This window comes from Cottoperca gobio, chromosome 4 (assembly GCF_900634415.1).
Source record: "Cottoperca gobio chromosome 4, fCotGob3.1, whole genome shotgun sequence".
NCBI classification, from domain to species: domain Eukaryota; kingdom Metazoa; phylum Chordata; class Actinopteri; order Perciformes; family Bovichtidae; genus Cottoperca; species Cottoperca gobio.
In genome coordinates this window covers 24,403,903-24,548,081 of record NC_041358.1, presented here as the reverse complement: position 1 = coordinate 24,548,081, position 144,179 = coordinate 24,403,903, and the positions used below count along the sequence as shown (strand labels likewise).

Sequence of the window (144,179 nt, the reverse complement as noted above, 5' to 3'; positions counted from 1 at the left end):
TATTCCAGGAGAAGTCTTTATGAAATGTACCTTGGCTTTCACAGATAACTTCTTTGTACTTGCGACCAGCATTTGAGACGGTGCGCAGAAGACGGAGGGCCTCGGCCTTCTCCGCCTCTTTGCTCTGAGAGTGGCTCAAGATGTCCAGGAGAGTGAGGACACCTCCGTCCTCCAGGAACTCCATCAGGTACTGATCACTGAGGAAAGTGAAGACAAATGGGTCAAAAAACGAAAACTACAGAATGAGCCACAGATACAGGAGTTTACAGATTATGATGCAGCGTTTCATCTCACTCACTGGCTTGATGCAGAGAGGAAAATCCCAATTGCTTTAAGCTGCAGTCCCAAGAACGTCCCAAACATGTATCTGAGTCAGTGAAGGAATATTAGTAAATAATCATCCAGAACAGGAAACAGGAGAAGGCCTACTCAAAACTTTAGATTCATGTATGCATGATTTACCATGATGTAGTTGAATGTGTGCATATATGCAGTAAAAAAGTTTATTGACATGGGTTTATGTGGCATTAGGCTGCAACTAACAATTATTTTAATTATTGATTAATCTACCGATTATTTTTAATTAATTGTTTGGTCTATAAAATGTCCAGAAATAGTAAACAAAGTGCATCCCAGTTTCCAAAAGTCTTCAAATGTTTTGTTTTGTCAGTCCAAAACCCAAAGATATTTAGTTTAATATGATATAAATCAGAGAAAAGCAGGAAATCTTCACATTTCAGACGCTGAAATAATAATATTTTTTGCATTACGTTTACATTAATTGATTCCCAAAATAGTTGATTATTATTTTTCTGTTGATCAACTTGTGGATTAGTCAACTAATCGTTGCATCTCTAAGCAGCTTCACTTCCTCTTCCTCTTGTGACTTATAAAGTTAATAAGTATATATTGAGTTGCACACAGGGACAACAGCAGTGGTGCATAAAACATGCAATACAGTCTACAGAATAAATACACGACAGACTATAATTCAGAACTTCATTTGTGAAACGTGAAAGGATATCTATGAAATGTAAGTTGCAGCATCGCGAGCAATCGTTTACCTATATAGTAAATGTTGTTAAATATGTTGTTTGTATAGACCTTTTTAAATGTCATGCATGCGCCCCAAGTCAGCCGTGTGTGTGTGTGTGTGTGTGCGTGTGCGTGTGTGTGTACAAACGCCTGAACATGAGAAGGATACGTGAGTCTCATCCAGGTGGTGAGTCGAGCCAGGAAGAGACTTGCAACCTGTGCAAACTCCAGCTCGAGCTCATGAAAAGTCTTCCCTGTGTTGTGAGTCAGGAAGGTGTTCAACATGCGGCTGCGGACCGTCCTGTCACCACGATCCCACTCCCGGAGAAGACTGAGCACTTTGCCGATATTCTCCGGTTCTTCCTGCGTTGACATCATCGTGTCTGTCGCCAAATGAAGTTAACGCTTTGAATTGCTCCAAGAACCAGAACCAGCTTTCTTAAATAGCTATAAATAACCTAATTCGTCAAAAAAATAAAATAATTTGATTTGCTCGTAATCTTCCTCCTCTAGTTCAGACGACTTTGTTTTTGACAGTTTGTTGACAGTCGCTTGGCAACGTCCCCACAATCTCTGGCTCCTCTGAGTTTGCAGCCAAAGAATTGATCAACACTGATATTAATCATTTTTAAAAGTATGCTTTTACAGCATGTTTCATTTATATACAGTGCTGCCGTACAGTCTGCTCAAGTTATGGTGTGCAGTGTGACATTGCATTTAAAAAGAGTGTTGCATAAACCAATGAAGATCAGTTCACGTGGTGAACAAAGTTAAGATATGTGGACAGAGTTTTAATAAGTACTCAGATCTTGTAAGTCAGGGGTGTAACTGCTATTTCAAAATGTATAATAACTACGGCTCATCAGCATATAAAGAGACGTTACAGCGATAGATAATGAACTGCTTAACACACACTTTGTGTTACTGGACATTTCTGATGATGGAAAGTTTAAACATTTTAAAAAGTGTTTCTTTGACAGTGACACAGCGTTCAATAAAGACACATAACTTGTGTCTTTGAAGTTTGAATGTAGACGTGAGTGTGTGTTAGTGGTTTGACTCTTAAAACCAACACTGCTGATAACCTGGTGTTCTTATCGCCATGAACTATCGTTATTAAACAGTTCATGTAGAGGTTATACGCGTCTTACAGAGCACTTCAATTGGAAATGCCACAAATGATTGAAATAGCTGAAATACCAGAAGCTAGCAGGTACGAGACACACACACACACACACACACACACACACACACACACACACACACACACACACACACACACACACACACACACACTTAATGAAAAACATCTCCATCTTCTGGCAGGATGTTTCTAATGTTTAAAGTAATAATGGCTATAATACTTAATAATATTAACATTTTGCCCCCTTAACTATCGCTTTTTGTTATACAATGTGTATATATGCAACTGGCTGCATATATGAATGAATGGCTAGGTATGTATGTATGTATATTAATTTACCCCCCCCCCCCCCCCCAGTATGACACACACAAATTAGGAACATGTGTATGTATGAAATAAATAAGATCATATGTTATAGTAAAATGTAAGATGCGAAAAGAAGAGAAATAAACTCATATAAAGCAGGTAAAGTAAAGGAAATAACCTAATATATAACCAAATAAGATGCAGATAAAGCAGATACAATAACAACAGCAGGATTGAATTTAAAACAGATAAAAGCATGTGGAAGTGCATATATAAATACTAAAATGATGATACGAAAACACCATAAAATAGCAATATAAAGAGGAAATATGAAGTGATGGGAGAAGGAAAAGTTTGAAGTGTAGGCCATGTTGTAAAAGTGAGTCTGTGTGAGCCACAGTGGATCTCTCACTGAGGGAAGTATAATGTACTTACTTTCCTCTACTGCTGAACGAACTTTGATCACAGTATTTTAGGGCCAAACATTTGCATGCAGTTGCTTCTTGGCTGTGTGAACACAGGCCTGTCTTACCACCAGGTGGAGGTAACCGGAACTGAACCCAGTGCAGACTCTGCTGGAGGTTTGCTGCCCTCCGCAGGCTGCTTCTCGGTAAATGTGTTTCTCTTTTTCCCCGAGATAAAGACGGATCATCTCGGTGTAGTGAAGAAACCCACAGTGCAACATAGTAAAGTACGGGACCATGTCGTAATACAACACCACACACACATCCCTGACCTGAGCTAAAGTGCTGTGTTTCTTGTATATAAATACACTATAATCTCCAGGATGTACTTTTAATCTGCCTAAATGCCATATAGAGGGTTGGCTCACGCGCACGGGGTGACACTTCATCTTTCCGGAGGAAACGCATATTAATCGCTACATTGTTTGCATTTTTAATAACATTTAAGACATTTCCAACCGATTGTTTTACATCATTAATAAGTGTGTAGTATTTATAGTCGTATGAATGTGTGAATAATGGGCACATAGACCGGCATGGCTCGTCAGTTCATAAGAACACAGGGAGAGTGACAAGGACGGGGAGAGGGAGAAAGAAAGGGGAGGGGAACTGACATTAAAGCAACACAACAAGGAAACTACACTGCAGAGCCACAGACGCCTTCATTTTATGTTTTTGAATAATAGCCGGAGCTAGTGTGGCGAAGTGTATCTGTGGAATCTGCCCGGAGCTCAACCCCCGCACAGCCTCAAGTGCCCGGAAAAGGAGCAGCTTTTTGACCGAGTTTGGATTTAAAGGCGCTCTCCGACGCTTTCAGAGATATGGGTGAGAATAATGAAAGAAGGGTTTAATTGTAATTCTGAAGGAAATTAACAGAGGGGGGGGGGGGGGACAGGCCTCTTCTTGCGGAGAGAGATAGCCATGCCCTAATGGGAGGTGGAAACAAAAGGCCAACCGCATAGCTTAGCCGTAATTAAGGAAAATGCCAATTTAGATTATCTTTTGCCTGTTTTGGCCCCTTGAGGTTCCTTTCACCATGATAGGGCTGCTATCATTTTAGCATGCTTCAATTATGAATGATGCTGGCTGCCATTATAGTGGAGCTTTCATTATAAAGTCATTATAATTAAAGTAATGTCCATTTGCGTTGGCTTTGTTCCTGGTGTAACTTTAATACAGCCCACAGATGTTTAACTGGTAGCCAGGTGTTTGGCTAATTATGAAGCCTCTGAGTGATATGACCTTTCACAAGAGGCTTTTTGATGAGAAAACATTAGAAATGTTTTGTTTTTTTAAACATTTGCATTACACTCACATAGAGCACATTAGGATCCACCATGTGTTTGTGTGTGTGTGTGTCCCCCCCCCCCCCTCAGGCTCAGAGCCACCCAGCTCTCCACAGGTGGTGGAGGATGGAGGAGAGGAGGATGAGGAGGAGCTGAGTGGAGGGGAGGAGGCAGATCTGAGGTCCAGTTCCGGCAGGGGCTCCCTGCTGACCCGGAGAGGCATCACCCTGAGAGTGCTGCTCAAGGACGGCCTGGTGGAGCCCGGGGACGGCGTGCTCGCTATCCACTACCTGGTAATAACACACAGCACAGCTGGGAACTGTAAGAATGTCGTTAGTCATTATTTATGCAAGTGCTGTCTCGATCAGCTTCAGTGCAACCTGACATACACTTGCACTAAAGGAGCAAACCCACACAGAGGTGGAACAAGTACTCTGATAATTTAAGTAAGTAAAAGTAGCAATACTACAGCGTAGAAATACTGCATTCAAAACGTTACTCAACGTATACAAGTATTACCATCAAAATACACTTAATGTACCAAAAGTAAAAGTACTTATTATGCAGAATTTAACATTTCAGAATAATATAATATTACATTATTGGATTATAATCTATAATTTAATAGATTAATGCAATGTTAATGTTGAAGCTGGTGAAGGTGGGAATGGTTTAGTCTATAGTAATAGTATATTAGATATTTTGTGTTGATAACATCTGTATTAATAATTTGAATATGTAAATTAACTCAATTTACCAAATAAATGTAATGGAGTAAAAAGTACAATATGTGCCTCTGAGATGTAGTGGAGTAGAAGTATAACGTAACATAAAAAGCAAATATAAAAGTAAAATACAAGCACCTTTAAATTTTACTTAAGTACCTGAGTGAATGTACTTTATACCACTGCGTACATGTCTTGTTTTGTTCAATACGTCTCTCTTCTCTGCTTCCTTCAGGGTAAGAACTTTGTAGGAGACCTGTTGAATGATGGGAAAATCAGGTGGGTGGAGACGGGGCAGATCTTCAACTCCCCCAGCGCCTGGGCAACACACTGCAAACGTCTGGTCAACCCAGCCAAGAAGTCTGGCTGTGGCTGGGCGTCCGTGCGCTACCGGGGACAGAAGCTGGTCCAGTACAAAACCACCTGGCTGCACAAGTACCAACCCAGCGCAGACATGGTGAGAGGAGAACAGTCAGCTTATACTCTCAAATATGGGTTAAAAGCTTCTTCTTAACAGCTTACTTTTATACAGTTTAGTACCAAGAACAAGTAGTTTCATGTTTGAGGAATATACTATATCTTAGTATAACACAGCACTGAGGTTGCAAATCTCTCCAGACCATTTGGAGGCTTTAGTTCTTGGTTCAGTACTGAAGGAGAAACAAAACAACGGCAGGGTGTGAAATAGGAAAGATGAAATCGTACTTTGTTAAAGTCCTTAAGAGACTTTAAGAACTCAAAGGTTGAAGCAACAATGGCACTGTATCTGTATATACACTATCCTCTGTCATACATTGTGTTTATTTCTTGTGACGCCAGAGCCTTGTGAGTGAGGAGGACGATGACGAGGATGAAGAGGAAGGAAAGACAGCCGTGCAGGCGGATGAGAAGAACAAGAACAACAAACCTGGATTAAATGGTATAAATCCTCTTAAAACAAGTTTTTATAACTGTGTAGATTCGACAAACTGGAAAACAAATGTCCATCTGAACCGTTACAGACCTGATGGCTTCACGCAGAACTGACAGAGAGAGGATTCCTGTCAGATATTGCACCTTGGGCACCAGAGATGCTGCCAGGTACTGACTTTTATTCTGAAAGATGAATGTAGTTTTTATGGGACCATAAGTGTGATAGAAATGTACTCGTATCCTCAGGGATCCACACACACTCGTGGAGCTGTCGGCCTTCTCTGCCATCAACAGATTCCAGCCTTTCAATGTAGCCGTGTCCAGTAATGTACTGCTGCTAATGGTGAGTAACTTACATATTTAAAACAGGGCAACTCGTCTTATTTGTTTACACAATAAAGCGCTGTTATGCAACCCCCGGTTTATACGTTTATTTTAATATTTTTTACTTCTTTTTATAGTTTTCTCTACCTTTTGGATGATTTATTTGTACATTTATTACATTACATTATTTTGTTGTTGTTTTTTTATGCTGCTTTTGCTTGAGAAGTGCTATACAAATAATAATAATTATTCATTTAGAGACCAAGTAACCTGCTTTTAACTCCTCACCAGGACTTCCACTGTCACCTGACCACCAGTGAGGTGGTGGGATACCTCGGAGGACGATGGGATACAAATACACAACGTGAGTAAGATTAGAAAGTAACTGCTAAGAAATACACGGTAGAAGAAGAAGAAGAAGAAGCCATCTTTAACCGCAGCGTCTTTCTCTCTCTGTGGTGTCGATGTATTTCAGTGTTGACAGTCTTAAGGGCTTTCCCCTGTCGGACCAGGCTGGCAGACAGAGACTCAGCTTCTGCTGTTGAGGAGGAGGTAACACACGGACAGTGAATCAGCAGTCTGCACTAACAGCATGTAGGCCTTCAGAGAACATGAACATCCTGTGCCGCAGAACAGTTCAGCAGCCAACGTTGATCAGCATGCATCTACCTTTCCAAAAAGCAAAAGAACCGAAGTTAACGCTGACTGCAGTGCTGAGTGCGTTTTTTTACTCTTAAATTAGATTTTTATTAATAATAATAACAATAAACTCCAGCAATATAAAAAAGTCTAGTTTAAAATAAATAACTAATTAAATTAGATTTTATTATTAATAATTATAATAACAATAAACTCCAGCAATATAAAAGTCTAGTTTAAAATAAATAACTAATTAAATTAGATTTTATTATTAATAATAATAATAACAATAAACTCCAGCAATATAAAAGTCTAGTTTAAAATAAATAACTAATTAAATTAGATTTTATTATTAATAATAATAATAATAATAATAACAATAAACTCCAGCAATATAAAAAAGTCTAGTTTAAAATAAATAACTAATTAAATTAGATTTTATTATTAATAATAATAATAACAATAAACTCCAGCAATATAAAAAAGTCTAGTTTAAAATAAATAACTAATTAAATTAGATTTTATTATTAATAATAATAATAATAATAACAATAAACTCCAGCAATATAAAAAAGTCTAGTTTAAAATATATAAATAATTAAATTAGATTTAATTATTCTTATTATTCTTATTAATAATAAGAATAATAACAATAACAATACTTAGAATTGTACAACGAAATAAAATAAAATAAATAATTAAATTAGATTTTATTGTTAATAATAATAATAATAATAATAATAATAATAATAATAATAATAATTATAATAATAACAATAACAATAACAATAACAATAACAATACACTTAGAATTGTACAAGAACTGAACTAAATTACTTTTACTCACATTAAAGCTAATTTAGGATTCTTTTTTCTCCAGATCTGTCAGAACCTGTTCATGCGCGGGCTGTCGTTGGTGGGCTGGTACCACAGTCACCCGCGAGGTCCGGCTCTGCCGTCGCTGCAGGACATCGACTCCCAGATGGACCATCAGCTGAGGCTGCAGGGTTCAAACAACGGCTTCCAGCCCTGTCTGGGCATCATCTGTGGTACGGGCCTTTACACACCGTGTGGGGCCGTCATGTGGTAGAGAAGGGAGTTACCTACAGACACTTTATTGATCCCATGCAAGGGAATTAAATTGTACTGCTGAAATAATACAAGGCATGAGATATACTGTATGATATCTACAATATATGCATGGCTGGACACCCTCATGAAGATACTTATGAAGAATTATCTGTGCTATAGTTTCACAAGAATGTAAGAAGAAGAGAGAAGACAGAAACGGCTCCACTAGGACTGTAGCCAAATTATAATTAATATCTTAAAGGGACATTTACGTCGACCTTCGAAATAGGCAAATCCCAGCATTATCCATGGCATGTGAAGGCATCATCTTTATTACAGTGATGCTGTCTCATCTAAACCTGGACTTCCTGATTTCCAGGCCACTAAGCTTTCAACTTTTTTGACTCTTTCAGGGCCGTATTATCACGGCAATCAAGGTGTGGCGTCCACAATAACCCCTTTCTGGGTCGTACCACCGCCTGAGGTGAGGACACTGGCATCACTAAAATACTGACCTTCTTATACATAGCTTTGTTACTGACTCTGTTAGACATTAATGTTTCTGCTAAACTTATGTGTCATCTGCCTACTTGCAGCAGCGGCCGAATGACCACGGTATCCCAGTGGCCGTGGAGGTCACCTACGTGCAGGACAACTTTCTCACCAGTGACGTTCTTAATGAGATGGTACAGATACTGCAGCCTCAGTCCTGAGAACTTAATATATGAATATAAATCATTATAAAAAGGTGTGTTTATTTCCTCCGCAGATGCTGCTGGTTGACTACTACAGGGCAGCTCCGGACGTCGTCCACTTCAGCCAGTATTGGTGTCCGGATACGACCATGATGGACAAGATCAAGGTAGGGGGATTTACAGGAAGACCTAAAACCACAACAATACATTTCACCTGGTGATGGGCTCTTCCAGGGCTTTAACACACCGTCCTGCAGCTTGAACTCTCTCTCTCTCTTCTTCCTCAGGGCTCTCTGAGCTGCCACGCTCCCAAAGATCAGGCCTACTCTCAGATCTTAGAGCATGTCTACAGTCAGCTGAGCAACATACACTGAATGGATTTTGCCGTGCATGTCAAGTCGTTCCATTTCTCAAAAAGGATGTGAAAAAAAAAAACCTGCTTGAAAAACATATAGATGCCTTGAATTCTCTCATGCTTGAGTGATACTTAATTTTGATACAGCGTTAAAGAGAAATGTACAGTTGATACACAAAAACCAAGCAGCACCGGATCAGAGAACACGATGCCAACATTTTACACAAGGACACTCAATAGAAGCATTTCATGGACCAGAAATCTGACTGCCTGACCGTCTTCTTCCTTTTTCCACATGGACCTATGTGCCTGTCCGTGCCAGCATCCGGTGGTTTGAGCAGATATGTACAATGTAAATGTTTAATGTGTTGTTATTGCCTTTATAGACTAAACCAATGGAGCAGTGGTTCGGGGGGGGGGGGGGGGGGGGGAAGAAAAAAAAAAGTGAAAATGAGTAGTGCAGAAATATACTACATTAGCAAAGTATGCAAGCGTGTCTTGGTTTGACCTAAACTGTACTCTTTGCAATAGGTTTCGTCAACGTTTGTGTTCCTCAAGTCAAATTGGATGGTTGCAATGTGGTGCAAGTAATTCCATTGTGCCAAGCAAATCGTTTTTTTTAATGAACCTGTGTGTGTGTGTGTGTGTGTGTGTGTGTGTGTGCCCCTCTACTGTCTTCCTGTCAGGTTGTGTGAGACGAGTCCTGTTGGTTAGGACAGATATTTGCTTCCTCTCTTTCCTGTACTGTATTTATTACTAACTGTGGATTTTGTGATGTACATGAATGAAGACAGAGCAATGCCTTAAGCCTGCTGATCCACAAAGCATTAAAATATTCACACTGGAACTATTTAAACACGACTGGTTTATTTGTAAAGAGTCTAAAACTATGCCAGCCGTTCTGTCATGACGGCTTTGTGCTTTAATATTTATCCAATCTGTTTCATTTTAATCTTTTCAAACCTCTAAGTGAACGTATTTATAAGTGTTTAACTTTATGGCACTGAATGGATCTGCAGTACAAACTGGTTGCTTTCAAAACTAATTAATACTCTTAAAGGTTATTGTTTATTAGTAAAATATTATTTTAAAAGAATGAATTCAGAATAGGAAAAGAATATATAATTTTTTTAAATATTAAAAACAAAATATTGCTTTTAGAGCAGCAAAGTAAGTCACTATATAAATTCAATAATATCTCAAAACATAATAATTAACATTAATAAACAAGCTTAACTCTAAACACTGTTAACCGGTGAGCCAAAAATTATTTTACACATTCATACACTCAAAATTGCTTTTGTACTAAGAGCTTTATGTGAGATATAAAGAGTAAATTATACATTTCTTATCCTGTATACATCTATTGAAGCTAAGAGCACAACTTTTGTTTTTGTCTACTCAATTCAAAGCCTGCCGTAACGGTGTTAGACGACCTCGCCACTGACATGCAACAATATCACATTTTTCTTTTTTCTTTATTGTAAGAAGGGGGGGGGGGGGACAGGACAAGAATGAAGCACGTACAAATACTTTGAGAATAAAAGACAAAATATTGCTGTTAAATTCTGTACTCAATACCGAAAGTAAAAAAAGGCAACTTAAATCTAAAAGACATACATTTAACAAGGTGTAATATAGGACTACATGCAAATATTAATTTAAATGTTTTAAGGTCTTGTATATAAAAAATAATACTATAAAGAGCCAGAATGATTTATGCTGTTCAAAAGAGCACTTAAGACTGATTAAACAAATAAAAAAAGAAATCAGTGGGACATTTTTTCCAAACATGGATTAAAATCTACATAAAAATAAACATTTCCGCTGGTGGTCTGCTGATAAACCTCACATTAGTCGAAACAACACGTGTCCAGGAAACTGCCTGTAGTGTCAGAAATGTGCAGAGATGTGCACACATGCGTTTCATCTTTACACAGGAAAGTGCCACCGACTAGAAATAAAAACCAAAAGTAGAAAAGAAATTCTCGACCTTATTCTTATGTAGCTAGGTTAGGTTTTGGTTGCTGGATTAGTTGCGGTACTTTCCCTGCTTTCTTTTCCAAAAGGCACTAAAACAATGCTCGCAAGCACCTCCAACAGTCCTTTAACTTTGCCCTGAACTTGATACAAGCATTGAAATGTAGTAAGATCAGAGATGTAAACATATGAGACAAGGACCAAACCAGGGAGTGGGGAAAGTGTTTGGCAGCGTAGAGTGATGGACAAACACAGATAATAAGAAGGGAAATGTAGCAGGAAGAAAGAGCACACATTTGTCATTCACAAATTAAAACTTTTTTTCCCGCCAAAACAATTCAAAACCAGCGGACCGACACACGTGTTTGGTAAGGATTCATGTTTGGTAACAAAAGTTCTCCATATTAGTCAAAATGGACAACAGCTTACAATTATATTTCCCTTGATGTTTTCCCTTTCACTCCAGGTCTTTCCCTCATACTGTACAGTGTGTGTCGGAGGAGACGTGGGCTGTGGCTAAACCCAGAACAAGAAACCAGCCTCGTCTAAATGGGTTAACTATACAGGAGAGACGCCCGTCTACATCAGCCCGACGTACTAACAAATAAATCGAATCCATCGTGAATCATCAGGATCACAGGGTCAGAATAAGTTTCAAAGCACAGATGAGTTTTACATTCTCAAAGACACGAGGGATAACAGAAATAGTGGGACACTTCGTGATGAACATGAAAGACTGACCAGCAGCTTCATCTATATTCAGGCACTATACGAGTTAACAGGCGTGTTAACGGGGTCATAAGACCAAATAAAAAGGAAAAGGCTGACCATGCTAAAACAAACAGGCCCAAAACTAAATGAATATATGGCTATGTTACAGAATACTTAGCAGTTTAACAAACAGGCGCACCAAGCGATATCTTTCTATTGCATTTTATAAAGACTTTTTGGCTCTGTCTCCTCTATCGAACAGACTAGCAGACAAACCACTAAACAGCGAACCATTCTGCATCTCTGTACGACAAACACACGGCGGCCTTGAGTGACAAAAAGGTGCAACGTCTGCATTTAACTTTGGGTCTGTGTGTAATGGTGGAGTAGGTCTGTCACACACACATCAATCTCGTTTGAGGACCAAGGTGCAATTATAACATTTTCTCACATATTCAGAAAGAATTTCTTCTTTTAAAACTACTGTAGTAGGTAGAGACGAACATAAATCAAATACTGAAACAATAAAAAACAAAGAAAGGACACCACTGTATCAGGCCCGTTGTCTTCTGACGCCATCATCAGCTTAGACATAGATCTTTAAAAAGAGCATTACAAACAGGCTCAAACCTGAAAACGGTCAAAACGGCAAATCTGAGGCAAACTTTCGTCTCATTTCTCATAAAAAAATTGAATGTAGTATTTTTTAGATACAACTAGTTCAACTACACTTCTAGTTCATCTGTGGTTCCATTTTAGTTTAGGTAAAAGTAATACACCGACTCGCCAGCAGGTGGCATCAAGAGATGAGCTCCAGTCTTTAAGTTTTTGAAATGAGGATAATATTCAGTCAAGTTACGCCTGACCTGTACTGCCAGGTTTGAATTGACCTCTTCAGTCTGTTTTGAAACAGACTGCAGGCGCACAAAGAGGATGATATGAATGCATCACCCCATCATAATCACCAGATTTAATACAAATTATCTTTACGATATCAGTAATTTGTGGTTAAAGACAAATGCTTCTTAGAAATGTGTCGTCAGTTAGTCCTCAGGAAATGTTTCTGACTGCCAGATAACGCATGATGACATGTTGTGTCCACATCAGAACCTTTTACCTTTGGGTGGAGCAGGTTTATATTCTGGTCTGGACTTTGAAATGTGACCGTCTTCTCCAGGACTCCAGATGGCAAAAGAAAGTGCTCGTCTGTGACGGTGACGTTGGAGCTGAAGGTGAAAATGAGAATTCTGCGGACCATCCCTTGGCTTCGCTTTCCTCGCTCTCTACTTGCTCTCCCCTCCTTCTCTCCATCAGTCTCCTTCATAGCTCTCTTCATATTAGTGTGGCAACGGAACGAGGACTTCAACATAGTTGAGAGGGAAGAATCCCGACTGGCTGTTCAGCATGCCCTCGTACCAGTTCTCGTCGATCTGATTGGTCAGGGTGATGATATCGCCTTCGCGGAAGCCCAGCTCTCCCTCGTTCTCTGGATCAAAGTCGTATAGCGCCTTACAGCTCGGCTGCTCCGGGGCTGATGCAACACAAGTATGGAGAGAAGGAAAGAAGAAGGCTGTCACACTGCACACCGTAAGAATGTAATGTTCTTATATGTTAGTATAACGTTAGCATGTAGTGCAGTCACATCAACACAGCAGTGCAAACAAGCTCAAGAGTGCTGACAAGTTGAAACTATAACATCCTCTGAAGATCTTGCTCCTTTTCCATCGTATCCTCCATCTAGCCCTTTCTCTCCGTGACCTCACACAGATCAGCGGAGGAGAGTGGAGCTCCACACACACACACACACACACACACACAAGACAAACTAGGCTTTTTTGTCTCCAAACAATTTTCTCATTGTATTAAGTTCACCCCACTGACGGCTGGGCAGGCTGGAGACGGGGAAAGCTTTGCTCACACATTCTCTGTGTTTCGTACTGTATCAGTTTACAGGCGCAGGGAAGAACAATGTAAACACTTTCAAATAGAAGCTACTTTATAAACATTTATCTAAAAGTTTAATATGACCCACCTTTCTAAGAGTGTTTGTAATGTTGATTTATTTATGTAATTCTTTCTTCCTATACAACACCAGTTATATTTATTTATTCTTTTATTAATACATTATAGTAAAAAGGGTAGTTTGGAAGTTCCTCAAAGTATATAAATATAGCCCTTTCTTTTAGGGTATTCTAAATAGCTGCTTTTTCAGTTGTGGACCGAGTCAGAGGTTGCAGAAGTGTTGAGAACGTTTAGTATGTCAGGCTGCAGTATCTAGAGTACAGGATGTGGATCTCATACAAAACCACATTCATGTAGTTAAAGTACACATAAACCATAAACCACCAATTATGTGTCGAACCTGTGCGAAGCAACTTGTATCCTACTTCCTACATTTCACACCAGAAGCTGTGCAAGCACACTGGACCATTTCAACACTGCAAGAATTGTGATGACGAACAAAGAACACGTCCCAAACAATGTTTGACTCACACAGTCTGAGTTTCCGAAAGGACAATGTGGCCAAGTGAAAAGAAGGCTCTGATGATAGAACAGGAAAGAGGAACAAGGGCAGATGGAGAAAGGCAAGCCAGATGACGACACCGACACACACACACACACACACACACACATGCATGCACACACAATGCAGAAACAGACATTGTCTCACGTTTAGCAGAGTAAACATTCAGTGCATGCCACTGTTTGCACAGCCTCAATAAGACCACAGAAGAAGAAAAAAAGACAATTACTTTCACATATTTGTGCTCAGTGGCTCTGATTGGTTGCAGGTCTCCAGCGATCATGTTGGCATTGAGGAGAGTTTAGTTTCTGTCAGACTATCTAAGGAGTGTGTTCGATGCAGGCACGCTACTTTGGCTTAGTCCGTCTTGTGTTTGTGTACAAACAGCTGCGTGCTTTATTGCTGCTGGACCTCTGGTATGGCAGCTCTCTTCCACACATCTTGCGCTGCTCCTTCATGTGGCTTTGAGTAATTGTAAAGATGAATACAAAGTCCTGCCCGAGAGAGTTTATTTTGTGCTTTGTTTTTGTCAAGACATCATCAGTCTCTGGTGCAAACAGTACAAGTGTTCCTGGTAAAGTTACAATATATTGAGCCCACCAGCTGTTTCTTACCTGAGTTGCGTGAAGGTGGAGGCGCCATGGAGGTTGTGTAGCCGCCATTTGAGTGGTTGTCTTCTCCGAAGTCATAGGTAGGTTTGAGTTTGGGTATGTATTCACGTCTTGGTCGAGTCTGAGCATCACTCATCCTTTTCAAAAAAAGAAAAAAGTTGATTTAAGTTTCACATTTCCAAAACCTCCACAGTAAATGTGTGTTGGGAGTCACTGTGGCAGAAGCAGAACCAGAAGAGCTGGAAGCAGAAAGCTGCACAGTCATGTACTTCACATTGTCTTAGTATTTGTGTGTGTCGGGTCTCATTACTGCACCTGTCTTTGAGTTTGTCAGAAAGCTCCTCCAGCACCTGCACAGCCTGTCTGTGGTACTGCAGCTGGGACTCCACCAGGGAGGAGAGCTGGCTCACCTGCTCTATCTACACACACAAAATCATCACATGCACAAGATAATCAGTCTCACTTTGCTTAAAGCTACTGGTTTTGTCATTGCAATAGATACAAATCTATTACATTCTGTATTATAAAAACCACATTACATAAAAGTCCCAGTATAATTAATGCACCTTGAAGATAATGTGATTAATAATGTATATTTGTCAACTACAATTTCTAATGTCGAAAAATGACCTTTCACGCTCAAATCTACAGATACAAAGCCTTTAAAAAGTCATAGGGAACAACATGAAAAGAGACTGGAAGTAGAGAAATAACAGGAAATATACAGCACTGGTCATATTCACACCGTCACCCAGTCCTCAACGTTAAAACTAAACCCTCACCTGCTGTGCTGTAGCAGAACAAAACACAGAAATCGATTTAGACCTACATGCACTCGATATGCTCTAAGCCTCGTCACCTACAGCTGTGCACACCTGCCGTTATGTACAGGGCAAACAAATAATAATTCCTAAATGCAAATAGTGATTAAATGTTAACTGCAGCTATTTAAAGACACGTTTATCTGCAGTGTGGGCGCAACTGTTGGTGCGTGTTTGTCCTGTGGGTGTGTTTTGAATAAAAGTGAAGCTCAGTCCAGCTCGACAATGAAGCAGCTGATAAAAGGTTTCACATGACACGGCGGTGCTACAATATATCACAAGGCCCAGGATGAAAGTACCTGCAGTTAGTCAAAGAATTGTACTTCATTAATATAGTTTATTCGGTATGGGTTGTTCAAAGTGTGTAAATGTAACGGATGCTGAGTTATGTATGACTAGTATTCACCCAGAAGTGTTTATCTATTTATCTGAGGGAAGGGGTCACAGAGGAACCCCTGACCTTTGGATGTTTTATTTTAAAGATGGACTGCAGAGGCAGGATCAGGTGTAAACGTATGCCTCCGATGAGAGACACTAACACCTCGCTGTAGAAAGTAATAAATCAGTCCTCACGTCAGTCTCCAGCAGGTTGTACATGCTCGTCTCGGCCACTTCCTTTGACTCGTGAAACTTCTCCAGGGCCTGTCGAAGCTCCTCATCTGGAATCTTGCCCTGACGCTTTTTCTTGTAATCGTAGTCCAGGCGGCGTCCTTCCAGCTTCTTCAGGTGATGCTGATAGGGTAGGAGCCATAGTTAGTTTAGGAGGTGGCACAGAAATGATCACTTACTTGCCTTAAATTACATTTGAAGAAATGGTGTCAATATACCTGTATCTCTCTGAGGTCCTTGTCACAGAGCCCTTGAAGTGGATCAATGAAGTTCTGTTTGACATCGATATCTAGAGAGTCTTTGACTTCTGCCAACCTCTTCATGGACTCTCCAACATCTACTAGCGCTCCGCCTGAGCCACACAGACACAAATGAATAGCTCAGTGACATACTCAATTTATTGTGTAGCACTACAGAATCATATCGCCATCAGAACACACGTAAAGTAACAGACAGTATCCAACAAAACCACAAACACAATGCTTAAAAAAGTCACAAAGCACTGTAGCCTTTTTGGGTGCAATCTAGCAGTCAGCATACCACACAAGCACAATTATGTACACCCAATAACTCATAATAACAAAGCCCAACATTCCTGTGCCACTGTCTAAAACCACAACACACACACACACACAGACACAGACAGACACACACACACACACACACACACACACAGACACAGACCGTACCAAAGTTAGTCTCCTCTCCGAGGTCCCGTCCATACTTGCCCATACATTCACCGAGCAGCCCCTCGGCCTGAGGGTAGCCCGGGTTCTTCACCTGCCCGCGGATCTTAGACATGGTGTTTAACATGGACAGTTTGGCCCGTGATGCTGTAGAAGGGAGTTGAAATGAATTTCATCAAAGAGTTCAAAGCGATGCACCGGTAGATCGGCATGCATGACAGCAGCTTCTCTTCTCACCTGGGTTGGGCTGAAGGTACTCTGATGTTTTGGAGATTACCTCCACTACAGCTTTACTGGTCACATCTACTTTCTACAAAACACAGCAAGCACACATACATCACAAGAGTACAACAGAGCCACTGTCATCACACAGCTACAGTAAGACAGTGACAGGCACCATTGCTTCTTCATAGGTTCTTACACATAGTTTGAGTTATTTTCATTCCCATATACATGTTAAGCATATTACATTGAGATGCAGCTCAACTAATGCTTTCTTAAGCACTCATATAATCTCTTTATGTTGGATTTATTCAAGCTTGATAAACAAAATCCAAAATGTAAACTAGGGCTGCAACCAGCAAAGATTTTCATAATAATAATAATAATAATAATCCTCTGGTTATTTTCTGGATTAGTCATTAAATGTTTATAACATGCCAGAAAATAGTGTTTTACAAGATCCCAATGTGACTTCTACAAAACAGTCCAAACCCAAAGATATGCAATTCACTATCAACCAGCAAATATTCATCTTTAAGCATTTTAGTCTTTCTCAACCAACAGAGAGTTGCTAACAGTACTGTGTGTGTGTGTGTTTACTGTGTGTGAAACCAACCAGGCCAATGATGTTTCTCTTTTAAGAATACACAAAGATGCCTCTCTTACCCGTTCCAAGTCCCTGAAGTCATCGTCTAGTTTAGTTCCTTCAGCACCTCCGACTTTCTCACTTACCATCTAGAGGCAGAGGGAGAGAGACAGGGAGGCAGAGAGAGAGGGGGAGCAAAGAAACAAAGATTGCTTATTAATAAAGCCTCTCATAAGGTTTTCATTTGAATATGTAAACAAGAACAAGCTTCTTTCTAGTTCACGCATGTAGAAAATGCAATAATGAACATTTCAAACCTAACCTATAACCTAACTCCTCAGGTGACTTTAACATAGGAATGTAGAATAACAGATCAAATAAATAAATAAAAATAAAAAGAGCAAGAGCAACACGAGCGGTGTTATGCAATGCCCTTTGTTTACACTTTGCAGGATGAAAGAATGTTGGACCAGTGAACTCCGTTATTCCAATGAAGAGAATATGTGACAACAGGAGGAGACTAAAACATGTTGATTGAAAGCATGTGTATTTCCAAGAGAGATCTCTCAGCATGTTTTTAGGCCGTAAACACAAGTCTAACAAACTGAAAACAGGCCCTTTTCTGCGCATGTACAGTACAAGTGTTTTAGTACATCCTTAATTCTGTAATACATCTAATTCCTCACACTGTGAGCAGGGTTTAGGCTTTTTCAGAGACAAAAGTCAGTCACAGAGAACTGGAGAATGACTTATTCTGGCTTTGTAATGAGTACTGCAGTGACTTAAGGATACTGAAAACCTTGACAGCTGTGTCCATGAGATACATGTTTTCCTATCGGAGTTTCTCCAAGTAGAATGGGCAGAAAAACAACCCCCATCACCACAAGTAAGATAATACAAATGGCTCACAACAACAGTCCTTGGCTGCAGAGTAACTGGCAGACCTTCTGCAAAGACAAAAACGAACCACAAGGTCTTCTTTTGCTAAGGTTGACGCCATGTGTCACGCCAGGACGTAATTAATGTGTTTTGATCTTGTGCATTTAAGTTTTGAGGGAGGTTGTAACAACCCTGGTGTTAATGTTTAATTATTTCGCCTACAGCGCTAACAGAGGGAACATTTAAAACTGTCTGGACAGTTAATGAAACAGACCTTGAAAGAGGAGTAAATCATTTAAAATGGATTTTTTTAAAGATTTAAATGTTATTCTCTTTAACACTACAGTAGATGATCCTGAAGTCTTTGAGGTGAGGTTATTGCTTTCCATTGAAACACCGTACAGCAACACCGAGTTGTTTTTAGACAACTGCAGTATACAGGCATGTATAATTGAACACATTTCCTCCTGATACCTTTACAGATTGGCCACATGATTTTTCCAGGTGGTGTAACACTCCGAACTGGTGTATTTGACATATTTAATCCTTTTGGTTGTTAAAACACGAAGACTCTATACTTTACTTATTTAAATGTACTCATCTGTGTTAGAGCAACAGCAGCTTGAGTCGTTTCCTGCATGACTCAAACTGCTGTTTGGGTTTACTGGAATGTAGTCACAAAGGTTGACATCCAAGCAGTAAGTATACAGATCTGTTACCTGTTCTAACACACATACAAATGCAATACATAATAGTTACTCATTCCCCAGCAGTAGCTGGTGTGGGATATTCACTGCTCAATCTCTGCTGTATGTAGAAAGCACATGACAGAGGGCCTTTGGGGGATACAGGTCACAAGTAAAGATACACCCGCCGCTCTCAGTGTGTTCAGCATTTGACTCCCTACTCCAGAGTTAAGATTACAGTGTGCTCGTTTTCTTACAATCTTATCTTTTACGACACCCTAGTCTAACCTTACAAGACTTTGTGGGAAGGGTAATAAATGTAATTTATGAAGTCACTAAACTTGTGATGTTGGGATTGGGAAGTAGCAAATTGATTTGTTAGCCACTAAGTAATCCTCTGCAAATGAAAACATCAAGTTTCTCATGCAAGTGTAATGTTAATATTTACATGCACACACGCTCAAAGGAATGAAGCCCAAAAAACATCCACAAAAAGGTTATCATCTGGAAGTGTTGGTATAAACACTCAGAGCTACAAAGAGGGATCAGTATATATAGTATTACGGCCACTAGCTAAATGCTGCTGCATTATCACAAAGCCTAGTTCAGGATCTTGTTCGGCTTCTGATGATTTGAAGATCGCAAGACATAGAAAGTTGTACAGATGTCTACAATGTAGATACCAAATGAGCACAACATGCTATAGTCAAAGCCATTATTTGTAATTTAAAAAATGTAAGCTCAGAATTAAAAGGGTAAATGAAAACATGGTGTTCAATCAGGAGGATTGTTCAGCTTTGTTGTCCCTGTATTTAAATACATGGGATAAACTGCACAAATTTAGCCTTCTGGATACTGTATAATTGCCCTTTGAGTCTGACCTTTCAGATTTAGTGTTAAGAGTAATTCTTAGAAAAACAGATAACAGGGAACAGTTGTAGACCGTTAAAGAGAAAAACAAGGAAGTTTGAGCTACAGGACACAGATATCATTTCCACAGCCAACTTCCTGCATGCCTCCAGCAAAGAAAATCTGAGCTATGTCAAGTGTTATTGGCTCTCATGGAGTTTTGGCAAGAAAAAGCAGCTGCATTGCAGTCAAATAAAGGGAAAGGACACTCTTTCCACCCCCCTTTCTCTGCATCATTTATTTGATGCACTAATCCACTTAATCTCATTAACACCTTTACTATTCACTTTCATACAGTCAGTACCTGCAATACTAACAGGACCACTTCTGAAATCATATTATTTTTCCTCACAACTAAACCAACAAGAGATGTGATTCTGTTCCTGACAGGAAGCGGGGCAGCAACCAAATGTCTTTCCTGCTTAGATCAGCAGGGGTAGGAAGAAAAACATATATTGTTTTTTGTTGGACGGTCCCCGCCCATGAATAAGAGACCTGGCAAAGAAATTAAAAACATTTGCCCCAAAGGTTCAGACATTAAAAAGACAGTAACACTTGTATATGTCCATGGCAAGGCAATTGCATTTTAGATGTCTCCCTTCAACTTGCCCTAAATATTCATCTCTCTCACTAAACAAAAGCCTAACACAAAACACAGCTGGGAAATAGGTAACTGTGTCTTCACTGCAAACAAGCATTACTATAAACCTAAGGAGGGAACACGAACTGACACATGGAAAGGGTATTTTCCATAATAAACAAAACTTAACGTATATGTGCCGGTCCTTAATGGGTGTATATTGCTTTTTTTTTTTGAGAGTATTGTTATTTTTACTCTCAGAAGACAAACAGAGCTAATGTTTACCACAGGATGTGTACTTACTGAATTTGAATTGGTGTACTGCTGGGTATAGTATCTTAAAAACAACACAACATGTGAAATACCTGTAAACCGCTAACGGTACAATAACGTTACTTAGCATTAGCTCAAGTCAGTTAACGTCAGTTAAACTGCCGTTAATGCAAAACATGTCCAAGAGATGCTCATTGACCTAGCTGTGAAAGAACACAAAAACTTAAAAATAAACTTAAAAATAACTGTGACATGTTACACACTGGCACAAAGCATTTCAAACGTTATCTTCCCGCTGTTAACACTCAGTCACAGCTATGTTAACAAAGCATTATTAACATTAGCCAACTATAAAACCGCTAGCTAATAATGCTAACTGAGGCTAGCTGCTGCATGACAGTTGCTAGCTAAAATAAAAGTTTTGCAAACCTGGCTGGCTTTATAAAACTGCTTCTTGAAGCCCGCTACCGACATCTTGAACCCCGGGCTTGTCTTCTACTTCCAACGAAGGTGTAAATAGATCACGATTTAACTAAAGTTAGCGATATAGTTTGTTAAAAAAAAGGGGGCCAGCGCAAAAAAAATGTTTAGGAGGAATCATAGGACCGCACAGCCGTCACTCCAAGTCGGGACACGCCAACTGACCACGTCAACGTCGAGGCTGATTGTTCCCACTGTCACGGCAGAGCTAAAAGTGCAAGATCCTCCTAAATATTATCTCCAGAACAAAAAAGAAAGCATAAAAAAAAATGTACGACACACAAATCTGGACCAGCCACTTAGAGGAAATCAGTCTCCCGAGTTTAGATCAGATAGTAGGAGACGGATCTTGTGTTGGTGCACAGCGCCCCCTGCTGGAGGCAGCAGGTACACACCCGTGTGACTGCTGCAGGATTTACAGGCCAGATGTTGACACCCTCAGGCAATATCAACCTTTTTTTTTATGTATAAAGACTCAAAGAAATAACTTAGACGTCCTCATTAGCAAAGCATAATTAAATTCGATTATTATATGTATGTGACGGCTTGAAACATAACTCATTAACTTGCTAGGATGCCACAGGGCAAAATTAAGCAGCTGGGTCCCTGTGTTAACCCTGTTGAGAGTTTTCTATACAACTTTTCCCAACTTCCTGTCTAGCCTTGTTTAATGTCATGTATCGTAAAATGTAACACATACAAAACAAACCTAAAACGCAGATATTATGTAATAAACAAGGACCTATTTTAAGGCCTGAGTTTATTGTGTATTTTAGTCATTTACATCCTCAAGAAATGATCCAATTAAATCGGCACAAACCTCTTTACACACAGTAAGCCTAGAGTTTCTTGGGCCCCAGAGTGCTTAGAGCTGTCCACTTGTGATCGGATCAACAAAGATGCAATGCCAGGTCTGAATGCGGCCAAACTGACATCAAGCTCCACGAATTGTAAGCGAGTGGCAGCAGAAGTTTCCGAGGTGGATACTTACTTACTCAAAAATACAATTTTACATTTATATCACCTTTTTCCATAGAAATTGCAAAATAAGATATTTTTCCAAACATTAACTGTACGTATCGTCTGGCCGCCATAGATGCATTATTTCATGTAGGTATGGACTGTAAATTGGTTCATCTGTGGAGTTAATTTCGAGTGCAATCAGTTTTATGAAACAAAGTAAAGCCACACGATTGTCTTTTAATTGTAAAATGACTTTTATTACATTCTTAAATCCACATATCGTATCACCATTGTGCAATAACACTTTACTGTGTTAAAACCTCTTGGGCTTTATATCCATAACATATAAATTATTTCTTATTAAAATCTATATTGATTTAATAATAATAATAATAATAATCTTAAAATAGAGTGAACATATCATAAACAGAAGGATCATGACAAAAGAGAAACTTTTAGGGAGACATCTTTAAAAACGCTCTTTAAAAAAATAGAATTACATCTCTCCAAGACAAAAAGGACACTAAACTGATGAGAAAAACAGTACGCAGGGATACAAATTATGAAACAAAAGATCACAACAAAACCAACACAAGATTCAGAGATTATAGTCCATCTTTTTTCTATATTTACTTTTTTAAATATCCTATTTCACTCACAAAAAAAAGTCTTGCAATAATGATATTAGACAAGGGTAAAATCTTTGATACTTCTGAAAGCAAACATTCACAAGAACATGTACTGTACACAGTGATCAAGGTTTTAAGGTCTTCTATGTTGGTGCAAGGTGTCTTACTAGCTAGACACTATAGGACAGAGAGCCCAGCTATCTCCCTGAGTGACTCCAAAATGGAAATGTAAGTGCTGATCTTCAGCTCTGAGGCCTGTCTGACATTCTCCACACAGAAAGTATTGCACTTTGTTACAATCTGTAAGCATCATCTGTCGGTCGCTGTGTCAGCGAAGAGCTGACCTGTGTAGTCGGGTGAGTATTTGGTACATTATATTCTATATAACATTATGTGTCGTGCTAAGAGGTTAACTGTGCTGGAGTGCTTCTGAAAATAATAACTGTCTGTAATACTTGGCAACAAAAGGTCCAACATACTGAGATCAATGGGAAAGACATTATTGCACAATCCCACCATGCCACTGTTTTAGGTAATACCCCTTCATACTACGTGAGATTAAGTATGGCGAACAGCACCGTCCCAGCAGTGCGAAGCAAACCAGGCTGACATATTAAAAAGAGCTAGACTTCCATTGTGTGATTGTCTTAAATGCTGACGGCATCGATTACAACTATTCTTTTCCAGTAGCTTCTTTAGGACACTGGTAGAATGTCGCACATCTTTGAAGAAAGGTTTCACCTGGACACACCCTTGTGTCCCCAGAGACTTTACTTCAGATAGATCCGTATCTAAGAAGGGCTTCCTGCACATAAAAGGCATGACTTACTCTCAAATGACAGAAATCCAGCAGTTCAGTTTGCTTTTTGTCTTCTGTCCAGTTTTAAGAGCACGATAATATATCTGTAGGATAGTTTAGCGATCACTGGCCTTCAAATGTCAACACTAATTGTTGTATTTGTTAAAGAAGCGCTCTCATAAGTTTGCAGAAATGCTAACTCAGGGGGGTAGCTGCTGGCTCTGTCAACCCTTTGCTGTGCCATGTAGTGTTTGAAGAGTGTGAGGTAGTAAGGGAGTGGGGGGAAAAGGAACAGAGGATCTAATTCTCCAATCAGAAAAAACACCCAAAACCCACAAGTCCGCTCTCCATTCTTCGCCCCTCATCCAACTGTCACATTTCCACATCATACTCTCAGTTAATTTTCTGTCTTTGCTCCCAAAGTCTTTTGAATATGCTGGTTGAGACAGTGCTGGAGGTTTCGGGCAATGGCACTCTTCTGCGGAGGTGGGGGGGGGGGGGGGGGGGGGGGCTGAGGTGCGACAGATCCAGATGCTCCTCCATGAGAGTACAGAAGTGGTCGGCTGCCCAGCACTTTGTTCACACAGCTTATCTGGTGGGAGGGTGCATCTAGCATTTCTGACTGGTGTAACATAACTTTCACAGATGGCAGTCTGAGTGTGAACCCGTAAAATCTTGTGCCAAGAGTTCATTTTGGTTTCTAACAAGGACTCTTAAGTGCTAATTATCCAATAAACAATCCTTCCATCCCACAACCCCAACGTTTGGGCAGCATCTGTTTGAGAGCACAAGCACATCCCCTCCTCCTCACTCGGGATGAATTCACGACTGCTCTTATCTTATACATAGGGGTTATTATATTTATATAATATATATATATATAATTATATATATAATTATATATATAATATATAATATATAAATATATATAATATATAATATATATATATATATATATATATATATATATATATATATATATATATATATATATATATATATATATATATATATATATATATATATATATATATATATATATATATATATATATATATCTCAAAATACCTGTGACTCCCTCACTCTCTAAGTGGTATTTTCAAAAGGGACAAGGTTTTGGGGCTGAGGTCACTGATTGCATAAAAAAAACAAAAAAAAAACTCACTTACATCAGTGTCTGGTGGGTGTGCTAGTAAAAAGACCTACAAAGATAAGTGCTAATGTGTTGTGCTCTGTGTGCAAGAGTTTGTAGCAACCCTTACATTCACACAGTTTAAAAACTCTGTCTGTTAGTTTGATCGTGGTCCCTTTAAACAGCTTGTTCATACGTTACAAAACTGCAAAATATGGGTGTTACTGAAAATATATACTGTTACTAGACTGAGAACTGAAACCGGCGTCATTACTGCAAACCTCCACAAAGTGGGTGAGGATTTTAAATATGTACATTCTATATCGAGCCTAGGGCTGTGCTGAATGGTAAGAGGAAACAGGGGGGTACAATCAACAATAGCTTACAGGAACTGTGAGTCAAATTCAGCTTAATGAGAGGTTTAAGGTCTTCTCATAGAAAAATATTTTTTGAGAATACAAATAATGTAGGCTACTCTTTAATAAGAGGTAACATGCACTGAGTACCCATCTGCAGTACCTGTAGTGTTACGTTGAAGCTGAATTGACTGGCGTGCAGAGCAGTGTGAGCTACTCCACAGGGTCGGGAGCTCACAGGTGAGAGGAGTGTGTCCTAAAGTGTAGCGTGCAGGATTGTCATTGAGCTGCTGGTTGGTTTTGCCTCAGCTGGTTGCCACATTTCTATCTCCCACTCCCTACACTTCAATGTCTCTATTTAAATCCCGCTATTTTTTGCTAAACAGTGCTAGCCCTCTGTGGAGTCTGGGAAGGTGATTTCACTGCCAAACACCTCCCTATACAGAGGAGGGAAGGTATACGCTGTGTCAGGGTGGACCAGACGGAAAAACTCCAGTTTGTCGATGTGAAGGTTGCAAATGGACTTCAGAATGGGAAGCTTAGACACCATCTAGGGAAATACAGAAGAGCAGAAACATGATTTAAAGATCCTATTCATACAGTAGATCACTAAACTGGCACAGTAACGCAGCAGGCTTTGTACCTTAGCTAGTTTCTCTTCTGACGCTCCCTCTTTTTGTAGGCAGCGCTGCAGAGCCACGTACAATTTCTCCTGCAACTTCTGGATCTTCTGAACATCTGTCAGCCAGGGTCGGTCTGAGGGAACATCAGAGTGACAAGATGGTTTCATTAGTGTTGTCATGTGTTGTGCAGATTAACTTTTAACTCTTACACTTTGCATTACATCATTTTTAAAACCTTTTTCGGTTGAATTCCTTGTTTCCATGTCAAAGTTATACGATCATTACATAGTAAAGCAGGGACTCTTCAACATCTAAGCAGGGTGCCATAGCAGTGACATTCAGTTGTTTCAACTCTGTGTAAACTGATTTTCATGCTGCAATGAGCTGGCTTCAAAAAGTAGTAATTACCACAAGTAAAGTCACGTGTATAAACTTTGCAGCGTGTGCGTGCAAAAGCATAGGAAAAATCAAGTCGGGGAGTTTCACGCGGTCAAAATCCTGTTGGTGCCAGTACTAAAGTGTCACCATGGGTGCAGCATTGAAGTGAAGTGTATGCAACTCTGTGACAGCAATAAAAGCAAACGCATTTCTACTACTTTCTTTGTGAGATGCTCGGATAAGATGCACAGGCTGATTTATTTACGCTGTGAATTGTGAAGACTTTTATTTAGCTTCTTTTTACATCTATGGATGGATTAGTGCAATGTGAAAACATGCAGTACTAAGAACATGGGTTAAATCTACATCGCCTTTTTAACAGCATCCTAAAGAAGCAAAGATCGGCTTTAATTGGTGTAAAATTCCTTTTGTCACAAAGTAATTTATTAGAATTAATCACACACATAATTATCCTCAATCATTTCTCAATTATGCGTAAAAAAAAGAAAACAATTTGAATGTGTAGGAATGATGTTTTGCATCTTTTAAAGAGGTCACCCTTTGTTGTTATGAATACATGTAATACATGTTGACAGTAACGCAGCTCATATCATTTAATTGGCATGAAATACCGACGTGTGTCAAACTTGTGTAGCAACTTTTATCAGTGCCGGTAAATCTACATGAGAGAGATACAAATGATATCCTTAACTCCTAAATGTATGACATACTGAACAGTGGCTTTAGTCTGAGTGTATATATATAATATATATATATAAATATTACATTAATAATATAATCTCACCTGGTGAGAGCAGCACAGCAGCGCTGAAGAGAGCCACCTCTTCCTCGGACATCTGAATACGACTCAGGCTTTTAGCCAAGTCAAAAACTGCATTTACGAGGTCGTCACAGCCTACGGGGGAGGGACAGGGAGAAAAATAAACTCGTCATCAACAGAAACTACAGACTGACATACTTTTGACACAGATGAAACTTATTAAAAAGTGAATGTGTCGACTCACCAAGCGCTTTGAAAAGATGAGCAGTGGCAAACTTTCCATCAAAGAGCAATGTGTTATTGATGGGGTTATAGGCCCGGCACATACGGATCAGAAGAACATCCATGCAGCCTGTGGACGCGCGCAAAAGAAAAACAAATTGAGGAAAAAAAAAAAAGATTAGTGGCAAATACATATCTGAATAGTTGCTGAAGAAGCTGGAATAGAGGAAAAGTGAAATATAACCGTACATTAGATCCCTGTGCATAGTCTACTAATGCTTTTGTTTCTCCCTGGATAATGCATCTAGAGAAAAATATGCCAAATTAAATCAAGAAAGAAACTCCTGACGATAAAGGCCCTGTCACACAGCTCCGTACGGCAGAGACATGCCGGCGTAGATGAAAAGTAGCTCAACATTTGTTCAAATACGTCCAACTTTTCCACAGCGGTGTTGTAGCTGACGTATACATAACTAATTATTATACGCATGTCAAACATTGATAGCGTATCACTTATTTATTTAAAACGTATCAGAGCGTCTGGACAACGGAGCTGGAAAAGTGCCGTCTGGTTCACGTCATGCTGATGCTGGAGAACGGCTAACATGCTGAACGCTAGCTGTCCTGTAGAAACACGTGTAATAAGTTACTCCGTCGTCAGGCATAATCTTAACATCGGGTAGGAATAGGGTATCCACTCGTTATCAATAAACTGGCTGATTCACCGTCAGCCGACGTAGCCTCTAACGTTGCTCTAACGCAACGTCACGTCAGTATTTACATAGGTAAGTATTCACGTACGTCTAACGTAACGTCTGCATATCTTATGAAGCACACGTCGGGTACGTGCGGTAATTTTGAACATGCTCAAAACATGAGCGTTCAACAACGCACCCCAGCGTAACACCGCCTGCTCTTAACGAATACTACTTGTACCTTATACCTTGTACACCAGCGTGTTGCCGATATTTTGTATACGCCATATTTGTGTATACGTTATGTATTTGTTGAGCATTCGTCTGATACATTTTGTATTAGGAAGTGATGCGATATCAATATGTTAGACATGCGTATCTGTATATGTTCACTTTTCCGATCCGATGAAAAGTTGGACGTATTTGGACTCTGAGAGATTTCCGTATGCGCCGGCGTACGTTTCTGTCATACGGAGATGTGTGACAGGGTCTTAACAGACGAGGCTTCTTGATAAGAGACATTATCACTGACATGATCCATAATTTGCATTACTGCAAGTTGTAAGAAGAAGGCTTCGTATTTCTTAACCAAATGTTTGTTGAATCTTCCCCGTCTTGATGACATGCAGTGAAACATTCTTTACGGACAACTTCATTTAGATTTACTTGAAAATTGTGACACACACGGACCTGCTTTGAGGAGGATGATCTGATCGTTCTGACAGAGGTCCATGAAGCCAGAGATGCGCTTGGCGAACTCTACCACATACTGGATTGCATTTGTGATGTGAATGGCACATTGTTGCCACATCACCTCAGCTGACTGAGAGAGAAAGACAAGAGAGCCTTTTATGAGGATTGTAATACATGAGGACATCATACAAGTTGTATTCCACTGTTGTCTGTTGACTCGGTGCTTATCTAGACTCTGGTTGAGTGATGTCCCTTAAAAGACGTCCTGACCTACATGTTTGATAACATTTGCTGCATATGCTATGTCCTACAACCTTGACTAGTGAGACAGAAAGCCCTGTAGGAGATGTGAGATGTGTGAAATCTTTGGATTTACAAATGAAGAATAAACTATGGTGATAAGAAGGGACAACTTCTATTTGTTTTAGGAAACATCCTTTTTGTGCAAGGTTAAACAACGGAAAACATCCCTCTGTGAACTTTGTGAAGAGAACACAGCATGAGGATATAAACTATAGTGTTTTATGTGTAACTTTAGCCTGCACAGAACAGTTCACAATACAATTCATGTGACCAACTAATCATCTAAGTAGATGGTGGAGATATTCAATAAACCCCATTCTTGTAGCGTGTCTAAATGTCACATGCTTGCAATACAAGAATGTTTCACACCTTGGTCTGGTATGAGCGCGTCTCTTCCGGGCTATACAAGGTCCAGGCCATTCTCTTCAGCTCGTCTGTGCTGTACTGGCTCGTCTCAATATGGGACTTCAGGACACTCTGAGTTATACGCTCTGAACAGAGGGAAAGTTTTTGCAATGAGATTCATGTTGTAGCCATTATACAGTAGCCGAGCATTACAGGATTCATACTGACCTATCTCAAGCATGGAGCAGCCCTCAGGCAGTGGGTTGAGGATAGCATGTGAGAAAAGTCCAGAGTCGTGCAACAGCTGGTACTCATGCTTGATGCTGTGGTTGCCGTCTGCAAAGTCCAAGTTGGTCTGTTCTGGTGAACTCTGAGAGGATGAGCTGCTGCCTGCACTGCCGCCCAGCATATCCAGGTTACAGTACTCTCTACCTGCTTCCTCTGGGGTCAGCGGGAGGTCGAAAAGCACTCCTTCTTGCAGCATAGTGATGTCGTCCAGATCGCTGAGCGTGGTGCTGGAGCCTCTTCTGTAGGTGCGGCTGTGGTCGGCCATGTCGTTATTCTCCTCACGGACACCGAGTGCCGCACACTCCTGGGACTGCTGGTGCTTCTGGACCTCTGCATACAGGCTGTCACGCTGCTTTTTGGACATTCGGCCAAACTTGACAGCTGCAACGGGAAGATGTAAAGACAAATATTAAACATTTAGCAAGGTATGGTCTGAGTCAAACAAGAATTACATGACTCATTTAATGTGACCAGCAAAAAGTGGGAGGTGGAAACTGAGTTAATTGAATATAGATCGAGTAGCTGAACTCACCATCACGGCTCATGCCCAGAGCGAGACACTTCTGCAGCCTGCAGTGTTGACAACGGTTACGATTGGTCCGGTCTATCAAACAGTTCCTCTGTCGCGAGCAGGAGTATAGAGCATTATTCTGCTGGCTGCGTCGGAAGAAACCCTACATGCAAAAAGACAAATACACACAAAATGTGAATCAATGGTAAAACAACGTGTCCATCTAAATCAGTCCACCACTGATGTGGTCGCTCACCTTGCAGCCTTCACAGGTGATGACACCATAGTGAATCCCTGATGATTTGTCTCCACAGATTTTACACGGAATCACCTCTATTTGAGCTGGAGAGAGATGGAGGAGGGAAACAATCAGTGAAAAACATTTAACAGATACAAACAGAAAAACAAAACACAGTTTAAAGTTGTAGTTAGTTACCTTGAAACAAGAGTTTGATGATTAAATATTAATTTCTAGTATAACACTGTGTATTTTCTTTTGAGGCGTACTGACTGCAGTTATTGTCAATCCAACCTCATATCAATGCAAGTGGTCAGCCGATCAATATTTACTCTAGACATGTGACATGTGTTGGTGCACGAAGACACACTTGAATTGTATTACAGTCAAATGTGGGCTGTGCATTACAAGGTTTTGAAGTGTAGCTAATAATGACAACATTAATTTGTCAAGTGTCAAGAACCCTTTTGATCCTGTGACTGACTAAGTGAACTGCGTATACATTATACACCTCGACTTCATGGTGGAAGCCTGAGCCTTCTTATTGAGTAACAGCCTGGTCTTTTCATTATGTTGTTTATCTAAGTGGCTGGGCCTCCTCAAGCCCAGAATAGCAGGTTAATTGCATTAGCTGAGGCCCGAGGTTATAACGTTTCACGGCTCCCTCTCTCTTTTTCCTATGTCACTCCTCCAGGATGTACAACACGTTAGCAGGTTAACGAAGGCATACTGCTGTGCTGAACCCTCGAAGGCCTAAACATTGTAAAGCAACAAACAACAGCACCTCACTGTTACTGCGTAGACTGTGCGCACAATTTGATTTGGCTCGGACAGCAGGGTGTGCCAAATAATCCCTAAACCACTTGCGTTGGGTCACAGAGTATTAGGTAACCTGTAAATCGCAGCAATGGCTTTAACCGGCCATCACAGCTCTCCAGAAAATTGTTGTTTTCTAAAAAGGCTCTTTGATAAACTACTCAGGACCAAGCAATCACATGAGTCACTCTGCATGGGGAGAGACGTGCGTCACACAAGAGGTTAGTTGACTGACATAACCCTGAAAGTCATAACTTTTAAATTAAAATGTTAACGTTATCACTCCACAAAGACTTTCTGGGCCAGTGTAGGTGGAATATCAGAGTGTTTCTGTTTGGTATGATTCCTACTGGCCAATGCAACTGAGGGATATAAATAAATAAAGGGCGATGGAAAGAAAAAATCCCTTTCTATCCCTCCCTTTATCACTCCCCCTCCAGAGCCTCACCCCCCTCCCCCCCTCCAGCCTGTTATGCAAGTGCCGTCTGGCCGCATTCCACGAACACACTCATTCAAAGGTGGTTGTCTAGGCAACAGTGTGACGATCCTCCCTCACCCTCCTGCGTTACTACTATTGGCTGCCGAGTGAGCGCTTTTTGTCTGTGACTCGCCGCCTCACCTGCCAGTCAGCAGCGCTGCACCGCCAGGCCCAGAGAGCGAGAGCTGCTCCACTGACACAGTTTCTCATTCAGCAAAAGGCGTACGAGGTGGTAGCTCAATCAAATAACCAAATCTGACTTCATCTTTAAGTTAAGGGAGGGTGGAAGGGTTGATCACCAAAAGATGGATGACGAGTTGAAACTGAAAAGGCCCCCCTTTTTTACAACTTGTGTAACATCTGGAAATATTTTCTAAAACATCGAGTACAGTAAGCTACAGCAGTGGCAACATATGTAGCTAATAGTAGCTCTCAACTTGTTGCAGCATGTGAAGTATTTGAGTGAAATTTCAGCTGTGATGCATCTATTTTTACTCTGGTGCAGCATGCTGCCCAGAGATCCCTTCTACCGTTCTTGTCTATCGGCAAATAAATGTTGCACAAATGACAGCTCAGCACAGAAGTGTGTGTAGCGCAGTTATTAGAGATATCTCTGACAGCTAAAACACCATTAATGTTTTGGTATGTTGTGCGTTAGCATGAGCCTGAACAACAGTTTCTTTATTCTCATCGGAGTTTATTTACAGCATCTTCTTGAATCTTGTTTCTAAGACGGTATGTCCTCACACAAACAAGATAAACATCCATTCAGTGTGTTTAAATGCTATTAAAGGCTACGTGTTCAAACACAATAATCTCTTTAATATCAACTATGTCATATTGTAATCCTAGCTAAACTTTTTGAATTATTTAATTTACCTTGGCGAGGTAAATACTAGCTTTGAGGTTTAAATGGAGCGTAGGCAATATCCAGTATATATATATATATATATATCCAGTATATATATATATATATATATAAATGATAAACTGAACTGCTGGTTCAGGTAATTACTCAGCAGATGAGGAACGAAAGTTTTTTACACCGAGTCCATTGCACAGTCCTGCAGCTCATGCTGATGGGCGTTAACCCTAACTGATAAGTAATGAATGTGTATTATAAGTGACTGAAATTATTTCCTTTCATCTTTCTGTGACGCATACAGAAAAATGTAATAAGCATAATTACTTTCCTGACAGTCTTGAGGAAGAGAATGTTGTATTCACACTTCCTACAACAACAGGTACAGCTTATGGCTCATCTTACAACAACAACAAGATGTTTACTTGGTGGACTGGATATACAATTATTCTATATACTTACACCTTTTCTTACAGTATAATCAAACGCTATGCCTGCCAAGAAACCAGGCTTCACACTCTGTGCCTCTGTAACCCCTCACCATTGATCGGAGAAGATAAAGTGCATTCACTTGATCGTGCTGTTTATGCAGCTCCGAGCCCAAACCCAAGTGGGCCTCTGCAGTACAAGCAAAACCAGACTGAGGAATTCAGTTCACAGCATGTCCTTTTGCATTCTGCTCCAAACCTTAGCAACACATTTAGGACTACGCTGCAGCAATCACAGTCACCTTGAATGTAAATCTCTTAATGTGTGTTTGGATGTCACGTTATCCTAAAGCACACTTGGAACAAAGATATGGCCTATCCACATTATTTAAGATACTGCAAAGGAAAATATTATTTTTTATGTACAATTACTTTGCTGCAAAAATTAATTGTGTCCCTAGTCCCATATACAATATTCAAAAAAGGCATCAACCCTAGAGTATGTAACATTTTGTTTGCATGCTAACATGCAGGCTGGGTGTAGAGTTAAACCTCTAGATAAGGGGAGAAGAATCTTAGCATGCAGTTGTCAGAGCGAGCGAGAGGGCACCTTGACACATACTGTAGCTCGCTGTGAACTTCCCCAAGGCTGCAACAGATAGTGGCTTTGAGGTTGAGCTCATCACAGCAGTAGACTCACCCTTTCCTCTTTACTGCCATCGTACAGGACCTTTTATCCTGGTCAAACTGAGCTCCAACACAGACCTATAAGGCTAAAGCTGTGCACAACATTAGTTCACTGAGGCATATACACTATAAGTGCTTTATTCAAGTTTGTCAATTCATCTTTTTGCATCATACCAACCTAACCTGTGTGTGTTTACAAGAATAGCTCTGAGATAAATAAGTGCAATTAGTTATAAAGAGTCTCAGGAAAAGTACATCTAACCCCTGCTTGTGATATTTACACTCGTATGTAATGTGTGTTTTCTCCTAAAGTAAATGCAATTGAAGACGGGGGATTGTATTGCGGGTTATGTGGCATTTCTACAAAATCAGACTGACTAGCTGTGCTTGACTGGAGTGAATACTCTGGTTGATGTAAGTAACCTTAGCTTGCAGAGGAAACTGAGCTTAACTGAACCCTGCTGTGCGTCGTGGTTACATGTGGGCTTGCTGTGCTCTTATCCTGCTTGTCGCAGCGGTTCATGGCTTTGACATCACGACTCCAAAACACAACTGTAACCTGTTACATCGTACCATAAATTAAAAAAAGACTAAATTCCTATATGTATAAATATATATACAAACAGATATTTCTGTTTTAAATGTCATATATTGAATTATTGTTTTTTTTTGTAGGAAAAACTAATAAAAAAAGTGTGTGAACATCAGGCTCTTTCAGTGCAGCTCATCTTTTAAAAAAGGAACAATCTGACTGCTAATGATATGATCAACATTGTCTCATTAGTGATGACGACAGACGATGAACCCTAACCCCCAGGCAGGCAGCACACACACACACACACACACACACACACACATACTGGCTGTAATCCTCAATAACAGAACTAGGTCAATGGAGCACCTTCTCTCCCTCTCCCTCTCCCTCTTCACACTGGCCGCCATACTGCTGACGCTGAAAACAAAAACACGCTGGCTGACTAACTACAACAGTAAAACACAGTTCCACTCACACCCTAAGTGCTTTGGGGCACATTAATACATCATGCGCACACAAATGTCAAATGGTAAAACTAATGGTTGGATCATAACCTAGAAAAGATATATGCATAATGAAATACAGAAAACAGAAAAAGGGAAACAATCTAAGAAAAAGGGGACTATTTATTAACCGTAAACAAACCCTGCCAACAGATTTCCGCTCGGGTTGACAGCCTCTGAATCACTCCGCTCACTCCCTCCCTTCCCTCTCTCTTACATAACTGGAGTCACCAGTGAAATAAAGTGGTCGAAAACACAACTACAAGGCATTCCTCTCGTCCAAGACGAAACTAAATAAATACAAAAGAGTTTATACACATAAAATAAACACACATATGTTTAAACCTGTGCGTAAATATACTACATGTGATATAATTAAAATAAACCAAGTGTAAACTGCCTAACATTTGCATATTAAGCTTAAACATTGTGTCAGCAACTTCTAAAGTGATAATTTCACATATAATCTAGAAACATTTATTTTAGTTCTCTCTGTGATGTAATCTGGTGCTTATTCCAGCGCGAGCCTGCAGCCTACGCACTTTGGACTCTGTCTCAAAGCAGTGCCTTCATCACGTTTAATGCAACTCAAAAGTTATTTACAAACGCCAGACGTGTCCTGCTGATAAAAATACATTATAACAAATTTTAACATTTCCACAAACTCACCTCTCATGTTGGCGGTGAAGTCTAGCCAACTCTTCAAGTCATACAACTCCAAATGAAGCCAAGAGACACTGAGAGCGACGCGCACTTATTTGCTCCAAAACGGAGCAGCTGAAAACTGTCACAACAGCAAATCCTCATATGAATTTTCTACCTTTTCTTCGCATGCACCGACCTTAAAATAAATAAAAGCAACGCTGAGTGTCAGTAGTTATGTACTGTCTGTCAGCTGCGCGCAGTCTTAGAGTTACTGTTGCAATGAAACACCTATACGGTTATAAAGCAGCAGCTCCTCGTCTTCTCCCAGCTCTGTCCTGCTCTGCAGCTCACTGTAGGCTAACCCTGTTTCAGCGCGTGGACTACACATGATCCTCACCCCGCGGTCCGCCCGCCTCGTGCCCCGTGATCTGACGGGCGCGCCTCCCTCCGCGCGCTTGAAGGAGGTTCTAGCGTGCATGGGAAAGTGTGGCAGTGTGTCAGTTCAGACCGACAGTCAACCAGCGTGGGAACTATTTAATAACAAGCGCACATTTTTAGAATGAATGTAATTATGTTACTGTATAACAACTATAATTCCTCCACTCTATACTCGATTAAAAGGAACTATAATGCATTTTAGATTATAGATAAATAAGAGTCCTTCATAACAACTCTTCAATATATAGGCTATAGCCTACATTCTTGGATTGGAGATTTTTTTAAACAGACTTAAAAGGCCACAAGGGTGTTTTGCATGTTTTCATACCACATACAAATCAACAACAGAGACCAGCTCACAGCTTGAATCAAGCTGTCTTTTATTTTCTGATAGTTATGGTACCACTAAAATGATAATAAAAGTGAAAATACATAACAAATCTCAGTAATTGTGTTGGATACTGAAATTAATATCAATGGTCACAGAGAAGATAGGAAACATAAATTTGACAATATAAAAGCTATATGGTAGCCTATAATTCTATAAAATGGTAGGGGCAATGGAAAGGCTATACAATATAATAGGCTAAGACTACTTTATTGTATCATGACACTGACATTTGTATTTTAACATCACTTTTAGTTGCATGGACACAACATACATGTTGATATTTCTCTAGGGAGCACAGATAATGAATGTCGTTTTCCTAATTTCCCTCATATGGTGGTTATAGTGTTTCCATGTTTTGCTCCCTTCCAACAGAACATATGAAGCATGAACATGTGTGGTTGTTAGGGAGGCCTGCTGCTGTGGTGCATTAGACAAACACATTAATAAAGACATAGGGAGCCAAAGTTATAGCCTATGACTCTACAACATTTGCTTTGGTACTTTTTTTTTGTAAATAATTAGCCATAGAGCTGCTATTGTGTCCTCAGTTTTCCTTTAGCTGGATGCAACATTGTGGGACATTATATCACCGGATTAACAAACACTAATCTTGGTAGAGGAATTAAGTGTGGCCACAGGATGCTGCACTGTGTTGTTTTGTTTTCCATTTCCTGAAATGTTGCAATGCAGGATACATTTATAACTTTTAAGGCAGCAAGGGGGAAAGTGAGTGAGTTATTACTGTAAGACAAATTAAATGCAATGCTTAATTAAGAATAATATTGAAGGGAAAAAACAATCTGATTAAATGCTTTATGCAATTGTGTTGATGCAAAATGCTTCACATAAAAACAACAAATGTATGTATGTGTATATGCATGTATGTATGTAGTTTGTTGGGTACATTTTTATTCCTGACGTTTCCCTTTGACATGTGGGCGTGTAAGAGAAATAAAGCAGAAACACTGCCACATAACAGTGCTGATGAAAATAATTGATTTGCAAGCGTGGGCAAGATGACGAGTGTATCATGTAACTCAGGCAGTTATGAAATGAGAAGAAGAGAGAGATTATGGTAAGTAGGTTAGTGGAGCAACACAGAGCGTTCACACCCATCCCTCTTTCGTCTGTGTGCTGTGTATGCGTCTCTGCCTTTCTCTCTTTTGAATCACATCTAAATCAAAGCTCATATTTTTATATACAGTCTCTCGGCACCACATATGCATGTTTATGTTCATACCTCTCCATATTGTTCCTTCATGCTTGTGTACACAATACTTTTCTATAGGTCCTGCCCATAGATCCTCAAATCATAAACCCCCAAAAAAACAGTAGAACATAGATGGATGCTTCTTCCTGAATGCACCGTTTAAAAGTACAATGCTGGGAAAGATGCTGTAAGAGTGTTTTGCCTTATCGTATTCACTGGTTGTAAACTTCCTCTTCCTCCCATTTAGCTGGTTTTGTCAGTCTGATGGTTTCCTTCCTGATCCTCATCTGCCATCTTTTCTCGGGGTTATATTATGTCTCTGTGTCGCCATGAAACAGCGACACATCTATCCGGTGTTCGGCTGCAACGTCACTGACCCCCTGACCTTGAATCTTACGTAGCCATGGCAATACTCAAATTAGACCATGGAGCATGGAAAGAAGGAGGGGCATGTAGCGCCCAACCAGCTTTCCAGATTGTGTGTGTGTGTGTGTGTGTGTGTGTGTGTGTGTGTGTGTGTGTGTGTGTGTGTGTGTGTGTTGGGCCAGAGAGATATAAACTTAAGAAGAAATCAAACACATCCTCCTGTACAACAGAGGTGGTGGTGATGATCACACATTCAGAAGTGTTCAAACTGCGGCGTACAAACTCAATGAGAATTTAATAGCTCAAACTGGCCTCTGCCCCACGGCACATACAGCCCAGTATACTGAGAGGATTATTTTAGGATCCAGGCTCTGCCTTCCATAATCCTCTCTCCTCTCCTCTCCCTCATCCATGCAAAATCCTCTCCCTTCTCCCCTTTCAAATGCTCACTAATCTGTTCGCCTCCAACTCTCTGTGTGCCTGTAATCTGGTTTGTACCTGCACCAGATTCACATCAATAGGTCAGTGTGCCACACTATAGGGCGGTTCTTCCTTTTCCTCCTCTTAGACTTTGTCTCCTGAACAACCTGAAGGATATCCTGACTGAAATGTGTTCTTGAAGTAACACTATTTCCAGACTGAAGTCACAAATTACTTGTCATTTAGATTGAAAGTTCATTCTTTACCTTGGAAACAGCAGTCGACAAAATAATCTTTCCACACCGTCTATTTAGAGGCTATTCTGAAGTTTCTGATTGTATTTTTTTAACATGTGATGGTTGAAAACAAAAATCATATATCAGCATACTAACATGCTCACAATTATAACCCTATGTATACCCCAGTATAATGTTTATCATGTTCATCTTCGTTCATCATGTAAGCCTGTCGACATTAGCTAATTAGCACTTAGCACAAAGTGCCGCTCAGGCTGATGGCGGTATCAGTAGTTTTGCAGTATTTAGTCTTTAACCAAAGAATTGAATGTGAGAATTTGGTGATAGATGAAAGATTTGAGGATTTACCATTCATCCCGAGGAAAGATGTCTGTACCTGGCAATTCACGCAATAGTTTGTGGACAACCTCATGGTGGCACCAGAGTAAAAGTCAGGAGATCACTAAAAACAGTAGAATTCATCCTGTGGGCACCATGAGTAAATGTGAAGTGATAGGCCGAACAATAAACTGACCTGCTGCTGGTGTTATTTGAAGCAGAGGAATACGCCGTGTTGCTGGTCCTCACTGAAGCTGCACTAATGCTGCTGCTTCAGTATTCTGCAGATCACCTAAAACCTCATCAACTATGGTGTTTTGCTTTTGGCAAAGTGAACTAAATGCGACATGGGTAGCTTGAGCTAATGAGCTAAACAAACAGACAAGGAGCAAGCCGGAGTGCCCTTCAGCTCACTTTTGACTTGGTATTTGTCCTCCATCAGCAGCTGTTGATACTAGAGACAGCTGAATTTATTACCCTCAGGTGCTCATTAGCTTCACATCCTGTCATCACGCTGTTTATTTGGTCTTAACGGGCAATATCCAAACAATCCAATTAAAGGTGACATTTACCATGGTGTATCTGTCCGTGCTGCTTCCGCACACAGCGTTTGTCCCATTGTCTGTCGATAGTGCTCTGCCTCCGTCGAGATAATATCGCATCTGACAGTCATGACAGGAAGAAGCGACCACAGGCATTTGCAGAGTTGTGACAGGGGCTTGATAAAAGTATAGAGGAATAAACATCAATTTCGACAGCCTAACAGATAATACAGGGACCCAAAAGAGATTATGGAAGAGATTATGTCTGTGAGATAAAAACTGAGTCTTAGAGGAATATTAAATAAGAATGGATGAGAGAATAGCAGACATACTGGGGCTGGAATAATTATCTTCTCAGGATGACATTACTGATCCAGGCTCAGATGAGATCATGTGTTCACTGCAATACAAAAGGTGAGAATGCTGCTAAATCAATGTTTTGACCTTTAAACACCCAGTCCCTTCATTTCCACACTTGTCTCTTACTAACTAGTCAGCTGCAAAGATCCAAAGGCATTCGTGTGGCTTCTGTCTGCAAGGCCTGAAAGTTCATTATCTCATATCTCATTCCTCCCATCTGCTGATATTTTTCCCACCCTTCCCTTCATTGCTAATTAGATGCAAATCCTGTCCTCATTTTTATGGAAACACGTCGTAAGAGCGATGTCATCATTCATTCTTGCACTGAGAGTGGCAAAACAACTGCAGAGAGATAAAAACGACTAGAAAGGTGCAAAACATCAACATAAACGTGCAAAACGAGTACAGAGGGATGCAAAATGACCACAAAAAGACACAAAATATGTACAAAGACATGCAAGACCATTACATAGAGACACAAAACAACTGCAAAGAGTGGCAAAACGACTACAAAGAGATGCAAAATGATAACAGAGAGATACGAAACATCCACATAAAGACATAAAACATCCACAAAAAGACAAAAGACATCCACAATGAGACACAAAACGACTACAAAATGATGCTAAATGATGACAGAGAGATGCAAAACAATCACATTGAGACACAAAACGATCACAGACAGATGCAGAATGACTACAAAGACACACCTTTAAAACTCAGTCTGCACCCCCATTCAAACTTTTCTGACCCTGCCCCTGGTCACATACCATCTATTCAAATAAAGTCAAAAGTGTTCGTCAATGTCTGTCAAATACAAGGAAACACAATGAGTCACACAGGTTTCTCTGTTGTGTTACACTTTTTCTTCACACCCACTCCTCTGAATTTCCTCTACAAACCAGTTTACCTCGTATTTAAAAGAAAAGACTCTGAACGAAGCTCGATAGACAACATGCTGTATGTATGGAAGCCAGCTGGGTCACAGGGTCTGAGTGTATATAGTGTGTGTGTGTGAGTGTTTGTGCGTGCTACACTGTGGAAACTAATGTAATTAATTGTCTGAGAGAAAGAAGACATGAGCATGACTTGGTGTGGGTCCACCAGGGAGCTATTTCAACTTAGCTTCTTGCACTGGCAAGTGGTATTTTAGCATATTTTAGCACAGCAGAAGAAGTAGTCTGAACATACTGTAGATCAGGGGTGGGGAACATTTTTCCTATCAAGGGCCATTTTTTTTCTTCTCATAACCTCTGCAATTTCTTTGTAAGACACAGCCCATACATTTCACTTTTCTTTTATGCTGTTGCAAAAAAGCAACTTTTTTATTAATTTATCTTTCCGTTTTATCAGAAATCCTTTATTAGTCCCACAACGGGGAAATGCATCTTGTCACATCAAAAGAACATATGAAGGAGAAAGGCAGTACACAATAATTAAATAGAATACAAAATAATATAAGTACCAAGAGGTTGATAGAAAATAAAGTGAGTATTGTAAATGTCAGTGATAACTGCACAGCAGTGGTGGAATAGTCTGTTCTTGGTGTGTTGGTCTACCTCTCCATCTCTCCATGTTTGTTACGCTCTGGAGAGAGCTGCTTGTTGGGCCAAACTCCGCGAAGAGCGTTAACTTTATCTGAAGCACTCGTCCTTTCAGATCGTGCAATTTGACATGTTTCGCGTTTCACCGCAAGCCCGTCCGCACAAACTAGGCACATTGGCCTTTTACGGCCTCAAAGAAATAATCGTTCGTCCATTTCTCCTGGAAAGTGCGACATTCCGCATCCACCTTTCTCTTGTTTTACACTCGCCACGCTGCGTTCACTGATGTCGATGACAGTCTCGTTTAATATTGAAGTTTCTTGACATGACGTGACCACGTGATGGCACGTTCTGCTCGTGTTGTGTTCAAGGACCCTGACCTTGGACAGGAAAAACAACCAATCGCCCGTCTATTGCTGTCTAGACTTTTATTCTAGTTCTATTCTAGTTGATAGTGTTTATGAATTACCTTGAGGGCCGGAGGTTCCCCACCCCTGCTGTAGATCAAGGATACGAAATCATTTGTTTTTACGAACAATGTTATATCCATATAGAGAGAACACTAGCAAACAAGCGTGAGCAAAAGAGACAAGATGGACAGAGACACGGCAGTAGAGAGAGACAATAAGCAGATTGAAACAGAGAGACAGTCAAAGCCAAGTCGATGTCCCAACAATCTGAAGATGATACTGAAAGGAGATCTGCTCTTTCCAACACTCGCTTCCATGACAACAGGCGCAGTCAGGGCCCCCGACCCCATGGCTCGTCTGTAATGAATCATTTGTCCCGAAGGTGAGGTAACACCCACAAATGCTCACATATGTGCATGCATAGACTCACACACACACACACAGTCGCGTGGCAAGACACACTGATATGCACACACACACACACACACACACACACACACACACACACACACACACACACACACACACACACACACACACACACACACACACACTCTCCTCTTGAGCCAGATTGGCTTTCAGAGAGCTACTGCTTATCACTGACAGGAAAGAAACACACTTGTTTACATCAAGAGTATTGTTTTTCAACTGCAGAAATGTACGTTCAAGGGCATTTACCAAACACCCCACCGCCACACCTGGAATCCGTGTTCATGTGTGCATATACATATATGTGTGTCTTTGAATGTATGCATGTATGTCATAATCATGGCATGCTGTGAAATAAATGTGTGAACAATTTGCTTCTTGACAGCTGCTCTGGAAGAAGAGATTGAGCATGTATGAGCACAGACTGTTGCATCTTTCAAGAAGCAGCTGAAGGAGCACCTACAATCCTGCGCTTGAATTACATTTGGAAAACCTCCGCCCTTGAATTTATAATGGCTGACATGTGTTTTGGTCAGAGCCGTCAAACGAAAGAAAGTTTCAAATTTCACACACGATTGAAAAGGTCTTAAATTATACCCTTGACTGCGCTGCGTTCTGCGTGATACAATCATAGTGTTTGACAAACCTTCTATCACACAAGTGCTGTTCAGGGCAGAGCAGGTATCTAACCTCTGTGCACAGAGAGTCCTTCCCAAGAGGCCATTTTCTTCTTTCAGGCTAAATATGAATATAATCAAACATTTAGACTTTGCTGTCCCAAAATTAAAAGTATGCATGAAGCAGATGTCACGGTAAAAGTTTCCTCTAGGCCCTAAATAAGGGATCTTTATGAATTAGTTGAGACTCTACGGCAGGGGTGTCAAACATGCCACACGTTATTATGCTGTGATTTTACTGGTCCGGCCCACTTGAGATCAAAATGTGCTGCATGTGGCCCCTGAACTAAAGTGAGTTTGACTCCCCTGCTCTACGGGTATCATCAAATGTTGCATATGAAGCTTAAAGATCCCCTCCATGTCCCCTAAAATGTCTGACTTGACTATACTGACATGTATCTGTGCAAAGTCTGTCACTAGAGACTTCTTTTCACAGTGCTCCGCTGAAGGGGGAGATGTCTGTGCACTTCCCTTAAATCTAAAATTAAAATTTCCTCCGGCAAGATAGATTATGTCCATCGCACATTTTGAAACAGCCAATCGCTGGAATATTGATTTATACCACAGCAAACCTTGAGCAGCTGCTTCGTCACAAATACAACAGAAGAGCTGATGTATCTGTTTAAAGTGCAGCCGAACAAACTGCTGTTGTTTCAATGCACAAGTCTGACAAACATAATTGCTAAACTGATTTCATGCCGCACACAATGAGGGACATTTCCACACAGCTGCGACTTGTTTGGAAGACTTCAGATAAACAATCACTGTGGGCGCTACCGTCAGTGACAAACACACTGACTGACTGATTCACAATGAAAGCCACCTGGTGCTTTGCAGTAGAAGGCGTTTAAATAGGCAGGTCGATAGACAGACAGGTAGATAGACAGGCAGGTAGTTAGAGAGGCAGGTAGATAGAGAGGCAGATAGAGAGGCAGGTAGATAGACAGGTAGTTAGACAGGCAGGTAGTTAGAGAGGCAGGTAGATAGAGAGGCAGGTAGATAGAGAGGCAGATAGAGAGGCAGGTAGATAGACAGGTAGTTAGACAGGCAGGTAGTTAGAGAGGCAGGTAGATAGAGAGGCAGGTAGATAGAGAGGCAGGTAGATAGACAGACAGGTAGATAGAGAGGCAGGTTTTATAACATTGTGACTTTATTGATTGCTTTCAGGATGTAAAGAGTATTTCAACAAATATAACAACATAATAATACGTTACCCACCCTAACAAATAGTGCGTTTACCATTATACATTACAAATCTTTTTACTGCACAGTCCTGCAGTGAGGCAGCAGTTGCCATTTAGTCGCACACAGAAGGCTGTGTCCCACATTTTGATTGTATCTTTAAAAGGTGAATTAAGACAGGCCACAGCCATGCTGTTGAGGATTTGCTTGTCCCCGATGAATGTGTTTCTGACCTACTTACCAAAGCATGACCCACATATTTTACACAAAAACCAACAAGCAGGTATGAGCTGCATGCACACATCTCAACAAGTCAGACCAGAACACAGCCACACTCTCTCAGTGAACTAATTAGCCTTAAAGCCTGTGTTTGAACTGCAATTACCTCATTTTTCTCTAACTAAACTACGTGGGTGTGTTTGAATACCTGTGTATGTTTCAGTCATTTCTATAATAAACTGCATTGTTTAAACCACAATACACTCTCTCTTGTGCATCAATGTTGTTCCTCTCTCCTCCAGAATAAAAACAAACATGTTGTCTCACTGGGCTACAATAGATTCTTATTCTTATTTTGTTTGGTTACTCCAGTTTAAAATAGTCTTTTCCTCTCAGCAGGAGAGACATGTCTTTGTTTATGTATGTCCCCCCCTCTCCCTCTCAGCTTTTATTAGAGTCATGTGGAGAGGATTGTTTTGAATTATAACCCACGGCGAGGAAACTCCGACCCCTGGTGGTAAGAAGTGGGAAGGCACTTTAGGCTCCTTGCGTAATAGACATCAGCACAGCTCTTTTGGCACAGCTGCTCTCTGTATCAGATGTAAATGAGAGCTCAATGATTATAATGAGAACATTATGATTCTGCTCATGTGTGTTTGGGATCTCGGGTATTAATATTCTCTCTCTTAAACCAGATTAATCAGTTGAACACACAATTAAAGTAGCTCTTATTATGCAACTGCTCTGGTTCAGCGGGCTCTGTGCGGGGCTGTGCAGGTTGATTTGGTGCCCTGGGGCATCTTTGTCATGCAATGTTTGATTTTGATACTTTTCCCAACTCAAACTTCTGACATTTGCAGTAATTGAAACAGGTCTTAGTGCCAAATCTCCAGTCTGCAAAACAAGTTACTGTAATCAGTGACTCAAGAGGCTTTGTGCCGTCTTCTGTCCTTAAGATTATAAAGAAGATGAGCCAGACAAAACCTAAAAGGCACAAAAAGTATATTGAATCATTTAAAAATCATTACATTGTCAGTTTTAAAATTGATTGAATTTATTTATTAGTTTTAGTTTTTAAATCTGCATCTCTGCATGGTGTGTTTATCTGATATACTGAAACATGTCTTCTTAAAAAAGTGAATATCAAACCAGCCTAACATCAACCTCAAAGGACCAGTTCATCCAAATACCTCCTTCTTCCTTACGTTGTGTTTGTCCAGGGTTTTCTACAAGGATGAATGTATTTCATATCTACATTTCAGTCAACTTGTATTTGGAAAATGTTTTACTGGAACTACTTTATACTGAAGAAATAGTCCCTCAAGTCCAGGGCAAATAAAACACAATGTGTATTTTGTAATTTAGGTGAAATTTAGTTGAATCTCAAACTATTTTGGTTTGTGATCCCATGAAATGTTAATGTGTACGTGTGACGCCTCTTCACAGATTGTATACGTGTATACGAGTTGTCAGAAGTTCTACTCTAGAGGAATTTGACCTTGTAATCTTTTCAGATGTAACTGGATTTGTTAGCTACCAGAAGACGTACAACTATCTTTTAGTTTATGGGAAAAATAGATGATAGAAAGAAAATATAATATAAATCTTTGTCTTGGATCATGGGAAGCCCTTCAACCTTACCGGGTACCGCCTGCCTAACCCCAATCTTGATTAAAAATATTAGTATTAATGGCTGTTGAAGATCGTGACACGAGTCTGACATGCAGCTGCAGAAAGAGACTCCTCTTGGAGGAAAGACGTACGCAAAGGGAGGGTGAAAATGAGATTGCTAAAATTCCCCACAGAGAGACAGACAGACCAGACCGTATCTCACCTCCCATCTGCTGGGTCAAAATACAGACAGGTGGAATGAGTCCAATATAGAGATATGAAATATTCAGCAACCAAATGCCTTCTGTCTATTCCACCAACACAGATCCCTGAAGAGTTTGTGTTGGTGTATGTGTGAGCATCTGTGTGTGTGTTGTAAGTACACTGATGGATGTATATTATGTGCCCTGTGTATGCGAAGATGAGGCGCGTGGAGAGCAGCACAGAGAAAGATGCTGACAGACGCGTATAAAGTTTCCAAAGACAGTTTGTCATAGCGAGCTCAAGCTGCGCCTCTCTGTCTTCCTCGAACTGAATGTTGTGTTTGCAAAGATGGACTCAGCGTTAACTAACAACAGGAAACAATGAAAATGAAAGAAAAGATAGGCACAGAGTTCATCACAATATCTGAGACAAAGTGCCGTCTAAGTGTTGGTGGCAGCTGTCAGATGGATGCCGCCTCGCATTCCTGTCATGCCAACCCAGCAGCTCTCTCGTTCATCCAGCGACAACAGAGATCACCTCCGTCAACAGAGTTCAGCTCTGGGCATATTTCCTGACTGGAACAGACGCAGGAGCAAACATGACTCAGACGCTCAGAAGATTCCTCAAAGGCATGGCGAGGGAGCAGGACAGTACATCTCTATCTGACACCGGTCCAAGAGGAGCAGCCATCAGGGCTCTGCACTCTTTCTTCTCTGTGTAACTGAGTCTTTTGTACTAATCAGAAAAGTGATATTCTGCTTCACATTCTGTGTGGCCAGTTCAAAGAAGCACAGAGACCATTTACTAATCATGCCAACGACCACACAGCTCGTGAAACAGTTCTGTGAAGTCTCTGGAAGAAGCTTTGTCACATCTTCTATCAAGTTGCATTATGGGGAATGTAGGACACAGTGTTTTGGAGCTTGGCCCACACTAATGAGAGAAGATTGTATCTGTGAGGTAGAATGTGTTTCACAGGGTTAAATATGACAAGGGAAAAACATTCTGGAGTACACTAAAGATTATTTGACTGAACATGTGTAAAAGAATAGTTTTGAGGTGATGTCATTTAAGAAAACAATCATTTGTGTTCAAAGAAGAGCCGTTATACTGCCTCTTTGGGAGAAGAACATTTAATTGTCCAGTGTGCAATAAAAAATAAGCTTTTCATGTCCTTTGTATTGGAATCTGGTCACAATGACCTGAACTAATAGTTTGAATTTATGACATTTAAAGTGGACATTTAAGGGGACCACAATGGAAATAAGCCTGGGGGCTTCATTGTGTCATCCCGACCCGTTTCATTTAAGACAAATTTGTCTAATAATTCAAACCAAATCAATCATGAAAAACATCAGGGCCTGTGCACAGACATTATGGCATCTGGTGGGCTGCCTTGGTCAGAAAACTTGGGATTCAACAAGCTATTCAGATTTGTCTCCCCTTCCTATGTCACATATCGCCCACCATTGGAGTCTCTCCACACACGGCTTGAGAGCTACCTTTGCAAACTTCTCGTAAGCCAATTAGAGCACGACATGAGTATGTCCGGGAACTAAAAGTCAGGAGATCTCTGCTGCTTTGATTTGACTATTTTCTTTATCTCTGTCGCACAAATCTCCCAACTTTATGGAAAGGTGAGATTAAATCACTGTGGCATTCCTTTAAGGGTGGTAGACATCTTTCAACACATACAAAAAAAAGCACTGTCATGATTCACAGTGTGCAGTGAGAGGAAAGTCGTTCTACACCTTCAGTATCAGCATCATTACTTTCTCTGACCCCCTGAGACCTTGCACCAGAGGTCAAGATATAACAAGTACAAGAAGAGGATCCAATACTATCGATTAAAAAGCACTCAATTAACACTGAGCAAGAGTAATTATGTTCATCTCTCCCCTGGTGTGGTACAGGAGTAATGATCATAGAAGTTGTAATTCTAATTACAAGCGTCCTGCGCAGCACTATGTATAGTATTTGCTGAGCGTAGTTTCCTTTTGGAGAGCGAACATCTCTTCTGGTTTATGTTATTCTACAAACAGTAACTTGCAGAAATCAAAAGCAGCATACATGCACAACACGATCTGTTTTAAATCTAATAACATCTTTCGGTTTCTGTTTCGACGCAGGACCAACAGCTTGATAAAAGCTCCCCCCCACATGTTGTATATGTAGCTACACATGTGCTCAATAAAGACAAATAACTATCTTAACTGCACAAAGCATAGAGCGAGCATCAGCCATCAGTGACAGAGGCCGCCTCCCCCGTGGTTTGGGGCGGTCAGAGGACCTGAAGTGAGAGAGCAGCATCAAACAGAGCGCCCATCCGAAACAGGATTAGAGTTGTTTGCGGGTTCCGATTATGCAATATTTATCTGTTCTTTTCTCAGGGAGCACGGCACATGAACTCAGGGAACTTTGAGAAGCAAAGGATTAATTTGCACGCATTGGAATTAGCGCTCAGATCAAAGAGAGGAGGGTGTCATGGGAGTATTCAAAACCTCTGTGTATCTAGAATAGAGATTTTTGCTGTGTACCACTTCTATTTTCATAATGATATGGAGAGAGAGAGAGAGAGAGGGAGGGAGGAAAAGGGAAACATCAAGGGGAACTCAAGCTGGAGTGTAATATAATTAACCACATGTATATGCAACAAAACCTACCAGACCAAAGCAAAGATAGTATACAAGGAAGGACTGAGTAAACAGTGAGAAGAACAAAGTTAGCTAAAACATACACAGGGATTTTCCTGCCAGCTCAGAGACTCAACGAGACTCGCCGACTGTCTTCATGTTGGTGGTTCCTCCAGGGAGAAGTGAGAAACTACAGAGCACTTCATGGCGGATTGGGACTTGTCTCTGTGTTTATTTCCTCTGTATAAACTGAAACAGTATTTTTGTTTACCCTGAAGACACAGCAGTTATGTAAGGATCCAAGGCAAAGACAAGGGAGCTATTAGCTTTAACACTTTAAACACACACGCATAAAACACACACAGACTGAGAATCATTCCTCTTACCGTCACAGTCACCCAAGTGCGCCACGTTTCCCTGTTCGACATCTTGCTCGAATGGCAGTCTGCAGAGGGGAAGAGACACAGTCATTAATCAGAGGACACGGAGGCACAGCCACTCGGCCACCGACACACAGCACAGATCTACTCGGATAGAGGAAAACTATCTCAATGTTACAGCAAAGGACAAGTTACAAGAGAGCGTAGATCTCTGCAAGCTGCTTCAACACTTTGATTGTCGAAAACCTTGTTTATCTTTTGAGTGAGGAAATAAAAAAACCTTCATAAAAATAGCAGAAGAACTCAAGAGACCCTTGAGCAGGCTAATATCCTGCAATAATCACCATTATAATTCAAAGATAACCACTTATGCCTGCAGGGTCATTAATTAAGCAAATGAAGGCACTGAATATTTCTAGGTCAGCTTGTCTTGTGTGCCGTAAATATAAACTCCATCTCTTCAAGTACTAAGGAGTTAGAGTAGGACGATCTGACTATCTATATCACGAGATCATCATATCAGATTAATACATATTGTTTTGTACCTCTGTGAAAAAAAAGTCACGTGTCACAAAAGTAAATGTTCCTCATATTGTACGATTCTACACAAATCTCTTGTTTCGACTACTCTGTCCTCGCGCTTTAAAACTCATTTCCCAGTCTGGCAACAGGGGAGCATTGAAAACTCAAAGGACAGAAACATGTGATGAGGTGAGGAAGCAGGAAGGAAATGAGAACAGCACAGAGACCAGGTGCTCATGAGGAAACACTGCTCTCAATCCTGGCTCATATCAGGGAAAACAGCACCAAGTTGCAAAGGACAGGCTCTGAGTAAGTGTGTGTGTGTGTGTGTGTGTGTGTGTGTGTGTGTGTGTGTGTGTGTGTGTGTGTGCGTGTGCGTGTGTGCCTTAAGAGTTCATTGAGTACATTTACAATGACGTGCATACGAGTGGAAATACCTGTAACTAAGTGATATAACACACAACACATTGTATATATATTAAAATCATGATCACATAATGTTTTACATTTTTTCATTTGTACCAAAACCAGACACAAGGTTTTCATTCTGATTTCAATGTTGGATATCTGATGCAGAACACACACACACACACACACACACACACACACACACACACACACACACACACGTCTACTAACATAGAGGCGGTTTTGAGCTATTCATACGGGCATAGACTATTTTCCACCCTAACGTCTAGATTTAAAATAAATAATTCAACATGTTCTTGAAGACAGACAGAGCTGGAGAGCCACAGCTGTCTCATCTCTGTACGATTACGTACTATATGTAGCACGAGGCAGGAGAAGGTGAGCTTAGCTTAGCATAAAGCTAAGCCTGACGCTTTCAGGGTGAAGAAAGATCTGCCTACCAAGAGCTCTAAAAGGTCACTAATTACCACGTTATATCTCCTTTTAACCACACAAAAATAAAAAAACTGCTCGATATTAATGCATGATCACGAAGTTGATGTTATCAGGTCATCACTTTTCAATATGAACGAGATTTAAACTGGAGGACACTTAAGGACCAAACACTTCAGACTTGTTTTAAAAAGGATCCATCAGCGAGCGTTTGGCATCAGTGTAGGCTGGCCTATGTAATAATTTCAGGAACATTTAGAGAAATAAAAGCGTATTTAAAGCCTTCAAGGTATGAAGTATGTTTTGAATGCTGGCCAACATCTTTTTTTCATGAAAGAAAAGACAATATCACATCATCTTGTGGTTAATACAGATGAATCTAACAAGCTTTGCTTTATCTCTTGTGGTAATGAGTCAGTCAAAACCACTAACGACACTTTGGATTTAAAAAGAAAGTCTTTACACAGAAGTAAATAACCATTTCAAGTTCTACATGGTTCCACAAATAGCGCCGCTACTCTGAATCACTATTTGGCCATCAAACAACATTTGAAGAACTGTAGCACAAAAAGCTCATTTGAACAAGTGACTAAGAAGTCAGTGTTCTGCAATTAGCTAAAGGCTCAGGCAGCGGCGCAGCCAACATCCGTGCTTTGAATGCCTAGAAATCACTGTGACAAATGAGTCCAAGCGCTCTGTGAACCTGTAGCAGGTTGTCACCTTAATAAAGAATAATGTTTTGTTTTGCAGTTGGCTGCCTCTCACCGACAGTGGGTCATTTGCTTTGCCTGTGGGTCTGTGAGTGCGTGCATGTTTTGTTTATTGTTTCGCTTTTTTTTTTACAGTGTAGCACATCGATATTTAAAGGCTTCATCATGAAAAGGAAAAGTGATAAAGAACATATGTGTGTTTACGGCGATGGTTCTTGTAACCCAGGGTTTGCTTTTGCAGTTTATTATCCTTCCTCTATAAATGCTGCTTAAATAATTAGCTTATAGTAATGAAGTAGTCCGCTTACAGAGTTCCTTTTGGGCATTTTCATACATTACAAGATATGGAATTGATTTTTGATTTAAATTTTGTATAAGGCATTGATTCAGTTTATTTTCAGGCCTGTTAAAAATGTAGAAATGTACTGAAAGCACCACCCAAACTGATTTTTTATTATAATTTCTTTAAATAATCTAATTATAATTTAAACTATATTTTATATGCAGTAGGTTCTGTACTGTATTATAGTATTTTTTTAACTATACACAGCACAGTATGTACAGTCAGTTAAAGGCATTACATTAATACATTAAAATAATAATTAAACTTTTCATTACTTTACATTCATATAATACATATTAATTAGATGGTAATTTCAATGAAAAAATTAGGAAAAACAAAAAAACCTCTCATCGATGATAGAAGATGACACCGCACAACTATAAACCAATCATAAAACACCTGCAATAACTTTGTTTTATAAAGAATACAAAACTTCCTTTTCTTAGAAACTTCCCAAATTACAATCTAATGTCATAAAACATCAAACTCTCCTCTGGCGTCAGTTTGCAAAGAGAGGCTGCATTAGTCCACAAAGAGGAAAATCCCCAGTAACTCAAAGCAAAATCGATTGCCGAGTTGACCGCCCTTGGTAAATCAAATCAAGACCAACACAGAGGCCTTTAATAGTATAAGCAGGTAGCCTGAGGTGTTCTAAAGGCCCGTGTTGTCTGTTCTGCCGGCACTACACCTGTGTTTCGAAGCGCTAATTCAATAAGCGGCCTGACTGAAGACAGATTTGATTTCACTGGAGGGAGGCAGTCGCGACTGGAGGTTAGCTATCAAGGCAGATCGCTGCGTTCCAGTAGCAGGAGGAGAGAGAGAGAGAGGTCACACACACACTCACACACACACACACATATCCAGACAACATACTGTCTGGTTACATCTCCATGACACAGACTGTACAACAGAGAAACACACCTACACGGTGTTTCAGTATGTGGCCACCACTTGATAACAAAGTAAAGGAACATCGTATTGTTTAACAGCGGCAGCAGACATCTTGAATCAATAATGTACGCGGAGCAGACTGTGTGACAGGCTACTTAGAGACACAGATGTTACTCAGAGTAGTTGCAGATAGAACCAAGGACTTCCAGAGCAGATGAAAAATATATGGGACGTCTCTACGGGAGGTCGACTAGCTGTACTGTCAGAAAAATAACCTGCAGAGGAATGAGGACAGTGTGTGTGTGTGTGTGTGTGTGTTGTGGTGATGTATACACAAACGGAGAGGTGTCATACCTGGTGCCAGGTCGGAGGAAAGAGCAGGTGCTTCCTCTGGTCCAGCCACAGTAAGGATCCCTCGAGGCGATGCAGTTCCTGCAGAGCGACAGAACAAATCACTTAAGAATCTCTATTTCACTTAAAAATGTCACTTTGTGCAGTTTAAACATTAAAGGAAACAACATTTGTGAAGGGGTTCTCCAAGTAACGAACTTCTTTCTTTCTTTGTGGATTAATTTAGGGATTAAATCAGATGTTTTTATATCAATTTCCTACTTCCAAGAAAGCTTCTCATTTTCCATTTATATCTAATTTCTTAAGACTTGAAACTTGCTTGATGATGTTATTCATCACTGTGAATATTTTGTCATCTACTTCAATATCGGGCAGGGTGGAAATGCCGTCGAGGGCAGAAAAGGATTTGAGATCAAATGCTTTCTTGTGTTAATTAAAGTAGTTCTCGGGAGCGAAGCGTGAAAGTTAATTCTTTGTCGAGACGATGGAGATGCAGATACGAGTTTTGGGTGAAGCTAATACATTTCCTGAGTGCAGGTCTGGGATAGTGAGGCATTCTGGGATTGGAGAGTAACAGCAAGCTGTTATATGCAAGAACAGTTTCACGCCGTCTGCGCTGCTGGTGGTTTAGATGTCAGACAGCGGGGTTCATATATAGATATATTACATTTTAACATCAGATGTTAAAATGCCCTTGACTGCAGCAATAAGGAGAAATTAAATGCTCTCAGTTCACAACTAGAATGATTATCTGATTCTGAAAAAGCCTTTGTAAGCTCATTGTTATACATTTTGTATGAATAGAAATGAATACAATTAGAAACCTGTAGTATTTTTGTAATTTAGTCAAGTGGCCTAAAAGGGATTAATTGTCTTTAATGACGTAATGGCAGCAGCTTGGTCCGTAGGAACTTGGCTTGGGAACCCGAAGGTCGCCGGTTCAAGTCCCCAAACTTTAAAAGGCGCTGCCGAGGTGCCCTTGATGAAGGCACCAGACCCACACAGCTCGCCGGGCGCTGATACAAGAGCTTCCCACAGATCCTAACACTAGGAGGAGTCTAAATGTCACTGCGTGTGCTGTGTGACCATTAACAGAGGATTCCATTTGTGGCACAACGTGACTTTTTAACGACGGGTCTGTCCGCGGGGTTAAATGAGGTTAAAAGGTCAACCTCCGACTGAAAGCAGACGGTGAAATGTTAAATTATTAAAGATTTGTGTGGAGAGAGAGAAAAAAAAAGAGCCAACCACGTAGACTGGCGCTGTGTGTGAAGGAAGCACTCACAGACACACTTCAAAGGTTCAAAAACCTGAAGCAGCTGAAGTGTGAAATCTTGAACATACTCGCGTACACAACATTAACTCTCCGCCTCGCATCCAAACACATAAACTCACACACTAAACGCACCTCAGAACGCATGTGAGCGTTTCTTAATGTGCTCTGGATCACACGCTTATATGACTCACCTGGTTCAGTGAACACAGCCTGACATGCTGGTGTGTGTGTGTGTGTGTGTGTGTGTGTCAGTGGACAGACCCGGTTAATGTGGCGGCGAAGGAGAGTCTGTGTTAATGTCCTTGTGTAAGGTGTATGCAGGTGAAATATAATGACTTTCAATATATGTATTTGAATGTTTAATTATGTAGGATTAGTAAACTTGGGGTATTGCTGCACCTTCAGTTTAAGTTAAACACATTCACACTGGCAGAGGTCCAGAATAACTACAAACTTCACTGGAGCTCCTGATAATCTTATAACTGCTGCAGGAAGTGATGAAATATAATATAATATAATCTCTCTTCTATATACATTAATATCTCACAGATAAATAACACTTTAACAACTGATTATGCCTTATAATGTACTATAACTGATGATGTACTAATTATTATTATAAGGATTTGTTACATTCTTCTCAAAAGCTTTATTATTATCATTTTTTACCACATTGATGTAATGGATTGATTTTTAATGTGACTTTAAGAACAAGAGAAATAAAAACGTCCTTGGATGGTTAGCACATGAAAGCGTAACGACACACTTATTCATCAAATACATCACTTCGGAAACGTCAATCTAAATACAATCATGAGTGCAATGCTTTAAAATATAAAACATCAACCAGACACAAGTATGATCTCACACACGTGCTATAATAAACTCCAGAGGTTGCTGCTTCACCTTATTCCCATAAAGCCCTCTCCTCTAACTCTCTGATGTAGAGTGGGACGTCCTTCCATAGGTCTGTGCCACTATAGAAGAGCGAGCTCCTCACTGTGCTGGGACTTTACATGACGTAACACTCGCTGGTAAAGTCACTATGCTTTCAAACAATTTCCCTCGGGATAAAGAAAGTTCTATCCATCTATGATGCACCATGTCAACATGTCAACATGGTGCATCTCGTAGCCTGGTGCCATTCCCTTGATGATATCATACATTGAGTTTAAACAGATTGACTCTCAGCTCAAGGGTTCTTGTAACATTCAAGATGTACATTACTATATTGTCTTGCATGACTTGCACTCTGCTTTTAAGCTTTTTTTGGAACCAGGCGGAGCATGCATAGTCGATGTGACACTGGATTAAGGCCACACCCTCCAGGTCGTATATATTACATCATGTATTACACTGTCAGTCTTACTATTTTATTAGTATCTGTTAGAATCAGGGAACATCTATGATCAAGTTAAAATAGCAGGCAAAAGTAATAACACAGCATTATATTTAATGGGCAGGTATTACACTAACGGCTTCTATTAGATTTTCATCCAATTTACTGGCACATTTTATTGCAGCAGTTACCAGATTATCACTTTGCTCAAGGGCACAGTGACAGTTGTTATTAAGTTGTAGTAGGGTTATTATTGGATGGAAATTGAGGTCAGCGGCATGCCGGAGCTGGCAGAGGTTCACGGTGTCATGCTCAAGGACACTTGTGAAGGCCAGATGGTTATTGAATGGTCACCTAACTTCTTATTAAGCTGCCCTGCGGCTCTTTTATGTTCATGTACGGACCGCGGTGCAGACTTACTTCATGCATCGGGAGTAGAGCTGGCATCGAGCCACCGGTACTCTGACCACACAGGAGGGGAAGGCGAGGAGCAGAGTGTGGCTCGCCCGGTCCAGAGTCAGAGACAACAGCTGCCTGGCCTGCAGAGAGTCTTCAGCGCACCTTCAGCACACACAAAATGCAAAAAGAAATGCATTAGGAAATTTCAATTACCAAGACCAGGTCTGCGCATCAGACCTCTGACCTCACTGAGCCATACGGCAGGAACAATAATTCCTCATGACTCAACGTGAACCAACCAAACATAAACAGCTCCATAAATAAAGGCTATAATAAAAGAGAAATATATGAGAGGTAGCCGAGTAGCCAGATGTTACGGTGTCAATCCAAATAAGCGCTGGGCTGATTGTCGAGGTTCGAGAGGTTGGCTGGCCATCAAATAACAGCAGCCAAGAGCTGAATCGCTTCTAATTGGCACTTAGAGCTACGATAGCCGGCACCGAGCAGCCTCCGTGCACGGGATTTATACCTTCTTATGCACATGTGCACTCATGCATCGGTTGGTTGTATCTGGATGGTTTATGGTAATAACATTGCGGCAGACCCACAGTCATTAAGAAGAATCTATCATTCTGCTAAGGTCAAGCGCTGAGTTATTCTTTAAAACCAATATCAGGAAAATGCAGTGAGAAGGAGGGGGACAGATGTAAGGGAAGCGGAAAAAGAATTGAATACACAACTAACAAATGCAGGAAAAAGGCAAAAAAACAAACAACAAAGACAAGAAAATATGAGAAACAGAAACAAAAATCAGACACGGGGAGAAAATAGGAGAGGATATAAGCTCTATTAGTGTTGCATCGTTCTCATTTCCTGGTTTATTAAAGCAACTGGACTATCACAAAGCAGGGAGTTCTCTCTGTGTTGACTTCCTAAAAGATGACCGTGTTAGTGGCCCTGGGTACACAGGAACGGGTTTATTACAGGGCACAAGGCATCTCTTTGTCTGTGTATGGAAGGTGAGGTTGGAGGAGGCCATGGCCTGGAGCATAAAAGAGAAAAAGATGTGGCTCTGCTCTGTCTCCTGATTAGCCGAGCTCCCGCTGCGATCGCCGGACTGTCACTGACCTCCGATTGGACTCGCCACGCACACCAAATTATCCCTCACACGCTGACTCCAGTCCACACTTGGTCATTCATCACACAGTCCGCTCTTTTCACTTGCCATCACTATCCCTCCTTTTGTCAAGTCTGAAGCAGAACAAATAAGCTGAGACACAAATTGGAGAGCATGTTTTAGAAGGTTGAATATTAAGTAAGAAGTCGATTGGACTCTACTACAGGGAGAACGTGCTTCCAGCCAATTTCGAGAATGAATCCTCTGTTTCCCCTTAATGCTGAATAAAAATGGTATATAGATCAGGAGCGCAATTACCACGAGAGAAAGCTAGTGTTTAGAAACATGTTCTTTCTTTTTTTAAATGCCTCTAATTAGCCTTGGTGAAAGATAATCACCTGCCAAATCTGCCCGCATCTGTGTGACAATCTCCTTCCCCCCCCCCCCCCCCCCCCACCCTGCAGCCATCCACCATGTGGTACGCTGCCTCTCCAACAGAGAACAAAAGCAAAAATGAAGATTGAAAAGGCATTGTACCCAGTGTTCATTACGTAGTGATGGGCATCCAATGAAACCCCAAAGCTGCCTGCCGCACAATGCTAATGAAAAAATGGACAAGAAGCCCACTCCGATCTTTTGTAAAGATCCAGATATTAAATATGATTTGGCTTCAGACTCAAGATAAGAGGTCATTTGTTTCTGGCATCATGTCATTTTGGATAATGTGAAGGATAATGTGATTTTTATCATTATTTCATTACGGATTTTCCCTCCCTAATGCCATAATAAAATATGTCTCTGCGTCATTAGAAGATTCACGGATATTGAATATTAGCCTCTAACCCGATTCTTTTCTGTTTGCCCTATTTGTGTATTTGCTGAATGGGGTTGCATCGTCTTAGCTCCGGCACAAATGTGTGTACCTCTGGAAGAATAGGTGAGGCGTTCTGCATAATTCAGGACACGTCATTTTTTCGGGGGCATGTCATGCCTTCCCCTTTTTTCCCATGCGACCCTTTTTCTAGGCGTATCCCCCCCCCCACCAGCTCCCCTCGCTGTGTACACATCAACCCGAGATGTCATTTAACCCTTTCCTCACCTCCCCTGTACGTCTTGAGCTCTTTTACATCAAGCTCTCTAACTGCGGTAAAGTTATAGTTGGAGTTAGATGAGAAGATTGACACCAGTTGGGTTAACTCCAGCAGCTAGCTAAGTTAGCGTAGCGCATTTTAGCATACAGACTGGAAACGGGGGGGGGGGGGAAGAACAGCTAACCTGGCTGTGATGGTAAACATAATACCAGCACCTCTAAAGCTCCCTAATTAACACATCATACAACAACTTCAAAGTGACAACGAGAGCAAAGGAAGTTAGTGGGAAAAAAGGCACAAATCCCCCCCTTAAAACCACAACGTGATGTTTTCACACTTCAGGTTTCGTACGGATTAAACAAACTAGACACAGTATAACGTGTTAATTAGTGAGCTTTAGAGTTGCTGCTACAGAGAGCCAGGCTATCCGTGTCACATTACTTCCAGTGCTCAGGTAAGATACCCGGCAGCTGGCTGTTAACCTACAGACATGAGAATGGTATCCACCTTCTCGTCTAACGCTCAGCAAGAGAGCGTATAAGTGTCATAAATAATAAATAAGTGTAATTCCAAACATGTATATTCCTATTCAGTTTTAACGTCTTACTTATCAGGGTTGAATCCCTCCAGTTCCTCCAGGAAGATGTTGCTGTTGGTGACCGAGTTGTCCTGGTTGGGCATGATGAGGAACTTGAGGATGGACCCTCTGCTCGACCCGAGGAACACGACGGTCTGGTTTCTATAAGGCCCGGCTTCTGTATCCACCACAATCTTATTCAGCTGGTACCTGGAGATTTAAAGCACCGCATTAATGCAACAGAGCTGTGTGACTCATCTGGGGGCTTTTCTTCTTTAAAAGATAAAAGCATGGTGAAGTACCTCCCAGCGGCAAAATTTATGATTTAAGTGCATTACAGCTGATTGGTTTACTGTAGGTGTAAAATACAGACTCTTGTGCATTTAAATCATAATATGCCATTTTCTCTTGAGTCACTGCAAAATGAAATTAATTCCATAGAGAAGAAACTGTTCATCACATTTGCATAATAAACTAATTATGGCAGACGTTCGGTCATTAATAATATCAGTCAAGTAAATGGGCCTGTCTTGGAACAATAGCAGAGTGTTGCTGAACTACACACAGACGTGTGTGTATGAGTCAATAGACAAGAATAGAGGCCATGTTGTGCCGGCTGTTTAATATTCCATATACATCCAGTTCCCATAATCCCCTGGTGGCTGGTCGGCAGCGGGAGTTCATATGGTAGATGGTGCAGAGAGAGAGAGGCGTACATGCATTTATGAGCTACAGCTGCTCGCTGCTACCACAGGCTTAAACACACCGAGCAGTGTAACAGAAGGAGTCCACAGCCCAAACACACAGAACATGTGTGCATGTGCAGTCTCCTACACTGTAAAACATCATACAGGGATCATTGAGTTATTGTAAATGTATGAGTTGTACTAATTTCACTAACTTCTTTTCATTTTCAGAACTAATAAGTCTCGTGACCTTTAAACGATGAGTTTTAGCAGACTTCCCAGCATGCATTGTTACGCAAAAACATATTTTCTTGTATGAAAAATTATGTTTCTGTATTACTACACAAGTTTTGCCAAATATGTCTTGATGGAAATGTAATTGCTGCTTGGATTATGTTCAATAGTAACATTTTTATGAGTGCAGGATGTGCAGAGTTAGGACGTGATCATGGTTTAATACAGTAAATACACCCAGTCTCATGCTTCAATCACTTTCGACTTTTTCAATGTTTAACCAGGGCCACATCTCTCCCCTAACCTCAAGCAACCATAACACAACCTTTATTATACTATAGGTTGAATATTGTACTGTGGGAAAAACAAATGAATTTTGCAAATGCATTGAACATTTTGCAGCTTGTCAGATACGTTCATTACAAGTCAGGGTTGGTGTTTGTCTACTTATCTGAGTTCAGTCTCACCTGACCATGGTTCTGACAATCCAGGGTCTTTGTCCCAGTGATGGGACGGCTTCATCCATCAGCGGATGGGTCTTGACAAAGTTGAGCATCTCATCAGGGAAGGAGTTTGAGGAATTAAACCTGGAACCTTGAACAGCACAGCCACCGGGTCTGGGGACAACACGTTTCAGCACATGTTCAGCAGACAGTACAAGAGGCGAAGCTGCATCCTCTTTTATGACTACGTCAAGCCTCAGTAAAGATATCGTTTTGTAAGTAAGCAGGACAGACTGTCTAACTGTCTTAAATCCATCCACTGTTTTTCAACAAGGGTCTAGTATGATTTAGTCAAAAGAAAAACATGTTTGGAGTATTTGGCATTTGATGAGATAGTTGCATAAGGTCAAGATGTGCCTTTAGATTTGCAGAGAACAAGTTGCATCCTTGTCCTTGCAGAACTTTGTACAGGCTGTAATATCATGTGCAGCTTTTTCCATTACATGTGTAATCCACATTGTGACTAAAACTTTAAAAAGAAATGCACACGAGGGTGAAACAGTAAATGCCTTGTTGCTTGCAGGGTGCGTATTTAATTTTGAAATCAAATATACGACCTGCAAAACACAGCTTAATAAAACAGTATCACAACGTTATGTGTACTTCTGTCTATGGATTGGGAGGGTGCTTTGTGAAGCTCTTTATGTTACCTTTTTTAGTGTATGAAAAGTGCTTTATAAATAAAGTTGGATTGATATTACGACTGAATTGAACACAGGTTGTTATATAAAAGAGTTTTCTTCTCATCGTCCTCTGATAAACAGCCTGAAAACAGCTGCGTAAATTGATTACAGCCATCTGCACCTTGGCTTCGGGATGACTTCATCTGGAACAGGTGTCCAAATAGACTCAGGTGACTTCTGCTCCTTGAACCTCCCTTCAAACACCGCACCCAGCTGCTCCATGTCGAAGGCACACACCGCCGAGCCTGGGATACTACACAGACAGAGACAGAGAGGTGAGACGGAGGCTGATTGAGACGGAGACCGTCAATTGATAAAAACACTTTAAAATAAGTCAAAAGGATTTACTTTCTAACAAGAGTGCAGAAAGAATAAGTGTCCGTAGGTAGATAATACTGACACATGGTTAAATGGTTAACAAAGTTAAAATGTAGAAAGCCAATTGTGAGTGTTAGAAAGGGAAAGGCTTCCAGCAAAGAAGACAAATTGGATTTTGGGCTGTTACTATTTTGACGTTCAACATTTCAACACAAAGGAAATTGTTACTGAGACGGGAAGAAAGACTGGATAACAGACACTGTCAACTCCGTGGGCGAAGAATAGATATGCAGCGGATGCAATAGCTAGATTAGATACATGAAAAGATCTAGGCTGGAATTCCTGGAATATAAAACGAAAAGGGAAATGAGTCACTGAATATTTCTGCCCTTCACAAGGTGTGTGTGTGTGTGTGTGTGTGTGTGTGTGTGTGTGTGTGTGTGTGTGTGTGTGTGTGTGTGGAGGGGGGGTCTTATAAAACTAACAACATATCCCAATAAAAAAGCCCAGTGCACCTCGGAGGCTGCTTAACTGCTCATGAACCCTGCCACAGGGAACAAAACATCTGCTCCAGGAAGTATCCATAGCCCAGACGCACACAGCCAACAAATAGAGAGAAACTCACACAAACACCTTCAAACACTATCTCCTCGCTGAACCCGATGTTATATCTTTGTGCGCAGAGACAGAGGAGTAAGGGGAGCAGTGTCAGGATAAGGAATGAGTTTTTAAAAAAACCAACCCATGCCTCACGCTCTGAGACTCAACTCTCTGCTCCGAATGTGTCCTCGTCAATGACTAATGGTGTGCGTGGTGTGAGAGCTCGTGACTAAGTGCTAATACCTCAGTGATACACACGCATTGTGAAAACCTGAGAGACTGAGTCACCCGCAACCTGCTGCTACAAAAAGAAATCCCACACATACAGCATCTGTTTCTGGACGTCTCTTTTTCTTTGAAAAAAATAAAAATAAACGTCCAACTGGTGATTTGAGGTTTCTGTGCAGCCTGCCCTGTTGAGTGCCCCTTTGAAAGCCACAGAAGGGTATGTTTGGTAAGGCAACGCCGAAGGCTGGATTTTGGTAGCAGCAGGGAGCCGTGCTCTCCTGATGTGCCATTTGATCAGGTCACGCCGTCTCCCTCAGTACTTATCATTCATGGGCAGGGATGTGACTCAACACCGGCCAGCGTGGCGGAGCTGCAGGCATATCCGATACGGTGTCTCCCTCAGGACCGCCGGCACCAGATGTTATGTGTGGCATGCCTGCCAGCTCTGCATTGGTGCCAACTTGGCTTCGTTTCTGTACCTTATCCCACCCCTGCAGGACACTGGGTTTGCACCGTGTAGGGCGCCGTGTCTCGTAGAAGTAAGCCAAAAGGCCTTGAGCTGTTATTCTCTCTGAATTCTCTTAATTATTCCAATTTTCCCTCTGTAGTAATCTCTCCTGCTTTTGTTATCTTGTCCATATGTGTTGTTTTCTCGCACACACATTTAAAATCATTTTCTCAATAGCCTTGCACACTTGAGACTACTTTCCGTTGTTTACTTTTAAATTCTACCTGTCCCTCTCTCTCTCTGTCCGTCGGCATTTGTCCGTCCTTCACTCTTTCTCCTTGACTAGGGTGGAGTGACAGGCTGTCCAGGCGAGATGCATAGGATGTCCGTTTTGTGTGGACTGCTGCAGAGTTTAAAGTACTTCCTCACTGTTTAACAAGCTCCCTGTCAGCTCGGGATAACACAAGTCTTCACAGACACATGATGCCTCGTAGGGGCGGAAGAGGAGAAGAAGCTGGGAGTCAGGGGAAGTTTCAATGTCAATCCTTTAATTAGGGGTTTAACTCTCATCAATTGTAGAGACATCAAAAATATAAACAATAAAAGACCTTGTGAAATATGGTATCAATTAATTCCATGAGGGCTATATCAGTTCTGTTTAAATGTTTATAAATGTAAAGGTCAGAAATCCCACACACTTAGTCTGACTCTGTGAAGTATAAACCTTTGTACTGTACGTCTTGGATTATTTTCATTACGTTTCTTTTCATTGATGGATACTTAGTATGGATCCAGAGGGGTTTCACATAAACGTTGTTACCTTTTTATCAGCAAAATCAGATAAACATGATGGAAATAAACTTAGCAACGCGCGTGGCCTAGCACTAAACTAATGACGTCTAGTCCAATATACACTACATCTGTAGAACAGGGGTCCACTGTCATTTTAAAGGAACAGTTCGACATTATGAGAACTCTGTTTATTTGTTTTCTTGTCGAGAGTTAGATGCTATAGAAGTCTGAAGAAGAGCCTGCTGCTTAAAATCCTTCAAAAAGGTATTTGGTGTGCGGATCTATCTCCTCTTACTCTCTGATATTTGATCCTGCGCCGTTCCTATCGGCACTGGGATGTGCGAGTCTTTCTCATCATTTTTAATAGTCAATTAGAATAACCAATTCAGAGTTTTTACAAAATATAGCAGAGATATCAAACCTATATCACGAAAAGTTTCCTTTTCAACCCTTTCAACTAAGCCCTTAATAATAAGACTCTTTTCTTTACACCTCCTGAACTTCTACCCTTTATCTTTGCTTTTAATATTATACAGTTATACCTTTTTTCATGTATTCTACCACAAACCTTTCACCCAATCTCATTTTCTTGTATTCAAGCAACCTAATTTGTCATACTTTTCTTTGACCTTTCCACATCAGCTCCCTGTGGGTATTCTCTTCCTCCATATCCTGACTACCCAGTCTCAGGTGGACAAGTGAACGCCTCTGCAACAACTCAACAGGTGGTGTTCCTTTCCCATGCCCATTTCTCAAGCCCTAGCTACATAGCTAACTATGTATGCCCCTGCCTTCTCTGCTTGTGCAGCCCCCGGGGGGACTAGCTTGCACATCTGTGCATCCTCCCCTGTGTCACACTTCTCCTGGCACAGTAAACCTGTTCTCCTCCTGCTCCTTGTCCTCCTTGTTTCCCCTCCTCTGCCGTGTATACCCAGAGGGACATCCTGCTGTCTGACCCCGTTACATTGGATTCTTTACAACCAGAACCAAACACGGCCTCCCTCTCTCAGGATGCACTGGATGTACTTTACTTTGCATGGGATGTTTTCCTTGCATTCCTGCCTGGCTCCATTAAGCCTAATGAGCCCACGTCAGTCTGCTCCAGCAGCAATAGACATTTTCAGCTGCCAAAACAATAGCTAAGAAATAACAAGAATTGTTTGTTTTTCAGCACCAGTCCAGTGCATCATGATGACGGTAAGCCTTCCATGTGACATCCTGCCGCTGTTATTTCGACATACAGTATACCCACTTATTTGAGCTGCTAAATAAAGCAGAAAGTACTTTATTTTCTCTTCTCCTCCCCGATGGTCTCATATTTTTTATTCTCAACCCTTTTGAGTTTGCTGTTGCTCCCTATGTCTCCTTGACCTCTTGAGCATCAGGAGAGTGAGTGCAGGAAGTGCTCAGTAAGAAGTCCAAGCTCTTCTTTCATCCCTCTTCGAGAGGAAAGGCCTGGGGCTTCAGATGTGGATGCACAAAGGAACAAATAACAACTGGAGGCGATTTTAAACTCTGGAAGTAAAGACTGAAAATTCCCACAAATGCAACTTCATAACATTTGAGGAGCTGGTGTGTGGCTGTAAAATGATCCCTTTTAGTATGTGAGCACAGTAGGAGATGAGTAACTGTCCAGTGTCCAGGGGAGACTCCAGGAGGGCCAGTAAAACCTTGACTCCATCCAGTCATTCCCATTCTACAGTCCCATATACGCTTCCCAGGGCCAAATGGCAAGACTGAATAGCTATTCCTTTACTCCCAGGTCCTGCCTCATGCTGTTTTCACTGCACGCTGCCAGCCACAGCAATTTGTCGGGCAAGCACTTAGCCAGTGTGGCGCAATGGGCCACACGGGGCCAGTGGGAGTTTTGCAGCTCACCTCACACATTCTGTCTTTCTCTTTGTGTTCATTTTCCTCCATCAGGCGTCACCTTATCCAACCATCTAAACCTCTCTTTCTCTCTCTCTCTTGGCTGGCAGTTATTTAAAATCGGACCCAGTGGCAGTTTACCCAAGCAGGGGTGTGTGTGTTCAGCTGGTTCTCCTCTGTGGCATGCCTCAAATGCTCTTATCTGGGAACCATTGTAAGTGTGTTTGTGCACATGTCTGTTTGTGTATGAGAGTTGGAGAGTGTGTGTGTGTGTGTGTGTGTGTGTGTGTGTGTGTGTGTGTGTGTGTGTGTGTGTGTGTGTGAGAAGCATCCATCTGTCTCTGCAGGCAGTAGCCTGCTCTCGCAGCGTAGTCCTTCCAAACACGCAGATAAGATGCAGCTGATGAAACAGTTTTAGGTCTCAGAGAGTGTGAGGGATGCACGTGTTGTCCATTATTGACTTCCTCGTCCTTGAGTTTCTCATCCATCTCTCCCCTCTTGTTCACCGTCTCCCTCTTAATTCTCCTCTCCGTCTACTCTCCTTTCACATTTAATCACGCGTTGTCCCGCTTTTGTTCTTTCCCTCTTTCTCTTCCGTACGTTACCAGGAGCCCCCTGCTTTGAGACACTGTCCTGCTACTGGTATAGCGCTATATTCTTACGAACGAATAAAATAGAGATAATACGATACGGGGATCACTGACAAGTGATAGCTACGCTGCTGGCTGCATTTAAGTGAGACACTGTATTGATTCCAGACCAGAGTCAAATAACAGGCAAGTATTTCTCTATGTTTGCTTCAATGTCTTGCACTACGAGACACAGTGAGTGGTATAAGGGGCTATTCAGATTGTGTGAGGTGAGTGGGCAATCACGGAAACAGTATACTAAATATGTTCTATGATTTGAGCTACTTAGACTGTAATATTATGTTGCAATACCATATTCTAAAGTATGTTTTTATCCCTGAGCAATTTATATTCCCACAAACATGCACACTACAATGTTGCTGTTAATAAGTCATTTAATTCCCCATTTAGTATTAGGATCACGTTTTTCTTGCTAATGTTAATATTAATGTTAGGATATAAGACTGGATTTAATCACTTCAGAACATTAGTGCCTCTCTAAGCAGAAACAAATGTATATTTCCTGCATCAAAGCGATCTGAAGTATACTTTATGTGCAGCTATTTTCCGCACCCTCTTTCCTCTCTCTGTTAATCAGTCTCAGTTTGCTGCCTGCGTCGTCTTTACCCACAGTCTTCAACAACCCCCAATTTACCAGGAAGCATCTCCCCTCTCCTCCCCTCTCACCTTTTTTCAATTTAATCTTGTCTTTCAACAAATCAGCCCTTTGTCCACGATGAAAGCATTCCATGTGTCTTAAATTACTCTGTACCCCACAATCTTGACCTCTGGGCCTCCACACAACCTCTTTCATTGCGCTGGACTTTTGCTCGGCCTGTAGGAAGCCTTGCTCTTTCCGACTTCACAGGTTGAAGGAACAAACTGAGGGGTCCACTAAATTCTCAAGGTGAGCGGTGTGAGTGCTGCTTCACACGGGGGTGTCTATCTCAGTCTCCATGGAAGTATGTCAAGATGTGTTTCTACGTCTGTGTATTTCCTAAAAACACTCTCAGTGTGATTGAATCCCCTCTTCACTTACCAGAGAGGACATGGATTGAAATGTCTTCCACCTCAGTTAAGCCACACATGTACTGCGTGCACGTATACACACATGTACCGCGTGCACGTACACGCATGTACCGCGTGCACGTATACACGCATGCACACAAATAAAGCTAGTAGTAGTAGCAGTAGCAGTAGTAGTAATTTGAGAAGTAGCATTTATGAAAAAAAAGAGAGAAATTACAATTTGAATACAAAATACATTGAGTCAGCTGGATCACCACACGTTGACGGTGCGTGCAAACAAGTTAGCAGGGAAGTTTAGACAGTTAGCTAAAAGTAATGGATAAAAAGTGAAATATACTATAATTATAATGGATAAACAGCTCAAATAGTTCAACTAAATAATGGATAAATGGTTAAATAAGTAGCTTAAAGTCCCCGTTGACAAAGATACAGTAACGTGATGGAGAGAGCAGTTAACTAAAAGTTATGGATTAACAGTTTTGGACTAACAGTTTTTATGTATTTATTTACCAGGGAAAGTGCACATTAATCAACTTCTCAGTTTCCACCTCATTGTAGATGTCAGCTCATGAGCTAATCGTAATCCATAGTCCCTGGGCAGGTCTAAATCTAAAAGTCATTGATAAGTGGTTAAAGTTAAGAGTACTAGCTAAACACTGGAACAGATGGTAGGGTTCTGGGGCTACAACTGAGTGTCTTTCCTTGTGTGCACACTTTGGAGCAGGAAAGGCATGTGTGTGTGCTCTGCAGCTTGTTACAGGTATATGTTAGATTATGCATGTTGTACCTGTTAGCCGGTGTGGAGAACACCCCCAGGATTATGTCCCTGCCGTGCATCCTGATGACGGGGCTGGTGGAGTGGAGCAGGTTAAAGTAGAAGTGGGAATCACCGGGGACGGAGCAGTTCAGACGGGCCTTCAGGAACGACGTCCACTGCTTCTCCAGGACGCGCTGAGACCCTCCCAGATCGCGTTTGCACACCCGCGCCACACGTGACACCATCACCTGTGAGGAGTCAGGCACAGAGAAGCGCATGTGGGCAAAGATACACAGCTCACATACAACTCAAGTGATAAGCTGGGGAGTAAGATTTGTGTTTCATCTTCAAAAAGGCACATTTAAAAGCTCTTTTCAACTCCGGGGTGATCTCCATGCGGAAACCCTGTTTTGACAGATCATTGTTTTATAAAGGTAAATCTAATATCAATTATTCATAAAAATGTCAGTGCATCTCAAAATTGCTTCTTTGAACAAAGTCACCCACACAACAGAGATGCTGTTTAAGTGTCCATTTACTCTGCTCTCTGTAAACATGTCAAAACCAGAGACCTTGAGCGAGCACTTTACCCCAAATGGGAATTGCTCATTTATTTGAGAAGATCCTGATGCTGATATCTTTTTTTCATAGAGATGCATCCGCAGCTCTGGTAAGGTCAGGACATATACAACGCTATACAAATGCTTTTAATACAGACATACATTGTTTACTCAAACTGTGATTTGTTGAATTAGATATGCAGACAAACAAATACGAGGAAGAAAGGAGTTGATATTGACATTCAAATAATAGCTGCCGGAGAGCTATTAGAGCGCCATTTGCTTTTCATGGTGTTGCATTTTAACCGCACATTCCTCTACAGTCCCTTTAAAAGATGCTCTGAATGGACCAGCAGCTCCTCCGTGTGAATACTGAGCGTTCAGAGGGACAGGAGGATATTTCTTTTTCATCAGAGTGACTTCTATACCTTCTCCAGGTAATTGAACTCCATGGCTATCTCTCTGAAGAAGAAGTAGATGTGAGGTCCCCACTCCACAGCGCTTACAAAATACGGCTCTATATTGTGAGAGAGAGAGAGAAGGGAGAAAGGGTTTAATGAAATATAGATGGACCAAGAGAACACGTACAGCAAACAGTGTCTCCATTTGCAAATGCATCATTCACTCCCACGAGGTAACATGAGGGCAGTGAGAAAGAAGCACAGGCCATGCTTAATTTCATTACATGGTGAAAGGGGATTTCACACCAAACAATAAGCGCATTATGACTCCCTGATGTTTCTCAGAACTCGGTTTCACGCTATGCATTTTTGGAGCTATTGCACCCGGGACCAGCGACAACCTGTGTGTTTGATATGGGGGCGTTTCTATTTATTTATTACTGTACCTTTGTTATTGTTATTCTGTCAAGGAGCAGCACGTTTGACAGCTTTGTGTCCAATGACCGGAACATGGAGTTGTCAGGCTGCTGACTCAGCACTCTGCTACTGACACTGCTATCGATCCCGCACGCTGCTAAGTGATGTGGACGCACACTCAAAACAACACACTCTGACGCACACATGTCTGTAGGTACCTCTGAACCACTTGGAGTCGTGCTTGACGGTGCGCAGAGCGAGACTGTCCCCAAGGCTTCGGTAGATCACCGCATCAATGGCCAGGAAGTCTGTCACTGTGGCTGTAAACAGATTTCCCTCTGACACACACACACACACACACACACACACACACACACACACACACACACACACACACACACATACTAATGAGTTAAGAAAGCCTGTCAAAGCAACAGCATAACTAGAAACATTAAAGCTGGAGTGAACGTTAGCGTTTTATCAAAGTGACCTGACTGACCCGTCAACAATATAATTGCAGTGCCATAATTGCAACTTTGCAAAAGCACTCACACGCACAGAACTAAATATAGTTTTTTCACTTCTAGTTAATATCAGATAATGGGATGATGGCTGTATGTAATGGCTCCCAGCAGGTTCAGCCGCAGAACACAGTTGATTATATTATAGTGGAGTGTTTTCAATCAGATGAAGTAAACAAAGCATATGAACTGTTTTGTTGAGCGTGCAGTATGTAGTGTGTTTCTTACCTGCAAACCGAGCTACATTGGCGTGCTTGGGGTCATAGGGACATCTCGCCATACCACTGACTGTGTCTCCTACCATCTCCAGAGTGTCTCCCTGTCACACACACACACACACACACACACACACACACACACACACACACACACACACACACACACACACACACACACAGATGCACGCATCAATAAGCAAACTCCAAACAATTTGAATGCGTCTACAGCAACATTATGAAAACAAGCCACAAAGAGAATGACAATTAGGGAGTGTTACCGTAAGTGCAAACTAATGATTCATCGGTGCCAATTAGGCACAGCGACAACAACAATAGAGTCACATTCCTCATGCATAAATAAAAAACACACACACACACACACACACACACACACAGACACACACACAGGGATCCATGCACCCTCATAGCGTCACACAGTGAAATCTCTCTCTCTCTCTCTCTCTCTCTCTCTCTCTCTCTCTCTCTCTCTCTCTCTCTCTCTCTCTCTCTCTCTCTCTCCCCCTCTCTCTCTCTATTAGACACACATTTACAAACACATACACTTAAAAGGAAACACTTTCACAAGTCTAAAAAAAATGATTTAAGTGTCATTTAATTAAAAGCAGCTATAAATAAAACAGTAGCTAGCATCACTAACTAGTCCCCAGAGGAACAGACGGTATCATGGAGCGACAGGTGTGTTATACACTGTTGTAGAATGTCAGAAGTGGCATTCCCCCCCCTTCTCTAACTTTTCTTTGTCTCCAACTAAACAGCCTTCATCGCTCATTTAATATTCCTGCAGAACGATGTGAAATCAGCCACGTCGATGATTAATATTTATGTGTAGATTTTTCTTCCACAAGTTTGAAATCGTTGCTGTAATGGAGCGAGACGGGGAAGAGGTCGGGAAGTGGGCCACGGGATGCAGGTGAGCTGCTACCGAATGGACACAAACCTACAGACTCTGACACATATTCAGTGAAACACTAATTGTTTAAATCAGGTCAGTCAACACTTACACTTGCAGCTTGAACCCTCTCTTAACTTCTGCCTCTGAATTGCTTTGCTTTCTTAACAACTAGCAAAAATAAATCAAACATGTCACGTCTCCAGCCTCCTCTTCCTCTTCTCCCCTCTTTGTGTTCTTCTTGATTATCCGTCTCTGACTCTCAACAATAACAAGCTCGGTACACGGCAAAGTTTAACCACTAAGTGTTGCATCTCAGGAAAACAAGGCACTGGAGCTGCCAGACAAGTCCTGGACAGGAAGTCCAACACCGCCTGTAGTGCTGAACAATCACCGCCAATCAAGTCGCACATTTTCACCTGAACAGGTTCTACTGTCGTGGAAGCGAGGCCTCTGTTTAGGAAGAATAGGCGTTGAAGCAATCATTGGGATGTCATCTTACAGTTAACTTACAGTATAGTTGGCACATAGTGGGTTGAAGGCGTTGGTCCCACACACAAACAGGCCTCCTTGTCTGCTGAGCAGCACCTTCATGAAATTACGACATTCATCCTGCAGGAAAGAGAGACATAAAGAGAGGGAGAGCTTAATATGCATGAGGGGTGGAAGTGAAGAGAAGAAAGGCAAAAATGATGGAGTGAATAGAGGAAAAAGTGAGTTTATTTTTCAGAGACCGATTATCCAAACCGCTCTGTGAAATGAAGCTTTTCAGTTGCCTGATGTGTGGAATTATCACACCATTAACGCTGTCAATCACATTGACGCAGTCTGAACACAGCCTGCAGAGACTTTAACTGTCTACTCTCTTCACACGTGCACACACACACACACACACACACACACACACACACACACACACACACACACATCCGCTGATGATTGACAGACAGTAATCCAAACCAACCTCTGGAATTTAAAACAAGAAACAGATTTAAAGCTAATTTCCACACTGAGAGGCATCAAACTACACGACGCCCGGTAATGACTAAATAAACCCAAGTCACAGTCTAATTCTTCCATGCTTATTCTTTGAAATGAGAAGTTGTGTAAGCACCCCGTGACTTAATAGCCGCTTTAGCCCTACAGTGCCAAAAAGTAATAAATGTTGCTGTAGTGGAACTGAGAAAAATGACTTTCAAGTTAATCTGCTGCCTCGAACAAAAGTACAGTATAGTGTGTCAGTGTGTTTAGTAGAAATGATTAAACAGATGTAACCTCTGGTGAACACTTCACACTGCTGTGATGGTTAAACACTGGAAATACTTATTAATGCAACCATTTAACCATCATGTTGAACTATTTAACTAACTAACAATGCATCCAGTGTTGAGTTGATCCAGAACATCTGATGGAGATATAGCTGCAAAGTTAGAGGAATAATTATTATACAATGAACAATATGTTTGCTTAAAGTTTAAAGAAAAGAAAGACAACTGTATATAAAACTTCGACATGAGTTGTCAGCAGTCTAATTAAAGAGTTATTTGTTCCTCTCGTGTTGTTTGATTTGGAGAATTCAACAGCGTGAAGGGCTGTATTTCACAAAACGTTAGACAAATATAAACATACGTACAGTTTAGGCAACATAAATGTTTTTTGTTCTTGCTTCTCTCATCTTATGACCCCTCAGATTTATGTGAGGGCTACTTGGGAGGTCCTGATCCCCTGGTTGGGGATCACTGTCTCACAAAAACTAACCTGATAGTGAACAAACAAAGAATCTATCAACAGGGAATCTGTGAAGGAATTTACATGACCTTTGACTTTAAAAGCCAAAAAAGTGCCGACAACAGTTTGCCTTTGCAGGGCCGAGTCTGCCGCCCGTGTGTGTGTGTGTGTGTGAGTGAGTGAGTGAGTGAGTGAGTGAGTGAGTGTGTGTGTGTGTGTGTGTGTGTGTGTGTGTGTCGCGTGAGTGCTGATGTACAGTACAGTACTGCAGATCACTGGTGGACAGCAGCCAACAACCCCCTCCCCAAACTACTAGTGTCCCAGCCAGGATGGCACCAGCACTGCCACACTCTCACACACACACACACACACACACACATACGCACACACGCACACATCAGATGGGGTCCACTTCAAGAACACCACCCGCACTGATCTCATCGGAAAGAGAAGAAGGGCTGGAGCAGAAGCGGTGGTGGTGGTGATAGTGGGAATGCGAATTGACAGTCTGTACATGCATGTGTGTGTGTGAGTGTGTGTGGAAGAGATCAGAGGGAAAGCAGCGATATGAGAGACGAGTGAGTGTTATTCCAGATGCTCCACCCTACACCCTCCTACTCCTCCACCTTCCCACTTCACTCCCTACTGGGTTTCTCGGTTTTCAACAGCAAAAAAACAGAAAAAGGAGGAAGTGTTTTCATGTGTGAGTGTACAGAGTGTGTGTGTGTGTGTTGGGGTGTAAATTTCTAATGGCGCAGCACTGTGTGACAAATTGCGGAGTGACTGTGACAGTGTGTGTGTGTGTGTGTGTCTTACTCCCCCACATTCAGCATGTGTTCATGTGCGCCTGGTGCATATATCAGATTGTGTGTGTGCGTGTGTTGTATCACAGCACAGATGCATGCTCGTGTGTGAGAATCATTTGCATGCTGTTTGTCGGTGGGGTTGCAGTCTGTCAGCTTGGTCAGAGCTGTAATCACAAAGCCAGATGAAGCACTCTTAATAACAACCCAATCCAACTGCCAGCATCTCAGAGAGGGGAGTAAACACACCACTGCAGAAATGTGCACATTTGGCAGTGCTTGTACACAGAAATTGAGACATTTCATGACTACAGGATAAAAAATAAGGGTTATGTCCTTCATAATATTTTAACTACTGAGATTGGATTGCCATTTGCACTTCAACTAAATTCATCCCCTTCTGCATACAATGCCTTTCATTAACCCTTATTCATCTATTCCAGGAAGCAATTTGGCACTTCCAGGTATGTCTTTCTTTATTCAAAGCCCAATTCAGTCAGTAGGATTAGGCTTTTACTATGGTTTCCACATTAAAAGAAATAAACCGATTACAAAGGATCAAATACTGAATCACCAAATGAAACAATTAGATATAAATCCAAATGTTATGTCCTGTTGCCTCCTTCTTATCCCCTCTGCCTCCTCCCCTCTCTCTGCTCCTTCGCTCCCTGGGCAGAATCCAGACAAAACGCCACCTGTGCTGACTGGCAAGCATTCCCAAGACCCAGACGACTGCAGTCCTCCTCCTCCTCCTCCTCCTCCTCCTCCACCTCCTGCTCTTCCTACTGACAGTGGTAGAGCTGCCTGGGCTCTGAAAATTAATCGGCAGCACGGATGAATTACACAGGAGAACGCGCCCAAGTGCAAATATGGACGTAGTTGTGAATGGAGGGGAGATTTAAAGAGGGTGTGAAAAGAAGTGTTGTGAGCAAGTTTGCACATGTGAATCTGCTTTTAAAGAAACATGACGTTACTACGCAGGCAGTAGCTTTGTAATCGCTCTCTTAAGCTGAAGGCAGATGTTTGCCAGGCTAGTTCTACTCTGCAGATGTTGACCGAGCAAGTGCATTCATCGCCAGTTGGATTCTCGGCTTCAGGATTCTGGGCACAGGCACAGACATTTTCCTTTGACACATGGAAACATGCATATCTAAAAGCATAAAAGCACTCATAGACATATAAATGCAAGTGATCACACACACGCGAGAGTAAGACGATCGGCAACTGTTGCTACAACACATCTGCTCAAAACAACCTGCAGCAGTCAGACACCATTAAAACTGAGGAGGCTCCAAATTCTCCATCTGCTTTTTATCTATTGTCCGGAACCCAACCCTTAGTCTGAGACGATAAACAACCTTTCATTGGGCCTTGGTCTGGGTTCAATGTTTGCTCTAATGATGAGGCTTTATCCAAAAGACCTAAACGAACATGGGTTTCACCTCCGGCTATAATCAGCATACCTTGGTTTAGTCAAATACAAAACAGGTGCATACGTCGTAAAATCTTCTGCTCGTTTTCCTGCTTTAGGAGCAACCACAGCATGTTTCATACTCGTAAAATATAATAAGTTGTGATGACCTGCTTTAGTAATGTTCGTACAATAGCAGCCATCTAAGGCAGTACATCAGGGGGTCGTATTTAGCAAGCTGCTCTTCTAAATCTCCAAAGTTTCCATTACATGCCTGGCTGGTCCCCTGATGTTAGCGACCAGGGAGAAGAGAGCGTTGCTCTGCCAAGAGCCGCCATTGAGCCAGAACACTCCCACACACAGTCACACACATATACTGTACACACTACACACACACGCACACAACACACACACTCACAAAGGTTTGGCGAGCCTCTTAGTCACTCATTAACAACAGAGTTGTCATTTCCAGAAAAATCCCTGACGCACAATTTTGACTGAAAACAGAGTGATTTTCTGTGACGGGCTGAGTGAGAATGTGTATGTTTGTGTGTATGTGCATGTGGGCGGAGGATAAATTAACGGCGGTACCAAATTAGCAGCAATGTGCCGTTCTGAGCGCTGCGGTCTTACTCAGCATGTTAAAGCTAATCCCCGTCCCTCTGCAAACCTTCTCCTCAGTTTGATGGTAATTCTGACTGAACACACCACAGGCCACAAACAAACATCTGATACCAGAAGGAGGGAGGGGGCGAGGGAGGGGGCGATGGAGGGGAAAGTGAGATAATAGAAATAGGGGGACAAAATCAAGAAAGAGACATTGGGAGTGAATGAAGGGAAGAGAGACAGAAAGAGGAAAAAACACAGAGTTTTTCCAGGCCAGTCAGCCTCAGCGGAGGAGCCGACCTGCAGCAAGACCCACAGATTGTGGGGTCAGCTGAGCTTCACTCCCTGGTGGAAACACACACACACACACACACACACACACACACACACACACAACCACCATTCAATCGTGACCAAAACACTTAACCTGAATCCCCCCTGGAAAGCTCTCTGTCTGATAAGCTGCTGATAAAGCCATGACAAATTGTCACATTGTGAGTAATTATTGTGTCTATATATATATATATATATATATATATATATGTAATATATGGAGAAAGGAAGGATCAGCACACATTGGTCCAATGCAATTATTTTTATGATAAAGCCAGTTTTTATTGGCTAAACCTTCATCGGGGCAATTTGGAAGAGAGTTAATTGCGCATGGGAAACGCAGTTCATAGCTGCAGATCCCTCGGTCCACATGAGCAGAATGCCCAAACAATTACATCATATCACAAAAACTGAGGTTAAATCAATACAGAAAGGGAAATAAGTATCAAGTTATTTCAGGGAAAGAAATACTGCACAAACGTCTGGAAAGCAACATATGCTGTGATAAATGGCCAATAATGGAAAACTTCATCTCTACATTGTTGGAACTTACTGTGCAGATCCTTCTTTTATCCAGAGTTGATGTTTTTGGCGTTCTTGTATCTAAACATTATGTTGTAATAGTTTGAAAAGTACACATTTTTGGGGAATATTAAAATGGGTTAAATAAAGGTTGAACTTCCCTTCGCTGAATGTCCCACGTGCGGGGCTGTAATATGTCAAATCAGCACAAAGATTTAAGGCCAGACATTGTACAAGGTCTAGACTCTTAAGACAAAGAAACAAGATACTTTATACACTATGAAGCATTGGCGAGATAAAGAAAAAATACCAGAACTCCAAGGAATGAAAGCGACTCCACAAGGGGTATTTCAAATTGATTCATTTGGGAGGCAAAAAAGGTTGTGAAACTGAATCTTCTGACTGTCCACCCCAGACAAGGCATTTGGGTTGGACGATTGAGAACCCTGAGCTCCTCAGAGAGCACGATCAACGCAATATTGATCAAACAATCTCGCTAAGTGCTGCCTATAACGATGCCCGACCGCTCTTTAAAAGCGCTCTATATGAAATTGCCTTTGTTTGCATTCGCATGCCACGTTGCCATGGCCTGATGTGTTGGCACCGTGCCACCTCTGGGGAGCGTCTCACCCTCTATCTCCTGCTTTCATGAATAGAGAAAGAGAAGGAGTGAACGCAGGGGAGGCAATGACGGAGAGCAACATGGAAAGGGCAAACGCGATAAAGAGACAGCAGAAAGCTAAGGACAAAAGGAAAAATATGACAGAAATATGCAGAGTGAGTGACAGCGAGGCCGACTGTTGCGTTCATCAACAATCGTTTGGTCAACACACGAGAAGGAAAAAGGCGGCGGGAAAAAAAAAGAAATCGGGAAATTGAATTTTCAGCCTAATTAAGGAGAATACTATATCCTTTGTGATCAACCAAGCAGAAACATTTAATTACAAAACCAATTACGAGGTGGTGAATGTATCACAACTGACACAACCATCCCCCAAGCAGAACAGGACATTTTCAGGACGAGAATTAGAGGAGAGAAAGAGGGAGGGAGGGGAGGGGACAGAGGGTGAGGGCGGCACACAGAAGATGACTGCCTGATAGATTTGCTTTTCTTTTTTTCAATTGTGCTCATGTATGTGTAGGAGGGAGAAACAAAGAGAGAGAGCAGATAACAACACTGGAAACCATGAATATGTATGAGTGTATAATGTTCATGCAGGGTTGGTGACCACACCTTCATATTGTGCGTGCATTACGAGTCAGAGAAAGACGTTTAAATATTCAGTTTGACCTCCAAAATGATGAGCGAAACCACAGGAGGTCGTCACCACAACAACACCTCCAGCTATCTTCCATCAAAGCGTTTTAACACAAAAGCCCTGCAGTAAACACTGTTGCTAGGCAAATACATCACTGTAATATTGATTTACATCTTAAAAATGTACATCATTTAGTTATCAAAACAGTGTTTCCCAGGTCTTAAAGGCCGCATCAAAGCTAAGTGATACAATATTTTGAATTTATTACGGTGCTTTTGCTCAATATATATATAAAAAAAGAAACAGAAAACGTATGATGCAATTCCTTGTTGAAAGAAGAAACGCTCTGCACACTTCAGTTCCAATTCAGGTATTTCACGATAAAGCCAAGTTCCTCAAGCAAAATGAATCCTGGATAACACAATTACATCAAATAGAGCACATGTTCAGGTTCACGGAGGATCTCAGGAGTTATTGCTCAATAAAAGGAACAACTAAATATTCCACTTGTTTGGTCATCATGTTTACAATTGGCATTATTTCTTAAAAAGGTATACTATGCAGCATTTTCCTCAAAAACAATGTTTAGACTTATAGAAGAATAACCCCTCTCAGTCATCACTTATGACTCTCTAGAAGTGTGTGGCAGCGTCTGTGTCTACACAGAGCCTGCAGCCTGTAGTCGGGACGTTTTCTGTGCACCAACAAAGAACCTTTGGTCCCCACACGGGGGGGTTGCAACCTCCAGCCAATAAGCAAGGTGTGCAGCCCGCTCTCATTCCCAGGTCGTAACACCGCCGCTTTGTCACGCCCCTCTGCGTCTCTCTTCCCATGGCACAATGCACCTTTCTCCTCTGTACGATGCAAAGTAGCGGTATTTGACTATGAGAACAGATTGTTACCTCACTGTGTGTATTGATGGGCTTCAGTGTTTCCCCTTGCCGTCCCTCTCCTCTGCTCTGCACACACACACACACACACACACACACACTCAAGCCAGGATTAAGCATGCCCTATGGCTGCTTTCATTCAAAATTGTATGAGAAAGGAAATGCATTAAACACTGACTGTAAACGTTATTCAGGGTTTCTTTACAATGCTGCCTGTCCTGGTTGACACGACTCAGAGAGGTGTGGATTCAAGTCTATGCTTCATTTTTGAGGCTGTAGTTGTTGAAGAAGTACATCATTACATTACATTGCCATGTATGTGTAGTTTGTTAGAATTAAAATAAAAGCATTTCTAGTCTTATTTGACCAACTGTGATATCGTATCGGCTTTTACAAAATAATAACGGTAGCACCCTTGAGAACATATGTGTGCGACTGCCTGTGCTGGTGTGTACATGCATATGCACACACAATCACATCCATTCATATGCGTCTGAGCCCAGAGAGCTGAGTGAGAGGACCTGGCAGTGGTCTTATCTTTCTCACATTGCCGTGTGACTCACAGCTTTAACAGGCAGCACAGTCATTATGGACAAGAAGACCTTTTTATATCTCGGTCGGCCCCACAGCTCTCCTCAGGGCCGGCCAACAAGGACCAACGCACTCCCTCTCTCTTCTCTCTCTTCTCTCTCACCTCTCCGTCTCCCTCTCCTCCTCTCAGCCAAGCTTTTTGTCTCAGTCCCTCTATTCTCCATTGTGTTTCTGTCTGGCACTGTCTAACATAGATTTAATGTCAGGTGTTCTCTCACTGTGTTAAATAAGTCATTTTTTTCTTTGCCTGGAGGGGACAGAGCCCATGTTTACTCTGCCAGCCATCACCACTACACTCATCTACACACATACAGCACACTGAATACAGCTGGGGATGTGTGTGTGTTGGAGCTATATGAGGTACTGAGGCGTGGGCTGCTGGTGGCTGCTGGGACGTTTCACCCCATCACTTTCTCATCGCCTCAGTTTCTCAACGCCTACCGGCATTTTCTGAGGTCACAAACCACATTCCTAACTCGTGATGGTGGAACAAGTGGGGAGTAGGTAGACGTGGCTCTATTCTTCTGATCAATGTGTGTGTGTGTGTGTGTGTGTGTGTGTGTGTGTGTGTGTGTGTGTGTGTTAGATGAGCAGGGACAGTGAGATTAGATGTGGTCAGAACCCTCCTCTTCTCGAGGCTGAGCAGGCAGGCTGACAGTGAGATGACTGGTGCAACCAAAGCAAAGCTCCAGGCAGAAAGTTAAGATGTGCCAAAATAATGTGTGTAAGAAAGAGAGATTGTTTAAGACAAACGAGTGACTGGACATGATTTCAACATATTTTAATATATAAATTCAATATATTTGATCTAGAAGTCTACTGTACATTATCTTGACATATCATCTGTGGTTGCTTTAGGGCTTTTACCAGAAATATCAGAGTTCAAAAGAAGCTGATTTAATCAAATTATTCTGAGAAACAACTCAGAAAAGGGCCTCCAGTAAAAGAATGTGAAAATGCAAATGAAATGTTGAAGTAACTTAATGATGATGAATGAAGAGTCCTGCGTGTTTTAAAGTTTGTTTTCCCGTCAGATCTTTGTATTATTACTATTTGATCTGATGTTGTAACATCGATACAATCTTATAATTATAATGAATTAAAGAATTGTGTAAAAGACTGCATTAAGAAACTTTTAGCGTCTTTCAGCTCATTGTTTTGGTTTTTACGGCTCGCAACTTTACTGTTTTGCTTCGATCTTGCCTCTTCTCCTCATCTTGCAGCATGTTTTCAGAGAAAGATCTCTGATGAACCCACAGAACCGCCACCTGCTCAGCAGCGTTAGCGACCCGCTGGTGAACATAGTGGAGCGTTTTGCAGCTAAAGTGGAAGATATTTCCCTCAGGAGTTAGTGGAGACCCAACAACACAGCTAAAAGAGTATTGGTCTTATATTCGCCAGGTGGCCAGAAACACAACTCCAAATGAATACCAATGTCGCTCTGTGTTGCTAGATAATAAGTAGCTAATATGTTTGCCATATCAACTTTATAGAGGTGATAATATGTCAATGTTGTGTTCACAGGTTGTTGAATTCCCAACCATGTGGCCAAAAAAATCAATTCATGCAGGTGTATTGCGAAGAGAAAGATGGAGAATGTGTGGAAGGCTTTCTTACCTCGTGCTTGCCCTTCATCCTGCAGATCCGGATGTCATTCTTGTTCGACTCCCACGTCCTTTTCTATACATTCAAACACACAAACAAACATGGACGGCTGGTTAGCTACATTTGCATTTCTCCTGGAGTAACATTTTCCATGCATTAGATGTCTGTCCTGGAGGCGCTCACCTTGCTGTAGAACATCTCTTCTCCTGCAACGATGTCCAACTCCACGCGGAAAAGGTCATCTCTGAGGAGGGAGAGAGAGAGAGACGAGAGATTGGCAGTGAGCCAACACAGCACAATCAAAGCTTAAGGTAAGGCACGACGCTGCACTATGTAAACCATGAATAGCAACACAGCACAAGTACAGCAGAGATAATATTGCTAGCTCAGGACGGTGCAGGTCGATGCAGATGTTTGTTTTGGATGAAACCCAAGCCACACTCTTAATACAAACTCTGGGTATGAATATTTCCACTATATATTGAATCTGTATGGTTATACAACTAAATAATTCTGTATGTGCAGCTATGTAATGCATGTATATTAGAGACTTTTATTCCTTTAAAGTTGATCACACCCTCAGAGATTATGGAGCTTTTTAATGTCTTCCATTTCTCCCAATATATATGAGAAATTGTACCGTACTGCATATTGATGTCTCATATTCTCCCTTTGCCTTTTGCCTCTTCTCATTAAACTCTACTTGCTGCATTGAGTTTGCTCCTAGGCCCCCACATTTAGCTTATTAGTCTTATTCAAAAGCCTGATGTAATGTAATTAATGGGTGATTTAATCAAATTGTTATAGTGGTGCTTGCACACCCCCATATGCTGCCTACACGTGGTCCTAAACCTAACACCATGCATATATTATTGATATTCCAAACACTACTTTCTCACACTCTTCTGGTAGGCAAACAGTGCATTGTTTTAAATTATGTATCATAACAACGGCTTGTATGTAAACAGCCCTACGCTTTCTTGTTTCCCTTTTTGAATGAGGAATAAAGACTACCGCTGCAAGCTGGGCTGGAGAGTTATTTCCTCTCGCGCGGCTGCTTCACATACGTGCTAGTTGGCCGTTGATTGTACTCTTCGCGGTGTGTTCGAGTGCGACTTTCAGGCCAAGACGCAGGCAACGTGAGGCGACACAACAGTTGCCCTCCGTCGACGCCAGTTCTTTGATGTCATTAATGCGCCTTTAATCTGCTGATAATTCTGCAGTAACCTTGGATGTTCCTGTGAAAAGGCCAAGTACATAAGAGTTGGGCTTGGCAGCTCCGGTAACTGCTGATGTTTGCATATTGATCAAGGCCTCGGTATCTTCTGCGTTGAATCTGAAGCTCGGGGTTCATCTAAGCAAAGAGCCTAAATGTGCTAATCTGTAAATCTACCATAGCCGTGTTATTGCGGCAGTATCGATCCGATCTCTGATCCAGGTCCGCCTTCCCAAGTGCTGCATGTTCTCTTGCTTTCGGAGAACAGAGGCAGAGGTTATCACGTATGCGTCCATATACAGGTGCCTGTAATCGTACCACCTCAGTGTGTGTATCAAACGCGTGTTTGCATCCGTGTTTCTGAAAGAGAGAGCTGTGTGAGAATGTGTGCATGATGAGAGCACAGGTACTGCAGGCCATCAGGTTACTCCAATCCTGAATAATTCATCTTCACTTCCTGCTGGTGTTTTAGACGATTCCCGCTTTTACTCAACCTCGCAGAACAGGACGACGGCTAAGTGGCGAGGAAGTGCGAAATCACCTTGCTCAGTGCGTCTCTGCTTAACAGGTCAGAGTTTAAGCGTTCTCCAAACAGTGGAGTGGGCCAGAGTGTGAGGCATAATCTCATCCAGGCTGCTTCAGCGTTGTCTCAGCATTAACATAATGAATATAGCAACAGGCCTCCGAGTCAGAGTGGCTGGCAGCCAGCGCTGTTGCCTCTGATAGTGCAGAGGAGAGGGAATTATTTATGCTGCTGCTTCTCTTTCTCTCTCTCCATCTCTTCTCTTGCCCTCCAGGTTGTTTGAATGATGCCTGTGGCCTGTATGCTTTTGTTTGTTTATATGTGTGTTAGTGGATTTAATGTGTACTGCATGTGGTAGAAGGTTAGGAATTCAGGGTAAGGACTAACATGTGAGCTGTGTAAAGATTTCATTATTCTTTATGTTGCAGGATGTGCGCGCAGCCTTGAATAGACTCGGTCATAACTTACACAGGCGCCTCAGCTCACAAAACCCAGTGCTAAAACCTACAAATCAAAAGTCTCCTATTTCATTCTCTGTGTCTGGCCTTGCGTATGTGTGTGTAGGATGTGCGCGTGCCTGAGCTGTTATTTCATATATCCCCTCCCGGCCCTTTTTGACCTGTCTAATGCAAAGTCAACACGGAGTCTGAAGAGAAACTGCCAACATTTCCTAAATGTCTGACTTGACCAGCTCATGAACTTTCTCCATTTGGTCGGACAAACAACAGCAGACTCAAAGTGAAGACATCTTAATCCAACACAGCCAGGCTTTCCTGTATTTCTTGTATAAGTTTTCCTACTCTTCTTCTAGCTAGCAGCCGTGTTGTGGTTTAGTGTGAGCAGCCCTGAGCCTCTCTGAGCCTGCAAATAGTGTGAAGGGAAAGCTAAAATGGAAAAATCTGAGCTGACCACCTAGTTACCCTGACCCTTGTGCTGACTGAGGGAGAGTACTCTGTGGCACGTGTGAGTTTGCATGTCTTTTATGTGCCTGAGTAAGTAAACATGTCCCCAGTTTGATATCATATCATGAAATTGTAATCCTCTCAAAACTGAAAAGTGCATATGGAAAGAAATCCTGCACTATGTTCCCACTAAGAGCAACGAATTGGTCCAAGACCTTCATCAGGCATTAAACTCACAGTGCATCATCGTCATATACTGAGGCCTGAGGCTGCAACAACTACTCGAAAAAAGGAGTTGACTCACAGTAGACGACTACGTCTTAATAATTGACCAATTCAGACAAGAAATGTGTTCCAGAATCCATAAAAATACAAAAACTAGAACTATAAATTCCTTCAAAGGCTATACAAAAGAAGTATTATTCATCAACAAAAGACGTTTACATGGCTGTGAAAATAAATAGAGACATAATTAAGTATACTTATATATGCAGAGCAGAGCAGAGCAATGCACACTAGATTTGTTGACATATTAGTTTTTGCTACTTTTGTTGGATTAATTGTTATATTATTTAAACTGATGAATTGAACTCTTTTATGACATCTTATGTGCTTATTTTGTAAGTTGTGTTCCTCATTTTTGGGTGAATAAAAGCCACCTTTTGAAAGTCCACCTGTGACACTGTGTCTCTTGTGTGACTCACTTATTGTAGGCCAAATGCGTAACAGTGTTCCCACACCTTCTTAAACACCACATTTAAGGACTTTACACGCCCGATTGCCACATATTCAAGGACCCACACAGCATAGTTTGAGACATGAATCAAGGTTAGTTACTGTTACAACACCGATCAGTTTTATAACGAGATCGAGCAGGCTTTACAGAAGCTCACGGACAACAATTAAAAAGAGAGAGAGGCTCCAATGTGTGAACACTTCTCTGTGCTGTGTTACAGTGTTTGCAGACTCTGTGCGCTCTAACACAGCGAAACAACTGAGAGATAAAGACAAACACTTATTTACGAGAGGTACAAGTAAAATAACTTCAATTTCTATTCTTGCACAAAAAATATACATTCAAGCACTTTCAATGACCTTTGAATATTTTCAAAAACTTTCAAGGCCTTCATTTTTCCCCCCTCAAATTCAAACTTTCATGGATTTCAAGGACCCCTGAGAACAACATCATATATATATATATATCGATTGATAATGAAAATAATCATTGGTTTTGCTTTGTTGTAGTTTAAATGACATGAATCTGCAAGTCATTGGCAAAGTGCATTAACTTATTGTACACTAACAGTCTCCTATGTAGATGTGTGAGTCCACACATTACAGTACTACTAGTATATACTGTGAGAACAGTGTCTATTGTCCATGTGGGTGTTTGTGTCCCTCCCAACATACTTGTCCTCGTTTGCATGATAAATTTTCTCTACCAGCCGCCCTGCAGCCGAACGGCCTGGCAGCTTTGCCTCCCAAGCTACCCAGTCTTTGCCTCAAGTGAGCGTCTCCCTATCCGTCTGCCATGAGGCATTTGACCTGACTGTGACCCCCCCGTGTCCTCTGAGATCGTCGTCTGTGGGCTATTAAACGGAGCAACCACCAACCTGGCAGTGAGTCAACGCACTTTCCGTTTCCAACTAATGCAAAACGTAAACACAAACACACGCGCAGAGCCAGGTGGCAAAAAAAAACCTCTTCCGCTTTATCACAATTGGAACAGTTAATCAAGAATTGGCTTCATTCCTTTGGTCATCTTGTCAATTGATAAACACTCTCCAATTGGTTTATATTTGTGTGGATTAGCCCTTTAAATCCGTCTGAGGTCTGAGGACCACAGGATCCACAGCTGCTCATCTGGACAGCAATGAAATGGGGCTTAACACAGCAAGGAGCTTTATTCCACCAGCCACCAGCCAAATACATGGTTTACTTTCATTTAGCGAGGCTGGGAAGAGGACAGGGAGTGGTGGCTGGTCTCAGCAGGTGCTTGGGGCAGGGATTTAGCAGCGCTCGCAGTCTGAGGAGCAGCCATGCTAATGCTGACAGGAATAGGGGATGAGTGAGGCGTCTTATCAGGCCATGCACTCTGTAGGAGCTTTTGGCAGTCATACCTGACACCACACAGGTACTTATTTATAAATTATATTTTTTTAAACTCTGCCTCCCTGCTGGGTTGTCTCTGGCTCACACACGAGCATATAAACATGGATCTGTTCCTTTCTAGGCTGATCATTTTCTGTCAGGAAGCCGCAAACATTATTAGCCACTTATAAGAAATATATAAATATACTCTCAAAGCGCTCTGTGAATATCTCATGCTGCCGCGAACCTCCCTCGCCTCTCTCGTCTTTCCGCTTGTCAGTCGAACATTTCATTATCATCCGGTTGGCTGGGACATTCATATCAGTTTACCTCGCCTATTCAGTAAAAAAAACTCTGCAGCTGTAAATTTAAATGAACGTCTCTCCAACTGCTTCATGGCTCTTGTTATATGTTAAAGCAGACTGCAGTAGCTGTAGTCGTCTGCGTGCAGCTTTACTATCACACTGTGTGCATGTGTGTGCGACAGACCCTCTGAGCGCAGACAGAATGGCTGGAACCATGTTACACACTTTGATATATTTACTACCGACAGTCTCAGTAGTGAGGTTTAGAGCAGCTGGAGGCCAGGGACTGGGTCATTTCCTGGACCACAGTGGCGTCTCTTGTTGGAAACCACTTCAGTCTTCTTTCAGACTGCCACTACATCAAATAACCAGCGCCATATGTAGCATGTTTCAAGCTAAATTAAATTTTAGGACAACACGGGCAGTAAATCTTGAGGTGTATGTTTTTTGTTAGTTCAGTCTGTTTAAGGTCGGCTCCTGAATGGCTCCGGGGGGCGGCAGATGTAGCTGTATGGAGAAAACCGGGTGAAGCTGAGCAGGCTGACCAGCAGGGTCTGTCTGTCCAGGAGCAGCACATTCACCAGACTGACAGATGGGGACCAGCTTCATATGGCGAACAAACTACAAATCATCGGGTCAAATATCAGCTTTCAAAGTAACAGATTTGTTACAAAAACATTACTCGCCTATAAGTCTCACATAAATCGCACATTTAATTTTCCAATTAATCAGAAGAGATTATAAAACTTGTGAATAGCTAGTTACAAAGTTATGACTGTGCCCTTTATTATGTAACACAGAAATGGCCTCCAAGTTTTAATGTTTGAATAATGCAAGCTTTGTGAAGGCCTGGTCACATGAGAAATTAATACACTTTAATAAAATTCCCTAAATCTAGCCCCAGCGATATTAAACTGATAGTTATGTTTTTATGAGTAAATTTAGACACGAACTCCGAAAATAATGTCCAATGAAAGTGGCTAATGTTGCTTGGCAACACATGCAGTGATAAAAGATAAGCGCAGACATTAAAGCTGCTTCTGACAAAGCTATATTTGTACGTATGTATGTGTGTGTGATGCAAACAATCAAAGGCGTATCACATGTCCCAGATTTCTTAAAGAGCATTCTCACAGTCGAGAAAGCCATAATGAAGTGTTCATACTGTGTGTGTGTGTGTGTGTGTGTGTGTGTGTGTGTGTGTGTGTGTGTGTGCCTGTGTGTGTGTGTGTGTGTTGTACCTGGCTCCAATGTAGAGTGTCCGATTGACTTGGAGGATCCTCTGGATGTGCAGAGGCTCTTGTCTCAGCCATGTTCGGTGGGGTCGGCCCAGAAACACCGGGTGTCTTCTCACCACTGGCGACGAACGAGAGACAGAAACACATGATGGCTGATTCCCAAACTGACATCCGAGTACAAAAGTAGTCAACATAAAAGTGCTTTTGTGTTAAGTTTGTTTTGACAGTTCCGCAGCAGTAACAGGTATTCAAGGTGACAAAAGGTTGAGACCTGCACTTGAAACAGCAGCGTGTCTGCTACACAAAGCAACAGAGCACAAACCCAAACACGTAATCTGAAGGCGTCTGAACTCTACCTCACGTGTCACCGTTACACTCTCAAGTTTTTGTTGAGTGATTAGGACTCATTTTTGCTGCTTTTTGATGACAACTTTGGCAAGACATATTCTGTCAAGTGATTCAGATCAGTCCTGAAGACAGACACGCAGAGACAGGTGACTTTTTGAGAAATATCAAAAAAAAGGTAAAAAAACCGAAATTATCAAAGCGTTTCGGAGGACGAGGAATTTGGTACGTCGAGGAAGGGAAACGTTAAGTCAGAGAAATCTAAGATGAAAGTGACGGAGCCTTTTCAGCACATTGTTATCATGTTATCAGATCTGCGAAGACGCAAAAAGAACGAGAATAAAGTGAAGAGAGAAGCAGAAATCACGCTTCTATACTAATCAATGGTTCTCTTTGACCTTCAGGTGAATCATGTGATAGTCTCTCATCTTCTCTGCTCTTTCATCATTACCTCTTTAAATCCCACCCTACAGTCCATTCATCGGTTTCTTATTCACCTCTATGTTTTGTCTGCTTTAGTTCTATCATGTACAATCTTCCTATTGTATCCATGTCACTCTGTCCTGGGAAACCACTGTGATTCATCCTTTTCTCTCCTCGTCCTCCATCTTTTCTCTCTCTGTCCACCTCCACACTTCCCACTCTACACTTGTCTTGTCTGACCATCCAGACGAGGCTGCATTTTCTAACTTATACCTGCTGTAAACCCCAGTTGCTGAGTCTAGCGCGGCCGCTCCAGTGTAGCGCTCAGCAGCCTGACAACCTCTCTACACTCTCCTGTTTGGTATTGATACGTCGAGAAGGGTCGAGACTCAGCTGGGAAACCATCAGTCAATATTATTGAACTGCAATCAATCAAGGTCGGGTTTGAGCTGGAGACTGTCGAGCTGATATGGAGTCTCAAAGTCTGAGTGTGTAAGAAGCTGCGTCTCTCGAGGGTCTGAGTGTGTGTGTGTGGGAAAGTCATGAACGCGAGAGCCCCTTTCCACACTCCTGGTCTCATTCCTGAGAGCGACCCCACACCTCCTGACGTGGACACCAGTCAACACCCTTCGTGTGAGAGTCTTTCTGACCTTCACAGCTCACACAGTGACCCTAAGCCTCCTCTTTGCCCTCCCCTCAATTAAACACCCTGCCTGCTAGGCCGCGACCCCACACCTCACACGTCACGACCTGGGAGAGAGGCACACAGGGGAGAAGGCAGCTACAGGGTGAGAAAATCGGCGAGGTCAATACCTTCAGTGGGGATGAAGTTGAGGGGCAACGGTTCCTCTGGGAACGCCGAGCTGGCCGCTCGGAGCAGCCAACACAGCAGGAAGAAGGGAGGGGCCATGGTCGCCATAGCAACACAACGGCGAAGTCTGTGGAAATGAAGAAAAAGACACAAAAAAAAGGAGAAAAGAGAGTGAGTGGTTGCTAAATGAAGCATAGATGTGAAACACACATAAACATAAACAGAGAAATATTCACTCACTCAATCTCTGACTGCCTAATTAAATAACTAACTGGCTCGTTTTCTTCACCAAAGCTCTAGCTTTGCATTCCCTCAGCATCTCTATCCTTCTCTATCTCTGCACCCTGATGTGAGCGGAGAGAGAAGTAGCTGCTCGGAGCGAGGGATTAAGTGTCCAGTCAGCTCTGAATGCAGCCAGATCACTGTGGCACAACATGACCACATCAGACATAACACCATCTATGACACATCTGAGAAAAATGAGAAAAGAGGCAAAGGGGGCAACATCTTGGGCCGTACAGAGGGCAACATATGGCCTATAGATGAATGGAAAATCTGTATAAGCAGGAGAGCGAGAGAAAGGCTCAATACATCAAGCATTACACAGGATATGAAAGAGGCTGAGAGAGGGAGAGACGTGGTGGTTTACTTAAATGGAATGCTTGCCAGCGATGCAAATCACCTCTCTGACGGCGGAGCTAAACTGTTGGTATTTTTCATGGGGCGGTACAGAGGCACAAGCATGTCTCGGATGTGATTCATGTGGAAATACAAATGATAGCCAAATCAAGTTACCCTACACGATCCATCTAGAAAATGTATCAAGCACTTTGCCTCGGAGGAGAAAAGCTCTTAGATTTGCTTCAGCCACAAACCTCAGAAGGCACGACTGGCTGCACGACCGCTACCTCCGTGTGCCGTTACTGCAGTTTTGCAGTGTGGCGGAATTCAATGTTCGTCCAACAAGCACTTTTATTCAAGTTGCTATTATGTTGAGCTCTGAATCAATTTCCCCTCTCCATGCGAGCCTGGCATGGAATTGTGATTTCCTTGAAAATTCACAAACATAATTTGCAAAATAAACCCAATAACTCGATTTTCATCTTGTCGGCATCTTAACACTGAATGCAAGATTAGGTAATTTGTTTTTTGAAGATCAAGTGGAGAAGGCTTTCCATCGCCACTGCTGCAAACATTTCTTTCAGTCGTGCACAGTTTGCAACATCTCAAATTTGGATATACTCAAGGTCGGATTTCTTTATGCAAAACTCCTCAGCATATTCCTGAGGTCACCGATGCACAATGTGTAAAACGATGCATAACACGACACCTGAACGTGCAGGATCCACTACGCAGCCTTTCCTTTGTCAGTGTCAGTCTTTATCTCTCTTAGACTCTTTTCATGTCAACCTCAGTTCAGTTTAAGAGTCACCGTCATGTTTAAAGAGAAAATGTTGGAAGCACGAAATATCATTGTGTTGTAGCAACACTATGTAACAATTTAAAACAAGCTGGCACAACGAACACATTACTGGATGATGATGATAAATGATAAAATATAGGCTAGTATCACAGCAGCACAAGGAGAAAAGAGTCATTAAATCAGGGAAGTGACTGTAAACAACTTAAGTGTACTGAATTGTGTAAGGGTGATTTGTATTGATTATAAATATAAAGTACATAGTTCCTCTGAATTGGAAATAAGGGACTTTGCTGTAACATAAGTATGTATTGTGGGGCTTTAACATACCTTTGGCTCTATAGTGTCAAATTACAAGGAACAACAGTAAAATATGTTAATGAGGTAAAATAACTAACCAGTTTATCTTAATCTTGAATTAAATACAGAACAAAGTTCAACAGAAAATAAAAACTGAATAATACTGTTCTCTATGAAGTAACAAGGAAACAGTCTCTCTCTCTCCCCCCCTCCCCCCCGAAGGATACAAACAGCCATTGTGCAGCCCAGCTCTTTAATGGAGTCCCAGACATAACCTTATCAGGACACATAATCTTTATGGGACATTTCTCACATTCCCTGCTCAGACATCAGAATGAAAGTGGGAGGCATGTTAAATACCCAACACCCACAAGCTAAATTACAGGAGGTGAAGGGGAAAGAGTCACCGAGAGAAGAAAGGAGGTCATGGGGTAAAGCGAGAGGAGGAGAGAGAGAGAAGATGAGAAGTCAGGAAGTCACTATATCCAATCACAGATTCTATTGTTTCTACTATTAATAATGTATGAATAAATGTCAGGCGGTACGCATTCGATTAGTATAATTAGACACCCTGGGCTATACAATTTCATGGGACAGCAGAATAAGTAGATACACAAGTATAAAAGTGTGTGTGTGTGTGTCTGTGTGGGTGCGCAACTGGTTCAGAGCCAAAGCATCTCTGTAATTATGACAAATGGATGAAGCCGAGTCCATTCAGAAGCCTCGCTGCATGGCTCAAGCTGTACAGTAACACGGCGTTATCATTGAACGAGGCATACTGCAAGTCACGTATACATTTTGTGACTTGGACATTTGGGGGGGGGGGGACGGGGGGGACGGACACTAATCCAAAATATTCAACCCCAGGGTGCTATAGCACTACGTGTTCGAGATTGAAATTGCAGTAGATGTCACTGAAATCATATTGAAGCTGGCACGCTGTGTGGGCTTCGTGGATTTAAAAAAACGCTAAAACCTACACTGTCAGTAGCATATTGTTGTGTCAATTCTTTCCCAGGAGAGGGGGGGGGGGGGCTATTGTTTCCAGTGCTGCAACAAACATATTCAGGGGATTTAGCTTGATTTCAGGCGCCATCCCAACAGTTTAGTTTGTGTGCCAAGTCAATACGTATGGTAAGTGACGACAGTTGAGGAAAACTGCAAACGATAGCTGGTCGAGCGAAACCTCAGTCTGAGCTTTAATACCCCCGTCCACTCTCACTACCTTTTCTTTACTATCAAATGAAACCGGAGTCCTGAACTCACCACCACGCTCCATTCGCTTCGACAGGATTTACACAGACTTGTTAATTTGTCTGTTTCCACAGCACCAGATCAATTTGATTATGGGTGTTTAGGCAAGTCATTTCCGAAACAAAGTCATTATGGGATCATTTAGCTGGCGAAAAAGGTGGGGGTGGGAGTTTGAGCATGGACGGTGCTATGTCTCCCCATTAAAGCCACCTCAGAATGATCACCACCGTGGCCAACTCAGATAACTTAGATAACAAATCACCAGCCAATCAATCAATAATGTCTAGTGTCTTCAGCAAAGCCTTTAATGAGGACTGATACAGCGTCAAGTCAAGCGAAAGAACAGAGGCTTAAAAGAGAAGCGGGGACGGTTTGACGGCAAAGCAGAGATGTGAGGAATGCCTGCAATGTGGAATTGGATGCAGGTTACACGTAGGTAGCTGTGACCCTCTGCTGCAGGGGTTTGAATACTTTGCATGCAAATAGAACACTTCGTACTCAAATGAAGGCTAATATGCTCTAAAATGCTTTTGCCGCTTATTACGGTTGCCATGGCTCTCGTTTTCTCCTCTCCTCATGTCTCTCTACCTCTTCCCTTTCACCATCTCGTTACGCCTGGGCTTATCTCTCTCTCTCTCTCTCTCTCTCTCTCCCTCTTGGCCCCAGTCTTGTCGACGTGTACGTTCTCGATGTGTTTTCATTGCACAGCCATGAGATACTTGCACTAAAAATTGGACGGTTGAAAGAAAAAAGCAAGATTATGCGTGTCCTAGATGTAGAGAAAATGGTAATGAAATAGAGCAGCATTAATGGGGACACCGTGGTGGTGGGGCTTTTTATGATTTAAATATTTAACAGAGTGGCTGTCAATTATTATACGGAGGTATCAGTAGTGGTAACACAGTAATCAAGCAAGCAATAGTCTGATATAATCCCTTTTCACACTGGTCGCCCAGCTTCAAAAAGCCTGCACGGAGGAAGAATTAATTCAAACGCGGCCTATTTCCACTCAAATCCTTTTATCATCAATTTACAAGGCAAATTACATTTTTCTGCTCGCCAAAAATATTAATGTTTTATTTTTTTTTAGAATTTGCAGGTAATAAATCTGCACTAATCAGTAGATTTATATTAATAATGGATCACATGACTACTTGTATGTGAAAGGGAACAGTATCAATAATGAACCTACAGATAATTATCCCCCGGCTCCTCAGCTCTATGGTGTGTCTTAGCCTCTTTCAGCTCATCGTTAGCAGTTCGACACACAACTTCATTGTTTTGGTTCACTCTCACCGCTCTCATGAACTTTGTTTCCGACATAGTGAAGCGTTTAGCACAGGGGTGTCAAACATGTGGCCCGAGGGCCAAACCCGGGCCGCCAGAGGGTCCAATCCGGCCCGCGGGATGACTTTGCAAAGTGTAAAAATGAGTTGTTTTGATCATAAAGTAAAATACAGTTCCAGATACCTGTGACTAAATGTTGTGTGCCTTTATAGATACACTGTGATCTATAAGTTGTGTAAATGATAAACTGAGGCTTAATATTGTTGGAATTGCACCTTTTTATTCTTAAGAAATGTCAGGTTGTTCATGTTTTGTAAAAAAGATAGTTCATTAAATTTGACCAGAATGTACTTTCTTCCACTAAGAAGAAAGGAACAATTTGGAGTTATTTATATGTTATTATGCTTATGATTTTACTGGTCCCGGCCCACTTGAGCAAATTGTGCTGTATGTGGCCCCTAAACTATAATGAGTTTGACACCCCTGCTTTATCAGCTTAACATTTGACTTAGATTCACCAGATGTCTAAATAAATGATCATGTTGTTCTTTGTCTGCTGGATGTGTAAATCGGCAACAGCTTTCTGTCAATGTTGTTTTTAATAGCGGCACAAAGGTTTTATCAGAGACATTCGTTGAAGGTCCGCATGCTGTGACAATAATCTCTAACACATTGTTTGTCCTTGTGACATGGTAGTAGTAGAAGCTATAGTAGCACTAGAAGAAGACCAAATCTAATTGAATCCAGTTTCAAATAAAGCTCTGTTAAAAGAGATACTACTAGATGGGAGCCAACAACAATCCAAAGGATTTCAAGCTCTAATAACCCTTGTTATTGTAAGGAAGATACGCTCAAACTACCAAAAGACTTTGAGCTTGATCCTGAAAACACTTAATAACTTTACTTCTTCAGGAATTAATGTTCAAAGAAGTACTACTTTGCCGTAGGCTTAAGGGTGAGCTCCACTTTGCTCTGCCTTTATTGTTCCACATCAGCGAGATGACCTTCAGAGTTCATGAGACTGTGTCGGTACATGAGAAAGTGTATTAAGTAAGTGGTGGAGGATTTTATGATTGTTCCATTTTCTTTATGCAGACTTAAAGACACCCCATAGATTTCCCAGAGACTGGCTTGATTGTCATATTAGAGATAGAGGAGAGGCTGCTTTATGGAGTGTGTAGAATCAATGACAGGTGATAGCCTGCTGCTGCTTGGATCGCCTTCAACCAGCAATAACAGAAGATGCTGTACGCAGCAGGGATGTGAAGAGGAAAGGGAATAAAAAATAAGACGTGAGAAAGAACACGATTCACGATTCGAGGCAATGATGGAAATGAAAACAGCAGCTATATAAAAAAAAGGTTGGGAGAGTGCGGAGAGGACAAAGAAAATGAAAAACATAATGCACTACAGGGCGTGATGAAGAGAAACAGAGGTGAAAAAGAGACAAGCGAGGCATTCAAACAGAGAGGGGGAGCCACACCGGACATAAAGAGAGAGAAGCCAAAGAATGTCCGGAATGAGAGAGACAGAAAGACAGAAGAGAGGAAGAGCGCAGAGCCAACAGTACACTTGCATTGCCAGATTTATATCCATACTGAGCCAAGAGTAGACTAGTGGGAAGGACCTCCTGGCTCTCTACTTGCCTGGTTTTCAACTTATCTAAAGGGATGATATTTCTTCTCGATCTCTTCATGTGTAGGAAAGGTGGCGTCCCTCAGGGGCCAATACTTGGACCATTACCGTTCAGCCTGTACATGTTGCCACATACATGGAAAACACAATGCATGTAACCATAATTATGCTGATGACACACTCTTATATATTCCCCTGGGGACTTCAACTCTCTTAAGTCACCGGTTGAATGCATTAACCAACGTGGATGTACCGCAACGTCCTGCAACTCCACAAAGACAAAAAACAATTTCGGGTTCTTGGTGCTAAGCCCCTGTGGCAGGAGAAATGTTCTCATTAGCCTCTTTTTTCCTGGAAGTTCAGGACCACACAGCTCATAAATCTGGGTGTTATTGTTGATTGTGGCTTCTGTTCTACAGCCACATCACCAATAAAGATCACCAATTTGATCAAACCTAAAAATATATTTAAATTATAAGGCTTCTCAATAAAAGCAGAAACACTGCATGATTAATTATACAGTTATTTGAGACAATATGTTCCACCTGAGAAGACTGTGAGCTGACTACAACGTGCTGCTGCCAGGATCATAGCATTGATCACATCACACCGGTCACTTGCCAGATCTCTGCATTGGTTACCAGTTAGTTTCAGAGTTGATTACTACATTTGACTTCTTGTCTATAAACCCCTTCTACCTACCCGCTTTACAGTCACTACCTGACTTGCTTAATTCCATATGCACACCCTTCAGACATCCTACGTCATCTAGCAAAGGCCTTCTGTTTCCCAAAGGATGGAAAAAGTTAACAAAGCTGGTTTTGTTTTTTACGGTCCAAGCTGCTGGGATAATTTGCCAGAATGTGTTAGATATGCTCCAACTTTAACACTGTGAAAAAGCAGATTGAAAACATTTGTTTTCCCCTGTTTGTATTTTAAACAGCATCTGATAGTTCATGTAGTTTGTTTGTGAACTGTGTCTCCCCTAGAGTAAAATGTTCTATGCCGTATGAATACAATTTGTTTGTTTTGCTTTCCTAAAAAACAACTTAAATCTGCTTTGCTGACCCCATTCTGTTAACCTCTTCCATGACTCCCTGACATATACACAAGCAGATACGCTATATATTCTACACATGACAAAACAACTAAAATACGCATCTCCTCTGGGCATTGTGCCTTCACTTAAGCCAAATGACAGTCTTCCCCCATCTTTCTCAGGCCTAATGTAAAAACGATGCAGGAATTCCCTCCACTAGAGTCAAATGCACTTATAATGTCTTCTCTTTGCTTAGGACTTAAGTGACCTGGGGTCTGTTTACTAGATATTTCCATCACCATGAAATCCTGGAGCCCGAGAAGACGTTGCACATATTTAAAGAGAGAGAGCGAGAGAAAGAGAAAGAGAGAAAGTTTGAGAGAGAGAGAGAGAGAGAAAAGAGGGGGAGTGCACGGTAAATGAAAAATGAAGAGTGACCTTTATGCACAGAACACTGTTTTTTCCCATGCACTGAGAGACACCATGGATTTATGTACTGGGAAATATGTGCAGCATGTGCAGGAGGACAAAAAACATTTCTGTAACACTTTTATCCGAATCCAAACATGAGAACACGTCTCTGCTACCTGACAGGGAGGCCAGTTACATCAGTTAGTACAGTATCTTCTTTACACAGCACCATGTGTCTAATAGACATATCATTTCAAGGGATTTAAAGGTTGGTGCTGGAATTAGATAATCTCTGACTCTTTCTCTCTGCAGTGAATGTGCTCCCATTAATGGGCGAGAGGTAGCCCAGCTAAAGAGCGCTGGATGACAGAGCAGTAATGTAATACCTGTAATAGCTTATTGTTGATGAATGGATATCTTTGAGTATTACTGGAGCTCTCCCCAGAGTTGTGTCACTGTCATTAACCTTCATAGTCCTCAAAATTACCGCTGCCGAGACACCAGGAGACAGAGGAGCTGTAGTCGCAATCTAGACGGAGTAGAACAAAGATTTTGCAGCATCGTCTGACGACGTCTGCACGAGTCTGCAGGTTAATTATAGGTCTGTGTTTCAGGAGGAAGACTCTCCTAGAAGGAGCGCCGAGATAAATATTTGATTCTCTATACCACGCATATCTTTTTTCTTTCTTTCTACCCACTATGTTACCTCTCCTCGCTTCTTTCATCTTCCAAGCTTCAACATGCTTCACGAGACTAGGAGAAACATCACAAATCACATCACAATAGTGGAGATAGACCTGACCTTTGGCTTCCCACCAGTTTACAACCATCATTAGCAGGGCAGGGATCAGGAGCCAAAGCCATAAATCACACTCAAACCATCCATGTAGGAGGAACCCAGCTACACTGCAGTAAAAATGAAAAGAAAACACACTCTGAGACTGACAGAGGGCTAAAAGCAACTCCATCCATCACTGGTTGGAGGCTCCATAAAGGCAGTAGAAGAAAACACACAAGGCGATAATCTCCAGCACGGTTATAAATAATACAGGAACTTTGCTAATGGCAATAAAAGGTTCTGCAGCATGACAGAATCCCCCTTGATGTGATTATTCGGCTAAAATTCCCCCAAGGACATGTATTATCTTGCATAAATACTCAGGGGTAACTCAATAGGGCGATATGTTCCATTCCAGAGACTGTTTGCCCTTTTTGCTTGTGAATCAGGAGGAGAGGTGGATTTATTGTAATGGCAACAAGTGACTGTCAGTGGGGGGAAGAGGTTGGGTGGCAGGCAAAAATAGAACATTTGGGTGAAAGTGGAGGACATTGAAAAATGAAAACAGACTGCAGACTGTACCGTTCATCTCTGCACAATGGCACTAGCACTCAGTTTAATGTGTGTTTCTAGTAAAAGAAGGTATGAGGAAAAAGAGAAGAATGCTGATTATGAGTAATTCTTACGGTGTTAATATAAAACAATGAATGGTTCAATTGCAAAGTGATTTTCACCGTGATATTTATAATCCAGTTTTTACCCTTTTTTTTGTGTAAAAAGCTTTCAAAATAATGAGCCGTAATGGGAAAAACTGTGATGTGCTGAGAGCAGAGTGAGTCATTACTATTAGTTGTGTGAGACCGACATCGTAGTGATGTAATAATGCCTCAACCTGCTTCGCCATCAGGAGAAAAAAACACGTGCTATTTGATTTTGTGAACCATTCCCAGATCAAACTAGTTTCATATTATAGATAGTTATTTTCTCATTGAAAGTGATCAATAGGCTACGGTTAGCCTAGCTTAGCATAAAGACTGGAAATGGGGGAACAGCTATCCTGGCTCTGTGTCAAAGGTGACAAAAGAGATCTGCCTTTGAGCACCTCCGAAGCTCACTAATTGTACATCTCGTTTGTTCCAATGTGAACAAAACCCTTCAAATCAACACATTGTGGTTTTTACGAGGACGGTTTCTTGGCCAGGAGCAGTTACTTCCTGGAGTCTTGTCGTAACTGTGAGGTTGCCAGGGAACCAGCGGAGAGTACAGGAAGTTACAACAAATAAGTCTGGCAGGTAACTCCTCCCACAACAAACAAGATATACAATGTTAATGTGTGAGCTTTAGTGGAGCTGGAAGGCAGAATTTATGCGGTTTAGCCCGTTTTTATGCTAGGCTAAGCTAACTGGCTGCTGGATGTAGCTTCATAATGCATTTAACAGATGACAGTGGAATAGATATTTTAATATAATTCTCAGGAAGAAAGTGTTTAAGCATATTTGCTCAAATGTAGAACTAATATTTTAAGTTTCACCATTGACACACTGCAAATAACAAAAGGCCTAAAAAAAAGCGTTCTGTTCCCTTCGACACAAAACAGAGCTGGTTGAACAAAACATTTACAAGGACACATTTCAGAATACGTAAGATACTTTTTGTTAATACAATGTGTGAAAGGGCAGCAACGATCTATGTAAGTGAGTCTTTTGCAGTCAGGAGAGGAGGACAGAGAGGTGGAAGGAACACGAAGGTCTGTATACATTTCGGGCTTCACAATAAAAATCTCTACGTGCTAATGGTGTTTACCTTCTCTTCCTCTATCTTCCCTTCCTGCACAGTGCAGGGAACGCTGCCAAATGTCAAGATCGACATATTCAATACAGAGTTGATGGTGAAACAATTCACTGTTTAGAATCGCGATACAAGCTATACCATTCAGGGATAATATGTCCCTCGGCTGTGTCCAGATTATTTATTTATAATGACAAATTTCACAGGAAAAGTATCTTGTCAAGTTCTCCACTGTGATCCACCCCCATCATAAAAAATACGCAATTCTCTTTTTCCTCACAAAGACAGGGAGGCACAGTATCTCTCCCAAAGGAGGCCGACAGTGCTGGCACTGGCAGAGATAGAAAAGTGTACCTGCAAGTCTGCAGCTTCTGATTTCACACATGCACCCAGGCTGTAAATGTTCATCCAAGCTGGCACACACACACACACACACACTCAAAACTCATGTGCATTATCAGCATCCTGGCCTCGCACACGCATCCCACGGGATGTATCTTTATACATACATTTCCTCTTGTCGCCATCTCCCCTCACCTTCTTTTCCCCCTCACACTCTATCTCCTCACACCACAAACCAGCCACCTGCTCGTCCAATTTAGTCCATCTGTGTCCTTAATCAATACGAGTTCACGCACTGAAGTGACTCTGGGGTTCCCAGCTCTGCTTTATCTCTCCGCGTTGCTTTGAATGTTACATCTCATGTGGACACACACACACACACACACCCACCCACACACACACACACACACACACACGCACACTGCGGCGTCAATCAACAGACGTCTCCAGTTGCAACTGTGCACACAATCCAGCTGTGAACAAAGACGCATGCCTGCATGTGTGCCGAGCAGCGGATCCAAACTCAAAACAAACAAACAGAAATAAACTCTCACACACACACACACACGCGCGCGCGCTCTATCGTTGCATTGCAGGCATAACTCCCAGGCCTGGCTGTGTGCAAGTTTGATCCCTCTCACCGTGTCTGAGAGGCATGTTAATCAGTGAAGGAGGCTGCCAGCTCAGCCATATATGTCTCTATCTTTCTTGCTCTCCCTGCCTGCGTCTCCGTCTCTCTGCTTCTATCTGCATCTATTCTCTCCAATCTGTCTTCGCTCTTGTCAAACCCCGTACCTTATTGTATTTATCTCACATTCCTCTCCTTCTCCTCCTATTCTTGCTCCAGCTCTCATCCCATCACAGCAAATCAGGTCTTTTTTTTTTTCATTATTGTTTTTTTGCTCCTACATTTTAATGGATCTCCTTCCTGGGTTAGACAGATGAGATTTAAGACACTGAAGATGGGAAGGTTTATTTAGAAGGGCTCTGTGAAGATATCTCACCAGCCTGACATTTCATTGCACTCTTCTTTCCCCTCTTCCTGTCACCTCCCCCCCCTCCCTCAGCTACGAGGCTTTGGGATCTGCGTTTAAGTGGATTTGGTTATGGTGACTGGATCAGGGTGGGTGGCTGTGGGATGCTGGATGAGTTTCACAGGACGAGTTTTGAAGAACGAGCTTTGAGAGCTGAAGGGCAGAGAGAAAGAGAGGAAGGGAGGATTGGAGGAGGGCGAGAGGAGAGACAGTTGTGCGGAGAGAGATATAGCAGTTCTGTTTTTACAGAGGTGGCTCCTAAGGAGATTTCCACCCAAACACTCAGTTATAAGTCATGAGGTGGGGGAGTGAAGGGAGGTGGTCATCTCCGTGCTGACAGCGATAACAATGGTGAGATAAATGACGAGAGAGTCGAGCGAAGAAGGGACAGAAAAGAGGAAATTAGAAGAGAAGGAGAACATGAAGTGTGGTGAGTGCAGTCAATTTGGAGAGAAGAGCGCGGCCATTCAATGTCTCCACATGTGTAGAGTGTTAGCACAAAAGAAGTCTTTTAGCTTTCTTTAACAATGGTGCAAGGCCGAGACACAAATTAAAAGAGATGTTTCTTCCTTGACCTGAATAACTCCTGCAGACGGTCAAAGAAGATGCGTTATGGTTAGCAGCTTCTTTTCTTTATTTTTACCCCATAAGGCTCTTCGGGCTCGGCCTGCATCCGTCGCGTCGCACTTAAAAATGAATGCATTCACATGACACACTTCAGAGATAACGTCTCGCTGGGGTTGTCTCTGCTCAGTCACCCAGCACCATCAATTTCAATTTGCATAAAGCGGGCTCCAACTCGAGCCTCCTCGTCGCACTGCGATCGCAGGGATGTTCAACAATGTCATTTAGTACCTGGCATCGCATGAAGCGGATTAAATCCATATAAGCCATTTCCCTTGGAAGTCAATGGCGCCCGCTCTGGTTGTCAAGTTAAATCAATAAAACCCGAGATGAAACAACGAGCGCAGGGAAATATGTTGTGGAGCGCTTACTTATATGACATGGAACTAACGCGAGAAATGCATTGACAGTACGGAGGAGCAGCTCAGGTAAGGTATGCATGACACTGGTAGTATCGATTGTGATGGCTGTAGTACAATATCCTCAAGGATATGTGAGGGTGAAAGGCGGTGGAGCTTTTCTCTCTGTGTTACCTGTCATGAAGTCAGTGGCGAGGAATGAAGCAGCTCATCTGGGTCTTTTGAATCCCACATAACAAAAACAAGAATCCAACACAGAGCTCCATCAGCCCTCTCTCTCTCATCTCTCCATTAAAGCACTGGTGTGGTACACTCGTTCTTTGTGCGCCTTCCACTGCGGCAGATTGGTAGCTTCAGACATTATTCTGTTCTCTGAATAACAGGGTAAGTGGCTCGTTCATTGATTGGTCTTTCTCCGGGCTTTTGAGCAACTGGATATAACGCCACATAGTCAAACAGACAGCAGACTAGCCCCCTGCTGCGGCAGTTGACAGAGGCTGCCATTTAAAAACAGGGAGAAGAGGACAAACAACAAGGCGTACAGGAAAATTGCCCGTCTTGGTTTCAGACGTGTTTTTTCCTCCAACACTCTCATCCAGCTGGAATATCCTCACAAAAACTCTGAAGTTTAAGTTTTGCCCCAAAAAGATAAGACAGGAATGCTTTAGGGAATGTGTTGTCCAATTTATGGATGAAAGGAAAAGTCTTCCTTTAGATACTCTTACAGAGTTGTATATCCTCAATCTGTGATGTTCAATGAGTTCCAGGAGCTGTTTTTGTGATGAAACTATTTGCATGTACCCACTTTCCTTAAAACCAGCTTGGTCTACTTCTACTGTTTCCTACAATCTCCAGAGTGACTCTCGACAGCCCTGGGAGAAATATGTTACATTCAGTACGTGTAGGTGGACAACACCGAGCTGTAGTACAGTAAACAAACCCCTCGGAGGCCTGAGGCTGCACTTCTATCCGGACTATAGTGGCTGCTGGCAGTGGAGAAACTGCCTCTTTTCACAATGTCTGCCTGTATGTTAGACTATAGAAAATCAAGTCCTTGCTGTTTGACACAAATACAGTTTGAGAGAGTCTTATCATTGTTTATTGCGGAGGGAATCATATAGTTGAATTTGGTTTTTAATGACTCCATTCAAGCAGCTTTCCTGCCCCCCCTCAGACAGCCATCTTTTACTGGGCAAGAAAACCCAACAACCACCCTGTGGGAACTGAATGAATGGAGCCGAGGACTCAAATCTGTTGTTCTGTGTTAGCTGGTCACACGAGAACACACTGTATGATGAATTGCCTGATGTATCATATATATATATATATATATATTAGTGATATATAAGTGATAATGGCAACGAATCATCCACAGTTAAATCAGCTGGTCAGTGAACAGCAGGTAGCACATATTCTTGTTCCCGCCTGAACATACGCTATGAGCTCCATAAGGTGACATTTAACATTTATGTTTTTGCTGGTTGATCATTTATCTGCTTATTAAACTACCACAATTGCCACACTGTTGTACCGAAAGAAAACCACCGAAAAACAAATTACAAAGTGGCAGCTGTTCATTTCTTTTCAAAGTAAAATCTCAACATGAATTTTAAAAAGTACAGCAAGAAGTATGTGATTCTGAGTGTTTTAAAAACACTGCTTAAAAATAAGAAACGGTCAATAGTTCTAAAGATTTTGGCAACCATGAATGTCGAGACCATGTGCTGTATTGTCAGTACACATGGCAATTAGAAGTGAAGCGAAGCTCCGGGCCTCGATTGATCCGGCAACAACAACCTGCCTGTTTATTGACAGATCTCCTGGGTTTCACTGCTGCACAGATGTCCCAAGGCCACTTTGTTGGGCCCCATCTCGCTCTCTCTCTCTCTCTCTCTCCCCACTCTCTCTCTCATGCTCCCTGTTCTTTGTGAGCGTGTGAGAAACAGCATTATTTCCTTGCCAATGTCAGGCCTGGTTTTTCCAGCGCCACAGCATGAAGGCTGGTATTATTTAATTGTAGCACTGGCAGATAAAGATCTTGTCCTGTCACCCCTGTCTTGACATTAATCCAATACAATATCTGAAAAAGAACTTCTTGTATTATGATGTGCACATTTCTGACACAAATACAATGCTATGTGCAACGGGCATTCCAGATATGGAACAATTATCAACAAATATATCTCACAGGGCAGCAAGCGGACAGATAGGTTAACCAGATAATCCAAACTGAAAGGAAACGTCTGAAATAGTCACAGGAAAACTGCACACACTAAGACAAATACAGTAACTCATACAGTATGGGTTCATCCGTTCCTAGGGTTCTCTGTTCTTGATATAAACTAACATTGTAAGAGATTAGTAAAGGCTATAGTCAAGTGAAGGCAGATGGATGTTTCAAATTCAGTTTGAATGGTAAACATCTGTTCAACCATTGCACAGATATAAATGTCTGAAGAACAAAAAGCATTGAGGGCGTAGGTCTCCAAGAGTATAAAATCAGGAGGCTATAAGCTGTATGTGGACGATTAGAACATTTGACACATATATTGCTGACAACACAAAAGCTTTTGCAAGGTCTCGTTAAGGTGTCATATTAAGGGTTAGGTGAACATATGACCCTGGTAATCATAGATGTGCTCCAACAATTTTACGACTGACGTCTCAAACGTGGAGGTTATATTCTGGGAAACATTTCCAGATTTGATCCTTAATACTCGACTATTGTTGTTATCTTTGCTCACGTAAAACTGCCTTACAGTAACGCTAACTTGTTTTAAATCTACAGCATAGTTCAAGGTTATCTACGTTATTTGAGTTCAAAGTTAATCTGAATTAATTAGTTTTATTTTAGTTCCAACCCTTGCTCCAACCTTTCTCCAACACACATTTGGGCTGTGTCACCATGTTCCCAGATGGCAGCAATATGATGTAATCTCAGCCTGTAGAATGGTCAAAACTGCAATTATCCTGTGAATGTTTGATACCAAATCATTTTAAAGCTACGGCGCAGAGATACCACGCCAGGATTCCTAGCATAGCAACTGTGCACTGATGAAACCGTGATGACATGAAGTAGCTCTGTTTGCACAGGACTCAAGACTCACGTAGCCAAGCATTCTCCGTCTGCAGACAACATGGACGTGGAAACACCACGTACGGCTGAAGGAAAGCTGTCAAGCCTGGAAGCCCTTATTGAAAGGGAACGAGAGAGAATAGATACATATCTAGAGGTGAGGATGGTGAAGAGAGGTAAAAAGAAGGAAGTAGAGAGAGAGAGAGAGAGAGAGAGAGAGAGAACAAAGACAGAGAGGAAGGAGAGAGGTAAGCTCAGAGTGAGAGAGAGAGAAAGAGTGCATAAATGAATTTTAGAGTCAGAGTGAGATGACATGGGGAGATAAAAAACGAAAATAGAGGGTTGGATTGGAACGGCTGGAGACAAATGGAAAGATAGTGGAAAAGCAGCTTCGCCAGCAGTGTGGTAATGCCGTGCTCTCTCGCTGAAACTGTTTGGCTCATGACAAGATAAGGACAGCCATCACAACCTGAGCCTCCATTTTTACTCATCCCGAGTGGTGTCTGAATAACCCCCCCCCCCCCCTCAAATCCCTTATCAGCAGCTGCTATTGTTTAAAATCACACACAGACACAAACACAGAGGGACACAAATGATTAGCTGTTGCAGCGGCATTAAATGGAATTTAAAGGCCGTTGCGAAAGGACAGACACAGTTCATCAATTTGTGTGCTCCTGATTAGACCGCCGGCTTTATGAGTCTCAGGCCGCTTAATTTCTCTTTCTTTACTCTCTCCTCTTATATCGCAGAGAGGACTCTGTTTACCGCTATATGTCAAAGCCTCTGTGAGCTTTTGAAATGGCTGCCCAATGCTTATCAGAATGAGTCATGCTGTGGGAAATGTGACAGAGAGATTAAAAAAGAGTGAAGGGCAGGGTCGGACAAAGGGATGAAGGGAGCGGCGACAAAGGTTTGAATAACTAAAACATTCAACTATACGTTTGTTTATTAACCTCGACATCCTTCTGTTCGCTCACTCAATTCTTCTCTGTGTGTTTCCTCCTCTTTATGTTTCGCTCTCGCTCTTTTCTCCTTCTACAGTCAAGCCTTGCTGCGTCCCTCAATGCCAACGGGTGCTATGGCAACAAGACATTGACTCCGGCAGAGTCTCAGTGAATATGGGAATCAACGTGTGTGTGTGTGTGTGTGTGTGTGTGTGTGTGTGTGTGTGTGTCTCTTTGAATAAATTCACACAGATTTGCCACCTAATTCTTTTTAAGGATTAAGACCGAGTGACACCAGAAAGTGGCGCAGCGACATACAAATACATATTTGTAGCAATGATTCCTGTCTTATGAACGTCTAACAATCCTCCCTTTTCTGAGGAGCCGTTTATACTCTGTCAGAGGAGGTTAGACAAACACAACACCAAGCGGCACAGATAATAAGCGGCGATCAACACGCTCCTTGGCTCAATTGCTAACGACAACGAGTCGACACCGTTTAATCGACTACATATTTGTTCCATCGCTTTCTGTCTCATAACTGTATACAAACGAAACATCTTTTGTTAAGCAATTAGATGTGATTTCTTATTGGAAGATAACGATGTTATTCATACCAGAAGAGAATCTACTTATCGTGAGGATTCCACTGAAATAATTAGATTTGTCATTTTAAATGCTTGTGTGGCCGGGCCTTTATTTTTGAGCTAAATTAAACATCTATATTCGCAGTTTATATTTCTACATCTTTTGTCGTACAGCACAGCCTGCCCACCTTTACAGCGACAGCATCATGATGTGATATTATACATTTAAATGACTTTGTTATGTGCTGTCTGTTTGCCTTATCAACACAATGTGTAATTCTGGAAATATCAACCTTTATATTTATTGCTACACACAAGGGATTTCATAAAAGATCAAAAAAATAGTAATTTGCATCTTATATTCAGCACAAAGGCTGATTTAAATATATTATTCTTACTCTATGAAGCAGTAAAAACAAGCACAAAGTCAGAACAGAATAAGTTGTCGAATCCAGCTTTTTAGTTTCTGCTACAAAGCTCCGTCTGGCCGGTGGCCGGTCAACCGGAGGCCATGTTTCCCTGTGAATGTATCCACTCGTAAAGTATTGTAGCTGCTAATGATAGCAAACTTCCCACACAAAAGTTGAGAGTTCTCATTATACATTAAAACTTATCTGCAAGGATGTGAAAACAAGCAAAGCCTTTCTCTTAGGCACAAAAAAAGCCAAAAAGTCAGATCGCTTTGATTTTGATGTTGAGTGAGCAGTAAGGCTGTGTGCCAGTAAAGACAGCAAAACACTGGGGGCCAAAATCCATAACCAATCGCAAGTAAACCAGGAAGTTAGGCTCCGACTGAAGTTGCTCCTTGCTCTTTTCTGCAGTGGCTGGTTGACTCGTCAAGCTGAGCTTCAACTCCCCGAAGATGCCAGGGAGGCTGCCTCATTTATCCTAAAGCCATGATGAGTGAAGCGCTTTGAAGGGGGTTTGAGTAATGAGGGTAATGCTATGTAACCTGGCAAGTTGCTACACAAGAGGATGCCAAGAGAATGGAGCTGTCTCCTTGGGGAGGGAGACAGCGAGGGCAAAAGATACACATGGAACCTCAAAACGCACAAAATAAATGCCTAAATAAGCCTGCTTTTGGCTTCCAATAGTGTTAATATGCAATAGCTGCATAAAGTGCAGAGCTGGCCAGATGTTTGGATACATTTTCTATTAGCTGGTCTTCCTGTAAGTGGGAGGGGATCTGGTTAGTCCAAAAAGCGCCAGATGCTGTTTATAGTGATCAAAGATGGCAAAAAAAGAAAAAGAAACAAGATGAGGAGGCAGGTTGGGCCTATAGGGACGCTCAGATTTTCAATTTGATCAATATCAAAGGCACAAAATACAAACAAGTGACATTGAAGAGTAGTCGGAGAACAGTGCATGTGAAATAGTTCAGTATGGAAGTAAATACACTTGGTGATGGCTCCATCGGCATCTTCCCTGAACGCTACACACACCATAGGACAGGGAAAACAGCTGTGAGAACATAGTGAACCGAGCCAAGGCATCAAAATATAGTTTGAAAAACCACTTCATGTGTTTTGCTTTAATCCAGCATAATGCTTTATCAAGGACCACTTAACCAATAAAAAAACACTCACGGACCACCTGACTCCCCAAATATCCAAAAACAATAGGCCTGTTTACCACTCCAACAATATATTACGAATGACAGCCTAATAATGAGCTCTATGTGACCTTCTCTATATCACACATTAAATCAACAATACAATACAACTACAGATTCTACAAGCATTTCGTTCATGTGCGATTTAAACGGTGAATGCTAATAGATGTTACACATCATATGAAACGTAGACTACATGTGTTACTGAGTTTATGTCCGTACAGAGAACTTACCCACAGCAAGATCGTTACTACTGAGAGATACGCAAAGTGCAAACTGTGAGGGCGCCTTCGTCATGTGTTTCTTAAACTCATCACATTTTCTCTCAAAACATCCTGAAGGTTTCCCAATGTTTCCCCTTGTGTTTACTCTCAACATGTCGTATGAGCACAAAACACAGTGTGGATTGGGATCCTCTTCATCTCCGGTCCAAAAAAATCTAAATTTGATGTCGCTGTGATATCTTCTCTTCACTTTAGCGCTGGACTTTCCGCGTTCAAGCCGAGTGTCACAGCTTTCAGCCGGGTGGAGCTTGGACGGCGAACCGCTCTCCTGGGACTCAGTAACGCACACAAAACCACTTGTAGCTGCTGAATCACCTGCATCAGGACGATGCACCTTCACTGTCGTGTCAGATTTTAATTTAATTTTCTTTAACTGACCCTGTCTACAGCCATCTTGTCAGTTGTCATCATTTATGACGTAAGATCGTAAAACGAACCTACATAGCTACGCTACATCTATGCTACACTCTAGTCGATACTAGTCATTTTTAAACAGTTTGAGAAACACTTTAAACTTATAATATATTCATTTCAAATGTGACATTTTACAAATATACTCACGGACCACTAGCGGTCGCTCAGCGATGAGTGCAGCAATTGCAGAGGAAAACATTTCTATGCCTCCGCACGGCCGTTGTTTTCGGGTTGTCTGTCCACACGTCAGTGCTCGTGAACGCGATATGTCGGGAACGCCTGGAGGGAAATTCTTCAAATCTGGCACGAATGTCCTCTTGGACTCAAGGATGAACTGATTAGATTTGGTGGTGAAAGGTCAAGTCTACTGTGACCTCAAAAAACACGTTTTTGTCCATAACTCAAGATTTGATACGCTAATTATGACACAAATATCATGAGATTTTGGACGGACATGGATGTAAACTGCATCCTGACTGGTTTACGGAGGAGTAATTATAGTTAGAAATATTTCAAGAGGTTTACTTCATTCACTCCACAACATTGTCTGTTGTCATTGATTTTTATTTCAAAACACAGCTTTTAGATCTGAGAAAGTCCGGCAGCCTTTCAGGCTTTTAAACCTTTCATATTTAAAATGTTTTATAAATCAGTTTCTATAAATATTTATTTTTGTGTTTGTCTAACTCACAAGTCTAAAAGCATAACTACTGGCCTCCCACCTCATAGATTTGCCCAACAAATCTTTACATCCAGCCCCATATGATGTGCGCTTGAAAGTCAATTTCAAAAGCAAGTAAAAGTAATTGAAGTGGAAATATGGGTGACAGCTAATTTCCTTTCATGCTTCACCTGGATGGAGAGACGAGCTGTTAGTTTTTAACCTGAGAGTGTGTGCATGCCAGAGTGTGTGTGTGTGTTTGTGATGAGCATGACAGCGCTGTCCGCCCACTTTTATAGCTACTTATTGGACAGGAGCCTAGCAACAAGCCCAGAAGCCTTCTGTGCACGGTGTAAAAGTGTAATCAGACAAGGCGTCAATTAACAGCACCAGCACCGGCAGTCCATCACGAGGCCTTTCACTGCACACTTGGCCCGAACTTCAAGGCTGCTGAGAGGGGGAACATGTGGGAGGCCGTGCGAAAAGCCCATATGTTCAGAGACAGTAGGTGTGTGTGTGTGTGTGTGTGTGTGTGTGTGTGTAATCCCTTGGTTGTATGAGGGGTGTCCTGGTAGCTGCGTCTCCCGCTGAATGTGCAATGTCGCCAGAAACAACAGGATTCAAGCTCGAAAGCGATTCCTGCCGTGCTGTCAAAAAAAAAAAGCCCTTTTCAGCTTCACTCTTTTACAAATTAATACAAAAAAATAATAGGGTTAAGACCTCTAAATCTCTTTAAAGGGAACAAAAAGGAGACACAAGACCCCGCTGACGGGGGAGACGTGTCAAACAACTGACCGCAGCGAGGAGCGGTGGCAGAGGGAGTGGGAGGCGGGATGTGAGAAAAGATGAGGAGTAACAGACGGGAAAGAGGAGAAAAGCGTGGGGGGGGGAGGAGAGAAAACAAAAGAGAGAAGGCAGAGGAGAGTCAGGCGAGGGCGGAGAGAGAAAAGGGAGGCCAGAGGAAAAAGCAGAGCGAGAACAGACAGCAGGGTTTGGCACTCTGCCGCACTGGCAGCTTGGCGTGGTTCCAAACATTGGTGGGCAGAGTAACGATTATTGCAGACTGGTCGCGAGGCTTTCCCACCGAGCTGCCGATGTCACGTGAAATGTTCACAGGCCGACGCTTTTTCACCCTAACAGTCACTTTTTAAAGCACATGAGTGCGTTGGTGAGGCTCCTTCCTCCACTTATCTGTCTTTCTGTCGATCTCTTTCTGTCTTTCCTTCTTTGCATTTTGTTCATCTGCTCTGCCAGTCTGTAACAGGTCTCTATTGATCATCCTATTTCCTCTTTATCTTTAATCAAAAGGCTGGGAATCTCTGTTGTTTAATTGATGAGTCTCTGCGAGAGGCCCACTCACTGGCTCCCACAGAACCCGCTCTCATTCATAATTAATAAACCACTGCTAATTATCCGAGCGCCGCTCCACACCATGCACGTCCTATATATGAAGGGATGAACAGAGGGGAGAAAGAGACAGCAGCAGGCGGGGAGGAAGAGAGAAAAAGAAAAATGGCTGGAATGAGAGGCAGAGTGGAGAAGTTTGCAAAAAGGGGATAAAACGTTTTTCTTTTTCTTTTTTAAACCAGACCGATTTTGGGCGAGAGGGAGGAGAGCATGAGACCCATCACCTGTGGCTCTCATCCACATCCAATCTATCTCCATCTCTCTCATCTCCATCACATCACACACTTCCTCTCCCCCTTTTCATCTTCTTATTAAAGTGCTCCAACTTTTCTGGGCTCGGGGAAAACAGAGCGAGAGAGAGAGAGAGGGAGGGAGGGAGGGAGGGAGGGAGGAGGTGGCTGCAAAGACAGGCCCGACGATAGTGAGGGGAAATGTGATTGATTTGAGAAAGACTAATGCATCAGAGGCTTATATATTTATTTATCCTCACATGTATCTTTTCACCCCCAAACAAAATATTCTCTTTAGTATTAACTTCTGAAATGTTCGGAAAGTGTTTCCGACCCCGTAGAGAGTTCGTAAAGTGGAGCGGGTGAACTCCTCGCAGAGGGCGGGTAGTTTGGGCTCAGATGGATGGAGCGGCTGTCTCTAATATGGGCCCATCTGGAGGTGGATTGACCTGCCTGTCTGCCTACCACAGCCTAATGCCGATTGATAAATGGGCTGTGAGGTGTGCTGTGGCTGAGGAGAGGCTGCAGGCAAGGAAACTGGGAAGGCACATCATGTTCGGATACAGAACCTGAGTCACTGCTAGTCACCGCTGCTGGGAGCGCATCTGGAAAGACGTGTGAAGGGAAGATGGAGTTGGGCTTGTGTGTGTGTGTGTGTGTGTGTGTGTGTGTGAGTGTGTACGTGTTCATGGAAAGATTTACATAAAGAGATGTATGGCAAGCTTAAAATCTTGATTGTCTGCACTGTAGGGCTTTAAATCAATAAAGTAAACAAAAACAGATCCCCGCACTAACTCACTCACGCACAGGCTGAATAAACTCCAGAGCTTCACTTCATTAATTGGTCTCTTATGTCTGTTAAACCAACAGATGTATCTCTTTACCTCATTTAAGGCAATTCTAAAAGCTGACCACAAGCAAATTATTGGGTTTACTTGTTTTCCTCTTGCCAATAAAAGTATTTTATAATGATATAAGGATTATTTTAACCAGCTGAAATACATTGTTATTCAATTAGATCTTGAGATACCTTTTTTCTTTCTTCAGATTTGCACACAGCTCTCCACCAACTCTTCTTCCTTTTACCGTTCACTCCGGGCTTTTGTCATATCCTTCCCCCGTACTTGCTCTTGCCTGCAGCCTTCACTACTTTTCTTCTTTAAGCTCCCTTTCTCAGAAAAAAATATATAAGTGAGGAATAGGCTAATGTGATGGGAAGCAAGCAGACTCGAAAATACTCAACTCATACATATTCATACGTCGTCAGCTTAAATCACACACAAACTGTGTTAACAGAGACAAAAAGAAAAGCATTGGGGGAAAAGCACAAATGTGCCCCAAACATTTTTAATTGACTCCATGGATTTATTTTTTGTCTTTTTGCTCACTCAGGCTCGGCTGCCAAGCACTCCCTCTTTCAATTCAGCGACCGGAGATTAAATTACAAACCTCTTCGGCCCTCTATCATCTTGGCCCTGTTCCATCTCTTTCTTTGCCTCGGGCAGGTTAGACCCCAACTGGCCTTCATATCCCCAAACTCCTCCACCACAGCCTCCTACGTCTTACGACTACGCATTCTCCTCAACCAGGGTCCATCACTGCCCCCTGTTATTTTCACTGGCTCTCTTTACCCACAATGCAAAGTGTCTTCACTCAAACCCCTCAAGTGACGGTGACCTTGGCTTTCTGAACTGAAATAGAAGGCAGATAAAAAAATCACTGACCGCCTCACAACCCCCCCATACAGCCAGCCCCTTCCTCTCAAATTACACTCTAATGGTTTAAATGGCGCATTCCCAATGAGCTCTAGGGCGGGCTGGGGCCAGGGTGAAGGGTCCAGCTGACAATTTTACGAGTCAACTAAAGGTCATCGTAAAGTCCTGCACCTCAATGATTACTGCAGGTTTCTATTAGCAACAGTAAACACAGCACAACTTCTGCAGCAGTTTAATCAAATCTGTTCCAACAACTTCCTCTCTCTCTCTCTCAAGCACAAAGACAAGTTTTCGGAGCGCTGCCATAGACATCAAACAGGAAGAAATGATTCGTCTGTTGCAATCTGCAGCCAACAGGCAGGGCCAGATAAAATGGTATCTCCTATGACATGCTGTATTCCCGACTGACTCATTCGCTGCTTGGCAACAAAATAGAAACATAAAAATGCACAAATGAAACCCATCGAGTGTGTAAAAGAAATCATTTTCTAAACTCTGCTTTAACAACAGCGCTCTTTCTCTGTGAAATTAAAAAGGTGGAGTTTACCTTCTCCTTCTGCTCCACGGGGTGTTTGCAGTTGGAGCAGGTGGTATTATTTCATTATGGCAGAGCCAATACGTTATAATTCTCAGCACCTACAGTATCTGCTATCTGCTTCTCTACAGTGAGCGGGGCTCTCGTTCTGTTTCCACACTCTGATGCCAACCTGTAACCTGCCTGACACCCATTCATGTTCTTCTTAAAGGCACAACCGAAGTAGTGACCCTTAAATGAACGGGCGATGTACCTTTCAGCTTGATTTTAATTATCATTCATTTCACTTTAGCTGCAGTAAAATGCAAATGAGTGTTCAGTTAGATATCAAACATTTCAATACACGACACAGCTAAAAGCACTTCTATACCAGAAGTGTGACATGTGACGACTTTAGAATGGACTTTTTGATCTTTTTCCCCAAAGACTTAAAAGTTATTTAAAAAGTGTGCCACAAACAAATTCATTTCCCTTCATTTCCTTAACTGGGCTCAGAGACTTCCTGGAGGTTACATCAGGGCCACAACAAGACCAGGAAGTCACTGCACGCGACCAAAAAATAGTCCCGACGCATTATTAACCCCTTTAAAAAATGAAAACATGTCACTTTCACACTTTGGTTTTGGTACGGATTAAATAAATGAGCTAACACGTGAATATCAGTGAGCTTTAGAGTAGGCTGTTTTATTTTTACCTTTGGACAGAGCTGGGCTAGCTGTCTACTAAGCTAAGCTAACTGGCTGCTGGTGGTAGCTTCATAGTAACATGAGAGTGGTATCAATCCTTTGTCTTACTCCCAACATGTTTGTCAATGCACTACTTTAGCTTTAGAAAGTTAAATCAATGTCATTTTAAGTAGGTTCAGTGTGGTGACACAGCACTTTTGTCCCAGAGAGCGATCCAAGGTTGAGCAGTTCTGAAACTCTGACTAGTTCCTGTTTTGTTTTTTTGTCTCTCCCTCGGGGTATTCGGTCCTCTCAGACAGACAGGCAGAGGATAGAGGGATATGATGGAATCCACTTGATAAGTGGCAGACAATATTTGTTTTGAATTGAGAGACAAATTGTGTGGGTCAGAAAATACGGGAAAAGACAGGAAAGGAATACACAAACAGAGTCGTCTACAATCTCCTGACGCAAACGTATTTCTATCCAAACAGTTTTTATATATTCTGTGTAAACACTTCGGCTAAATTGTTTTGATGTCAACATGTCAACTTTTGAATATTTGTCTGACTGTAAAACAGTATCAGTGAAGTGTAACATCAGCAGCGAGTAAGGGGGTTGTGTTGCGAATACAAAGAAGACACGTGTAATTCACACTTGCAGAGATCAGCAGATGTTACCGAGATATGACAAACTGCAAGGCGGCTCATATTAGTGTAATGCTGAGACGCATTACTCTGCAGGTCAGAAGCACCACTATGATTGGCTGCATCGCCTGAACAAACAATGCTAACGCAGTATGTCGTCGTCTTCAAACAGATGCCAGTCTCCCTAAAGACCGCTCCGCCAGTGTCCAATCACCAGCTACACACCAACTGTCTTTCTTCAGAGTCCCAGGACACATTTTCACGCTCACTCATATGTCTAAGCCCCAACCACTGGTCTCAAATCAGTTCTAAATATAGGCGGTGAGGTGGAGATATAGGTAGTTGTCAGATGAGGTCCCATTATCAGCCTCGGACTGTGAGGCTCTTGTGTTCTTCCATAATGACCAGCCGCTGCACCTGTCTCTCTGCGCGGCCTGCTCCACACACGGGCACTCAGGTCAGACTAAATATAGCCGTGCTCCCTCTTTGTCTCTCTCTGTTCCCTCACGCTGCACCACTCTGCAAAGCACCCCCCCCCCACACACCCACACACACACCACGCACACCACACACACGCACACACACACACCCCTCTTTTCAACCTCTAATTTGGAGCAAACCAGGTTCAGTGGCCAGGCAGGGCCTAAACAGTTACACTATCCCTCTCTCATCTCATCCCCTTTTATAGAAACATGATGACATTACAGTGGGCAGGAATAACAAACAGGGATCTATTGGCACCAGAGACGTGGCCATTAAATCTTATCCACTCTGATTAAAGTGGTGATGTCTGTATGTATGAGTCTATCTTTGGACGGCTAGAAAACTCTTCCAATAACGGAGGGTCACTGCGAAGCTGACCATTTTTAGAGATTGATTTCGACTCCACATTAAGCATGGGTTTAATCATTTCTGGTTGTTATTTTTTTTATTAAACTTTGAATTTATTGGATCAGGAAACTTAATACAAAAACCTTAGTGGAAGTCAGATTATAAAACACATTGTTTCTCATAAAGACTATTTGATTAGATTTTATTTTTTTCCATTACTTTGAAGTATTCCTCCACAATCAACAGCCTGTTTGAGTTGTCTCTTATTTTTCCCTTTCACTTTCTATTACATTAAGCTCATTCCAAACATTGCTCACCACAAGAAGACCTCACTTAATGCAAACTGCAAGGAACAGTTTGTGAAATTTTGAGTTTAAACAGATATGCTCCTTTAAACTTCAGCTCTTTGAATTATTTAAAGTGAGGGACCTACAGACAAATACACAGATAGTCCTGGCTCTTCTGTTCTAACAGTACAATACCCCTAAAATACACACTTTAAACAACTAATGAGCTACAGCATCTTAAAATATGACCTGTTTTATATATATATATATACAGATCATACACTGCGACAAATACGTATTCATAGAAAATGAAGTTAAAGCATCTTTTTTGTCCCACTGTGGTCCTGTTAATTAATATCCTGTCTTCTCTTTAAGCTGTTTTTAAGTCAGTAAGTGAAAGTGAAAAGCATAGGATTTCACAGTGTATTGCATTGACTGATGTTGTTCAGAGAACTAATAATGTGGATTACAGGAGAATAGCTCGTCTTCGCCGTGTGATTCTATCCTCATAGGTGACATTTGACGATGGGATATTTTCTTAATGTAGTTTCGCAGACCTGGGAGAGTTTGCTGCAATTCAGCGGGCAAATATTAACTCCCGGGAGCACGGCGAGAATATTATTGACAGTCATATTATGATCCGTCTCCTCTCCTCTCCTCTATTCTGCCTCTGACAAAATGTCCAATACTGCAGGCGGTAGAAACATCTGCAGTGCCAGCACCCAAGAGGAGAACGACTTTCCGAGGTAATAAAAGATGAGACGGGGTGATTAGGGAAATGCCAGTGAATGGCTGCGAGGTATTCCAGCTCACTCGTCCTGCTTACAAAATACCAGTCAGGGTTACTTGTGAGAAAGAACAATGCATCAACCTGTTCAACCTCCACCACGAGCCACAGCAGCAGCTAACACTTATCTCATTCTGGAAAAGTAAATGCAATCACATAAATTGAAAACGGCAATAATGTTTTTGGCTGATGGAAACATTTATGTGCTACATCTTCATCTCCACACCTCAGGTTGCCAGCGATGCAGGCAGAGAGTGTGTGTCAGAAATGGGCCAAAACATTCTGGTGATAAAATTGAGTACACCACAGCACACTCCGTGGCCTTCTCTCCCCTGTCTCTGTTACCCTGGAAACTGTTGTCCATGTAGGAAGGAGCAATTCTATTACAGCGGCAGGGCCAGCCAGCAAATAGAACTATAAAACATGACTTAACAGTTAAAGAGGCAGAGAGGAAGCGAAGACGAAGAGGGCTAAGAAAATGCATACGAGTGAAGGAGAGGGAAGGGGGGGGGGGGGGGGGTACATATGGGGAGGGGACAAGAGCAAGAGATGATCATAGATTCAAAGAAGGAGGGTGCAGCGGGTCGGCGGAGATAAAAAAAGAAGTATGAAGCTGAACATATTACAGATTACTTCCAATCCTCTGACCCCTGAGTCACAGATAGAGTTACATAGAGATGTAAGACGACTGAAGATTTTTGCTTAATAACAATATCAGACGAGACACGCTAATGCACACTTGGCGGAGTTGTGATAATAACTGCTATCGAAGTACGTCTCATTACATACGGAGAGTGTGAGAGGATGGAGAGTAGGGAGCAGGGCCAGGAGCTGTAAGCTGGTTAAGCAGATTGTCTGATCTAACTATGCTTCCCTACATCTATTCACATCCTCTCAAAGCCTCATCTTTGCCATGCATCTCTCACCCCCCCCTCCTCCCCCAGCCCCCTCCCCTACACTATGGAGCTATTGAGTCACTCCATTTGTCTTCCATCAAATGCCCAAAGCCAAATCCTTTTCTTTTTGCTTTCTTTCTTTCTTTCCTTTTTGTTTTTGTTCTGCCCCAAACGCCCCCACACCATCTCCATCATGTGTGTGTGTGTGTGTGTGTGTGTGTGTGTGTGTGTGTGTGTGTGTGTGTGTGTGTGTGTGTGTGTGTGTGTGTGTGTGTGTGTGGAGACAGACAGTCAGAGAAGGTCATCGTGGAGCCTGCGGGGAGACACAGGAGAGGAGCGACTGGCAGGGATCAAATACTAATCGATAATGAACACACTCTCTCTCACTGTGGATTTACACTTAACTCAGCCTTGTCCCTTTCACACTCTCGTGCCTGTCAGAGGGGTCTGTGAGTGCATGTGTGTGTGTGTGTGTGTGTGTGTGTGTGTGTGTGTGTGTGTGTGTGTGTGTGTGTGCTTGTGTGTGTGTATCAAGTTTCTCTTCTTCAGGCCAAGGGAATGGTCCTCTCCGATGTGACATCGCCTTTGAGAGACTTGTCCGTGTGTGACCCCCAGATGCCTGGGAATCATTGCAGGGCGTGTCATGTTACCGGCCGGCTTAGGCCCGGCTTACTTTGTTCCAAGGTAAACTATGCTAGCTGGTAAAGTGCTGCAGCCCTGGGCTATACTATCTGACAGGAGTCAGATTACTCTTCCAAATCCATTTCAGTGCTTTTGTGTGATCAACTGCAAGTTGCACAATGGAAATACAAGTGAGTCAGACCTGAGGCTTTAAACACACCCACCTGTCTGGATCCTCAAACCTGCTTAGGAATGTGCTTGTTTAAAGATATGTGTCATAGAAACTTGATTCAGACTTCTTTTGTCTGCGAGATCACAAACAGTGTTAGGTTAGGTTACTCAAGAAATCACTGTCAAACCTTACGGCATCAAAGTTCTTCTCAGAGAGGGATTACTGTGTATCCTGAATACTTGCTTACTTCTATTTAGACGTATGATTTATTTATTTCTTTTTGGAGAGGAAGAGCACCTGTCTTGTGTCATTTTGGGTGTCAGGGATGAGATTGAGATTTGTGATGAGGAGGAGGGTTTGGGTATGAGCGGGAGTTCCAAAGTAAACTGTATACATGGTGTTCTGTAGACACGGGCTGTCACACAGGCACTGTTTCTGGAAAAAGATATGGCGTTTACCCAAATACACTGGCAGTGTTTTTGTGTTTGTTTGTTTTGGTTCACAGAACACTAAAATGATTGTCCATGAGTAAAAATAGAGCCGCCATAATTAGGTGTACTATCTGATGCCTTGTCTTTTTCATTACCTACTTAAGTGTTTTGAAAGGTTCAATGCTTGCAGTAATATTATTGCATTTAAGCAGCAACACTGAAAACTCCCATATCCACTCAAAACATATTGTGATTGTGAAGAGGATTATGATAATTGGGCTTTTCAATTTGGAGACACGTGTATCCATCCTGCTGCTGTGTGACGACCACAACTATCCAGTAAAGTCAAATAAAATGTGGGTACCTTCTACGTTAGCAGTCAGATGTTTTAAGCCGAAAGTGTACGAGTTAGAAACTCTGCGACTCTAAAGGAACGGAGACCAGTGGGCTCCCAAAGTGGGTGCCACAGTACCAACGCGTGCCTTTAGTGCTGGCTACGGGTGCTTCCAATAATACTTTAATCCAAATTCTAAAGAAAAACAACTTTCCTCCCGTTCATCCAGTGATGGCAGCAAGCTACCATACAAGGTACAAAATGTTTTTCCCAAGGACACTTCAGGACAGATGCTTAAAGCCGCCGAGAGAAGCCAGTGAAAAACATTTTGTGCTTGAAAACCTTATATGTAAGTTCCTTTTACTTGTGAGCAAAATGAAAGAAGTGCATTGGTTGACCCGTCCAATAATGGTCAGCAAAACTCTAACCCTAAAGAGAATCCTGTGTTATGAGGTATGTTAAGAGCTGCCCGGAAATCAATCCCAATTTCAAATCGCAAATATCCAATATGTTCAATATTTACACTCCGATATCCTGTTGTGTGCGGGGAACTGTGCGGGCAGCCGAAAAATGATCATTTCACAAGTCGTTCTGTGTCACAATGGGTTTAGGGATTATTTTCTTGCCAGCTCTTCTCGCTTTAAAAGTATTCCTCTATTTTGTCTGTCCTCCATCATCAATCACAAAACATTATTTTAAGAAAACGAAATGAGAGCTGTAACACAGTCAAAAGTGTTCCGTTACTAAACGCTGTTCTCAAATACAATGCTTTGTTCGTGTGTTCATGTGCTGCCAGTTAACTGGGCTGCACTCTGTTTGTGAGAGAACGGAAAAGCCCTCTGCCAAAGTTTGACAAAGTATGGAAATGTCAGAGAAAAAAGTAAAACTAGTTTGACTGAATGATTATAAGCAGACAGAGAGAGAAGATGGGGAAAGGTTGCATACTTGGAGAGACGGAGGAACAGAGACAGACACAGAGGATAGGGTTAATTTAAATGTTATGTGTGAGCTGTGCGGGGGAGCGAAACACCGCTGCACGCTCTTACTAAGGAACTTTCTTAGCTCCTGATCAACATGTCTCTTTGTCAAATGCATTACTTCCATCTCTAGTAGTCTGTCCACAGAACTCGTATAGCTGCTCACCCAACGTCTCACTGCTCTCTGTCATATTAACATATCTGTCTCTCTAACTACATCTACTATTCCTACATGCAGCCACAGCTACAGTGAACTCCCTCTTTGGCCGATGTAGTAAATCAATAAGGGCTGATCGAGACAATAACATTTAAATATGCTGGTATTTTCCTGTTGTCAAACTTTATCCCTGCTGACCGCTGTGCTCTCCCATTGACTGCGAGCAGATGACATTTCAGCAGATCAATGGCTCTTTATTAACGAGACTGTTCGGTGTGAACCTCGGTGAACTCTCTGGATGGTAACAATGTAATTGATAAAGAAATATGACATTGTTAAACGCCTCTTTAACTCGCTCATGGCACGCTTGAATATGAAACCTTTAACAGTGTGTTTGTGTAGGCTTTGATAAACTTGTTGAAGTGAAGAGGCAGCAGGTCACATATTGTTCCTGATATTTAGTTATGATTCATTGTTTTCAAATGATTCATTAAAAAAATAATGAATTTTAAAGCAAGATAAACTAAAGACATGGGTGTTATTCATCAATAAGATGCAAGGACACTGTAAAAAATCGTTACTTTAATTGATTTAATTGTTAATTAAAGGTTTTTATAAATTGCATTTGAGTGTCTTCAGCCACATCTTTCATATCACTTCATAAATATGTATTCCTACATCCTGGGACTTCTATACATGAAATCGAATAAATGAATCGGTTGGGCTGCTACAGTATTGTTTAAGGTATCTTTTTAAGATACCCGTCTGTCTCCATCCACGGAGAAATAGGGAAAACAGAGCTATCTGCTGTTCCGCAGTACAGCCCCCCTAATCAGGGGCTTTGTAAGGTCTCAACAACTCTCCCTCAGCACACAGAGGAACAGAGGGAAGCGAAGGCGAGGTAGAGAGAGGCACACTCGGTCAGAGAGGAGAAGACACCACCCTACCCTATAATCCGCTGCTATCCCACTTGAATCTTGACAGCAATAACCTGTTTTTATTGCAGTGAATGGGAAGAATGCCAATGTGTAGAGCACTTAACTGCACCGCTGTCAGTATCTGCTCCGGCTGGCTGCTCTCCATTTGGTTCCACTAATATCATTAAATTATTCTGCCTGACAATCTCCAAAAAAATGTCCCATAATAATCAATTTTCTTTATCGTGAATAAACCAGAGCTATTATCTCATTTTCTGACACTTTATCAACCCCGCACCGGACACTGAAGACACGAGGATGAAAACGGTGAACTGCTCTATGAAAGTCGACAGAAATGTTTGAAAGCCGAGTTTTGTGTAAGAGGTGCCGCGATACGTCTTCATCGACTTCAGAGGAATAATTTTTGTAATGAAGTTTGTCATCGTACGACCTGTTACAATTAATGAGTCATTATTTCCAGAATAGCCTCCAACCCCCCCCCCCCCCCCTGTAATCGTGACAAGTGACATTTTCTGTTCAGGTGCTCCTGTTTCGCTCTGTCACAGCACACCAGACTAACACATGAAATGGAGCTCATTGGGAGCGGAGCCATGCAAACGCTTACTTACTTACAGTTGATTGTTATAGTAAATATATTATCCACTAACAGGCCTCCTGGGGCTGGCTGGATTTGGGGAGAGATAAATTAAATTCAAATCAACAGGCAAATTAGGAGCAAAATAATGCTGTACTGCCTTTTAAAATGCAGAGACAATTGTGATTAAAGCGTGTAATCAGCGGTTTGGAAGGTCTCACTATTTAATGTGATTATTCGGCTCAAATCCTACAACAAATTAAATCTAATCCAATTAAACAAAGTTGCATTGAAGTCCACGTTGATATTTATGAATTACAGACAGAGTGCACGACTTTGGGAGAAACTCTAACATTATGCAGAGATTTAGATTGTGAGTGCAGGCAGTTTGCAAACTCCATTGTTTTCAGACATTCAGAGATGCCAAATCCTCTTTATTACCCAAGTTTCCACCTGCCTGCCAGCCGCCCGCCGCACTCAACGCTCGCTTCTGAGCGTGTCGACGGGATGCATCATTTCTTCGACTGCACCGAAATGAACTCGGGATGAAGTGTGTGACAACCAGTGTTTACTCCGCTCTCCGATCGCTGCAAGACGGAGGCGGAAGGGAGGAGGCGATGTGAGGAGATGGAGAAGGGTAGCATAAACGGTGACGAGAAAGACGGAAAGAAAGAAGAGAAAGTAGATGGGTGTGTCATTGCTCGGCTAGACTGTGATTAGGCGCATATCTGCGGAGGACGTGGTATGGTTGTCAAGAGAGAGAGAGAGAGAGCGACACAGACAGGGAGTGAGAGAGAGAGAGGAAGACAGGGCTTGGTAACCATCTTGGACATCAAAGGCCTGTCTGCGTGTTCTGCCTGCAGCACTCCTCTTGAGTTTAGAAGAATGTGGTGGAAGGGAGGAGTGGGTCTGCATCAAGCAGCTTTTCCTTTTCTTGCTCTGCTCTCTCATATCTGTCCTGATGCTGCCTCCTTTATTAACAACAACCTCCCAGCAGCCTCCAGACATGCACGCAAACAGATCAACAAACACACTCACACTCTGCACTTGCACACACACACACACACACACACACACACACGGAGGGAGGGCTACAAGCGAATTAGGGAGTTAATGAAGCAGAGGTCACCCGCTCTCACCCTAACAGCCGGGGGGAATCAGTGATGTGACCTTGATCCGCATGACTTACACCGACCACTTTGGCCAATCATCTACGCCATCACCTCCACTATTCTCCTCACTTTCATCTCTTTCTTCTTGCACTTACTCACATGCACACACATAAAGATAAAGCTCTTCCCCTGCTTAACCTGAAAGAAGGATTAAAGGGTACAAAAAATTCATAGATATTCTCTCTAATCTTCGTGCTGAGCTCAGTCGAGTTGAGGATAGCAGCGTCAAAAAAGTTATTCGCTAAAACTTCTCAGCAGAATGTTCCAACCATCGCTGAGCATCTGCCTGAAACCGCCTGCACATCTTCTGGATTCATCTCAGAAGCTATGTCGAAATCCAAACATCTGTTCCTGCTCAAACGCCACCAGCAGACCACGGACAATGACCACGAAGCATAAAGGTATTTTAAATGAGCTCTGTGAGCCGGGCAGAGCCAAAGTGAGAAAGAGAAAGAGAAAGACAAACAGGAAAGGAGCGTCAGATTTGGAAGATGAAGAAAGATCCAAACTAATTTAGGGTACAAAGTCAGGAAATCAATCATGACAGCTCTTTATCATATCAGAGACATTATTGGTTATTGTACTTCTCCCCTTGCCAAGAGAAGCCAATGTGAAAAAAGTGCCGTGAAATATTGCATTCCCCCCCCCCCCCCCTCCGATGTTTACTCAATTTAAATGCTAATATTAAGGTTAGCTTGGATGTATGCAAAAATTGATGACAGACCGAGTTGTTAGCAGGTGACAGTGTCACATTGCAAGCTCGACCCGTCTCTGCATGTTTGTGAAATGTAAGTGAGACGCAGACAGCGAGGTGGGAGGAAGAGGAGAGGGGGGCTTAGTGACAGCAACCGAAAAAGAGTGAAAGTCGATGTGATGCCGCGTCAAGTCAAGCTTCCCTTTTTCTCCTTCCCCTGCTGCCAAATATCACCCGTTTGACATGACGTGAAGGAAATGAAGGATTTGCTGTGTGAACATGACCTTTGACCCCTGTTTATCCAATATTCCATCTGAATGACAGTCTGGCAGCGGCCCTCCCCTCCCCCCCCCCCTCTCTCAGACCTGCGTCACTAACAGGAGAGTTTCCATTAGGCCTTCTCAGGCTGAAGCCGTGGCGGGTCACAGTAGATGGAGAGGAGAGAGATTGAGGTCTCCCGTGTCTTACAGTGTGACAAACAGCTAAATAAAACATTCCTGATGGCTGTGAGACGAAGAGCCATCTACTGGGGCCAACTCCTCAGAGATGACTGGATGCTCACACTCTTGAAAATGTTTTGTTTTGTGGAGGGGATAGGAAGTGGAAAAGCTTTGCTTGGGTCTTAACATTTCAGTCACAACCTTACTTTTAAAAAGCTGGTGCCATGGCAAAGATGTGCCATCCTGTAGTACAGTGTTATCGTCTGCTTCCTATTGTACCCGTGGAGGTTCGAGGTTGATTCAGTTTCCTTAATTTAGAAACTGCTCTGCCCGTAGGGTGTGATACTAACTTTTGTGCAAGAGAGAAGGAGAGAAATGGAAGAAGGGGAAGAGAAGGAGGGAGATTAAGTTAACAGGACAAATGGGAGTCATATGTATTGTTGGGCTGTGTGGCCAAACTCGACACGTGTTAGGGAACTTTTGTTTAACAACCATTCCCCGTCCTTTGGCAGTTCTCTAAATATTCTCTGGTATTTCTTTGGCACCAGACCTCATACCTCTGATCCTTGTACGGTGGCCAAACAACACAATCCTGAAACCCACGTAGCAGAATGTGACCTCAGCACCAGCTCTGATTCCCTTTAGTATATTGGTGGTGTTATTACAGTCGTAGGTTTCACGTACAGCAGTAGTTTGCTGCGAGGCTGCTCTTTGAGCTTTTTTTTCTATACTGCATTTCCAAGGAGCATATGCTGTCTACATTTATCTGTTGCATCAAGTCTTGGATTTAGAGGAACATTAGAGCAGCTAGTAGCTTCAAAGCATAAAAAGGGAAGCTTACTTGCCTCCCAGCATCAAAACAGCTCATACGTATGCAGAGCAGTTCATCATAAAGAGCAGCATAAATGCGATGGACTGCTGTGAGGCAGTGCAGAAGGCAGTCACCGGATTAAGAGAGCAGATTTGGACCTAAGGTGCCGCTTGATAGGTCGATTAGGATGGCCGAGGCCTGGAGGAAAAGGTCGCCGTCTTCTCAAGGTTTCAGGCTTTTAATTTAAAGACGTCATGTCTTTTACAATCTCGCTGCATTCAGCAAATCTGGTTTCTGAGTCGAGAGTTTGTAATTAAACGTGCTGTAAATGCCTGATTTTATCTCTAATCCAATTACTATAACTCAATCAGGAAGAGTCTGCATAACTGCATACATAAAAATCACTTAAACTTCTGGGTTAGACGATAAACACGCACGGCAACAGATCATCTAATGTTAACGGCTTTTCCTTTCAGTAACAGCTTCCAGTAACTAGCTGGGTGGCTAATGGAGCCGAGCCACGTACAAACATGAGTTGTCCAGCCATGAATGAGTTGAAATAGAGGAGAAAATTCAGATAAACACCCTAAACTCAAATAATCTCAATGTTATGAAGAGGTGTTTATGTCTTTGTGTCACCTGAGAAGTGTCTAATAAAGAAAAGGTGCCATATTTAAAAGCACTCACACCCTGTCAAACTCTGCCATTGGAGTGTTTTCATTTCCACTATAAATTGCACAGGGACTTAAGTGGCGGGGAGTGTTTGTGTGTATGTGATACGTGCTTGGTGAGTAGAAAGGGAGTCCTATAGTGAAGCACCATCTAGCAGCCTCTCTCATCTCCCACTGAGAGGGCAAGATGCCATCAGCAGATGCTCCGATGTGTTTGTAAGGAGACATGGAGTTAAATGAGATCGGAGGAAAGTCAAATAGACAAACAGACTTTCTGTGTCTGCCTCTTTTCTTTCTCGCCCCACTGTGGAGTGTTAATTCACAGAGGGCTTTGGTAAGCAGATATATGCCATTGTGTGTATGAGCATGTGTGTGAGAGTGTGTGAGAGTGAGAGAAAGGGGCAAAGCACTTTATAAATGTGTTTTTTTTAAGAGCTGCTCTCTAAAGTGAGCCAGCCCACGGTGACAGAGGAGAAGCTAAAAGACTTGGATCCGTTGGATGCCGAGTATATCTCATTATCAGCCGACACTGGGTACAGTATCACTCTTTAAAAGGGGCTGGGCCGGGGCGTGATCTTTTTACACACCACTTGGCAGGCCAAGACACTATGTCTCTACCAGAATGGAAATCAAGCCATTCAAGTGTTGAGACACTGAGGACTCGCTTTTGTCCTCTGTTTTATGCCACTTTAATGTACAGCTGAAAGAGAGAAAAGCCAAAGACGGAGAAAAGGGAAACTTTGTGAGAGGAGGAAGCCAGGTCAGTGGGAGATGGTGGCTGTTTTTCCGTACACATTTGTAGTAGCGATGAAATCTCCATTTTTCTCCCCCCACCCCTCCTCCAATGTCGCCCTCCTCTTCAAATCTAGAATAATGTGGCTGTGTTTTCTTTTTCGAGTCGACTGAAGCCCGAGATAAAGAGTTTTACCGGCCAACTGCATCGCTGACATTTAGATCGTGACGAGAGAAAAAAGTAGTGCAAATGCAAGATGAGAGGAAAAGAGAAGATGGCGAGGAGAGACAGCCACACCTGTAGTCAGTCAAAACCATCAGAACTACAGCATAGTTCAACTGATCTGAATATAATTTCTATTCACAGTCTCACTCTGCAGGTGATTAACACCAAAGCCCTGCGGTCTTTACTTAGGAAATGTCACGATAACGACACCTCTCACTTCACGGGAGACCCTTTTTGTGCACTGATGGATGATGGGTGGCAAACCCATGCCTTCACCCTTGTCATATCATTAGTTAATCCCCTCGGTAGCAATTACCTCTGAGGGGAACAAAAGCTGGTGCCAGGCAACTATTACTGACATGGCAGCTCAATGAACAACACAGCCTGCTTTTCTATAAGGCCAATTTGCAGAGCAGCCACAACAAGACCCGGTGTAATGAAGGGAAATGTTTAGATCTGCTGACACACACCACAGTCACGCAGGCAGGAGCTAAACATCTCAAGTGAGAGCAAAGTCGGGGTGTTTTAGAACAGAGAGGCATTGTTGGCCAATGTGGCGAAGATGCATGACTGTGGAGAAGCGAAAGGGCAGCATGGGGTGAACAATATAAAAGTGTACAGGCAGTGATTAAAATCAGGAGCGAGGACACAGAATGAAGCCGGAGCACGGCAGCAAGGGCACAAGCTACACTCTCTGAAAGAGCCATTGTGACAGCAATAGATGTGGTTTCATAATGGGAACGGACAGGGCAAATAGGAGGGCAAAGTGAAAATGTCAGGGCACAGGGTGCGGGGATATACAGGGCCGCCATGGCAAATTGCGTACAGCCGCAAAGGGATGAGGGGTCATAGGATGTCTGCAAACTCTGCAAGATGTGTGCTGGAGTCAGCAGTGACAGAGCAGTCCTCACACAGTGACCAAGCACACTCTGTCTCCCAAAACCACAGGAATCTGTTTAGAAAATACTGCTGGGAACAGGAGGAGACACAGAGAGACAGCGAGACAGATAAATCACAGCAGGTAGACATCTTTTGGCATATCGTGCTCCTAATTTGCCGACAATGTGGCACGAGGGAGAGGAGAAGACGTGCATTTGAGGAAATCCCCATGAAAAATTAAGATAGTAATTAAGATAGAAAAATGTTAAAAAGATTTAGACTAAGTGTTTCCTTTAAAACAATTATACACCGCCTTCCTTTCGCGCAGTGAAAACAAGGGCCCCAGACTGACAGTAAGAACAAATGAGGCGGTGGGGAAGCGGTCGGGGTTCGTTTGGGGACGGTGCGGATGTTAATCATTTCCACCACTGGTTTACAAGAACCCAGCATGCTTTGTCTGCCAACGCTCCTATACCGTTTATTTACTCGTACTCATCAACATTCCCCCTCTTGCTATATAAAAACCACAGACACACAACACACACGCACTGAAAGAAACATGTAACAAACAATGTGGTACACACACACGCAGGTATATTTCTCGGTTGAATCACATTCAGCGGTTGGAAATACGACAGGCAGAGGCCGCAGGGAGTCTTATAAATGCACAGCATGGAGAAAAATGTGCATAAATGACAGGAAATACAATGAATGTGTATCAAAGAGAGAGGGCACATAAAGTAAATGCAGTGACTTATGATAAGGCCGATTTCTCATCCTTCCACAACAACAAACTTCAAATGGCACATAAATTGGTGCCACCCTTCTCTCCTCCCTCGGCTGATAAGAGTCCCGGCCTTGGTTGCTGCGAGAAATGCAAACAGCCTGAAACTACCTGCAAGATTTGTGTCTCCAGAGTCTGACTCATGAGGGGAGGGGGGCGGGGGGAGAAGATGTTCACCTCGTTCCTGTTTATCAGCCGGGAGAGTCGGTTTTAGTCTTTTTGGTTAATTAACTAAGTGCTGTCTCTAGGCCCTGTCTGTGTGCCGCTAGGTGCCAAACTCCATCAAGCCACCCAAGTGTCTCAAGCACTCTACTTCAGGGAGACCGCCCCTGGTCTCAGGATGATAATTGCAAAAGCAACAGGGGGAGAACATGCACACGCCGAAACAATTACAAACATGCAAAGGGGGAACATTGCTCTCCCCTTAGCTCTTGTTTTCTGCATCCTCACAGCCACTCATTTTGCAGTCTTCTCAATTCTTTATTCTAATTTAATGAGGGTTTTTAAGCCTTTCTCCTTACCTGGTTTCATCTTCTTTCTCCTCTCTTCTGCTGTAATTGTGTGGCCTCTCTTCTCAAACACTCCACTATATCCCAGGCTTGGCCATAGAGTGTAGCAGCAACCTTCATCCAAACTCTAGAAATCTTTCTCATTTATTTGAGCTTATTCTCCTTCACCTCATGCCGCTCTCTACGCTGCTCCAAATTCTTCAATTTGCCCTGCTGGGCCTTGCCAAGAGGCAACCGCAGTCTACATCCAAACTAACTTCGATTGGCCCACTTCACGCCGTCACACTAGGGTCATTTACTCCTTTCCTTCCCTGGCATGCACTAAGTTGCATTCTTTGAAAAGGTACTTATTGTATTGGAAATAATGTTGGAAGTGACGCAGGCTCTTCTACTTTTTGTGCCCTGGGGCCGACGCCCTCGGAGACAAGAGAGGAGAAAGGAGAGCAGGAACTTGTTCTAGTACGGCCTTTGGACAAACTCCAGGTCAGCTGGACAGCGGGGTGGAACACTCTGCAGAAACACAAACTCATATACACACACAAATCGAGACAAACACTGTGCCTTGTTTCCTTTGAAAGAGCCACTCTGCTCGGTACAGAGGTCCCTGTGGAGAACCCTACAGCTTCTCTGGCTCAGCTGGTCTTCTTCCAGCTCAAGTCACACACTGTAGTTGAGTGAAGACCATTACGCCTCTTTCACTGCCACTGACCTGAGACTTACACGGGGATAATGATGCCTTGACCTGCTACACTGACTCTATTGACACAATCTAGGTAATTGTTCCTGATAGCCCAGGGCTTCAGTCAGGTCAATAGCGGGATGACAGAGGGCAGTAATACAATGACATGAGAAGAAGGACTCCGGCCAGTGTGCAGAAATCAGGGCTGATTCTTACCACTAAACGCACAAGTGTGACATAGCATAGCCCACTAATCTGATGTTTATCCAAGATTTGTGTTCAGTTGAACTGAAGCAAATTTGTGCATCGAAAAGTCATAACATACATCCAATGGCAAAGAGGTGGAAGAAAAGACAACGCTGAGCTCATGGTAGAGAAGAATGGAGGAGAAGTTAACTGTGCATCGTTCTATTGCTGTATTTAACTGAAGTCTCTGATATCTTATTAGAAATGAATATTGTTAATATTTACATTCCAGTGTAGTTCTGTAGCGTCTGTAACATGAGGAATACTTGACCCCCATAAAATGTTTTTGTCATGAACTTCATGAAAACACATAAATATGTCATTTTCAATTTAGGTTGATTTCTGGTGACCATTTTCAGACCTCATAATTGTTTGTTTTTGTGACTTGAAGGTATTGAGAGTTTAATGCGTGTTGAGTTGAATTTTTGTACTTGTGCTAGCGTACTAGCATACCAAGCTTACCTTACATTCTTTCCAAACTCGTGGAGAATTAGCCACACAGTCGGTACATTTACTCGCTATACTCTCTGAGTTTCTATTGGTTCCCCATGAGATTGTTTCTAATGTGTACAGATACTATTATACCCTTATGTTGGTCAAGGCAGATCTGATAATATCGCTCTCTCGCCCCAAAAGGCTTCATCCATCGAAAGCAAAGACTTTATTATTTCTGAGTTAAAGCGCCAGTCTGCGTTTCACACACCATTACATTAGAGGGGGATCCTGGGCCATTTGCTTCCTTCTCCTGCAATAACAGCTCTGATTCATAATACTCCGGGGTTGTATCCGTAGTTTCAGCAATCTAATTTAGGGCATGATAAAAAGCGTTGCTAGTATTATTATATTTTAATGCACTTGGTTAATTTATTTGCTTTTCCTTTAATGTAATGTAATTTTTCTGGGCCTGGAGGTTCCTGTTTTTAAATTGTAAACTTGACTCTTGCTCCTAAAAGTGTCACTGCATAATAAATAACGATTGACATGATCTGAATTAAGCAGATGGGATGGGATGGGATCTCTGTTCTATATTGAGCCTGCAGTACATCTAATGGTGGGAGGTCGGGGTGGTCTATATTAGGGAGCATACTGATTAGAAATACACCAAAACACAGCAACAGAACTATTTCTATTCTGCTATTCTGAGGGGAGCTAAGGAAAGCACACTTTTCTAAAATAACAGAGTATTTATGTTGTGTTCTAGTTAATGGCTGCAGTCGGGACAGTGTGATGGCTCTGGGGGGTTTGTGTTTTCCTATCCTCTGAAGTCTGTCTGCATTTAAACAGTTTCTGCACAACATCTAATTATCACAAAAATGGCTCATACATTAAGCGTTATTACTTTTTTTCACACATTCAGGGGCACCACTAAGTGCACTGAGAAGACCAAGACAGTCATTTTCTAGTTTACATATATTTTCTCTTCTTTGTCAGAGTTATTTTGTGCATTGTTAAGATCTCTCTCTCTCTCTCTCTCTCTCTCTCTCTCTCTCTCTCTCTCTCTCTCTCTCTCTCTCTCTCTCTCTCTCTCTCTCTCTCGCAATAAACAGAAGAAGAGACATGCTATACTATTAAAACAACCGCTGCTTTTCTTACAAAAACCTTGGACCAAACTGGATCTACTTGCTCGCTTGTTAACAAAAATATATTTCCTGCCATTAAAACCTTTTTTTAAATCACTGTATGCAGGGTACTGTTGAATGGCAGGTACATTTTGTTACATGACGTCCTTCGTATTTCAACTGTAAGCCAAAAAAAAGGTAAATTAAGTGTGTCTGAAAATGCCTCTTTCATAATCACACACTGACACAACACACCGGCACACACACACAACCTCACATATTAAATCACATTCTAAATAACATGGAAATCCATTTCTGACAGAATGAGATGTCAAAGGTCTGTGCGCAGCCGTCAGAATGATGTAAGACACAAATGACTCAACACGAGTGGGCATTCTGATTTTTCACACTTATGTGCGAGTAAACACTTTGGCTGGTTGGCTCACGACTGTGGCTCGCTCATTCTAAGTGCATAATCAGTCACATTAATGAGAATGGTAATGTGATGCAGAAGAATTAGTCCAGGTCCTCGGGGTTGACTCTCAGGAGGCCTTGGAAGAGAAACTAGCTGCCTTGGCAGTAGACTCGCTGAGCCTTAAAAAATAAGCAACCCCGCTCTGAGCTCTCCTGAGCAAGGCTACTGATTCGCCTGACAACAATAACAAAATGTCCTGACGTATACACAGACTAAATAACAATATTTTGCCCCTGAAACCGCTTCGACAAAATCAATAGTCCTCTCTTGATAATTATGCTGATGCAGGCTGTCGTAGGGGGTTGAAAAAGTGCTCCGGTAAACACCTACAGACACACACAGAGACATATAGAATACTTTCCTATAAGACAGGAGTTGTGTTTATGAACAAAAACTCAGCCTATTTCTATAACTAGTCTCCCCTGTGTGTCTGTGTCCCCCGGTGCTCAGATGAAGGAGAACTAGTTCACCAAAATACAGCGCTGGCTCAGTGTTCTGCTTTAAGACGTATCGCTACATCCACTTACACAGACACTCCTAAGCCTTAAGTCTAACTAAATATCAGCTCCTCTGTGAAAACATCGGCGGTTGTTAGCTGATCTGCTTTTACGCTCGGCTGTGTGCAGGCAAGCGCACGTGCTGAAGCTTGTGTGCATGTTTATGTAGTTTTGTTTCTTTATTCAATTCGATTGGTGCCTCTCTCTCTCTCTCTCTCTCTCTCTCTCTCTCTCTCTGTCTCTCTCTTTATCTCTCTGTCTCTCTCTCTCTCTCTCTCTCTTTATCTCTCTCTCTCTCTCTCTCTCTCTCTCTCTCTCTCTCTCTCTCTCTCCCCCCCCCCTCTCTCTCTCCAGGCTCTTCATTAGCTTGTGCATGGATACTAATGAGCAATACCTAAAACTTGCCGGAGGCTCAGCTTTACCCCTCCACCCAGCAGGGTGGCCCATGGTGAGCTTCACCTCTTAGCTTCTGTTTTTAGGTTGGCTCGCTGCCTGGTGTAGCCAGTGGTGCTAAGGTGCAGTAATGAGCCCCTGAGCCAGCCTTTGTGTGTGTGTGTGTGTGTGTGTGTGTGTGTGTGTGTGTGTGTGTGTGTGTGTGTGTGTGTGTGTGTGTGTGTGTGTGTGTGTGTGTGTGATGAATGATGAGTCCTCCAGCTGCCACTCCACATACCCTACTCCCCTCCTCCTGTATCCACTATCCAGGAATCTATTCATTTCAATCAGGTGAGTATCCCAGCAAGAGTCCTTGATTGCTAGCAGAGAGGCCTCTTACACTTACACACACACACACACACACACACACACGCGCACCCACACCCACACACACACACACACACACACACACACACACACACGTTCCACTCATTCCCCTATCTGTTCTGTTTCACACTTTTACATTTGTAATCCTCGCTCATTTGTAATTTTGCTTCTGCACGTTAGCCTCAAGAGAGAGAAACTAATTTCAGGAGTGAAAAGGTATTATCAGATGCAAACGAAATCTCATCACCTTCAGACAAAGATATTGATGTAGACTTTTCACAGGAACAAAAAGAGTTTCAAAGCCTGCTTCAGCCTGGATGGCAACTCTCAAGGAAGAAGCAAGTCAACTGCCACACTTGCAATTATTCCTTATCAGCACCAGAGAACCGACTTGACAATGGCAAGGAAATGCTGAGCTGAAAGTGACTGCGGGGAGCATAATCAGCTTCCCCTCTTTGCTTTTTGTGAAAGTGCCATAAATATAAATAAGAAGCGAGGTGGCCGTGGAGGGTCCAGCGAGTCCACATGTGTGTGTGTGCACGTGTCACATAATGAAGCATGCTAACTGTGTAACCGAGGAGTGTTATTACATTAATGAAGGCTCCTCGCAGCGGCTTGGTCTTTTCTTCTGTGGACTGACTGCCACACAAGTAATCCCCATCACATTTCCACTGGAGTCATTGAATTAATGCCAGACCGGGCAGAAGACACTGTTTTATTAACCTACCTACAGTACCTTCAGGCAGGTGCACACACACACACACACACACACTGCCCACTTGACAACTAAACAAATCAAAGAAACCATGGAGACACGAACAGAGGACGGAGATGAAGATGTTCTGAGCCAGCTGTTGCAAGACTGTAAATTAACCATCTGATTAAGATTTTAAAAGCGGCAAAGGAAATGAACACAATGCATCCAATTAACAGAAGAGACAGCATTAGAAGCTGAGCTTCCAGCAGTTGTTACTTCTGTCTTGAAAACATCTTCAGAGAGGGGTGATTTCTACTGCCGTGCGTTCACCACTTTAGCATCATTTATCCTGTACAGATAAGATCCATGTTGCTGCATTTGTCGACTTCACCTTTAATGTCACCTTCACCTTTAGAGATGTGAGGCGGTAAGACAGGTAGAAGAAACAGACAGCGTATTTGGTCCAGATGTCTTTAGAGCCGTATCTTATGAAAGATGAAAGGGCAGAAATCTGAACGAAGGAGCAAACAGTGGAGCCCCTGAGCTTTCCCTCCATTACACTGTGAGCCTGGAGCTGTCCTCCTATTACGGCCTAAGCCCTGCAGAGCTTCAAAGCTACTTTGTTGTGGCCGTTAATGGTGCTGATGACAGCAGAGAGGATTTCTATGCCAGGTGAAGCGGCCCGAGCCAAACAAAAACTGAGATAAAGAATAAATAAATAAAAGACAACCAGAGAGGAGTGGCACTGTCCAACAGGGAAGGCAGAAAAACAAAAACAAAAATCCTCACTCAAGAATAAGTGCCATCTTTAACATTTGGCACATCAGTGTAACTTAGTCCTCAGCTCGCCTCCTCAAGGTAGCACAATTAAAAACACACTCACTGACTCATCAATCACGTTAAAATGTAGTGGGGGGCAGAACAAAAAGCTCCTTAACGAGTAAACAGCATGCTGGGAAGGCAGGATGCCCACCTGGAAGCTTATTCACTTGGCTGCATGTTTATTTTGCAGGTTATTTTGGTTGAAGGGGTCTGTTTACTTGTTATTACAGCAACAAGATGGCTTTCATTGCTATTCTTCTCCGACATTCATGCAAGGAAAAAAAAGCCAGTCAATGCTTTCCCCTTGTGACAGCACCCTTAATGTTTCCTGGTACATGACATATCTCAGGCCTGCAAGAGCTGGCTCTCAGGCATTTTCTGTCTTGTTTATTACTTCAGCTTAGACTCTGGGATCAAGTTTCCCTGTACGGTTGCTGCTGCAGAGAGCGTGGCTGGTTTTGAAATGAAACAGACAGAACAAGCGAGGCTATTTCTAAGGAGCAAGAGGATAATTGTTGAAAAGGTTAGCGCAGCCAAAGCGGATAAAATGTGAGCGACGTGTTGATGTCAAGGCAGCGCGGCGATGATGTCGCCAGGTGAGGACAGGGTCAAAAGGAGCTGTCGCCTCAAGAGTCACATGTTGAAAAAGGTGTTTCTGACGAGGAGACAAATTCGGTTGACTGTGAGCCCGGAAAGAACGAGAACGAGAACCAACATTTAACATTTTTGCATAATTAAAAGGCCAGTACGCAGACATTTTAAGGCCATGAGGTGCCAAAGCTTCTCATGCTCTATTTACAAGAGTTGCCAATACACAACTATAGCAAAGACCATAATGATAGCAACAAACCAATGTTTCCGTTTAGCAGCAGACTAACCGTACAGTAACATCCTATAATTGGGATAAAACAACCGAGCGCTCAAATGTCAAGGAGGAGGATTAGAGAAATGTTTGAAGTGTTGTCACATCAAACGCACACCAGCATAAACTGGAAATGGGAAACTTTAAAATAGTTGTTGTGTTTATTTGGACTGCGTATACACACACAACTTTTGGCAGAGACACAATCGCATCCTCAGACAGAGACGCAGGATGCGCCGCCTACACCAGTGTTGAAGAATACGGCGAATGGGAGCACCAAATGGAGCAGATTTATTCAACAGTGGAGCATTGTGGTTGCCTAAACAGACATGTTTAAAATAACGTCAGTTAAATGGACATGTTCGTGGCACAAACACACATTCCAACAGTGAAGGATGTGAGTATTCTGATTCTTTATGTTCTCATTCCCTCACTCCCTAATTCGGCCATTTTCTTGCCTGAACTTATTCATTCAAAACATTGAATCCCTCCTGAGTGTCTGTGTCCGCCAACGTTCCCTCTGCCTGCCTCGCTCAGCAAACAGAAACCAAGCTCGTGAAGCTCAGAGACCTTAAGGACCATGTTTCATTTGATGACAGAGGCTCATAAAAGCCTGACAGACTGCCAAATCCAGGGTTGTGCTACATGAGTCAAGCACAAACACTCCTCCATCGTGCTGATACGCATTTTGCACATGTATCCATCATCGGCATGTGGGAAGTGTGTGTGTGTGTGTGTCGGCATCTGTGTGTGTCACACTGGTCCGAGCAAGAAAAGTCTCGCAAGTGTCTCGGTGGCGCCATGGGACGACGGAGGAGGCCAAGCTGAGGCTCCCGAGGCTGGGTGATGAGGTAGGAGGACGTGGGATGACATGGTCTGATTCTCATGTTTAGAGCAGATCAATCCGTTGACAATGGGACTGTGAATACACACTAAAGGAGCTACTAACGGGATATCACATCAACACAAGAAAAACCACCCTTTCCTGTCTTTTGCCTTCTCCTTCCCACAGAAACGAACGTGTGAGCGAACAAGTGAATGAAAGCAAAGGGTGAAGCCTGGCCTGAGCTCTGAATGTCACAGTCAGTCATTGCAGCCTCCCTCTTAGCGATGCAGACAGAGAGCCATTCTGATTGCCCCACCAGTCAAGCCAAGGGGTGAAAAACATTTACATGCAAATACGAATGACCCACTAGCTACTGTGAGCACGCTAGCTATGGTATTCTATATGCACAGCAACCACAGAAAACCCCAGCACAGAGGACTTGCCAATCAACAGCTCTATTGTAACAGCACGCAGGCTTTAGAAGTAGCTGTTATGTGTGTAGGATATCAATTATTTTTGCTTTTGTGGCTTATTGGTTTGTGGCTGCTATTGTTACCGCTGCTTGTATCAAGTGAAATTAATGTTAATGAATTCAGGCCGGGACATAATGTACTGCATTAACAGATTTAATGTGAAGGAGCTTAAATCCTTTCTATCATTTCCACATAACTCCTCAGCATACAGACCGTCTACCATCCTCACAGAATCCACTCATCTCTGACAGCAGCGCTAATATCAGCCATCCACTTTCAATTTGTACAATTATAATCCACACCCTGCCATAACAAACATGCCTATCTGTCATATTGAAGTGGTTAGTACCAGGGTACAGACTGCTGGTGGATTGGCTGAGACTCCAGGGGTCTTGGACGAGGGGAGACCTTGGCTCCCGTCCTGGCTCTCACCCGCGGCAGGGATACTTGGATTGGAAATCCGCCTCCTGTCACCAGACCTGTTGCCTCCAGATGGGTCCTGGGTCTGATTCTGTGATTCCCACCCTCGGAGAACACACTCTTCCTCCCCCACTCCTTATTTCATCTCGTCATCTTGTCATCCTATCATCAAACGTCACCTTCCCTTCATCCCTCCACCACTTATTCACAAAGCCCAAATCACCATACTTTTGTTCTTTAACCTTGACATTCAGCTTTTAACTCCACGCGACACTTTCATCACATCTCTCATTGGCTCCAGTTTCTTGGCTAAAATCCCCCGTGTGTGTGTGTATGTGTGTGTGTGTGTGTGTGTGTGTGTGTGTGTGTGTGTATGGTGGGTGTGAGTGTGAATGTGAGTGCATGCACACACGCTTAGGAGATGAGCAGACGTACTGCACAGCAAGACTTCTTTGATTCGACACAGCACAGACTCACAGCGAGGCTGTACATTAATTGGTGCTTCTGAGCCATTAATTTAGGCGAGTACGTCTAAGGACCTACTTTCCAACAGCAGCAGAGGCTGAACAAGACTCTTCCACTATGTTCCAGCTCTCTGCTTGTGGCCTTCTTTCAGCTCTGTGCCTCTCTACTTTTCCCCATCACTTTACAGTTCAGCTTCACCCATCAGTCGTCAACATGTCGCTGCTCCTTCTCCCTAGTTCTCTCTTCACTTCACCCTCACAGAGTGAAGAGAGGCAGCAGCAGGTCACAGTCTCTGCTCTGTCCCTCCACTTCGCCAACTGCTCCGCACCCAGTGCCAGCGAGCCAGAGTTTTCTTTCAGTTTTTTTCAGCACGACTGACTCCCCCAGGTCACTGAACGCATTAAGCTGTTAATTACCTCAAAGCACAAAACAAGTGGTTGCTTGGCAGCAAAATGTGCAGACATTTAAAAAAATAAATTTCCAAAGAGTACAGTCACAAACTTAAAACCCAAGCAACAATAGCTGAAACTTGCAGCTGCAGCCGTAAACAATTCTGTCAACAGACAAAGCCAAAGAGAACATTCTCATTTTATTTTTGCAGCTTCTCTGCGACCATAAAACTACAGGATAGAGCCATTTGGGCTGGAAGTTCCCCTAAGAAATGAATCAGCTATAAAACAGCAGCAGGATAATACCAGTCAGGCCCAGAGGGCATGGTTTCTTCAGATTCACGCAGCGTTGATACTGGAAATGATTCAGGATGTGTGTGACCAGCATCCTCTCCACTCAATGTTTCTCACCATACAGCAGTTAAACCAAGTCTTATTAGTTATCTGCTTGGGATCGTAGCAACATGACATGGGAAATAAAACCGAAGGAGCTGTACAAAGTGTGTCTGTGAATACCATAATAGAAATAAGTGTTCCTATTTTTATCATGTCAGAGGATGAAAATAATATGATTGCTGTACGAGTGCTGCTGAATATGCTGCTCCATGCTCTGGGCTGTGTGTGTGTGTGTGTGTGTGTGTGTGTGTGTGTGTGTGTGTGTGTGTGTGTGTGTGTGTGTGTGTGTGTGTATGTCTGGGAATATGCAAGTCTGGGTGGTATATAGGACCGGCCTGTCCTCTCCCTTCCTAACCATGGCCCCTCATTAGCCTCTTCCCTTGTTAACAAACTGCCCGCTTTGCTGTCACCGGTCATAAAAGTGTGAGCGACAGAGACATGACGGTGTGTGTGTGTGTGTGAGAGAGATGAGGGGGGGGGAGGAAAGCTGTGTGAATGTGGCTTAATGACAAGCAAACAGCCCGTGAAAAACATTCAGCTCACACACAAACAGGGTGCGCTCCAATACCCATACTACCATATTATTTAGTATGCCAGAAAAAAAGATTTATATGTCCCAATACATAGTATATCCAATACAGTACGCCAAAAATACCAGGATGTCCTACTGCAGTATGCAAGCCAACATGTTTTTCTGTTTATTCGCTCCCGCAATCCTTGGCGCAGCAGATATATGAGCAACAGGGTCAAAGTTCAAGGCGCAATGTTATGACAAAGTAGTATCACCCGATAGTATGCATGCTGCATGCAACAGTATGTGAGGGAAGCTGCAGCACATACTGAAAGTAAAAAGACAAATTATGCGATTTGGAACGCAGCCACAGTTTATCCGTGTCCAGGAAGTAAAAGTTGGTGTCTGCCTCCGACATGTCAACCCGTCTTTTCATCCCGTCTCCCACGGTATCACTCATGGTCCACTGCCAGCAGGATTGAGTCTATACTAATGGAAATGTCTCTTTCTCACTGCTGTAGAGAATGAAAGAATCCTCAGTGTCTACCTTATTCAGATATAGAAGAGACACACATGAACAAGCACACTCTCCCTGTGGATGTACAATAAGCCTACATGGAATGCCAGTTTTACCAACGGGAAGCATCTTTATTCAACAGCCACTTGGCCTTTGGTGATAGAAGCTGCATTCTTTGTTCCTGTCATACTGTGCCACCTCAGGCTCGCACAACATGATAGCGCTCCAACTTCTCCAAGACATTCTGTCACAGTTAAAGGGCATAGACAAAAAATATTGAAATCATAGACTTTACAAACTCCGAGGAGAGACTAGCCTGTGGCTGCCAACGAGAGCAACCAAAAGAGAGAGAAGTTTTTAAAGAAATAGGAAAAAGAGCTTATCACTGACTATATTGGGATTTATTCTTTGAACTCTCTCATCTATTCTGGATGCCTTGGCATTGCACTGGATCTATAAAAGCCATGAAGCAGACGAAGAAATGAGAGTGAAAGAAAGACAGGACTGGAAAAACAAGTGATTAAAAGATAAAAGGGAAAGAGCAGCTGATGGGGGAGCAGCGGTGTGTGATTAAATGGCGGAGGTGGTCCCGTTGGGCTATTGCCCTTATTGCATTTTAATAGGCGGCTGGATGATCCTTGACCCTTTGTGAGGCAGCGGTAGCACCTTGGTGCAGATCAAACTGCCAGGCATGAAGAACCCCCCCTGGAAGGCATCTGGACCTTGGGAATGAGGTGTGTGTGTGTGTGTGTGTGTGTGTGTGTGTGTGTGTGTGTGTGTGTGTGTGTGTGTGTGTGTGTTGAGAGCTTGCAGGGTCACAGGGAAACATGTTTATCCTGCTGCTATGGCAACCCCAGCACTAGCCTTGGGCAAATAACAACAAGAGAAGCTGTATGTGCATGTCTGAGTGCACAAGAGAGAGCGAGAGGTGTGTGAAGAGAGGATTTAAGAAGACGAGGTGTGTGATTTAATGTAAGTCTTAAATTCAAACATTTCATAGAGCTGTTCTGATCCCCGTCCCCCCCCCCTCCCCTTTCCCTCCGTGTGGCTGGCCTGCCCCTCAGTCATCAGGCCCTCATTTTCACCTTCTCTTTCTCCCAACTCCACATGCTAAGTGGGAACATTGTTACGGTCAATTTGTCCCATTCAGGGTCCCAGTGGGCAGTGTCCCTGCCCTGACAGCCTGCAGACAGAGACCACACTGCCTGAGAGGCCTTGACATCAGGAGATGGAGAGAGGGAGGGGGGAAGAAAGCGGAAGAGAGGAAAGTGAAGGACATGAGGAGGGGGGGGGGGGGAACAGGAGAAGGGAGGTAATGAGTGAAGCAGCAGTCCGGAGGCAGAATGTGCGAAGGGAAATAAGCAGGCGGGAATGCTAAAGAAAGAATGAGAGAAAAAGAAAAGGAGGCTGAGGTGCCGGGTCAGACACAAGCCCCCAGACTCTGCAGCTCAATAGTATTGAGCTCTGGTCCCACGGAGGACTTTTCTTATACATCTGCGTAGGTTTGGCCAAAACCCAGAGAAATACAAGACGGACTGGACAAGCTCAGGAGAGACGAAAGGAAACACAGGTGTTCATGCGTTTGGTGCAATATTGAAATGTAATTAGAATCAAATGTTTGCCGTTATGACTCATTTTTTCCAAGAAGAAACGTCAGCCAAAGGGACATTAAAGGGTCTTTTCACCTAAATTGCAAGAAATCATAGTTTCTCATTTAACTCTAGAGGCATGTGCTGTTTTCATTGGAAACTCTTTCTACCAACAAAAGAGTACTGTTTCTCAAAATACATAGTACTTTTGAACATTTTATGTAATTATTTCTTCTATGGGTACCAAAAATGAAAGTCAGCTCATCTCCATTGTATTCAGATGGAGATAGAAAATCCAGACTGACTTCTAAAACCAAAACTATCTGCATGGCTCCATGTTTCACCACTCGAAACAGTAAGTGGGAAAGTATGTTGGGTCTTTTTTTGTAAATATGGGTGAACTGAGCCTTTAACTTAAGTCTCAAGTAAAGCAGTGCACGAAAACACTAACTGTAAAGTGGACTTCGAAGGCTACTCGTGCAGTTTTGAGATGCACTTTTATAAAGTTGGAGGACACACAAGAGACAGATTAAGAATGATCAAAATCAAAGCAGCAGAGACCAACACAATGCAGCTTGACACCCCACACCTTCAGTTTGTAACGCAGGATGTGTGTTACATCAGAGATAACCCAGAGGACATCATCAGGGTTGATTTTTCAAATGTCAGACACCTCCCTGCAGAGTCACAGAAGACATTATCCAACTACTTTCGCAGGATGAGTAATACTCCTCATGATGGATAAAATGACCATGTGCAAAATCAATGGGGTGCCCCTTTAAGTGTAGGTACAGGATAGCGGGCCAAAACTCTGATCAAAAGAGCGGTTGAAGAAGGTTTTGCTGCTGAGAGAACCACAGGTGACATTCCCACTCTCACCCACTTCATCTGAGCTTTAATGTTGAATCCAGGTTTCTACAAATGTTCTGGCATCAGACTCCGTGAATGTAGAACAAAAGCACAATTTTGACGAAGCATATGTGATCCTAATCTGAAAACTTCTAATCTACTCATTTTGTATTTATACGCTGGAGCTGTCCAGGGCTCACAGGTGATGCAACCCCCGGCAGGGTGCAGTGAGTGGGGGGGGGGGGGGGGGGGGAGAGGGATTAAGTCATTGTGTAAAGACACCTGTTTTTTTTAGCACATAGGGCGCAACACTTGCTCAGAGGAGAGGGGTGCAGAGCGGCTGTTGGCGTCAGAAAGCAGGCACAAACAGGGCGTCCATTCAACCCAGGCTGGACAGTGCTGAATCACACTTGTATATGGCACAGACGGACTGACTCACACACATGCACACACACACACACACACAAAGTCCATCTAAGACAGGAAGGCAAACAGACACAATGTGATGTACAATGTGCCTTATGTGTCTCGCTGACAGACATAGGCAACATGTCACTCTGTCGCTCTCTCTGTCCTTAATGACCGACACAAACAAACAATTCTTCAAACTAATTGGCGATCCGGACTCCGCAGTAAAGACAGCGGGTATCTGTCAATTCCATGTGTGTACGGTGGGATGTTGCAGATCTCCCCAAATTAACTAACTTTATAATAAATCACTGGGCACAGCTAGCCAAGGATTAGCCACGCTCCAGTGAGCAGTTTGTTAAGCTGCGAGGAGAAGCACTGGGGCCAAACACTGACATCAGCACTGGGACCTTGGAACGGTACAAACTCCCTGCCTGGTTTGCTAGGCACACATTTAGCCTTGTTATCTGAGTTCTCCATTGACACAAAAATCCTGCTCCTATTCCTTTACTTGCAACTATTGCTTTTTCTTTTTTCTTTTGGGGTTTCTCCACTAATCACTTTTAGTGTTCAGGACATCAGCTCTAACATCAGGTACACCGTTCCTTCGATTGCCTTCCTTATGTCTGCCTGTGCAATCTTGCCCCCCACTGAGTCATTTCTTTTGGCAGGAATAACTTCCTACAGTCTGGTTATTTATATAAGACTAAGAAAACATTTATCCTTTCTCCCCTATCTGCAGGAAGAAATCTAACTCTTTTGAAGAAGACTATTATAAAACACTTCAATATCTTCAAAAATAAAGTAACCTTAATGACACATTCAGTCAATCTTGACTAAATGCTAATACTTCTCTACTGGTTACCGTACAATCAAAAGTGCAGAATGTGTCAGTGCAGCAGATCCTCGGTCTGACTCTTGATCATTTTGGTTCCCAGATCTTGGGAGGATGAGAGCAAGTTTTATTTCTGGGTACATTTTCCCTCAAAGCGTTCTTAAACTTGACTTGAAGCACCAGGCAAATTATTGTATTCTCAACTCTTGCAAAGTGTTTTGTCCTTGAACAAATGAAGACTGGATCCGGTGCAATAAGAAGATCAGAGATCGTATCAGACAGGTATTTCCCTTTGTTGTCTATTAATTCATTCCCTCTGATAGCGCTTCTCTTGTAATTACTGGTGGCGTGATGGGCCTACAAGAGGATGTCAGCACATGAGAGAAGAGGGCACCACTGTTTCCCTGTCATGCCAAAGAAGCTGCAACGCTTAGATAATTAGACAATATCTAGTTTATGATTATATCTCCTTTCATGTTTCATTTTAACTTCTTCCCTTTCACCGCCTAATGTATCTCTGTTGTTTCTGAAGGTCTGAAACAGAGTGGTGCAGTACATCTCCCCCTGGTGTAGCATCTGAGCAGCAGGGAGGACGGATATATGCGTAACCTGTGGCAGCACCCCTTCCTCTGGGCTGTCAGAGCGGGTGACAGCCCGGAGGAAGGGGAATTAAAGAGGCTCTTGTCCTCCGCAGCTGATTGACACAGTCAAAGCGACAGAAAGGTTAGTAGAGGTGCTGCTGTTCCCTTGGCTGTGTCTACCTTTGCACTGGACAAGGAGCACTGTCTCACTTTCTTTAGATGTGTCCTTCTCCTCCTGCTCTTCTCTCCTCTCTCACTCACACACACACACACACACACACACACACCCTAGGGCTCATTATAGGAATGCTCTGACCCTTGGGGACTTCACTTACTTCTCTGTCTCTCTGTCCACTCCACAAACCTCAGCGTCGGACAAAAGGCAGCTGAAAGGAAATTTGAATTTGAAACAGGGGCCACAACAAAAACATGCAGCTCCCAAATGGAGAAACTTTAGGAGACTTGGAGCCAGCTATTGAGAGTTAGTGATCCTCGCACAAAAAGCAAAAATGTGATTCTGACACTATCCAGCCAACTAGCTTAATGTACTGTAGAGATAGCAACTACTGCAGAGGGAGTGAGGGAGGGAGGGAGGGATGGTAGAGCCTGAAGGCAGGAGCATTGGACACCAGGGGCCCAGCGGGTAGGACAGTAGAACATACACAACCACTAGCAGATAACATACAATCACACAACACACACAACAGTGAGAAAGACACGAGGAGAGAGGCACATTTTGACCAGCCACATAGTGAAGATGCAGTCTCTGCTTCCACAGTTCTGTAACTCACTGGATTTGAAAATGAGCTTTTCTAGTTACCCTTTAAATCAATGCTCATTTCAAAAAGGCATAATCCCTCCTGACACAACAAGGAAAGTCACACATTTCTGAAATTAACACCTCCTCGAGGAAAACCGCTTTAATTAAGGTGGGTGAGTGACACTGAGGTATCGTGACAGTACTAAAGCTGTTACCTTAATGTACAGTAACAAATGATCTTGGTCTATACACATACATAACTGTCAGCCATTTTCAATCACACAATGGGAGACGTGTCGATATCCAATCAATAGATGGATGGTGAAGCGCCTCTTCAGGCTCCGGACAGCTGAGAGCTGCTTGTTCTGTGCGTGGCTGCAAGCTACGCAGTATGAAATTGAGAATTACACAATGAAACCTACTGTAAAGCCAAGATGCAAAAGATCACAGATCTGCTCGATAGTGTGTGAGCTATTGTTCGCTTTAACCAATTCCCAGAACTAATCGTCTAATCAGAGGCAATACAATTTACCCAAAAAGCATCAAGGCGCGACAGAGCCTGTGCCCCCAGAGCGCACCATCACCACGGACCTCACACCGGACAGCTCGGGTCACTTACCTCTGTTTATCTGTGGAAAGGTGCCGCCGAGAAACGGCAGTATGAGTCGATTGTCAGTCCCGCTGGATACAAAAAAATCCGAGTGATCAGAGGCGAGAGGAGGCTTGTTAGTGCGTTACCAGATCCTGTGTAGGGCTTTGTAAACTACTCCTCCCTGTCGCACCTGTCTCTGGCAAAAGCTGATCCCGTACGCCGGCCTGACATCCCTAAGACAACTGTCTCAGGGGTTGTGTGTCCGTGCCCCCTGCTAATTTCAACATACACACACACACGGCACCACCTGTCCCCGGTGCAAAACAGCCCACAAAGAGCGTCTATGTCGCGCAACGACACATGGCATTCCCCGTTAGTCTCTGCACCAATACTCCCTCACAGACAGCCGTCCGAGATCCCCAAGTAATCTGGAAACGCTGGAAGCAGTGGATGATGAAAAGGGAGAACGCAATAATAACCCATCCAACACACCACTGGCACCAAACCAGCTGGACCGTTTGGAAATTACATCTGCCGCTCTCGTTGCTCGCCCAGTGGTGTTATCAATCTCCCGTCCCCACAAATAGTTGGTCTATTTTGCCGCTGCGCACGACTGCTGCTCTGTCATTGCTGCGTATTTTCCACCTCGGGTCTCACTGAAAGAAAATACTGTCCCTCTGTCCGCTTATTCGCCCCACTTCACACAGAGTCAGGCTCAGGGTGCAGCGCAAGGCATAGTCCCATTCATCGGGCTATTAAAAATAGTTCCTGTTCCTTGGGCTGCACTCAGGAGCTTTGGGGAGGTGGGAGGACCACGGCGTTTGTCTTCTAGCGGTTGTTTGAGCTACAGCATCTCCAGCACTGCTCCCTGCTGTCATCCACAAGATACTCCTAAAGCATGTTAGTGCCAAAACCTGAAGCAGAATAATGCAGCGACTGGAATGGAATTGATTATTGGCTAATTGGGTTTAATTTTGCGCCGTCAAATCCCTAATAAAACTCCCAAAAATAAATCAGTTAAGTCACTCATTGCTGCATAAACTTGTTTGTTGTCTGACGACTACATGTCATGCTTTGCAATATGAGAAGTGAAATTCGTCATCAC

At 42.4% G+C, this 144,179-nt stretch overlaps 5 protein-coding genes across 5 annotated transcripts in view; 1 reads left to right on the top strand and 4 right to left on the bottom strand.

Annotated features, from left to right (window-relative positions):
• The window catches only part of armh1 (armadillo like helical domain containing 1), a 3,579-nt gene extending 2,155 nt beyond the window's left edge, over positions 1 to 1,424 (bottom strand). Inside the window, exons 1-3 of the mRNA XM_029429182.1 lie at positions 1,205 to 1,424; positions 299 to 367; positions 31 to 197 (exon numbers count right to left, since the gene is read on the bottom strand). Of these exons, the coding sequence (XP_029285042.1) occupies positions 31 to 197; positions 299 to 367; positions 1,205 to 1,413 (445 nt within the window). The 5' untranslated portion in view covers positions 1,414 to 1,424. The remainder of the gene's footprint in view (positions 1 to 30; positions 198 to 298; positions 368 to 1,204) is intronic.
• Positions 1,425 to 3,587: 2,163 nt separating this feature from the next.
• Positions 3,588 to 9,812, top strand: mpnd (MPN domain containing). The gene is made up of 13 exons (XM_029429770.1): positions 3,588 to 3,774; positions 4,326 to 4,528; positions 5,196 to 5,417; positions 5,780 to 5,879; positions 5,962 to 6,040; positions 6,119 to 6,215; positions 6,488 to 6,560; positions 6,672 to 6,748; positions 7,716 to 7,884; positions 8,320 to 8,390; positions 8,503 to 8,592; positions 8,676 to 8,768; positions 8,889 to 9,812. The coding sequence occupies exons 1-13, from the start codon at positions 3,771 to 3,773 to the stop codon at positions 8,973 to 8,975; spliced, it is 1,365 nt and encodes a 454-aa protein (XP_029285630.1). The 5' UTR covers positions 3,588 to 3,770; the 3' UTR covers positions 8,976 to 9,812.
• A 605-nt stretch (positions 9,813 to 10,417) lies between these two features.
• Positions 10,418 to 21,806, bottom strand: sh3gl1b (SH3-domain GRB2-like 1b). Its single transcript, XM_029429868.1, has 9 exons — positions 21,463 to 21,806; positions 17,787 to 17,855; positions 17,136 to 17,208; positions 16,902 to 17,045; positions 16,431 to 16,564; positions 16,177 to 16,335; positions 15,098 to 15,201; positions 14,786 to 14,919; positions 10,418 to 13,178 (listed from the first exon to the last, which is right to left on the bottom strand). Exons 1-9 carry the CDS (start codon positions 21,505 to 21,507, stop codon positions 12,985 to 12,987), a joined length of 1,056 nt encoding a protein of 351 aa, XP_029285728.1. The 5' UTR covers positions 21,508 to 21,806; the 3' UTR covers positions 10,418 to 12,984.
• A 3,170-nt stretch (positions 21,807 to 24,976) lies between these two features.
• On the bottom strand, positions 24,977 to 35,791 carry rorca (RAR-related orphan receptor C a). Its single transcript, XM_029430372.1, has 10 exons — positions 35,448 to 35,791; positions 30,488 to 30,573; positions 30,253 to 30,394; positions 29,661 to 30,101; positions 29,457 to 29,578; positions 28,782 to 28,914; positions 27,419 to 27,526; positions 27,199 to 27,309; positions 26,036 to 26,148; positions 24,977 to 25,942 (listed from the first exon to the last, which is right to left on the bottom strand). The coding sequence occupies exons 1-10, from the start codon at positions 35,452 to 35,454 to the stop codon at positions 25,781 to 25,783; spliced, it is 1,425 nt and encodes a 474-aa protein (XP_029286232.1). The 5' UTR covers positions 35,455 to 35,791; the 3' UTR covers positions 24,977 to 25,780.
• Positions 35,792 to 48,901: 13,110 nt separating this feature from the next.
• Positions 48,902 to 143,755, bottom strand: sema6bb (sema domain, transmembrane domain (TM), and cytoplasmic domain, (semaphorin) 6Bb). Its single transcript, XM_029429621.1, has 17 exons — positions 143,102 to 143,755; positions 87,899 to 88,023; positions 86,321 to 86,435; positions 80,226 to 80,286; positions 80,055 to 80,117; positions 70,808 to 70,906; positions 69,395 to 69,485; positions 68,864 to 68,983; positions 68,256 to 68,344; positions 67,298 to 67,515; positions 60,719 to 60,850; positions 59,879 to 60,028; positions 58,522 to 58,701; positions 55,728 to 55,868; positions 52,696 to 52,773; positions 49,021 to 49,079; positions 48,902 to 48,906 (listed from the first exon to the last, which is right to left on the bottom strand). The coding sequence occupies exons 2-17, from the start codon at positions 88,002 to 88,004 to the stop codon at positions 48,902 to 48,904; spliced, it is 1,707 nt and encodes a 568-aa protein (XP_029285481.1). The 5' UTR covers positions 88,005 to 88,023; positions 143,102 to 143,755.
• Between the last annotated feature and the right edge of the window lie 424 nt (positions 143,756 to 144,179).

Coding starts and splice junctions, on each gene's coding strand:
- mpnd (XM_029429770.1), top strand. Junction 5,880..5,961: donor CAACAAACCTGGATTAAATG/GTATAAATCCTC, acceptor GAACCGTTACAG/ACCTGATGGCTTCACGCAGA. Junction 8,391..8,502: donor GGGTCGTACCACCGCCTGAG/GTGAGGACACTG, acceptor GCCTACTTGCAG/CAGCGGCCGAATGACCACGG.
- sh3gl1b (XM_029429868.1), bottom strand. CDS start 21,507: ATGTCGGTAGCGGGCTTCAAGAAGCAGTTTTATAAAGCCAGCCAG. Junction 16,565..16,901: donor CGGAGAGGAGACTAACTTTG/GTACGGTCTGTG, acceptor TGTGTGGCTCAG/GCGGAGCGCTAGTAGATGTT. Junction 15,202..16,176: donor ACAACCTGCTGGAGACTGAC/GTGAGGACTGAT, acceptor TTGTGTGTGTAG/ATAGAGCAGGTGAGCCAGCT.
- rorca (XM_029430372.1), bottom strand. Junction 28,915..29,456: donor CGCGCTCATACCAGACCAAG/GTGTGAAACATT, acceptor TTTCTCTCTCAG/TCAGCTGAGGTGATGTGGCA. Junction 27,310..27,418: donor TCATCTTTTCAAAGCGCTTG/GTGAGTCGACAC, acceptor CCTCCCCCGTAG/GCTGTGACGACCTCGTAAAT.
- sema6bb (XM_029429621.1), bottom strand. CDS start 88,004: ATGGCGACCATGGCCCCTCCCTTCTTCCTGCTGTGTTGGCTGCTCCGA. Junction 67,516..68,255: donor AGTTCAATTACCTGGAGAAG/GTATAGAAGTCA, acceptor GACTCCTCACAG/GTGATGGTGTCACGTGTGGC. Junction 49,080..52,695: donor TTCCTCCGACCTGGCACCAG/GTATGACACCTC, acceptor TCCCCTCTGCAG/ACTGCCATTCGAGCAAGATG.